Source organism: Motacilla alba, chromosome 6 (assembly GCF_015832195.1).
Source record: "Motacilla alba alba isolate MOTALB_02 chromosome 6, Motacilla_alba_V1.0_pri, whole genome shotgun sequence".
In the NCBI taxonomy this organism is placed as follows: Eukaryota; Metazoa; Chordata; class Aves; order Passeriformes; family Motacillidae; genus Motacilla; species Motacilla alba.
The window spans coordinates 31,023,947-31,168,125 of NC_052021.1; the positions used below are offsets into that span (position 1 = coordinate 31,023,947).

General features: G+C 40.9%; 1 protein-coding gene across 4 annotated transcripts; it reads left to right on the forward strand.

Annotated features, from left to right (window-relative positions):
- Window positions 1-40,193: 40,193 nt before the first annotated feature.
- WDR11 (WD repeat domain 11) lies at window positions 40,194-76,109 on the forward strand. Of its 4 annotated transcripts, none has more exons than XM_038140860.1 (29): window positions 40,194-40,390; window positions 41,265-41,376; window positions 44,651-44,804; window positions 45,687-45,860; window positions 46,907-47,093; window positions 47,565-47,730; window positions 47,951-48,065; window positions 49,089-49,284; window positions 50,356-50,459; window positions 50,943-51,119; window positions 52,524-52,608; window positions 57,434-57,540; window positions 59,637-59,712; window positions 61,178-61,286; window positions 61,591-61,715; window positions 62,132-62,279; window positions 62,587-62,693; window positions 63,160-63,274; window positions 64,465-64,636; window positions 66,847-66,955; window positions 67,710-67,772; window positions 68,753-68,818; window positions 69,533-69,701; window positions 69,938-70,033; window positions 70,390-70,555; window positions 71,427-71,524; window positions 72,464-72,609; window positions 73,374-73,453; window positions 73,978-76,109. In XM_038140860.1, exons 1-29 carry the CDS (start codon window positions 40,305-40,307, stop codon window positions 74,133-74,135), a joined length of 3,666 nt encoding a protein of 1,221 aa, XP_037996788.1. In that variant the 5' UTR covers window positions 40,194-40,304; the 3' UTR covers window positions 74,136-76,109. The 4 variants fall into 4 exon arrangements, with proteins under 4 accessions (XP_037996788.1, XP_037996789.1, XP_037996790.1 ...); XM_038140861.1 differs by having other exon boundaries at window positions 50,946-51,119; XM_038140862.1 differs by having other exon boundaries at window positions 50,359-50,459.
- The last annotated feature ends 68,070 nt before the right edge of the window (window positions 76,110-144,179 follow it).

The following is a 144,179-nucleotide window of genomic DNA, read 5'->3' on the forward strand; positions in this document are numbered from 1 at the left end:
AATGACCAGTCACAGGCTGTGTCAGGACTCTGGAAGGAGTCATGAGTTTTTCATTAGTATCCTTTAGCCTTCTGTCTGTATCCTGTCTCTATTCTTAAGTGTAGTTTAGTATAGCATTCTTTAATATAATATAGATCATAAAATAATAAATTAGCCTTCAAAGAACATGGAGTCAGATTCATTTCCCTCCTTCGACGGGGGACCCCAAAAATATCACATTCTCCTGCACAGGGACTTGGCAGCTCCCTCCTGACAGAGCCCACACTGCTGGGGGGCACTGGCTGCAGCCTGGAGCCAGATTTGGAGGCTTAGCCAGGATTTTTTTATTTATAAACTGTGCTTCCAGAGAGCTGAAGTTGAGGAGTGCTGGTGATGAACACGTTGAGCCTTCCAGCTGCAGATTTTTGTTAGACAAGAGGGAAGAGAAAGGGATCAGAGGGATCATAATCCAGGGAACTCTGCAGTGAGAGCAAAGATGCTGTCATATCCCATTTACTGTTACATGCCTGCTCCTGTTAATGGGTTTTATGGCCTTCACTGATCAAAGTTACCCTGACAGGGGCTGGAGCAGACAAACCCTCAGCCTGACCTCATCTGTGTGGTGCTGTTACAGCCATGCTTGTGTGGCACAGTGGTGTCTGCACAGAAGAGCCTTTAATCAGGGAATTTTGGGCAATCCTAGTTAGCTTTCCCGTGTTGCTTCAGTGAGAAAGAAACCTGAGTGTACCCAGAGAAATGGAGCAGCAATATCCAGAAGATCCCTGCAATAGGCTCCCAGCCAGCGTGTGGAAGTGTTGTGGGCTGTTCCAGAATCCTGAAAGTGAAAAATCTCAGCCAACCATATCATATTCCAATGACCCCTGCTGGCTACAGAGAAGCGTGTCCCAGCCTAGTGGAGTCATGTGTTCTTTACTCAGATCCCCTGTTCCATGAACATGAATTTAAACTCCAGGTCCTGGCAAATCAAGTGCCTTGCTATTGTCTGTGGATGTGAACATCTGCCAGTATCAGCTTTCCTGATTCACAGGCCTGTCCTAATATTTGAGTCTTTTTTTGGTGAATAAAAGCTCTTCTTCTGGAGGGAAAGGGCTCTTTTGTCAGGTTAATTAAATCCAGCAGTGCTGCTGAGGTTGCAGCTGTTGGAAATTACAAAAAGAAGCAGACTTGTGTAAGCCTAGGGATCAGTGGAGTGTTTTATGGCTTCTACAATGATTTGTAAGCAAGGAAAGAAAGGAAAAAAATTCAAAGCAGAGGGCCAAAATGTCTAAATCAAAGAACTTTTTCTGGCTGAATCTTTCAGGCATCTTGGATGTCAACCTGATGGATGCTCCTCTCCCCAGCAAAGTTGTACTGAATATAATGGAATAACTTACACTGCTGAAGAGGAAGCTGAGAAAACTTAAAGAGAAAACCACCTGAAAACTCACAGTCCCTTTGCTGAGATGGTGCTTCATATACTTAATAATGTTAACGTTAAGTAGAAAAATCCTTTGCTGTCCTGAGGCCAAAGTTGCTTTAATAAAGGAGAGAGAAGAGGCACAAGATGTTGAGCCATGTCTCTCCTGCCAGTCTATCTAATTAACATTGAATATTAACTAAAATGTTAAGTAATCATCTCCAGTAAGTGATATGGAAATGAGAATGCTTCAGCTAGAGAAAATTCACTGGCATTCTTTAATGAATTCACACCAATGCTCAAGTGGCTCCACGTCTTCAAGCTTCTTTCTCTTTTTCTTTTCATGTTGACAAAACCCTATTCTTGAGCATCAGGTCTGGGTTCACCATTTTAATAGCTCTAATCCTAATAAATGTCACCCTATGTTAGCATGCAGTTTTTTGGTTTTTTTTAACAAATTCTCTTACTTTTATTGAGCTTATTCCTTTGGCAAATATATGAGTTACTTGGTATTTAAAAGGTCATTTTGAGCAATATTTTGAAACTCTATCTTCATTGGTTTCAACCCCAAATCTCAGATTACAGGTGTTCTAAATGTTGAGTTCCATCTAAACATTCCTGTGATAAATAACATTTTTATAGTTTTGTGAGGCATGGAGACCAAAATGCTTCTTAGATTTTGGGCATATGTGAAAAAGTGTCAATATTTTATTTGCAGTTAGTGGGATTTGTACTTAATTTTCCTGCTCTCTGAGAAACAATTGAATTTAACTCACAAAGCTTCATTGATTGCACAAACACTCAGAATTAACCCACAATGAGTTATTGTTTAGGGCTGTGGAGGTGAAGCTGAACCTCCCTCAGAATATCCAGTGCCTGTTTCTATATCTTAACTGCAAAATCCTATTAGATGTTGTCACTTCAACATTATTGGGCCATTTTGGAGGTAGTGTGGTGTGACTGGCTTTTAGCTTTCTTTGGAGACCGTGGGTTTATTAACCTGAGCTGAATTCCTAATGTCCATGTTCACCCGTGCTTTAATGCCCATGTCTACAGACAAGGAATTTGCAAGTCTGCTCAGTTTTGATGTGAATTGCAAATTCTCAGAAGTGCTTGGAGGGAGAAAGCTCTTCCAGAGAATATTTGTGTTATCTCTTTTCTCCAGGTGTCTGCTTTTTAATGTTTGCAGAAGAAACATGAATACCATTTTGTAGGAAAAGTCCTAATGTCTATATTTGTTATCAATGGCTTTTATGTCCTCTTATTCCTGGAGCCTTTAGGGAGGATGTTGCAAGGGGAAAGCACTGGAAATCCCACAGAATGACAAAATGATGAAAGTGAGATGAGTATGGGGCTGCCTTCGTGGTTTTTATCTCGGAATTTCACAGCAAAAAGCAAAGAGGGAGGCAGCTGCACTTACAACAGGGCAGAGAGAGAGATGTCAAGCATGAAAAATCCGAGCTCCCTTTGAGCTGAATGTAGGAAAATAATAGAAAAGATAAGTGAAACCTTTAAAAATCACAGTCATAGCAACGTGTTCTTCAAATAGGAATGATTTAATCGAGGTCCTGCAGAAATTCCTACAAGACTCCCAAGCAGAAACTTTCCACAGCTATTTCCTCCAAGGTGCAGGTGTGGAAATGTTTTATTGTCCTGCCTTACCAACCCTTTATGCCTTCTGAACCACGGGGTAATGGACTGTTAAGTCTCAGCTCCACATAGAGCAAAAAGAGATATGTAAATTCAAACAGATTAAAATTCAGATTGCTGGAAGTCACTTGCATCCTTGGCTATAGCATCTACAGCCCTGTACTGCCTTTTCAGCATAAATAGAGCAGTAGAAGTTAACCCAGGGTAGGTCATTCAGGAAGATCAACAATAAATGCCCAGCTAACAGATAAAAAAAAAAGCTCTTGGCACTGCAGAGTTTCAGCAGTGCCTCTGGCCAAACTGAGCCCCTTCGCTTGGGTGTGTGCCTTGCCAGCAGACTCCTGAAAAAGTTTTGAGTGACTTCAGTTTCTTCATCAAGAACTCAGTTCTGAGACCTTTTACAAGATCAGCCCTTGAAAGATCATTAAATTAACTTTCTGCCTGGATGCAAGGATTACACGCTACGGGAAATGTTTGCTGCAATTTCTTTTTGTGGCATAAAAATTGATGAATTTTCAAAAGTCATTATCTTCATCAAACCCAACCTGTTCTCATTAGACATACTCCAAGAAGAGTTGATGTTCATTTGTTTCTGGTGCCATCTGCTTTTACTGCTACGACAGACATTTGTGGGAAATTGAATATGGTAATGCTCTTTTTTCACCTCTTGTGCAACAAAAACTTACTTTGAAATGCCTCTGTCTGAAAAGCAGACCAAAATAAAGGAGAAAACAAACATGCAAGGAAAAGTTATTTAGCTTTCACTCCTAGCCAGATACTCTAAGCAGTTTGAATTAGTTTTGCAATATATTTTCCAAATATCTTGTAGCAGTCAAAAGTCTATGAAAAAATGTCAAATTAACCTTTTTATTACTGTTAGAGTTTCTACTGTCAGTGTCCACTGTCAGCTCACTTCTTTCAACAACAGATCAGGATCAAATGGGCTTTATGAGAATGCAGTTGAAGGGTGAAACTCTTCTTGACTGCTTCCACCTGAATACATATTCGACCTGTTGAAGCTGAACATCAAGGATTTTGTTGTATCCTTTCTTTTGGGTGATTAAATGGGGAAATTTATTAATTTTTTAAAATCTGTTTGGGTTTGTTGGTTTTTTTTTTATGTAATGGTTTCATAATGGAGTGGCACAGTGCACTCAGTATGGCTGAACTGTCTCAACTTCCTGCAGTCCAGGTAATCAGAAGAATCTTTTAAATATTCTCATTTTCCTCCTCTGAGTAGATTCTGTGCCGTTTACTCAAATGAGAGTGAGCTCTTTTGAATTCTCATGGCTGGGCTCTTTTCCATGGTTTTTATCATCACTTTCATCCTTGTGCCAACAAGAAAACTGAACAAGGGCAAAATGTCCTTGCCTTAATATACTGTGGTGTCAAAAGTTATGGTCAATAATAAAAGGGAAGGAAGGCAGACTGTTTATTCTGGAAACAGGATCTATATTTTAATGGGAAAGGTGAATAATACAAAATAAATACTACCTATGAAAGCCTAAATAGGACTGTCTTGCTGTCTGTGACATGATTTTATCTTAAAAATGTTATTAAAAATTATTATATCTTTAAATTTACTATGTTTTAAGATAGGACTCAGCTGGGAGACACCATTCTGAGCTCAAACACAGTTTAGTTGAGCAGTTCCACAATATCCCAAAATATTCTCCCAAAATATTATCCTTCTGTGAACTTTACCTGATAGCAAACATTTAAATGTACATAGCTCAAACCCTGATGACTACAGAATTAAATTAATGGAACATAAAATATTTTTAAATTACATATTTTCCCTCCTTATAGCAGAATCATAGAATCATTATTTGAAAAGATGAAATTATATAAAATTGTGCCAAACATGAGGGCCTTTCATTGCTCAAAGAGCCATAGTAGTTTTCCCACATTAATGAATCCCTTTGAGGAATTTACTTTAATCTCTCATAATAAAAGCAGTCATCTAAATCTTTGGCTTTGGGTTTTTTTTTTTAATCATCACAGCAACATCAAATCATTGCTTTGTCTATCCCACTGTGTGTCCATTGTTATGTTTTTGTTTAACAAGAATCTCTCCTCCTGCCAATTCTTTTACTGAGCCTACAATAATAGATCAGGGTGCCCGTGTTCTCTTGATGTGGGGCTTTACAAACATAAAACCCAATGACTGAATATTCTGGAGTCATTCAAAGCTGACTATCTGCCACTGAGAGAAAGCCCTAAAGCTGGAGTCTTTCAGTTGAATTACAATCCTTAATAAAATGCCAAAATGCATCCTCCTGGCTCAGGATATGGAGGTTCCCAATGGCCCTCCTTTCAGCCACTGAGATTTTTCAGGAAATTCAGAGCTGATTATCACCAATCATAAGGTTGTGTCCAGGTTCTAGGCTGCCTCACAGAGAGGAGAAGCTGAATGGGCAGCTGAAGAAGATCTTATATCAGTATGAATAATGATTCTGTTCTGAGCTAAACCTGAGGGATCCCAGTCATGGATCAGGATATATTTGCCTGATCTCAAAAGCCAACAAGTTAGATGAGCTCCAGAGATGCAAAACACACATGGAGCATTCATTGCCTGCTTTTCCTCAACTGCTGTCACTCTGTTATTACATGTTTGGAGAAATAGATTCTGCCTCCATGCAGAAAAAAACCCAAACAACTTGCAAGGCAACAAGGTAGATCTCCTGAAAGGCAGAGTCTGTTTCCCTCAAGCAGCTCTTGAACTCAGTGCACAAACTGGTCTGTGACACTGTATGAGGCAAGCAGAACAGATGAAGTATGTTAAATATGGGATTAAAATCCCTGCACCAAGCCACCTCCTCCAGGAAATGCCCCTTTTTGCTTTACTCCCTGCATCGAAATGTTTTCTATCCCCTATTTTATCTATTTGAGAAAACCAGTTCAGCCTGGGCAGTTCTGCAGCAAAGGATGATGACACAGCTTTCTAATTAATGAAATGTTCTGGACTCTGCTTCAGCTCCACCCCCAGGGAGGAAGAAAGACGATGGCAATACCGCAAAGGAAAAACAGCCCAACAACAACCACCACCATCTGCTGCTTCTTGCACCTGCTCCAGGGACACGTTTGTGCTGCTGAGTTGTGAGCAGGCACCTCGAAGAGCTCAGGGATGCTGGAGCTGGCCGGGGAGAGCCCAGCAGGAGCTGCTGGAGCCGTGCTGGAGGCACTGGGCAGCGCTGGGGGGTTCTGGGCACGCAGGGCAGGGAGCTGACGTGGTTTGTGCAGAGTGCAGTGTGGGAACCATGGCTTGGCAAGGCTCTGGGCTGCAAGGAGCCAGGGGAGGATTCTGGCTCACACTGCTGGTCTGAATTTGGCATTGAAGGACGTGACAATTCACTTGTGGGGAGTTTTGAATGAATTAGAGATGGGAGCTCTGAGTTGGTTTTGATGATGATGTTTATTTTCTTATCTTCTACATCAGCAGGAAGGGTGAGTTTGGCTCACGTCTTCACTGCATGGTTCAGAAGGTCACAAGACCCCTAGTTACAGGACCTTTTAAGGAGTTAATGACCAATATAACACTGATAACAAGGATATTTATGGTTTCAACCCAATACTCCATGCAACAGTGTGAGATTTCTTAGGCAATCATGTTATGACACACAAACCTCCAGTACTGGAGGTACTGATTTTAATCTCCTTGTTTACCTCTGTAACTACTTTTATTTTTTATGTATCTTACACTCTAAAACTCTAAACTTTACGTAGCTTGACGTGTCTCTGCTTTAAACTACAAGTCCACATTCTCACTTCCAGCACTGAAGTTTGGGAGCCTTTTCCAGGGTCTCAGGTCAAATCCTGTGTTTAATTCCAAGCTTTGGCTTACAGGCCCAAAGTTCTGAGAGTTCCTGGCATTTTGGATATTAACCAGGTCTCCCTGCTGAAGCTTGCAAGGAGGGTTTGGTGATTTTTTTTTTCTTTTTGTTTTCTCTGCCCTCTTTCATGCCTCCCATTTTCCTTTTGTTCCCATGCTAATTTAACAGGTACCAGGTTCCTGCATCAGGAGCATTTTTAATCTTCTCAAAAGTGATGCATAATTTGTGAGACCTTGCAAAAAACCACAATATTTTTAATAAGTTCTGTTGAATGCAGAGAACAATTCTTCTATAATTTAGCTTGCTGTAAAATAAAACATTACAATGAAAATTCCTTGGCATGAATATGTAAGAAGCTAGTGAGGAATGCACCAGTCTGACTGAATGTCTGTAACATGTGTTGATAGCTTTGCTTTCAGGCTAGATTTTTTTACTCAGCAGTGAGTAGCACCTGAGGAAATCAGGATTCAAATTAAAAATAAATGCAGTCTGATTTCCTAGGAAAAAAAAAGAAAAAAAACCAAGGAGGTTTTGGGCTCAGCCCATACAGGCATTCATTTACCAACTGTTTACTGTTCAGCTCCACTGCCATCTCTCTGCATCGATTTCCTTTCAAAATTACATCTCCCTCACCATTGACAAGTCAATTCCAAACAGCAAATTCTCCTTTCCAAGTGTTCAGTCTATGCTGCTCCTGGGCTTCAGAAATGCCTGGTCTGGTTTAGTATGAGGAGCTCAGGGTTTCTCCTGACAGAGCTCTCTGATTTGCTGATTACCTGGGATGTTTTCTCAGCCACTGAGAGAAAAATTAACTCCCCATTCTGACAAACGTGATGAGATAAATGTGGGCTGGAATTAAATGAGTTAGCTCTCAGCTTTCCCATTTCAAGGTCAGTTATGAAAACACTGTTTTTCCTGTGCTGCCAATGGCAGTGTAAATCCTTCCTGTAAATTTTTAAGGGTGGTTTTTCTTCACTTTCATGCCCAAACAAAATGTTAAAAAAAAAAAAGAAAATTCTTCATGCCAATGGGAATTTTTAAAATAATTTTCTTTTTTTTTTTCTTGAAAGCTCTCAAAAACCTCGACTATTGAAATAATTATATCCAAATTTTGTATATGGACCACGTTTTGTCTTTGAACATATTTCTATTTAAATAAGATTGTTGTCAAAAAAAAGTGATGTATTTCTGGAGATCATTTATTACTCCTGAGTGTTTCAAATAGATGTGCCTTCAGTTCATGGCTCTGCTGGATCACAGAGCAAGGCAATGTCTGCACTGGGTTTTGAGGCAAACATTTAACTGCAGCATGCGCTTAGACGTGGAATTGTTTCATTTTCCTGACCTATAATTCCTGTTTGAAATCTCCAGGCTCAGCTCAAGGTGGAGCCACATCTGAGCCCACAGGAGTGAAAACCACCTGAGGGTGACTGGATAATTCCCTCCCACCCCAGCACAGCTTGTTTGAGGACAGAGATCTCCCAAGCCCAACCCCTTTTCCAAATGGAAATCATTCATTATCTCTGCCAGTGAAAGAGGTTTCTGCTGGCAATCTGGGGCTGTGTGAAGCAGCAAACCTGCAGGCACAAAGCCGAATTTCACCTCGGGGGTGCTGGAGCAACGTGGCTTCCACAGGAGCAGCTGCCAAAGGTTTATCACTGCAGGGAGCCAGGCAGCACAGCCCTGGCTGCATTGCCCTGGCACCTGCCTTTCTTTATTTCAGAGGGAATGGAGGTTCAAACTCCAAAAGATCAGAAGGGATTCCACTGTTGCAATCAGTGTTAATTTGTCACTGATCTATGAAAAAATGAGTGATGATGGGAAGAATAAATGAGAAGTTAATTCCTTGCCTCCTGCAGACCAGAGGAAAATGGAGTTTTCTTGAATGTGCTGTGTGAAAATGCATTCTTGGAAAATGCTGTTTTCTTGAAATGACACAAGAACTTAGGAGAGTCATTTAACTCAAAAGAAACAAAATGGTACAAGTCTGGAGGTACCTGCTGAGGGCAAAGCCAGGAACAAATAGGTAGGAAAGAATTGCTGGCATGGTTTAAGATCTGCTGGTGAGGTGGCTGATGGAGCCCAGACTGGACAAGTGGGAACCAGAGAACTTCATCAAGAGGAAAACCTGAATTTTCTGAAAATGTTGTGAGAAGCAGTAACAAAAGAAGCATTAACAACAGAAGTGTACTGCCAGCAGGGAACTTTATCTCAGACAGGCTACAAAAGAGATGGGAAACAAATAAATATGATGGCAAAACAATCCCCTCAGAAGACAGTTTCCCCCCCCGGTTATTCTTTTTCAAACTACCACTGATATAAAAATATCTGTCTGTGTGGAAGGGAGAGGAGGTTCTTTTAGCCTAGAACCACAGCTTGCAGCAATATTTGACTCTGACAGAGCAGGGGAATTGCATGGAAAGCTGAGAAAGCTGCTGCAAACTATTCTGGCAGAGAAGGGGGAAAGTGGATATTTCCAAACATATATTCCTTCTGCTGGGTTGTGTGGGAATCACAGACCCTTAATGAGCTGCAAGGACTTGATGATTACGTGCCAAGTACTCCGGGTATTTAAAGATCTGGCAGAGGTGATGAGCTGAAATGAAATGTCACAGAGAGCTGTGTTCCTTTGCTCTGCTGCCCTGAAGGGTTATGGCACACAGGGTGGGCACTGGAGCTCTCTGGGAGGAGTGGCAGAGACAAAACCACATCCTGGAAACTCAGCATTCACAGGGGCAGAGGAAAACTGGATCAGAGAGCAGCGGCTGAGGGAGGATGTTTGCTGAACACAAAGGAGCCTCCTGGAGATGCTGCCTGTGCTCTGGAGGAGCAGCCAGCCATGGGCTGAGCACATGACATGTATGTGTGAAAGCCAGACAGGGATTTTTAATTTTTTTTTCCATTTCTTTTTAATGGAAATGAAATTTTTACTATGTTTAGCAGAAGGCCTTCTGGAAAATCCACCTCAAGCTTAACTCCAGTTGATCTCAGAGCTGGTTCTTTCTAGAGAGGTGCACTGACCAACACATCAGTAAACACCTGCTAATCACAGTGGGTCATTAAAGGCTGTTGTAAGAGCACTGCACATTTACACTAATGGGACTACAAATGTTTACTAAATCAAGCCTAGTCTCAGTGTCAAGAGAACTCCTCATGGTGAGCCAGACACATCTAAAGCTCTGTGGCTTCGCCAGAATTTCTAAAACTTTTCTCTTGACCCATCCCCAGTGAGTGTGAGTGTTCCCTGCTGCAGCCAGAGCAGGATTCCAGCCACAAACCCAGCACAGGTGGGACCCAAACCCCCAGAGCAGAGGCACATTTCTGATATAGGGAACAGCTGCTCCAAAAACTGAGCAGCTGAAACCAATGGGAACCCACCTGTGCCAAAGAGCCCCTGAAGCAGGGTTAGAATAGCTCTTCAGGGATGTGGCTCCCACAGAAGTTCTTAGCTGTATTTATTTTCTTCTTTTATGGTTTGTGTTGGAGGTTCTTGTATGTGGTGGGTTTCTTGTTTGTTTTTTTGTACAACTGTTTTATTTCTTTTAATTAGAGCATTTCAGATTTGGGTCCCTTTAATTTTATTTTTGATTCTGTTCTTTTGAATGGGCTTAGTGGCGTTGCTTATTTTGAAACCAGCACAATAGTTCACCCTTCTGCTTCCTTGGAGGCTGTGTCTGACAATACAACTTTGAAGCAGCAGTAGAAAAAGAGTAAGTTCATTTTAATTCCATATACACATGATCTGAAAGCAGCAGGGATGGGATTTGTCTTTCTACTGAGCTCTGTGTGTGTTAAAAAAAATAACTTTTCTTTCCTATGTTAAGGAAGAGAAATAAATCTCAGTGGTTTTAACACTGTGTATGTTGATGCCAGCTTAAGAACACTGCCTTTCTGTAACTCTTTTTATAGAATCTTGGGAATTTTCTGGGGACAAGAAAAGTTCTGTTGGGGCAAAGGGAATTAAATTTTATTAGCTGGTTATTAATTTTTAAATGTTGTACTTGTGAGTTGTGTAAGAACTGAACAGAAAAAAAAAAAAGAAATATTTTCTTTCTTTCTGTCTTTTATTATATAAATTCTGTGGACTTGTGAAGAAATAGAAATAAACTCACTCTGCTTTTCCCCACCAGTTCTATCCCTAATGCCTCCTTTAAATTCTTCTTCATCCTTGAAGTTCTGGGCTGCTTGTTAGATCATATTGAGCAACCACTTCAGCAGATGCTGAACATGGTGGGGTTTGTAAGATCAGAAGCTGTGGGGCAAACCAGGGCAAAAATAAATGAAAACATGAGATTCCTCAACGGGGAATGAAGCTCTTCCAAGAATCCTGAGGAACAGAAAGTAATGGCAGATTTAATTTTCTGCTTGGAAAACTAGCCCTAGTTATGCATCTTTTAAAATGATTTTTGGTACTCTGCATATTTTCTTCCTTGGAGCAAATTTAATATGTGGTTACAGATGGTTCACACCTCCAGGGTTTCAAAGGTTTGGGTAAATTGAACCTTAACATTTTTGCTTGTGTGTGGGTGTTTCAAGTTCTGGAGATGCAGCATCTGTGCAACTGTTACTATTTAATGTGTGCTTAAAATCTTAGTTTTCACTGAGTATGGTCACTTGTGAGCTCAGATTTATCTGACATTAAATAAAACCAGGAAATACTCTGCTTGGTTTTGGAGGTGGGGTTTTGTGGGTTTATTTCTATGGGTTTTTACTCCTGAACCTGTTTTCTGCAACACCTTTGCCATTGCACTGTTATGTGCCCAAGAATGTGTCTGTTTTAGGTATATCAATTTAGTTTTGGATTACACCAGTTAGTGCAATAAAATATTGCATTTTCCTACAAACTGCTTGTTTTAGTATTTAAAGGACATCTTTAAGAGAGGGAAATAACAATAAAAAAAGTTGTCTCCTCCCGTCTTTAACACCTTCAGGGGCTACATCAGGAAATCCAGCCCCCTCTTGCTTTACTCTTGATAAGGCTGTTTGAAAAGAAATTAATGTCATTAGCTGCAGATTTCAAAATATCAACAAGTGGAAGTGTTTGTGTACCCTCTAAATGAGTGTTGCTGGAAGAACACAGGCTTTAGAGGATGCTGAGATAATTTCCACTCACAAGGCAAAGAAAAATGTTCAGAGACCGAAAAGAAATGAAAGCTAGGTCTGTAAAATTGTCCTAAATGGGGGAAATGTTAAAGTAAAACAAAACCATTATACTGAGCTAGAAACAATCCAGCTTGATGGGGACAACATGATTTAAGAAACAAGGGAAGCTCTGGGTGTCTTTCCCTGGAGTGCAGGTGAAGCCGTGGAGCTGGGCAGGTTCAGAGGCTGCTCTGCACACTCTGGTGGAAATGTGGGGGTTTATGGCTGCTGTTGGTTTGGATGTGAAGAACAATTCTGTGGCTGAGTGTGGATTCTTCACCTCTTTTCTGCCAGGGTTGGGATTGAATGCACAAGACAGTATGTCTTGTTGGGACTCAGATGTTTGTTAGCTCTCATCTATGTTACAGTCTCACAAACTCTGAGTTCTACAGCACTTCACTCCAACAAACTAAAAATGGAGACATGTGTCTCTCTACAAGGCCTTTTAAGGATAAACTGTCCAATTAAGAAATGACACCTGAATTATGTTTACTGTTAACCCAATAACCAACTGCCTGTGCCTGCAATAGGGACTTTTTTATCCAATTACACAAAACCACCCAAACCCGTGGAGAACAAGGACCAGCCTCTGCCCTAAAACCTCCATCTTGCTGTACATATATTGCTGTATTCTAAACCCTTACACTCTAAGTTTTCCACCCTGTGATATCTCACCCTTCTATTCAAAATCCTCACCCACAATCCCAGTCCTGTCATTCCATTTTGGAAGCCTGTTCCACAGCCTCTGGTCAAATGCGGAGTTCTCTTGGGGATCAGTGTCTGTTAGCACAGAAAGTCTGAAATTCTCAGTAACCAGGGCTCCAACAGCTGTGCCATGGCAGAGATCCCAACCTCCTGCACAGTCCCTGAGCCATCAGCCAGCTCAGCCTGCTCAGAAAGCAGCACACTGATTGTTTCAATTTGCTTTGCATTTTCTTCCTTTTGTTTCCCCACCTTCTCTGGTCCTTTTCCCCTAGGATTTTCAAAACTGACCCCCTGATTTCACACCCTATTGGATGATCCAAGCTCTCGTGTGTGTCTTTTACCTCACATGAAGCTGTAGTTTCAGAGGGCTGCACAGAAATTATCCTATCTGTGCAGAGCACACAGCATCTTGGGCACCGAAATCCTGAATCCTGGCTGTGGCAGCCAGGAATAATTAGAGTAGAATGTCTAATAACAGCTATTACATAATTGTTTTGGTTCTAATCAAAATATTAGCACAGATAACAGATTAAATGGAAAAAAAATTGAGAAATAGTGGGCTGAGAGACGAGTTGGCGTCCATCACTGGACTTAATGGTTAACACAATTCATTAGAAACAAAATAAAGTTAAATCTGTCTAATATTATGAGTGTTACACATGGTTGGGCATAACAATTCCTCTGGTGTGAGGCCAAGTATCAGTGAGAGGAGCATTTAGTAATTTCTGCTGTTCATGATCTGGCCAGAGCCACTGGCAGGGAGAGCTGGGCAGCTCCCTACCTGGAAGGCAGCAGATGATGGCTGGACAGGCCATTGCTTGGAAGTTAAAAAATAAACCCACAATGGAGGTAAAAGGAGATTTCCATTCTGTTTTCATTTTGCATGCCCTTTTGGAAGGGTGAAACTCGCCCAACTGAGTCTCATGAAGTAACTTTTTAGAAGGTGGTTGACAAATGTGAGACGAACACTGGCTGTTGCCCCAAACTCCTTATTGTGTGTTACAGAGGTATTTTAGCAACAGAAGCATTTGAAATCTTTGTGATACCAAGTAGGTCAGTTCAAATAAAATACTGGGGTGAAAGATGGAAAATGGTTCTGTACCCTCATGTAGCTGCTTCCCTCTGGGTGCTTTTGAACCTGCCTGTTTCTGCAGCAGCCATTCTCAGCAGTTTCCTTCTGGTACTGATTTCCTATATTGTCCTACCAGACATTTCCATTTCCTTTCTCATTGGGAAGTTTCTGCCTTTCTATTATCTAATAACCCCACTGGAATGGCTGGAAAGTGCAGGTAATGTGACTACTTGGTTATGTTATTTCTAAGAGTAATAAACTGAAAGCCTATGAAAACCTAGAGTTGCACTATGACATCTTCATAAATACCGGCCTCTGTTGCTGCTTAATACAAACCAAAAATAAGAGCTAACCAGAGTGTGTTAAGGGGAAAAGATCTGATTTGGGGCAGGGTGTTTCTGTTGTCCTGTGAGAAGGATGAGAGACTTTGCTGGAAGAAATCCTCAGCCGAACTGAAGAGTCACAGAAAAGAGATGTTTCAGCTCAGTGTTTGTCTGAAATACGTGTGAGAAAGAAAGAATGATCAAGATGTTTATTTAATTGACAGATCTATGCAGAGAAGAGACTAAGTACATTCACTGCATGATAATTTGATACTTTTAGAAGAAATAAACAGCAAAGATTTATTGTTACATATTCCTTTTGCTGCACTTGTCAATCGATCAGGTTTAAGAGCTGGTTGTGGCTCAGATTCCCACAAATCCTCCAGGAATGCCTTGCACAGAGAAAGTGATGCCAGTCTTGTTCCCAAGCTGAGAACCAACAAAATAAGCAGTGGATAGTGAAAATGTGTGCGTTATTTGCCTGGTGGAACCTGGCAATGCTGTAGCAGAGGTCCCTGGTGGAATAGGAAAATGCAAGAAATTAGAGAGGGGAAAAAAAAGACCAATTCTTCAGGACTTATTTAAACCTTTTCCCCAGTGTTTGTCATGGAAAGTTACTCTGAATGCAGAGTGGAAAATATTGTCCTCCTAGCCATGTTAAACAGATTAAGTCTTATGGTATTAAAATGCAGACCAAACACTTCCAGCCTCTTAAATGAAGCTGTGCTAACACGATTTTTTGGAGGCTGGGGGTTTGTGCACCATCTGCTCTGCATTATCAACAGGCAGTGTTCTACGTGGATCAAAAAAGAGCTGAGTACTGAAGCCTGAGATTTAGCCTGGGTAATCCTATTTCAACTCCTTTTGAAGTTTTATTGTTCAGTTCATAAGCATAAGTTCAGGAAAACTTCAGGGTTTTAACAACTGCACAAAGTAAAGAATCCTAATAAAGGAAAGATTCAGGTTTGTTCATTGACAGCTCTACATCTAATCTTCTTTATTAACAGATAGTTCAGAAAAGTAGATTTCTTCAGTGGTTCTCCAGGTTTAATGAGTTTTATTTTTCTTGCTCCAAGTGTCTCTATTGCTGTAGACGTTGGGTGCTCAACAGAGCGTCTAAGTCATGGTCTAGGTAGGACAACTGCATTTGAGAATGCACTGAAAAACCTCAGAGCAGAGCAGGGAAATGAGCACAGGTTTCGTAGCACTTTTCCTCCTGCTTTCAGGACAGAGGAATTTTTATTTTTGAAATAAAAAACTAGCCAGTGAAAAAGATTGACCAACATTGTGAATCGTAACACTGACCAAAGCATTGTAAACCAAGAGGATGTGAATAGTTTGGATTAAAAAAAATTCATTTTTTAATTGAAACCATCTTCCTTGTACTTCTCCATTTGAATGTCAAATTTTCTTTTTTCTCTTTTTTTTTTTTTTCCTCACGCCACAATTTCTTCACCTTCCAGTCTGCTGTCTCATACTCATCTCTTCAGTTAACACACTGGACCCTTCTATTACCCAAGTTCCTCAATTCCTGCTCTGATCTCTTCTTTCACACCAGCTACTCTCTAAACTCAGAATTAATTTTCTAAATCTCTGCCATCTATCACTAGAGTGTTAAACAGACATGCTTTAATTCCACCTGCTGCTGCTTTCATCAATTAATTTTCATTTTCAGTGGCAAAGAGGAAGGATGCCAAGTTTTATGGTAATTCCCATCAACCACTAATTTGAACCTGTCAGCATAGCAGCACATTTTGACAAAGATTTACCCCTGGGAAAATCTTTGTCTGCTTTTGTGCTGAGGACAAGAGATGACAAACAATAATGAAGTGTACAATGTTGTCAAGAGCAGTCACGGAAGATCATCTGTTAATTGTTTCCTTCTAGTACCTTCTGGAAAGCTCCTTTTGTTTGTTTGTTTTTTTGCAGACAAAAAACTAGTTTGAATTGGCTGCTGGGTGGAAACAACATCCTGATATCTGTGCAGAAAGACCTCGATTAGATAATTTAATATGCACGTATTAATGTATTTTAGGACAGCCAGGTGAAGGGAAAGTGTGGTGAAGCATTAAAAACAACAAAAGAAAGATTTGTTCTATTCTGGTGTTTGACCTCTTCAAGTGGCCAAGAGGTTCCTTGTATTAACTTTTCTAATAATATTGCCTAAGATAGCCAAGAGTGTGGTGGGAGATTGATGGGCAGGACAGGAGGAGGACTGCCAGGGCAGCTTTCCTTCCCTGCCGCAGTGCTGCTCCCCAGTGCAATGGAAATCCTCCCAATCCTCAGCTGTGGGAGTTTCTCCAGCAGCCAGGAGAGCTCCCAGCAGCTCTGGAGCAAGGGCTGTAAAACACCTGACTGTCCTTAGAGCTGCAGCAAAGGTTCCCTTTTCAATCAAAACAATTAGCGGGAAGAGAATGGCCATGAATCACTGCAGCACAAAAGTTTTTCATCCACCCTAATTACTTTCCATAGGGAAGGCATTAAAAGTCCAAACTGTCCTTGTCAGAGGGTTCCAAAATGATGGTGCAACAGCCCCAGGCAGCGATTTGTGGATGGCTATTCACACAGAGACTGATAAAATGAGATGGGGCTTTGTCTCCAGCGTTTTTCTTTTGCTGTAGGGAGTTGTATGCTCTTGGATTCCATCCATGCACAGCCCCAGCTCTTGCTTTGGTTGTAATGAATCACATTTGTACCTGAAAATTCACTTTGTTTGAAGTGAAAGCTCGTTGTCATTAACAAAAGCTGCATCTGGGAGAAAATGAGCATAGAAATGCAGTGACAAATAGAATTCTGAAGATGTCCAGGGTGCTTATGAGCACTGTGTAGGAATTTGGCTTGTTCCGTGCTGCTCAGAAAGGGAAAAGCTCTTTGTCAGTGAATCCCAGACATCCAGACAAATGTGACTTCTTCTGACAAGCACATTTTATTGCATAATGACAAGGGGCAAGCAAATGCATTAATCGGCCATTGGAATGGCTTCTCTGCCACAGTCAGCTCACTGGAAGGGAAATCTTCCAAATGCAATTAAAATATCAAGGTTAACTCAGAATGAGTTGAAAGCTTTCCAGAGCCAGGGGACTGAGGGACAGCAGTGAGGGACAGATTTTCCTGTGCTGTGTGTGAGCTGGGGCTGTCTGGAGCAGGGCAGGGCCAGGGAGAGTGTTGGAATCCGAACTGCAGGGGACTCTCAGAACTTTGGGGCTGTAAACCAAAGCTTAAAATCAAACACAGGATTTGATCTGAGACCTTGGAAAAGGCTCCCAGTCTTAGGTGCTGGAAGTGAGAATGTGGATTTATAGCTTAAATAGAGACACGTTAAGCTAAGTAAAGGAAATTTTGTAGAGTTTAAAGTTTAAGATATAAAGAAAATAAAGTGATTACAGAGATAAACAAGTAGTTTAGAATGCAGTGCTCTAGGTTTGTGTGTCATAACATGATTGGCTAAGAAAGCTTACACTGTAGCATGGGTCCATAAGACAAAATGTTTAAGGATTGAGTCAAAAACATAAATGTCCTTGTTGGCAGTGTTTTATTGGCCAATAAATCTTTAAAAGGTCATGTAACTAAGGGTCCTGTGACCTTCTAAACCATGCAGTAAAGATGTGAGCCAAACTCACCCTTCCTGTGTCTGTAGAAGATAAGAGGAAAAACCAAGTGTGGGAATTGTGGGCAAAATGACAATGGTCCTGTGTTTTGTGAATCAGCGAGGATGTGTTAGCCAGCAGCCTGGAGCATGGCATTGCAGGTGCAGGGTGTAGGAGAAGAAATCATTCAGCGTGTTGGTCTCAACTGTAAAAAGAACAGAGGTCTTGGAGCTGAATCCAGGCTTCTGGCTGCTGTAAAATCAGACTGATAAATAAGGGTGGTTTTATGTGTAACAAAGGAATTTAATGATCCGGATGGAGACTTGATACTCTAAAATCAAAGAAACAGTTTTGGTCTGATCTCTAAGAAGTGATTGTATCATTACATTGGCTTCCATTCAATGTATTGAAATCTGATAAAAGTGGTTGATTGATCTGTTTTCTTTTATTTTTTTTTTTTTCTTCCTTGGAATTTCCTGATGAGATTCTTCCTTTAGGGCGCTCTACCTGCTTCATAAATACCAGTTTAGGCTGTGCAATAGTTCTGGTGATCCGCTTTCCTCAGTTAACCTGTGTGAATGTTTCTACGTGATGAGACAGGGCAAGGTGGGGTGGCTGTCCTCTTTATTTTATGTTACATGGGGCATCAATCAGCCCATCCTGCACTGTTAATTAAACTGTGACATGGTTGTGTCTTTACTGACATGGCCAGATTGTCATGTTGGACAAACTGCCACGGATATTCCCTGCTTAGCTCACAGCTGAGCCCAGTTCTAAAAGTGGCAGAGGCTGCTGAGATCCCAGACTTGTGGCTTTCTGCCTGACAATCTCTGTCCCCATCCTCCTGACACCTCCCACCTTGCTTGCTCAAATTAAGCCATTCTTGTTGTGCCCAAGATTCCCGATTCTAGTCAGGATGGAAAAATACAGAGTTGTACATCCCACTGGGAGGTTCAGTGATCTATTGAATGTAACAGAGCTGAAATTGCACAAAAATTCAATTTACAGTCAGGTAAACATGAAGAAGATCTATAGTGCCTTTTTTTTTTCCTGTCTTTGCCAACTTCAGTAAAAATTACTAAAAAAAACTCTTCAAAGACAACATTTGGGGATTTAACTTGCAGGAATTTTAGCTGGTTCTGACAGTGAAATGTAGTGGGAGCTGAAAGTCCCCCATGCTAGTCAGCTCTGTGAAACTCTTCTGAAGAGCTATTTCTTCTAGGATTATTATTCTATTGCTCTCTAGCAAGTATTTCAGCATATTTGGTACTTAATCTTCTGTGTCAGTGGTGAAAATGGGGCTTCTGTATTGCCTTGTGACTATTTTTTAATATTCCTGTCCTTATGATATCTGCTCATAAGGGTTTTTGTCTGAAAGTTAAAGCAGCATGTAGATAAGTATTACCACATTCTTAAAAAGAGAGAAAATAAAGATACAGTCAGTGCTAATTCCTCCAAGGTCAGGAAGCAAGTGGGCATATAGGGGGTGGGGAAGCACTTAAAAAAATCAAGAAATGAAAAAATCAAAAGAATCCCTACAGGTGAACTTAGATTGTTCTGTTAAAATTACAAATTGGCAGCACCACTAATGCCATTTAGCCTCTCTGAAAAAGGCCACTAATGGTATCACTCACTGAAAGCTGACAGGAACCCTTTGAGCCTGACCTTTTATTAAACCAATTCTGCCTGACTTAGACTGCAATGCATCAACATTCCCCATTTCAGACAGGCTGCTGTAGAGTAAATAGTCCAGAAAATTAGTGAGAGTGGAAGAATGTCCCCTAGAAAAAGGAAAACTTTCAGTGGTGACTGTTCAGCTCTTTACAGGCAGGTCAGCATTATCATTTCAGGCAGGTGAGGAGTGAGCTTGTGGAACAACTCCTTTTGTTGGGCTGCATGTAAAGAGCAGCTTCCAGTGAAAGCTTTTTCTTGAATAAAACGTTTTTCTGTACAAAATAATGTCTGTAAACACTCATAGGCTGAGCTTGAACTAAAAGCAGAATTGCAGCAGAGTTATCACTGGCATGAGCTTTGCTAATTGGAGAATGCACTGAGTGCTCACCTGGTTGACAAACAATATTGACTTCTGACATGTTTGGAATCTAGACATTTCATTAAGCGCTAACAATTAATGATTTGAACAATTGGCCTGAGAGAGGAAAGAGATCAGTATGGATACAAAGGATTGTGTGGTGCTAGCCCTATAAAACTGCAGAAATTAAAGCCAGGCCTTGAGAAAGCCAGACCTAGGAAGGCAAAACTCACAGTCCAGTACCTTCTATTAGAGATACCTGTGTCAGGCTACATGTTAATGCAAGAGACATTCTGGAGAAGTTGGATCTGTAACAATCTCCAGGTAATTTACTGCCTGAATGCCTTTATGTAACTTATTACAGTCACAGGGATGTTGCTAAGGCCTGGTCAGGATCTTCATGGGTTTTCCTTCTCCCTATTAAACCCTTGCAAAAAGAGCAGTGAGCATTGATTTTGTTATAGCATCTCATTTTAGGATAATCATCATATGACAAAATGTAATACTGTGCTTATCAGAATCCCATAACCTATATTTTTCATTGTCTTTGCCTAGTTTATCATTCTTTTCAGTGTTTTTATAATACTGTTTTGCAGTCCATGCATGCTCAGAAATACACATCTGATGAACACTGGCAGTTTTTGTGCCAAGCAGATTGTCAGTTATTAAATCCTTCCAAATCTCCCTGCTTTACAATGAAATCAGGAGAGTTCAAGTTATGCTTTTATAACTCTATTAAATTGAAGACTGTAATTCTTGTGAAAAAAGATATTAACTGAGGCAATTTATCATGGAGTCTGAGAAGTAATCAGCTGCTCTGAGAACAGCTATAAATACAGGTTTCCAGACTGTACAAAAAGGAGACTTTTTGGGAACATTTAAAAACATGGGGAGTGAAGGACAAACATCAGGAGGTGTCTCTACAGCTGCTGCTGCTCCATGGAGTTCTCCAGGCTTTTCTGCACCTCTCCTCTGCCTTTTACTTGTGGGACTTCATTCCTTCCACACCTCTGCTCCTGACTTTTTTTTTTTATTTTTATTGCTTCTTATCAAGAACAAGGAGTGCATAACTTTCCTTTAGCTGCATTACACTACAGAGGGGCTTTTTAAAAGAGCACTGAGGCTGCTTATACATTGTGTGGCTCACAGACAAGAAAACTCAGAGTTTAGAGCAATGTCTGATTTCAGTTCTTGTGCTATTTTCTGTCCTCCTGTTCTGCAGTGCACTTTTCCTTGGCTGAGATGTTTTATTTCATTTTATGCTCCAGCACAGTCCAAGTTAACAATATATATCTTTATTCCATTCTGCTCCTTGCAGTTTCAGCTTTAATTCTGAAAATTTGGCCTGGAAGCTTCAAGAGAGATAAAGAAAAGAGCCCCCAACTTCAAAGAAATGGTACAAGATGAAAGGAAACTAGAGAAAGCCTTTAGGGATTAACAAGGAGTCTTGAGGAAAAAGGCCCTGAATATCCAGTCAGTCACAACCAAACCATGGAGAAAAATCTCTGTGAAAAAAGCAGAATTATGTGTGGAAGGATGATTGCAATTATTAAGGCAAAAACTGAATTTCTGGTGGTGGTGAGAGACAGAGAGAATATATAGGATGAAAAACTGGGGTTTGCCATCATCCTATAGGTGAAAACTGAAATGTGTGACATTCAGTGACCCTGTGCTAGAGAATTCATTATTTATAACTCTCTTGAGGTGAAATGTAAAACACTTCATGTTCCTCATCACCCCAGTGATTTGAAGCAAAGGGAGTGAGATTCCATTTCTAATATGCTCTGGCTGTGCCTGGAAAAGTTTTTGTTTCTGTCAGAGATGTAGCAGAGTGGTGTGAGCAGATGTTTCACCTAAGTGTGGCTAATAACAAATCCCACCACAAATAACAAGAATAAGGAAATGCTGGCCTGCAATCAATCACATTTGCAAACAGTGTGCTTGGATAACGAGCATCTGAAAATACCAACATGGTGCCTATCACTGTATGGAAATTCTTCCTCCTGAACTTAGATTTCCTACAAGCTATAGAACAGGAATGAATATCTGCTACCAAATTCTGTGTCATTTTTACACCTTTCTCTGGCATGCAATTAGAGAAACATCCTTTTCTCTTAGGAGAGGATGGCTACAACCTGTTGTACCTTGCTGGAAGTGTAGGGTCTAAAACTTGGCCATGTGGCAGCTGAGAGCATCCTCTGGCTCAGTGAGGCAGCAGAACCTGGGTAAGGGCTAAACCAGGCTCGGATTGCTTGAATGCCTCTGAATGTTCTAAACCATTTGTTTGTTGCCTTGTTGAACCACCTCAGGATTTTCACATGTGAATCACTCTGTAACTTGAAAATGGAGGTTAATTCCTGCAATCAAGGACTCTTTTCCAACAGTGAATACCAACAAAGGACCTAGGCTACCTGAAACTGCAGCTACTGCTTTTAAGTGTTTTTAATTATTTGCTGTGTACAGTGTGTTGTGAGTCTTGTGAAAGATATTCACAATTTTGTGTGCCTTCACTATTTTGTGTGCCATCAATCACAGAGAACATTTTATTCGTTTTATTCTGTCCAGCTCTAATAATTAACCCTTTTCTGCATCTCACAGTCAGGGCATTAAGGAAAGGAGCTCTACCTAAGTCAGTAAATGAAGTATTTTATAGAAAATTACCCTGCAATAAGCTGAGCCTGCAGCCAGTCAGACTTGGGTGTGTGAAAAGATTCAGCCTGGGCCAATCCGGTCTGCTAAGTGGGGTGAGAAAATGATGGAAGGGAGTACAGTGGCAGAACATTTTGTGTAGTTGGGTAAGGAAGAGATGGGGGCTGGATTAGGAAGATCAGAAAAGCTTTGGCAGAGAGCAGGCATTAAGAGCTTTGCACTTGAGAGATGTGCAGACCCTGAAAATGAGGGGGTTATTCCCTGCCCAGATGTAGGTGAAGGTTTTATCTCAGTCCTTGCATTTTCCCTCACTGCTTGGCCCTCCTTTCCTGCAGAGGGAGTCAGGAAAGACTTCAGCTTTAGCCTCTGGGAGTGCTGGGCAAAGTTGGGAGGTTTAATAGTGTGACTTTCTCATGTTACTGGAGTGCACTCTGATTTTTCCACAACCATCCATGGTCCCACGATGCCATCAAAGCTTTGTGCCACCCTGGTTCTCATCCCTCGAGGAATTGCTGACACTCAGCTTCTCACAGGGAGCAGCTCTACTGCAGCTCGGCCAAGTCCAGGCTTAACTGATGTGGGAAGGTCCCTTCAAGCCCGAAAAATGGATGAGGTTTACAACCAAAAATGTCATCTCAGACAGCTCTTTATCAAAGCACAGTTGGCTGCAGGCTGCAAAGGCCACCTGCCCTGGTGTTTCCTTTTGTTGGACATCCTGGGAGAAGAAAACAGCCTCATAAAAATCACTTTTAGCAATTATTTAAAGGATTTATACCAAAGCAATCCAAGACACACTCTTCATGGGTTATTAGATTACAGTAAAAACATTAGTCCTGCACAGATCATTATTTTATCATTAGCTTAATGTCATCAGTTAATGAAGACACATTCATGCAGCTCTCAGATGAGTTTCACTGGGCTGCCCACGCCCACAGATAACAGATGCAATTAAAATGCTGCCAAAGTCATCATCCTTGTGACAAAGCTTTGTAAGTGGCTTTGTGGTGGTGGAAAATAGTTTTAATTTTACCCACGTGGGTGTTTGTTTCCCACTACCCCTAATTTTGCCCATAGCATCAAGATAGAAAACTTCCTATCATAAATGATTTACTGTTCTTGCAATGTTACCCTTTCCTCTTTCCACATTTCAGGAAGGTGTGTGCATCATGTCTCTGATAAGGAGGAAGTTAAACAGAAAAGGAATAAACATACAAACTATGAGAGCCCTCTAGTGAAATTATTATGCTAATTTTTAATTATTTTTTCACTTTGAAACCCCCTTGAGACTACAGTTTGTTTCAACAGCAGCTGTATCAAATTAAAAAAAAAAAAACAAACCAAAAAAACCTCCTAACCAATTCTACAAACTGAAGATTTAGCATCTTTCTAACAATACTGTACATTTTTATCAAAGAACTATGTTCAATCCTATTACATTTTATTATAGGAAGGTTATGATTCATAGTGGGAAATGTACAAATTAGTTACTCACTCCTTGGGACTGTTTCAGTGGATATGAGAGTTCCTTTCATTATTTAGAGAGGGGTAATCCCAATGAACTGGTTAATTGTAATTCCATCACAGAATGGCACTGGTGCAGCATCCCTGGAAAACACTGAGCACTAGAGCAGCTCCTGCCTGTCTGATACATTTCAGGCACCACAAAGAGCCCTGAGGCAGATTTCATAAAGCAATGACAAATGTATGAAATTCCCCCCACTTCCCAGCCTTCCCCAAGAACTTCTGCCTAGCCAGTAGAACAAAATAAAATTTAAAAAAGTTTCAACTCAGTTTGAATTGTTTCAGAAATCAGAATCTGCTGTTTGGTTTTCAAAATAGACTTCTCTTGAATACTCAAACTGAGATATAATTGCAGTGGATTCACTCAAGGCACTGTGCATCACCCAGGGGCTTTAGCCAATGTTTTGAATTATATTTTCACCCCCTGGTCTTTTTTTTTGATGTTGTCCCTTCAAAGGAGTTCATGATTTTGGATTCGTGTTTTCGGATGATATCCTACATAGAGGTCAGTCTACCTTTTACAAGCATTTACAGAAGTTTTCAGAACATAAATTTCCTGGATTTTCATTTAGGACCCACTGGACGTGATGAAATGAAATCAAAGGTTTTAAATTCCTACTCCCTGTATGTAAATTACTCTGAGTCACCATTTAAAAACTGAACCCCTGATGATTGTTCAGCACAAGAGTGAAACTCTGAGTATGTGCTGTCCTTAGGCTGAGATTGAGCAGAAGCCTTCTCCCACCTCTGCCAGTGCTCCCAGCACAAATCTGTTCCAGCTCTGCTCTCTGGCTCTGCACGGAGCAGGGCAGCTCTCAAGGCCACTGCCAGCTTGTCAGTGCAGCAGCTTCCAGAAGAAATGGACTGCAAAACTTCAACAACTTAATCAAGAACTGGGTGCTGCTTGGGGATGTACAACTGTTCTTTTTGTGGGGGTTATGAAGCTTTTCTAGAGAACTTACAACTCTTTTTGGACATTGTTGCTCATCCCATACAGAACAAAATGCTGGGGTTTTGGAGTTATCAGTTGAGATAGCTGCTCCTTGAGCTGTTTGCAGGAGAGGAAATGGAGATGAGGGCCTCCTACACCCACCACTGTGTAGAGTGTGCATTATTATTCATTAATAATTAATCAGCATCATCTCTCCTTCTTCTGTTCCCTGTTTGCACAGGCCTTGAGGAAGGGATTGTGTGCAGTCACTGTTCCCTGGACCATTGCTTTTCCAGTGTGTCCTGCTCTCAGTGCAGGAGGAAAATCAGAGACTTGTAGCAGTTCATCTCAGAAATAAAAAGAGAGTATGTTTCTTGACAGTCTTGTTATAAGAGAATAACTTTTATTCCTACTCCTAATTTAAGTTGTTGGATTTTATTACTTTGTTGAGATGCTTGCCACATGGTCAGGGCTACTGAATCTGCAGACTGGCAGATGTTTCTCCTCATTAACCCACTTTTCAGCCAAGGAAGGAAGCCAAAGTTTTTTCAGGCTTGCGTATTGAAGACCTATAAATACCCAGCGTGTGTGTTTAGACAGGACAGTCTGTTCCCCAAAGGCATTAAGCAAATCAGCATCCTCTAATTGGAGGGAAAATCAGTTCATTTGAACTGGGGAATCAGGTGTGGATTCCAGCACTTAGCTGCTCTGAATTGGTAGCAAAAGGTGGAAGAAAAGATAACAGAGGAACAGACTCACCCTGTGCCAGCAGAACCATCAGTGGGATCCTGGTCAGCCTCACCTGCCAGGTTTGCTTGGGCTGTAATCCCTGCCTGGGCTGACAGCCCTGAGCTGGACAGAGTCCTGGTGCTGCAGGAGACCTGTGTTGGGATGAAAAGCAGCAGTTCTGAGCAGTTCCATCCTCCCCTTTTTAAGTTCATAAAATTACATGGACTAGAAATTAATATGCTGTTACAAACTTTACGCCTGAATTTTGTTTAAAAAAATCACAACAGCATTGTGCACCAGCTGAATTTCTACTAGCATATTAAAACAACTTCAGTGAGCTATACAGCAATGGAAATTAAGGTCAACTTAGCTCCTTAACCAAAATTTTGTATTCTACCAACAACCTGTCTGAGTGGATTTCTATTGAGGCCAACTTGGGAGCAACCACTCCTCAGTAATAAATGTAAATGCAGTGCAAAACTTCTCTAGGAATCTTGAAATTGAGTAAGTTTTCCAAGATGTCTAAAAATCTGCAGGAAGAACTCTGGTTTTATTTATTGTTTTGGAGGGGTTTCAGACATTCATCTGTAAGAAAAGTCTCGTGAGGTTTAGGTGCTGGCTGTTGGCAGTTCATAGCACCTTCTCTAGTTTATTCCTCAGTGTAATCCAGTTTCAGCAGTCTGAGGAGAGAACTGAGTCTTGGAAGAAAACTGGGATGTTTCAACTAAATTTGCCAGACTGACATGATTTCCAGCTCTGTAGTGAAATTGAAAACATTTTACACCATGTAAGTGAAGGTAAGGGCAGTGTTTGCACTGGTGAGCACACCTGTATCCTTAAGAAAGCCAGTGAGGAAGGAATAACTCAATAAACTAATCTGTAATTTAGAGAAAACACCAGGGTTTAAGTGCGACTCATCTGAAAATATAATCCAGCTGATGTCTGTCCTCACTGCAGGTGCTTAAGAAATGACAAGACAAGCAGGAGTGCTCAGGGGATTCTTCTGGGGAAATAAGAATGCTTGGGAACACTTGGAAAACAAAAGGAGAGTTTTTTATTCTGGTCCAGTCAAGGGGTGAATGGTCTCTGCTGTGTCTCACAACACTGGGAAATCCAGGTTTTTATTTAAAGGAGGTCACAGAGTTGGCTGTAATCTTCAGTAGCACCTCGAGCTCTGCCTGCAGATGAGAGGATGCAGGGGAGAAAATGTCTCATTGAGAAAATGCCCTTGAAAGGGATTTGCTTTCCAGGTAAAAATACATGTGTTCTTAAAGATAGACAAGCTTTGGAAGCTCAGGATTTCTTGCAGTTCTCCACTGGTTCCTAACCAAAGTAACTGAGAAGGCTCCCAACAGAGAAGGGTAAAACCACCCCTACTTAAAGACTGTCTCCATCCCAAAAGGGCTGTTTGCCTGGCAAATGAGGCATTTGCAGCCCCTTGCTGAAATGAAAATGTGCTGGGGAAACATGCCTTTCTTCATACAACTTTATTTCTTGCACACTTTAGGGTCTGTAGAATTAGGTGCTTTGGTCAATATTAGAATGAGACTAAAATAATTCATTACTGAAGCCCATGCTGGATATTTATCCATCATTTCAAAGAAAATTCTCTTCTGATTTCCTGAGAGATGTTCAGTTTGCATTCAAAATGAAATCTGGACTCTGCATTTTTCTGACTTGAGCCTATTTGATGTCCAGCCTGAGGGAACTGAGTCCCTGTGACTTGAGGAGACAGAGCAGATCCCATCATCCCTCTTGGACTTGAAACCTGTGGGAGGAACTTGGTGAAACTGCTGCTTCCCTTTTTAAAAAGTAGCTCTTTTATAGCCTAAGTTAAAAGGAACTTTACCAAGAAAATGTTACCTACAGAACAGAGACAATGAATTAAAACTCATTATTATAAAATTAATACGTGAAGCGTGTGTTGTGAAATATAGAAACAGACCATGGACTGAAACTCTACAAAAGGAAAAAACTTCTAGTAATCAAAAGTTCAAACTCTAAGACATTAAGAAATAGTTACATTTTGTAGTCCACAAACCAGGATTTTTTTACCCAAATAATTTCCAGCAATTACACAGAAAAATGGTCAACCGCTTGCTGACTTGAAGTGTAAAATAGAGCAGGGAAAAGCAAGACATATTCACCCTAGGGTTTTGGAAACCTTTGATTTCTCACTAATAGATGGGGCTAAAATTTCATTCTCTAGTCCTTTCTCTCTTATTTTCTTTCCATTTCCTGCTTTCTTTCCAGTTTCTGATATTTCTTTCATTATTCTTTGACTTTTAGAAGGCCTACCATATAAAAACCCAAGAGCAATAAAACATGACAAAACCCAAGTCAAGCTAATTTCTAAATCTTTTTTTTCCCTCAGCCATGAAATTGTGAGAATACATTTTAATATACTCAGAGCTGTTTGTTAATTATGAGATGTCATTGCCTTTGAGGACTGCAGGAGGTACCATCCAAAGTCTTTGCGTGCCACGAGACAGCTTTGAAAACATATCCCTACAGTGACCAAATGGATCAAAAAATGTAAAAATAGAAAAGCTACAAGGGGGCTCAATTGTTTAATCAAAGAGATGGAGGGGAATAACAAATGTATGAGAAGCTGCCTTTGGGAAAGGCTTCAGTAAATATGGCAGAGCTCTGCATGCAAATATGCTGACAAAATCCCCTTCCCTGTAAGAGACAGGTCAGCCCACTGGTGCCATCTGTAATCTTTGTAAGGGCTCTAGAGCTGATTTTTATTTATTTTGCTCTTTTCCAAAATTAAATCTACATTTTAAATCTTAACTCATGCCATCTTAGTAATTAGTTTCAGCATCTATCCGTGCCAATCATTGCTGCCGTAATTTTTGTTAATTAAAACCAGTTATGGCAAGGGGAAATTAAAAATGCAAATGCCTCAAGTTTTACACCAGTGGCTGTTGTGAAATTTTGGAAGCTTTGTTTGAAAAGGCAACATTTTTTCACTAAAATAATTGATCTGCTGCTGTTCTACATTTGTAGCAGAGTATAAAGCTGATGTTAATTAACATGATAAATATTACCATGTAGGCTGTGTTTTGATGAGCCAGGAGCAAATAAATCAAATGCTGCTTCCAGGAACCATCCTTTCCACTTGATGCTTTGTGAAGGCTGACCTAGAACAGAGGCTGGACAGAGCTAAAGTAGGGATTTATTCAAAGGATCTCCTCCATGGATCCACCTTGGGCAGCACAAGAGCCCAGCCAGGGCCGCACCCAAGATGAACCCAAATGGTCCCAAAATGCTCGAGCGCTCCCGGGGTCTCTCCCTTGGCTCAGCTCTGCTCCATTTGCACCTTGCAGTTCATTGTCCCATTCCAACTTTAGCCCAGGCACTCCCACCCTGCTTGTTTTTCTCTCTCCAGCCCACGCTGTTTGTGCTCCTGGGCTGAGCTTTGGATCATTTGTCCTTGGTGCCCAGCTGGAGCAGGAATTGTTTTGTGTCCCTGCTCTGTGCAGAGAGCTCACCATCCCCTGATATGAAGCTCAGAAGCACAAACTAAATCAGCACAGAACCTGAAAAACATAAAAGCCAAAACCTGAGGCATCATCAGACTGAGAGAGGGATGGGCCAGAGCATCCATGTCCCAGTCTGTGCAGAGCATCAGAGCCTCTTCCACCAGATGTGCAAACAGCAGCACATCTGGGGCAGCTGCTCTGCTTTCACAGGCCTTTTGCCACCATTTCTTCTCACTGCACCTGTTTTCTTTACTGCTGTTAAGAGAGAAAAAGAGGGACCAAATTCCTCCTTGCAGCAACTGCACTGATGTGAACCCATGTTAGAAATCTTAATTCTTCTCAAAGGCAAAACTATCACAAGCAGCAAGAAGGGTTTGGTGCCACATTAAGGCTTTGTAGAAGAGCCAGAATTCTCATCCTTTATTAATGAGGATTTTCTTTTGACAGATGTGCTTTGTATCCCAGTAGCTGTAAGTGGTTTCAGTGTTACAAGCACTTTCATGGGAAACACTGGTTACTCACAGCTAAACACTGATTTTCAAAGGGCTGATGTGAGATCCACAACGTCTCAGTTAATGAGGAGGTTTTGCTGTGAAGCCTGCTGCTGTTTGTGAGTCCCTTCATTTGAGGATCACAGGGCATCAGACTGGGACATAACAAACTCACATTTTTCCTAGCTGTGCCACCAGTTTCTTGGGTGACCTGGAGGAGCTTCTTCATCTTCCTGTGACACAGTTTTTCCTACAGCAAAATAAACATTTTTTTCTTTGAGAAGTTGCACGGCAAGGAATGTTCAGTGCCCCACAACACCAAAGCATTGTTATTTCAGTTATCACAAGGTAAACTTTTCCTTTTCAAAGCAGCTGTCCATGGTTGATCCTTGCTGTGAATGCCTTTGCAGGCCATTAATGCTGATGGGTATCAGCAGCAAACACTTAACAGGATTAATTACCTCTGCAGTCATATCTTGTGAGGAATCCCCATTAATTAGGGGGAAAACTTCTTGGTATTTAGGGTACCACAGAGTTTGGGTCAAGGCTCTCTTTCTGTAAGTGAAAAGCAAAATGTTTGGGTAGCACACTTTATGTATTCCTACTTCAGGACTGCTTATGAACAAACCCATCATTTCCCACCCCTACACATATACCAGGATTTTGTGATCTGTCTGCAACCCATCAGTGCTGCCCATTGCTGAATCTTTGTGCAGGAAAGTGTCTCACACAGTGACTCACTGAACTGAAGAGATATGGAAAAAATCACAAATCAGATTGTTTTCAACCTAATCAAAAATGCAAGAAGTCATTTTGCCCCAAAACCCTTTTGAGGACTGAGGAGATCAATATGGAAATTAAAATTAAAAAAAAAAAAAAAAGGTTGCTGACTGAAAAATAATGCAGTTGTAGTTCTCATTGGATTTCATAATGAAATGGGGAATGCACTTAATTAAACGATCCCAGTGGTAATACCTGAAGTAATCAGGTTTCCATTTGATTCTCTTCTTATCCCTCTCTGCCACTTTCCTTGTGTAATTTCTAATCTTGCTACAGTAATTTTTAAATTACTGCCCAACAATCAATGCATAAATAAGAATATGAAGAGGGCTAGAACAGTGCGAATATTCACAGTGTCAAATAGTCTTACCTGTTGCAAAAATACTTTCCTGAAAGTACCATAACTAGTCCTTCAGAAGTTTTAAAACATGGAAAATAAAACAAACACTGAAGAAAGGTGAAATCTTTTAAAGGGAAAAAAATACTAATTTTTTTTGGTGTTTTGGTGTTGTTGTTTTGAGTTTGGTTGTTTTTTTTTTTATTTCTGTAAAGGAGCATTTATCCCTCAGTAAGGGATAAATGGATTAGTCATGTTTGTCAATGTCCTGCAAAAAACAAGCCCTTGAGATGACTTGTGTTTAAATTACTTTACAAAGGACTATAATGTATTATGAACTACAAGATTACATTCCAAAACTGTCTTTTTTTCCTTAAAAATATGCAAGAAATAATGACTGTTGGCCAGGTAACTCACCTGCACCTATCCAATTTGGTGACTTTTCCAGGCCAATCAGCATTTCTAATCCCTGGAAATTTAGGGGACTTTAAATCCTCTGGGAAAGAATTTTGCCAAATAGAAAACCTTATGGATTTATGTCTAATTTCTACAGCTCGCTTTGTGTGCTCACCAATTTTACATTTGTAGGGTGTACAAAAGGTTCTTGTATTCAGGCCATGAGGAGGATTAATTGATTAATTGCATTCTCTGTTTCTGGAAGGTTTCTTCTCCTTTCCTGCAGAGGGAAGGAAATTGCTAGACACAGGAGGACCAGGGCTCCCTCTGGGCTGCAAACAGCCCTGCAAGGGCTGTCACATGTTTTACTTGGTTTAAAAAAGTTTTGTTATTAAAAATGCAAGTCAGAAGTTTTAAGTAGTATGTATTAATATTTTAAAGCTCCATTTATAAAAAGTTGGGAAGTTAGGTCTAGGAACTTGTGGTTTTATTTGAGGAATATTTTTGTTAATAGGTTAAACATTTTTCTTGTGTCGAAATCAAGAATGCTTTGTAAATATCATTCCTATGAGTCCCCTTTCATTTTAATATTGTATAACTCATGCTAAATATTTAATTTTTTTATGTTTTCTGCTCTGAGGTTTTCATGTCTGGGATCTGATTCAGATTGATCATTCTGTCTTCAAATCAGGGATATTTTATTTAAAATTCTGTGGAGAATAGCGAGCTTGAGAACTGTTTTATTATGGAAAACTCATCTAAAATAATACACTATACTAAAAACATCTCTATTCCCCACCAAGAGCAAATTGCAGGAAAGAGAGACAAAGAGAAGGAACATGAAAATATAAGGATGAAGATGGAACAGAATTGATAAGCGGGGGAAGGTGCTTTGGGCTCACCATTTTAGATCTGCTGCCCTTGTCAGTCAAAAAGTGGTTCTTTAATTTGTATTAAAAGTGAATATCAGCTCCTTCTCATGGCAAAACTTCCAGAACTGCTGGAAGAAACAGTTTGCAGGGGAATGGGAAATAAAAGGGAGGAAGCCTTTAAAGAATAGCTGAGCACTTAGCCTGTGAAAATTGTGTTTACCACAGACTATTTGCCCTGGCTGGCAGCAGCTGAGCTCTGAGCTGTGCTCACCAGCTTCATGGGGATCTTCATTGTTGTCTTGTGCTCCTTCATCTCTCCAAAGCAGCACCTGCTTTCACCTGCTGAAGTTTTGAAGATGGGAACTTTGGTGACAGCCGATCCTGTGCTTTTCATACTGATATTTAAACCTTCAAAACTACTCTTTTTTCCCAAAGAGAGTTTAAGAAATATTCTTCTCCCAGCATCCATCAAAAGCACTGACAGTCTTAGCAAAATGTGTTCTCCAATTCTGAAAGCCTTAAGTATGATGAAACCCCATGGTCATCAATAGAAACACTTATTGAATTAGATCCATTCAGAATTAAGTAATAAGTAGTCTTTTAATCATGTAAATTTCAGAGTAGAAATCTTTTTCAATTAATTCATTCTTAAGTGAAAATGAATTTATGTCATGTTCCCAGTAAGAGAATATTCTTGCTCCCATTACAGGAGATATTGTGGAAATCCTACTCTCAGGGATCCGGGGGCTTTTAGCATAATGAAGAACAGAAATATCAAATGGAAACTTGCTAGGTCTGGCAAGGTTTGCAGACAAATGCATCACAAAGGGAATTTTGCATTTGTTGAAGCAGAGAAAATGTGCCCTTTCTCCACAGAGAAAGATAAACATTATTAACAACAACAACAACACTTTATGACCCCACAATGAGCGAAGTTATAAAAAGACAAATTCTTTATTGTTTCTGAATTTTTTGAACACTTGCTGATTTCAGGCAAGCTTAATGAGGTTTGGAAGGGCATTGTAGAAGTAGTCCTGGATTTCAGGGATGCTTTTGTTTCCTGCGTTTCATCATAGTTCCCACTTGACTCACACCTCCCAGGCATGAGATGTCTTTCACTGATCAAGTTCCTAAAAAGGTTTTCACTGCCAGCTCCTGAAGGCCTGTTTGGGCTTTGGTGGGATTTGTACCTGTGTCTGTGAGTGGGTTTTGGTGATTTTTTGTTTTTAATTGCCTTTGCTTTTCTTGTGCTAAAGAGAGAAAAGTCAGGACTGAAAAGGTAAATAAAAATACATAAAATAGAGCATGGGAACATTGCCACAGTGTGGAGGGCCTTAAAGTCAATTTATCACCACTGAAGCCAATCAAAATCTCTCTTGCATATATGGGAATTAACTAAAGCAGCAGATACTATGATTTTTCTGGCATTCACTGCATGCTGGAAGAACAATTTCACATTTTAAGGAGTCATCCTTAAAGAAGAGGATGTGCACATTGCAGAAAATCACCAGTAAAGCAAAGCCATAACCTCTCTCCACTACTTTCACTGAAGGGAAGAAACAGATGGATCCTGCTAATGCCACAGAACATAAACCAACATTTACAGCTCAGACAGGGCTGTAAAGAGATACATTTTATTCATGGTTGGTGAGGCAGGGTTCTGATCTTTACTAGAAGATCTATTTTTTTTAATGGACTTTTCTGAGGATGATTTTAATATATATGGATAAACTGTATTTGTCTCTTAATAGATTCAGTATTTCAGCCAAGTCATTTCCTCCCCTGCAGACACTCCTAAGGACAGGACACTTAATATGTCAGAAGTGATGGGCCTTATGAGGGTTTTTACCTCTACATTGCCTTTATCAGTGATCATAAAACTTGCTTTTTCAGCACTATTTCAAAGTCAGATCAAATATTTATTGTACTTATGGGAAATATTTACATAAGCTCTTTAAAACCCGAAATCTGATAGAGTATTAAGACTTATTTGATTCCTTTCTGTAACTCAATGGCCCCTGAGAAACAGTTTCAAGTGTGAAAAGCAGCACTGGCAGGATGCAGCCTTGAAGAAGCAGCTCCTGTGCTCTACCTTCAGTGCACTGACCACAGATTTTTCTCTTTCCTGTAGTTTCCAAACTTTAATTGCTGTCAACAACAGCCACAACCTTTGAAACCTCATCAGTGAACCAGCTCCAGAAGCTGATTTTTAAACTATTTTTTAAAATATTTTGACTCCAGCAGCTGTGTGGAATTGCTCTCTGCCACAAATCTGTGTGTTTTTCTGCTGCCACCATACAGATTGCAAGAGATGATAATTTTGTTCTGCCAGACTGCTGCATGATATTCTGCTTCTTAAAGACCCTAGGTGATCACTCCTTCTCTTATTTAAGCTGGAAAAGTGGAAAATCCCAAATCGAGTTGTCTGGGAATTGTGGTGCATTTAAACCTTGTGCTCCAAAAACTGCATCTTTTCTTCCTGCCTGTGATCAATTTATAATTACTCCAGAGGAAAAAGAAATCATGCACAGCTAGAGGGAAGTCACAGGTCATCACTGTGCTGAGATGGAAAGAATGTTTTGTGCATCATAATTATGGAATTTTCCTGGAATGTCTACTTTTTGCTCCTGTTCACCTGCTAGACTCAGGCCCTCCACCTAAGATATGTAAGTACATCAAAGGTATCAGAACATTTTTCAGGATGCTTTACAAAAAAAAGCAATAAATTCCACCAAAGAACTCCAATCCCACAGCAAAAACATTGTGTAATGCTCTTAAAATATATTTTATTAGGGGAAAAGAGCAATTATAAAGCTTCTTTAAACACTGAATATGTGATGCCTTCTCAGAAACAACTACCTGCTGCCTCTCAGAGGGACTGTGGGAATACATCCAGCACCTGGGCAGCCACAGGAAGCACTGGAGGAACAGCAAATGTGGTGAGCAAAACCTTGCTTAAATGTCACTGTCACCCTGCTGATGCTTCTTGTATTTACAGAGGGGTTTTGTCTTTCACAGGTCATCCCAGCATTTTGTTTGATACTTTATATTGTTTTATCAAACCAAGATTTAATTATCTTCAGTGTCCCTCGAGCTTATCAGAGACTCCAAGTTTCACTGCCTCATAAACCAAAGGGCACAGAATTCCCCCCTTTTTGTGGAGGAGAGGCACTGGTGAAGGAATTGTTGTGCTTCAAGTGGCTGAATTCAGTGCATACTGAATTCTACACATTTATTTTCCATGTGTGTCTTCCATCCTGAGCCTGGAAGCAGGGCCACGCTTTGACTCCCAAACTCCATTGGACATTGGATACAAACAAGTCCTAATACGGATTTTCCCAAAGAATGTGAAAACCATTGAATGAAAATATTATACATCATGAAATAATTAAGGTTTATGCTCTCATAAGAATTATTTCTGGGCTGCATCCAACCTTAAATATTAATGTGTAGGTTATATAACATGCAGAAATTAATAACACTTTACTGGATATACATGGTTACCATGGTTTCTGGACATTTGAATTTTTTAATTTAGTTTATAAAACCCTGCACAACCCAAAACATTAATAACATGGATTAACACTTCTTCCACCCGCTTAATATGCAATATACATGAGGACACTTCTATTTCTCAATATGCACTTTATCAAACTCAGTAAATTACTGTGTTCACATTTTCATTAGCTGTAGTCATGGAGTTGCCGATGGCTCTTAAAATCAGTTTTTACTTCATTTTCCATTATTTTTTCAGGAAGCCTATCTTCTTGGAGACTTCTTCCTCTTTAAAAATTTATGTCATGGAACCTCATGTTGTCAGGAGCACTGATTGATTCATCAGTGTTGAGTAGCCTGCATTGTTTCACGCAGATTTCAAATCCCAATTTCACACCACTGTTGCTCTCATCCTGTATCTTACAGCATAATGCTGATAAATTACTTAATAGCTACCAAAAAAAAAAACAAAAAAGAAAAAAAAAAAGAAAAAAAACCAAACTCCTTACTTGATACCTAATAAAATAATAACCAAATGCTCTCTCAGGTTGCTAGTATGCTTCCAAAGCTTTGAAATACTTCAAACATTCTCGCCTTTAACCCATTTGTTTGATCACAGTTCCTGGCACCCCTCCATGCTTTCCTAAAGCAAGAGCCAGAGTCTGAACTTCAGGAATACTCAGCACTAAATAACCTCAGGGTTCTGCGAGTGGAAATTCTGATTTCTCCTCTTAGGAAAATCACCAGTTTTTTAGGTCCAAATCAATCAAATTGGTCCTGGATGCTGATACCTGGAATTGGCATTCTTGCTCCCTCTTTGTGTCCATGAGGGATCAGACATCTTCCAGATCTCTGTCCTTTTTTCTGCACTATTTCTCCAGAGATTTTTCACTCATTCAATGTATTTCAGGGAGGTGGGTAAATGTTCATCTGCAGGAATATTCAAAGAAAGGACCAGAAAAAAAATGTGAGGGCCAGGTCTCCTCAGTGATTGTGTTACAGCAGTCATGGGTGAAATTAGAAAGAAATGGCCCAAAACTGGCACTTTTATTCAATTCACATACTTTAATATGTGAATTAAATAATTCTACACTTCATCATCTTTTTGGACCCTTAGAAAAAGAGAAATATGCAAGGGGAAGGAAAATATTTTCAGAAAGAACCGCAACAGCATTTGAGAAATTTTTCCTTTGGTGAAACTTGGTCAAACCAAAATGAGACTGCAGGCAGTCATTAGAGTCTCTTCATAGTTCACCTTTGAGAATTTACGTTTGCATCTCCAGCAGGTTCAGTGGAACTGGATTAGACCATGCTCACTTGGAGGGAAGTTTCTGGATAATTTTAAACTTTGAAGTTGAAAGCATTTGGAAAGGGAGACAAGTGTTTGAGTCTTTGATTAAAGCCATCTGGTTTTGCATCAAGCTGATAGAGTTCTAGAAGCTAAATATTCCACACTCTGAAATTCATATATTGGTTTTATTTTTGTGTTAAATTTAGCAGGACTCTGACACACCAGAAATAGAATCTCCTTCATCAATACTTTTTATTTAATCTTTTTCTCAAAATACAACATGAAATAAAAAGGTCTCTACTGGGATTATGAAGTTAGACTGTGATTAAACGACTCTTGACTTTAGATATATTCCCTTTGCAAAAAGAAAAAGGAAAAAACCCAAAGTGTGAAGGCAAAACTCAACCGTGCAAATCTCTTGCTCTGTGCAAAACCTCTGATAAGAGAGGATGGCATCAGATTTTAGCCAGCCCCCTTTCAAGCAGGGACACTTAACCAGCAGAAAACTCAAGGAGCTTTAAATGCAGAGAGCAGAAATGACACCACCGAGGCAAGAGCAATGTGATTTGTAATGCAAACAGAGCCCTGCCCCACAGCATGTGGGGGTTGTTACACACCCCATCTCAAACTTGCGTTTGTATAAAGGAATGCAAAGTGGATCCAAAGTTCACCAGTGGATCCCAGGAGCTCCTGCAGCTCTAACTTAAGGCCATGGAAATCAAAGAGGTCCCAGAAGCTTTCACAGAAATATTCCTGCAATAATTACTATGTAAAGGGAAGCCTAAAAGGGAGACTGCACACATCTCTACTTCAGTCCCACTTTCTCTTGTTCAAACTCACAGAAAAATCATTTACAGTCATGAGCCAAAAGCTGTGTGGAATCATACTTCTCATTATTTATTTAATCATTAACTTATTAAAATGGTTTTTATGATCACCAGAGCTTCATTCTCCATATTGCAGCTGTCTGGAATGAAGTCTCTCCCACTGGGTATCACATCTTGGGTACCGGAGAGGTTTTAGTGGGTTTAATGGCATTACTGACTATGCAGTTAAACAGCTGAAAGCTTGGTATTTGCTTTTTCTACAGCAGCCAAAAGTATATTACTATATTTACAGAAGAGTGAGAGAACAAAGTGCCTTGATGTATTTTGCATTCTTGCTTGGCAGTGGTTTAAATTAACAGTAAGATGTGAAAGAGGACATCCAGTTAAGCAACCCAAAAAAAGAAGTTAACATCTCTGAACATCTTTAGTTCACATCCATTTGCTGTGCATCAGTTTGAGTACTCAGTGTTGGTGAGTTGCTGTGGATCAGAAGTGGAATCAGTCCATCCAGTGCACATTTCTATTCCTTTCAGCTCTTCCAATGATCCCTATCACTGTGCACAAACCTTTTCCTCATCTCCTCCCTATCCCCCTCATGAATCTTCAGTATGTATTCACCTGGCTCATGCACCCTGATTTTTACCCTATCTGACCCTGAAAACCACTCTGATTCTTTTTCTTTTCCAAACTATTGGTGACACAGCCCTCATTTCCTCTTTTGCTTCCCTTTTTCTGCTATCTGTCCTTATCTTCAACTGCCTTGGAGTATCTATTTCCTTTAGGCATTTCACTCATCGCTTGGTTTTCGGATGTCAAGAAAATTGATAGAAAACTGTCAAGAAAATCTTCTCTTTCTATTGTGCAATAAAAGTTGCAAAAGACCCTTCTCACAAATCTAAAAAAGCAAGAAAATAACCAAAAACACGAGCAGAAGAACGTTGCCCAAGGACACAGAGTAAAAACACACCATTAGCAAAAATAACTAAAATTAATGAAGCTAGTAGCTGCTCAGGCTCTTACAAAATTGATCTCCAGAGGTGCAGATCATGTAGTCCTCAAATAATGACAAAGAAAAGGGAACAAAAAAGCTCTTTACTTCTCCAAACAGGTATTTTTCAATTTTAAGAGTAGAGAGAGATCTTTTGGGATGAGACAGTTTCAAGAAAAAAGTTCCAATGGCACGGTGACCTGGAAGTGACAGTGAGTGATGTTCTGTGCTTCAAGAGCAGAATTCTTTAGAAGACAGTTGGAAAAGGCATCAGCTGCAGGTTGTTTCTTGAGTTCCCACTTGTACAAATTCAACTGTGACTAGAATGAAAAGAAGGAAAAAGAGGATCAGCATTATTGCATCTTCTGTGACAAAGGGACACTGCAGCAGTGTAAGAGCGAGTCGCTGGCATTACATTCTTGCCATCTCTGGCCACCTAGTGGCATCTTTTTCTCCACAAAATGTAACAAATAAACAACTACAATTATTATTCCAAAGAGAAACAAACACCCCAACAGCCCATGTATGTTAAATAATGGGCTTGCAAGTACGGAATTCTTGTTATCTTATTCATGCTGTGGCACAGAAAATTGGTTTGGAAGCTTCACAGAATCCCACAATCAGGTTGGAAAAGACCTTTGGGATTACTGAGCCCAACCTCAGTGCTCTGCAGCCTGGTGTGCTCCAGTGCAAATGTCCAGTGCTCCTGCACAGGGATGTGCCATCCCAGGTGGCTTTACCAGGCCTGAGTGACACTTTGGGGACATTTGGAGGATGGGTCAGTGCCTTGTGGTGCAACATGTCCTGCTGCTCCTGAGGGTACCAAAGAGGTCTGTCACTGTGCTTTGTCACTGAAGAGGTACTTTGGAGCAGAAGTCACTACGGTGAAAAAAAAAAAAATGTTCTGGCTGTCCTGCAGCATCCGAGCAGCTGGAGACAGGACAGGGAGCCCTTTTCCCAGTGAGGTGGCCCAGGCTGCAGCCTGACAAGGAGCAGGAGCATCCCTGGAGCTGGAGCCTCTGGCATCCCTCGGTTCCTTCCCCTCGCAGCCATGGATGCACAACTGACACAGCAGCACAGCATCCCCGGCCATGGGTGGCACATCTGGGATCCCTTCTGTGTCAGCTCCTGGGCTCCTCAGTGCAAGCCATGAAGCTGCTGAGACGGTCCAGCCACAAAGACGATGAGGAGTCTGGAGCATCTCTCTGATGAGGAGAGACTGAGGGAGTGTCTGGGCTACAGAATGAGCGGATCTCAGCAATGCATTTAAATATCTCTAAGGGTTGCCAGAGGATGGTGCCAGACTCTTCAGTGGTAGCGACAGGATAAGGAGCGACGGCCAAAAACTAAAACACAACAAGTTCCAGCTCAGCATGAGGAAGAATTCTTCACACTGAAGGCGGCAGAGCCCTGGGGCAGCTGCACAGGGAATGCGGGGAGTCTCCCGGCCTGAGGACGCTCCAAGCCCACCTGGACGCGTTCCGGCGCCACCTGCCCGGGTGACCCTGCCGCGGATGATCTCCAGAGCTCCCGGTCAACCCGAACCGCCCTGAGATCCGCGTCTGGCCCCGGACAGCGCCCGGCCCGGCCGGGGCAGGGCAGGGCGGCGGAACTGCCGTTCCCGGGCCGCGGGGCCCCGGCGGAGCGGGCAGCGGCGGCGGCGCCGAGGCGGCGCTTCCTGCGGGGCGGTGCCGGCAGGGCCGCGGGCTCGGCACCGGCGGCCGCGGCTGGGGCGGCCCCGCCGGGCTCCGCTCCCCGCCGGCCTCGCCATGCAGCGCTTCACCGTCAACATCAAGCTGCCGGCGCGGACCCTGACGGGCGCCCTGAGCGCTCCCAACCGGGGCGCGGCGGACTGGTGAGGGCCGGGCCGGGCGGGCGCGGGGTCCCGGGTTCCCCCGCGGTCCCTTGGCCGCAGCCACGGGTCGGGCTCCGCCTGCCTCCGCAGGGCCCCGAGCAGCGCCGGGAATCGCGGCCGGGTAGCGGTGGATCCGGCCCGGACAGAGCCGTGCCCAGAGAGCAGCGCGGCCCAGCCCCTCCGGCAGTGCCCATTGAAGCAGAGGAGGTTGAGATTAGACACCAGGAAGGAATTGTTCCCTGTGTGGGTGCTGAGCCCTGGCACAGGTTCCCAGAGCAGCTGTGGCTGCCCCTGGATCCCTGGCAGTGCCCAAGGCCAGGTTGGACAGGGCTTGGAGCAGCCTGGGACAGTGGAAGGTGTCCGTGCCACGGCAGGGGTGGCACGGGATGGGCTCTAAGATCCCTTCCAACCCAAACCATTCTATGACTGTGGTTAACTTCTCCTGAAGTCAGACAAACCTCAACAGATATTCACTGTTACTGTAATAATTGTTGACACACTCCTTTTTTTCGTCTATAAATAAGTAATAAATAAAAAAGATATGCAATTAATTATATCATTGCAAATATATTTCTTACCCGTGTTCTTACATCCAAAATTTGGGAACGCTCTTCATTAATTCCTATGTGATGTTTTAAACTTACGAAGAAGATTCTGAGCTGGACACAAAGAGATGCTTTGTGGTGGCTTAGGGCTCCAGCAGACAGTGCAATATTATTTTATAAAGCTTTTATGTCACTAAATAGTATTTACCAGCTGATAAACATCAAATAGGGTGTCTAGTAGCATGCATTCAGCTTACCAAAACCCTCATTCCTGATGTGAAGAGGTTTTGTTGTGTTTTCCTTGTTGATGATGCTCTGTGCTCTCCCAGGGGCTGGCAAGGTTTGATTGCGTATGGATGCCATTCCCTCGTGCTCGTGGTGGATGCCAACTCTGCTCAGACCTTGCAGGTTTTGGAGAGACACAAAGCCAGTGTTGTCAAGGTGAGATGTTCCTGGTTTAGGGTATGTTGCTTGGTTCTGGTGTTTTTGTTATCCTTCTAAATCACTGTAAATACTTGACATGATATTCATTGATGTGATTTTCACATGAAATCTGATGTGAGATACATATATTTTACATGATCTCTTCTGCAGCTAAGTCACATCATGCATGCTGAAATTTGAGTTGAGGTCGATGGTGTATCTTTCTGGAAAACATAGAATGTAAAAGATAGAATATCTGGAAACATTTGTTAGTGTTACAGAACATGTTTCTAGGAAAGCTGTTAACATAAGAAGATTTCAAGTGAACATTACAAAATATCAAATGAAGCTCTCTGCTGCTGCCCTTTCTGATCCTTCCTGTTGGGAGAAGTGCACCATTTGTCTAGGAAGTTACTTTTAAGCTTTTCCTTCTTTTCTTACCTATAGAAAAGGAGCAATAGCAGGCAAAACTGAACATTTATTTTAGTGATATCAAATGGCTAAAATTTTAGTTTAAGTGTACTTTCCTTTGAAGGTCCTTGACTTGAAATTGCAGATTTTGACTTGGGTGAGTGTGGAACAGGTTGTATTTCTTTAATTCATCTTTGATTGTGGACAATGACAGATTTCACTTAGGGTTTAGAGGATTGTTTGGCTGGCCCATGTGTTTGATGGTCCTTGGCACAGGTGCTGTATTTATTAGAAGGCTGTCAATAATTTATGGAGAATAATAGAGCCTTAGATAGGGGGAGGGTTTAGTGGGATCTTTTTGTAGTAGAAGAAAAAGGTTGAATGTGCCTTCTGTTTTAACATTTTTACTTACCTTCGATAACAAATTGTAGCAAAATTAGTTTTTGATCCATGGGGTGATAGCATTTTAATGACTTTTGTTACATTCACTACCTTTGAGAAGTTACATTATTTCAACAGGAACAGAAGTACTGAAGTCCAATAATTTATAAGTTAATTTTTCAAAGCCACTCCCTGAAGCTTTATGGACAGAAATAGACTGTAAGAAAATGGCTAATTTATGAGGTAGAATAATGAAAAAAAATCCCTTCTATGTGAAGAAATGTGCATTATATAGGAAATGGTTATGGGGCCGTGATCATTGCAGATACCTTTACATTGCTAAGAAATTTTCTTTAATTCCTAAATTGTTTTTTGTTAAGAGTTTGTAAATGCTGAGAGCACAAAAGTGTAAGAAATCTGCTGTGTAAGTCTGGCTTAAACCTCTTGGAGTAAAGCTTCACACCAGCAAACTCAGTCCACTGGGCAAAAACTTGTGCCTCAGTTCTGAAAAATTCCAAATCACACCACATCTGTTATGAAGAAAACATAAAGAAAACCCAATAATTTCTTAATCCCTTTACAGTCCATTTTGCTGTTTTCCTTTAAATGCATCCTCTCCTTTGGCTGTTGTAACTGTGTCTGGAACAGGTAAAAGCTTCCCTGAAAATGGATCCATATTAGTTGTCCGTCTGTCCAAATGCTGTTTTATGGGACTGAAGACTTTGTATGGAGTGGATTATATCTGATTTTACCTTTACAAAGAGTATTGAAAGCATGCTTTTATGGAAGAAAATCTAATTACAAGAGAAGTCTTTTAATCCATCACAAGAATGAGAGGATTGAAATTATGTTTATTAATGCATCCTTTTTTGATGCATTAATAAACAGTGATAATAAGGCTTCATTAATGAAGTGGTATGAATTGTGATAATTTTAAAAAAATCACCTCTGGTTCCTGATTCTGCTGTATTTTGAAGCCAAGTAGACAGTGACTAATACTGCTAGAAGATAGTTTCTTTTGGTCAGGTCTGTGTGGGGACTTGTTGGATCAGTGTGACTGCAGAGAGGAAAGGGGTTCATGGTGTGGGAGCACCACATGGGCTCCGCTTAGGGCTGGTCATATAAAGATCTCCTTTTTTGTTGTTTTGAGCTTGGTGACAACTCCTCCCTTGAGAAAGGATGTTTTCCAGACTTGAAATTTGCTTTGAAGTAATAAGCATTTAACTGAGAAATATATAGCTTTGTAGGTTTTTACAATTACAGTTCCACAGCCACCCGCAGATATCCTCAGGGATAGTTCTTCCTTGAACAGCAGGGAAGCAGGAATTGCAAAAATGAAATTTGTAGGTAGAGGAGAGTCTCTCAAGAATTCTTTGTGATTCTGGTAGAAACATACTTTGAGTTTATAGAGTTAGAGATTGTGTGCTGTGCATGTGTCGCATTTGTTTAATTTATTCAGCTGGTTTGTGAGGCGCATCCTTCTCACACCTCTGAGAGGGGCAGCACAAAGGTGCCAGCAGGGCTCTGAGTGCTGCTGTAAATCTGGTTCATGGTGCAAAGTTAGTGGTGCCTAATGACAGCCCTGTGTCAGTTTTTACATGTCACATTTTCAGGATCTTTCAAGTCCTGTGTCGGCCTCACCCTTTCTGTGACAGGCAGTGACAGCACACAGGCTGGAATTTTTGTAGCAGGTGAATTCCCATTAGCTTAGCAATAATGTTTGTTTATTCTCTCACTGTATGCAGTCTCTCCTGGGGCAGAAGTTCACCTTAAAAGCAGATAGCAAAAAACGTGTGGGATAGATAAGGAAGAAGTCAGTGTTATCCCTCCCCTTGTAATCAGGGAGGAGTTGTAGACAGAGTGTTTCAGATTTCAGACACAGATTTCTTTTAAGTATTGCCAATTTACAAACCTGTGAGGCTTGAAATCCCAAACTGGAAAGTAGTACCTGGAAATCAGTGGTGGCAATGTGATGAAAATAACCAGAAATGTAGCAAATGTCAGCAAGAACTTGTTTTTGTTTTCTTATGAGACAACACATAAATTAAAGACTAACCTTCTTCTTCACCAATACTACAATATATTTGTCAGGTGTGTATAAAAATTGAATGATAATTTTTCAGCTTTCATTTGATAGAAAATCAGTGGGTTTAGGTTTGTGAGTGCCCACAGAACCTTTAAGATTGCCATTTGGTTTCCTCTAAATATTTGAGTAAATTCTTTATGTAGATGCTGTATATGTTTGGATTGTTGTAGCTACCTTCAGGAACAAGTATTGTTGATTTATGTAATTTGAGAATATCAGCCATGCAGTCATGCAGCACAGTGCTGACCTACCTTAAATTTGCACAAGTGATGGTGGCTTAAAGGTATGTTACAGGTGCTGTTGGCATTAACTATTACTGTGCTTTTTTATCGAGTTCATTGTCTGAAAAACATGAGCTGTGGTGTCTGTGCCATCCATTTGTCTCCTTTAACCAATTCCCATCTGCATTTTCAGGTTAAATGGGCTAAGGAGAATTACCACCACAATATTGGCTCTCCATATTCCTTACGTTTGGCTTCTGCTGATGCCACAGGGAAGATCATTGTGTGGGATGTGGCAACAGGAACAGCTCGCTGTGAAATCCAGGAGCACTCAAAGCCCATCCAAGGTAGTGATAGTGCCTGGTGGTTATCTGGGGGTTGTTTTATGGAGCATTGTGCACAAATCCATCACCTGCCTTTTATAAACTCTGCTCATTTCTGACAGGGAATTTTCCTGTTGGGATTACTAGCCCTCTGTATGTTTGCTTGTTCATTTTATGAGTAAATGGAAGATTTACTGTCCCCCAGAGGAATGCTGTGAGATTTAATTCATTATGGTGATGTTTTCCGAGTTCTTGTGACAAAAATGAAATTTTATTCTATTTTTATGAACATTATTGATTGAAATAATATTTACTATGTCAAGTTCATCTTCCTGCTTTTCAGCTGGAGTTGGGGTTTTTTGGGGCATTTCAGCTATTTAAAAAATTTGTGATGATGCTTATGTTATACCTGGTGGGCTTTTAAAATCTATTATATAAAAGTCCTCTTATGAAATGAGGTTGTTTGGTTTTTGTTATTATTATTTGGTTATTATTCTGTTTTATTAATCCTGTGAAAGAAAATGCAACATTTTAAACCTCATACTGGGCCACTGAAAATTTGTTTATTGACTACAGTTCATTTTAGTTTTATTACTTTTTTTTTGTGTGTGTGCATTATAAATTGGGGTTTATTTGCTCCTGACACCGATTCACTGAAGGTTTAAAGAAGTTCTGACCATTCCATTTGAGGATTTCTACAGCTTTTTGGACCAAATGGAGCCTTTTATTTTCTGTGAAACCAGGGAAAGCTCTTACCACCTCTGAAAGGGCTAAGTGTTACACTCAGTTTTATTTTACTCTTGAGTTTGACTGATTAAAAGGTTTTAGAGTGAAGAAGATATTTATGTCCAGGTCCAAACTGATACCATCCCAAATATTAATTTTGTTTCCTATTTCTTTTGACAGACATGCAGTGGCTGTGGAATCAAGATGCTTCCAGAGATTTACTGCTTGCAGTTCACCCACCAAATTATATTGTACTGTGGAATGCTGACACAGGCACCAAACTTTGGAAGAAGAGTTATGCTGAAAATATCCTGTCTTTTTCATTTGACCCCTTTGATCCCTCACATTTGGCTTGTAAGTTTATATGCACAAAACAGTGGGGCCTGGATATGTGTGAGCAGGAAAATTGTTAAAGTGGAATGTAAATGTTGAAATTAAAAGTAATGGATTGGAGAGAATAATGTCAGAAATGCCAGGAAGAAGTCAGAAAGCAAAGGCAGGGGGCCTTTTGCAGTGTGGAATCTTAGTTCAGGAGGTGCTGCTGTGTGGGAAGGGGGAAAGCAGGCATGAGGGGAGAAGTTTGAGATCTGAAAAGTTTGAGACTGTACAAAAGGAAATGTGAAGGTTGTAGAGGGAGCTGGAGGAAGCCAAGGATAAAGAGCCCTGTGAAATGTAAAAGGCTAAAAAGGGATGGGTGCTGAGGGAGAATCTAGTGAGATAAGTAGACCAAGAATAAATGTTATTTTCAACAGAAAGGATTTTAGAGGACTCAGTGTGAGATTAGTACCAGAAGTGATCCAGATATCAACGGGGATGCAGTGCAGATTTATTAATTTTAGCAGAGAGAAACAGAGAAATACGAGAGTCACCATTTTATTCTTGAATTTACCTTCATCACTCCTGACCTGTAATGAGACAGTGGAGTTTCCAGCCTTTGTAGCTCGGGGATTTTTTTATCTGCCATATCATTCAACCTTCTATAAACACTTCAGCTGTACAGCTGAGCTTTGTGCTGCAACATAAATAATGTGAATTAATGATTATTTGAGCAATGCTCTGCATGAGAACAAAAAATGGTAATACAGTCAGTGTGTATTCTGTCTTCTATTTGCATTGTGAATCTTAAAGAAAAACAGTTGGTGAGAGAGAATAACTGAGCTTCTGCCAGAAATACGGTAGTTTTTAAAATAAAAATTGAGAGTTTTTTGATATTAATTGATTTTAATGGATCATCTGCTGCTCTTTCAGTTAGAAAGTGCTGGTTGTCTAGAATGATGAGTTTTCTATCTGATACAGTATTAGCAAAGTTATTAGCATTTCTCCCCACCAAAATGTCATTAAAATGGAATGCCACAATCAAATTGCAGGCTGAATTGTGCTATTTTTCTTTCTTGGTCCAGTGCTCACCAGTGAAGGAATAGTGTTCATCTCTGACTTCTCCCCTTCCAAAGCTCCTGCCAGCTCAGGGAAGAAAGTTTACATCTCCAGTCCTCATTCCAGTCCTTCTCACAACAAGCTGGCTGCTGCTACAGGGGCCAAAAAGGCCCTTGATAAAGTCAAAATCCTAATCAGTAATGAAAAACCAAGGTAGGTTGCAAATACTTCTTCTCAGGTAATGCTTTGTGTACTTGATGTTGTCGATGTACTGAGGTTAAAGGCTGTAAGGTAATGTACACAAGATACAAAATTGAGGTAAGCAGTGTGTCTGAGGGTAATTTCCCATGAATGCCAGTAAATGTCAGGGCAGCCTGTGTTTTTCCTAAGTGAATTGCTTTGGATTTGAGATGTGCAGGAATTACACTTGTTTCGTGTGAATGAAGTGCAATTGTTAAAATTACTCTGTAATCTTATCTAGACAAAAGTCAATAGAACGTGGTTTTGGAAGTCAGTGGTGCCTTGCACTGCTCTGACAGAGCAATGGAAATCTGCAGTTGCTTGTGGTCAAAATAGAGGTTACTTGAAAAAATGCAGTTGCAGGAAAAATGAAACTCTTAATTTTATTTTGAATTTCTTCTGTTCATTACACACACTGATAAAAGTTCATGTCTGATTTTCCAGTGCTGAATCTGTAACACTCAATGACTGTCTTCAGCTGTCATATTTGCCTTCCAAAAGAAACTACATGCTCTTACTGTATCCCAGGGAAATTCTGATTCTGGACTTGGAAGTGAATCAGACAGTGGGTGTGATTGCCATTGAAAGGACAGGGGTGCCTTTCATACAGGTGAGGTAGATTTCATTTTCTTTTCAATTATTTTTTCCAACTAATTGACTTCCTTAGTCACAAATCCTGTAGCTGAAGAAATTCATGGAAGTATTGCCTGTATGGTAACATTTTTAATGATTTGCTCAAACATCAGGAATTGTGGGCTCCCTTGCAAGTGTCCTTTGCAAGGGGTAGGATTTTGAATATGCAATCATCTAACAGCCATCTCTTTGCCCAGGTAATCCCTTGTTTTCAGAGGGATGGGTTGTTTTGCCTCCATGAAAATGGTTGTATCACGTTGAGGGTTCGCAGATCCAACTGCAGCATCACTGCAGCTGCAAATGAGGAGCCGGGTGAGTTTGGTGTCAAAAATGTCCACAAATGAACTTTGATGCCTTTTAATCAATAATTTAACACCAGTAATGACCATCATGCCTCATACAGGATGGTGAATCTTGTGCCCTTCTAGTGTTTTGTCTCTTATATGTTGAATTTAAATTTAAATTTATGCTGTATTTTCCCACAATAAATTCTGAAAATAAATGCAAAAAGCTTTTGAATTCCCTGATATTCAGTGTGAAATAGATTATATTAATTAATTATATTAATATCCTGAATATCCTTTTATTGCTGAATAATACTTAAATAAGTAAGTGGCTTAATAGGCACATGTACAATAATGTTTTAAATAAAATATTAGTGTATTCTTTTCAAGAAAAAAATGTTTTCTAGGTGAACACAAGATTTTGGAAGTAATTTGGTCAATCGGAAAGATTGATTTTAGACCTAAGATGTGAGCTTAAATTTAGATTAAAATCTGAATTATTAAACCTTTGTCTCATGAAATGTTACTAAGAATGGTCTTTTAAATCTAATGGTGGAGACTGGAAAAAAGGGAAAACATAGTGAGTTGTGTTTGTTCATTCTGGTTTGGGCAGTTTGCTAATTTTTAGTGAGCTACATTACTGGCTTCCAACTTCACCAATAAACCTGGAGTTTTGGATTGTGGAGAGCAGGTTCTGCCCAGATGTGAAACAGTTATTGTTTTAGATTTTTCAAGATTCATATGGAATAATATATTAAATATTCAAAATGTATGTCTATTTTATAAATATAAATTATATGTGTATATAAATATACGTATTTATTAAAAGTATATACATATGAATATATGTATATAGTTACATTTTGGAGAACTTTCCAGAGCTTTGTTGTGTACAGCAAGATGAAGAGTGTGGTTTTGGTTGCTTTTCCTGATTGTTGCACAGGAAGCACATGGATTTCAGTCGAAGTGCTCAGTCATGCTTCCCTCTGTTGCTTGCTTCCCTCCCATGTTTTTCACTCTGTGTGCTCTCTGTGGGCTCTTGGTGTTGCAGATCCAGAGCCAGCTCAGGAGCTGGTTTATGATTTAAGAAGTCAGTGTGATGCCATCAGGGTGACCAAAACAGTTCGGCCCTTCAGCATGGTGTGCTGCCCAGTGAACGAGAACGCTGCGGCTCTCATAGTCAGTGACGGCAGGGTGATGATCTGGGAGTTAAAATCCAGCATTTCTGGCAGGAATGTGCGCAGCAGGTAATGGGATTTACTTCTCTTACCAAAGCTCTTTGTTTTTCCGAGTGGTGTTCAGTATTTCGTTGTGTTTTAAAGGCAGCGGTGATCCTTCTGTGTGTGGAAGTGTTTCATGGCTCTACATGTGTGTGAGTGAGGGAAGAGGAGTAAATTATGTCTTCCAGATAGATCAGTTCCCTTTCTTTGAGGAAGTGCAGGAACTGTATTTACTTTTGTCTTTTTTTTTTTTTTAAGGCAGTTCCACCCTGAGTGTCTGGACTAAGAAAACAAAAGATAGAATTTCTGATTACTTGTTTTATTTTGGGGGAGCATTTTCCTCTCATTTGACATTCTGCAGATCATATAATTTCCTTTAGGAATGAATCCCTCAGTTTCAGTCACTTGTAAGGACCAAAATGAGTCTGTAAAGAACTACACTTTAAGTAGAGGAATGGATTTCTGCTGGATTTGTGTGAATTTGACTCTGAGCAATATGAAGCTGCACAGTAGGTGACTGGAATGTGGTGGTATAAAAAATGTTTTTATACACAGAGCCTTTAGAATTTTAGATTTGGAGCAGTCTCTGAAAATACTGTGTGAAGTGATACAGTGCTTGGAACAGTCAATGTATTAAGGTTGTTCTGCTGCAATAACCCTTCAAAGTACTATGGAATGAAATAAATAACTTACTGCCATAAAAGAAATAGATTTCTTTTAAATGTCAGTAGTACCAAGTTTTCAACATAGATCCTCTTGTTGCTCATCAGAGATTTCGTATTTTCATTCTTAGTGTTCCCAAAAATAGTGCTAGATGGATTAATTGTGCTGCATATCCAGGAAAGCTGTTTAGAACCTAAATGTTCTTGCTTTTTACTTCTTCTGTTCTTAAAAGTTATTTCTAAAACATTGATCTTTCTCAGGAAATATGTAATATTGCAAGAGACAGGTAAGTCTGTGCTCTTAGCTGATGACACAGAGCTGCCCCAGCCCAGCAGGACTCAGCTGCCAAGGCTGCCCAAAATAAAGGGGCAGTTTGAGTCCCTTGGGGATGGAGATGGTGCCTGCATGAGGAACTTGTTCCCATTTCTTTTGCAGTAGTTCCAGTGCTTCACCTCTGTATTCCCCAGTCTCCTTCTGTGGAATCCCTGTAGGAGCATCCCAAAACAAACTTCCAGACCTCTCATTAGACAACATGATTGGTAAGAATTTCTTCCATTGATCCCACTGCTACTCATTTCTTATGGTTTAGAATCATTGCACATCTTAACTTACTTTAAAACTTAAGGTATTTTTTAGAATTATTTTCTAATAGTAACTCCGAAATAGAAGAATTCCTGTTTGCTAAAGAAATCATCAAATGAATCCTCTTGAGGATTTTATGTTGAGGATCAATGTTTCAAGTTCATTTTCTTTGAGGAAAAAAAGTATTTTAAAATGGAATTTGGACAAAACACTTTGAGTTTTTGTTACTAATCTTAGAAGCCAATTTATCTGACACATCCCCTCTCTGTGAACTCTAAACAGCAACCAGTCTTCAGAAAAGTTTCATCATGCCAGGCTCAAGAGGAAGAAATGTGTCTTATACATTGTTTGTAAATTTTTATTACACAAATTTCTGTCTGAAAACTCTCTATAACATCTCCAATTAAAATTTCATGCTAACAAGAGCTTTCACTTTTAAGCAGGGCAGGGTGCAAGCATTGGAGAAGAGCTGAGGAATTCATTCCTGCAGGAAGTGCACCTCAAATTCCTGCTGACAGGACTTCTGTCAGGGCTGCCTCTGCCTCCCTTCGCCATCCGCATGTGCCCGCCCCTCACAACCAAAAACATCAAACAGTATGAGCCCATCCTTGCTGTTGGTGAGTGCCTTCAGCAGGTTATTCATTGCTCTGAAAAGAATAGATCCTGTGTTAAATTCAAATATAGTTGTTGGTACAGAAAAAAAAAATTATATGTTGATGCTGTGTAATTTATTGCAGATAGTGACCCGTGTATTGGTTTGGTTCTCCAAGTCCTTGGGTTCTTTTTTCTTGCCTTGGGTTTAAGTAATGCTACCTGCAAAATGCAATATAGTAGCAAGTGTTTATTTATCCTGTTATTTACTGTGATATTGGTCTGCTGATACACTCAGCATTTTATGTGTTGCTCCCACTTCATTCTGAATGTCAGGAAATAGGGACTTCTGCAGCCCTGCATTCCTACAACAAGCAAATGAGCTTCACAGAGACTTTATTTTTCTTCTGATAGGAATTTCTAAAATTACACTTGCAGCATGTTATGTTTTCTGGATGAATCTATTCTGTCTTACCACAAATGTAGTTAAAGTCATCTAGCTATTAGAAGCCAGTGAGCACCTGATGTATTGACTGAGAATTTTCCCTATTTAAAGCTGATTTTTCTGGCATCCTCGTTCATAGGGCTCTAAACCACCAGCAGCCCATCACGACATAATGTGATGATGCTAAAATGTAACTTGTGGTTTTCCATGAGCTGCAACTGTTAAAAAAAGTGAAATATAATGATTAGAAAACAAATAGGTGTAAAGTGCATGTACAGCAAGGTCTTTTTTCTTAACATACCTGAATGGCTCTTTAGGTATCCATTGTTGTATTTCATGGAGTTGATATGAATATAATGAAGTGTCAAATGGAAAATTGTAAGTTTCAGTATTTCAGAAGGTTTTTGATGTAATTGAAGCTCAAAGCTAATAGGTTACTGATTTCTAATTTGAAAGAGCTCATTATTTCAGGATGAGAAAGCAGAACTGCTTTAATGATTCCATAAAATCTACCCAGGATTCTCCCCTGGCATTATTGGGGGGTAACAGTTAAAACATTTCCTTGAGGCATTTACTCATCTCCAGTAATCAAAGCAAGAAGAAACATTCCTTTCTTCTTCAGCTGGGTGTGTGTGCTGTGGAAATGCAAGGAAAAGAATCAGATTTTCTACAGGCTCTGCAAAAAGGTTTGGGAAAATGTCTTGATCCAAGTGGATATCAGTGGCTGCAGAGGGTTTAATATTTGGGATTTAAGTGCTAGAAATTCACATTGTTTTTGCAAAATTGTAAGATATTAATAGTTACAGGAATCTAAAAATAAGACAGAGAAAAGAAAGAGAGAAATAAGAAATTAAGAAAGAAAAAGAAAAAAGAAAGAAATAAGAAAATAAGAAAGAGATAAAAATAGCTGTAAATCCTGCATTTTCACTGAAGCATGGAAGAAAATGATAATATATGTGCCTATATTTTTTATCAATTTTTATAGGTACAAGCAATGGCTCTGTCCTGGTGTTTCACCTCACAAGTGGACTCCTCCACAAAGAGTTAAGCATCCATTCCTGTGAAGTCAAGTAAGTTTCGTTTTAATTCCTGCTGTAATCCTTCTAGGAAACAAACGCTGAAACACCTGAGTGATGTTACCCAGCAGTGTGGGTGTCTTGCCTTGCTGTTAATGAAATCAGGAGAATTGTTAATGAAATCAGGGTAGAGTGCTCTACCCTGCCTTTGCTGTGTGAGAGCTGCAACACCCTGACAAAACTGTAATGAAAATTACACTGAAAGAAATATTGGAATTGCATCTGTGCCTGCTGATCTGGGATGCATATCAACTCCTTCCAGTCTCTTCAGTGCACTACAGGACAAAGAAGTCTTTTTAGGACAAGAAACTTTATTTATTCTATAACTGTTGTGATTGAGTCCTTTGAAATAGTCGTGGTTGGTATCTCAGGCTTTATTTACTTTATCCCCTTGGGGCTGAAATTGCTGTTGAGACAGTTCTAGTCCTAAGAGAAGTAAAGATAATTTTTTCATGACTGAATATAGGAATCAGTATTTATCCATCCTGAGAAGGAGCAGAGTAAGTTTTAAAGCTTTTGTGCCTTGTGTTTGTGTGCACACAATGGCAGAACTCTTTGGATAACTGATGGCACAGATATTCAAGGTGCTGCTTGCTGGATACGTGTTTCCAGGCAGATTTAAGCATGAAAATAAAATACTAATTTCTAGTACAAATATTAGTAAGAAATTGTATCAGAATTGTGTTGTGAAGCCTTCATCTGGTTAAGGTCTGCATTTTACTGTGCATTTTGCAAAAAGTTAAGGAAAGTGCAGGTTGCTGAGAATAGGCAGCTCTGAGAGTTCATTGTGGAAGCTTGCTTGCAATCTGCCACCAAAACGAAGTAACTTTCTTTATGTTTGTGGTGTGATTACTTGACCCTTTCTCTTCTAAACCATTTAAATCTCTTGGTTCCATACCATTAACTGCACATGATATTATTTTAATTTTACTTTCTGTTATACAGCACAAGAGGAGAGTCCTTTTTTATTACAGTGATTATAGAACTCAAAATGAAAATGCCTACTTGCATTACACATGTCAAAAAAAAATTAGGATGGAGAGGGAGGAGGAAATAAACACAATTTTGAAAAAAAAAAGCGTTATGCATTACTAGAAGTATTGTTAGTTTGGGATTTTCAATTTTGTAAAAATTGCAGCTATTGAGAAACTTCAGTAGTATATTGCCTTTCTAGCTAATGCCCTCAACAGATCTTTCTAGAATTCCTTTTAAATGTTTGTGAATTCTGTTTAGCCTTAAGCTGTTATCAGGGTATATCTTTTAAATATTTGTTAGCTTCCTCAATTGTCTGAATGAGTTTCTACATAATTTTTACAAGTTCAAGGGAATGCTTCAAGCAATTTACATTAAGGCATGGACATTCTTTTCTTTTTTTAAATTAATTTTCATAGAGTGCAGAAGTTCTGCTTTCACTGGGAATTGTTACTTTACCTCTAAAATGTGGATGGATTGAATAATGCCTCTGTTTCCATTTTATCTGAAAGAACACCTTCAGGGACCATCATTATTTTAGTATGTAATTGAGAATACCCTGAAATTGTAACTCAAGGCCAGCAAGCAGAGTTCTCAGTACTCTTTATTTAGGAAGAGAATGTAATATGAATAAGGCAGTTTCCCTTTACAAAACCAGTGTTCTGAATTAATGGCCACTGAGTTGTTTGGGTGTTAGCTATTATGATTTTTTTTTTTTTTTGAGATTAAAGTGTTTTACATATGTAGTCACATGCTGATTTATTTATTTTATAACTATTTTTGCTGGGGTTTTTTGTTTGTTGGTTTTTTCTTTGTGTTTATTTAAACTTTGTGTTGTGACTGGAAGGGAGAAGAATTACCTTTCTGTCCTTCCTTTTAAGATATTTCATACTTGTGGGTAACCTTGAATATTCATTTTATTTATGATTATTACTTAGATTACTTAGTTTTCACTATTTGTTTAGAATTCTGGAAGTAAATACTTTTCTGTTGAGTTTAATTTTATTTTTATAAGGAGATGGAGGTAAGAAGCAGCAGAAATGCTTAAAGCACACGAAGAGGGGAAATCAACCAGGCCACTGCCAGGAGTGTAAAGTGAGGGGGGAAATCGAGAAGGGGATTTTGTCCTGGCAGGAGCTGGGAGCAGGAGGTCAGGATTCCTTCAGGACAGAGAGAAATACAAATCATTCTTCTCACTAAGAGAAACTGGAAGAGCCATGAAATAACCAAATCTGATACCTGTGAGCAGCAGGCAAGACAGGAGATAATAAAGCACCTTCGGTGCAGAGAAGAGTATATTTGAGAGATGCAAACAGAATGCCTGCAGTGCTTTCAGTTCAGTGGCACATTTGCAGCTCTCAGTGCTGCTTTTGCTTATTCTGGTAGTGAAATAGCTGAGACTGGAGCAGTGCTGCTCATTCTGTTTCACTGAAGCTCAGCGAGTTCAAGGCTGCAACAGCTTTTATTTTTAAAATTAAAATCTCACTGACTGTAACAAGAATGTCTATGGGCCTGCAGGCACAACTTGAAAATTGCTACATTACATCCAAATTTTAGCAGTTGAATTGAAGCTGTTTTAGCATTTGAATTTCAGTCGACTGCTTTTTGGGAAACTGCTTTGCAAACATTCATCACCTCTTTAAAAAAACTTTCCTTGAATAGAGAAATTAGAATGAAAAATATCTACCGCCACTTTGGGAGCACATATGGTTTAATTTCCCATTTTGCCTTTCTCTTTTTCTTAGAAGCCCTAAATTTAAGTAGCAGCTGCCATGTCATAAAGTCACAACAATCTATTCCCAACTAGAAATGTAATTTGTGATTTTATGCACTTCAGTGCACTTTGTGATTTGTTTGCATTGGAAACATTAATCAAAACAACTGAGTCTCACTCCTGAAGTAAATGAGACAAGTTGAATGTACAGAAACTCTAAATATTGCATTTTAAAAGCGTGGATTCAGTCTGAGAAGTGGTTGGCAGCTGAATGTAACCCTTAATTCTAGTAGGCAAAGATGATTTTTAGGAGGAAATGTTTGCTATTTCAATAGGGAAAGCATTACTTGTTTCCATCATTAAAATTTGAACCACTGTCTTCAGATTCTCAATTTCTATGTATGACAGTGACAAAAATTATGTTGTTTCAGGTGCAAGCAGTTAGCTGAGCTTTCCTTTTGATTTTGAGTGTCTTGGGTTTCTGTAGATTTTTATTGGTATTGACAGATGAGATGGCCAGGCAGCAGCAGAGAAAAAGGACTTGCCCTGTTAAATCTGAGCTGATGAAAGAAGTGTGGAAAATGCTTCAGGTCTTTGCAGGAGAATGGTGAATAACTACCAGCAATAACAATGCATTGGGGGTGGACTTTTTCCAAAAAACATAGCTGAGATAAATGGAAATGTGTCAGAATTCACATTTCTTCCATTTCAGAAAGCTCCCTGGATTTATGACCCTTTGGAGACTTGCAATGTCACCCATTACTGCACTTGTAGATTTCTATTCAATCATGCCTGAAATGTTTCAATTAATAATTGAATACTTCTCATTTTGATTGAAGTTAATGGTTGAACTTACATAGGTCCTGCTGGGAAAAAGACTGGGTCTTAAATTTTTACCTTTTCTTGAGGACTTAGGAATAAAGCTTCCCATGTTTTTAAAGCTAAAAATAATAAATACACTGAACTAAAATAAGTAAGCTGAACTAAAATAATAAATATGGCTGTAAATTGTAAGTGCAAAATATTATGGGAGTGCTTTTTGGTTTCACCCATGTTCGTTGTATTTAGGAAGCTTCTACTTAATGCAGTGCGAGTTGGATTTACTGACACTAAATCATAAATTCTGTTACTTATTTTTCTCACACTGCACATATATTCTTCCAAAGCTGGCAGTTGATGAACCAGAATACTTGTCCTGGGAACAATTCTTAAGTAATCTGTGTTGGAAGGCTTTGAGGAAACCTTAAATCCTTTTATCTGTGTTAAAATGAAGTTGAGCACGTGTGTGTATTAAAGTTCAATTTCCTTTGGAAGAACTCCTTGATTTATTTCACAGGTAAAGCAATTTTTGCAGGCACTGAGTGTGTATAGGAAATGGGGCTGGAGAAGGCTCTTGTTTAGGGACAGTCCCACCCAGTGCCACTTTCTGTCCCTTTTGCCCTGTGGTGTGTTTCAGAAATTGGCTTAGAGTCCATCTGTGCTGCCAATATGTTCTGTTGAGTTTAATTTTATTTATTTAATTATTTATTTATTAAAGCACTGGCACTTTACATCCTTGCAGCACTGCAATGTGATTTGCTTGGGAGCTGCTTTGGTGTGATCTGAAAGAACAAATACAGAAAAAGGGCCAGGTTTTTGGATCTTTTGTGAAATCTTTTCAAGGTTTCTCTTTTTATAATATCTTTATTTCTCCTCTCTCTGGACTGAAAGAATTAAGTCTACCCACACTGCCACCCACATGAATATTTTCCTATGTGCTGGGAATTTGGAGTTGTTTGATAGTCACCACTGATTTGATCAGAGCAGGGCTTTTAACCCACTCTAGTGCTGAGTATCTGTGAGGGCTTTTTGCAAAAGTTAACAGTGTTTCTACCTGAATTTTTTATTTAACCAAAGTAGAGCTAATGCAATCTGAAAAGAAAGCTGCTCTTAAATTTAATTCAGTAACTTATATTCACACCATAGTTGTTAATGTGTAGCTTCCTTTTATGCTTAAACATGATGTTTCCAGAAAGTGTAGGAAATTACATCTGTGCTGGGTTTTTAAGAATATATGTGAAAAAAAATACTTCAGGCTTCTAGCAATTAAAATATTTTGGCTGATATGCTCCATGTATTTCCTTCTGATCACAGGGGAATTGAGTGGATCAGCTTGACTGGCTTCATTTCCTTTGCCACATCAACACCCAACAATCTGGGACTGGTCAGGAATGAGCTGCAGCTGGTGGACCTTCCAACAGGTTTGTGTTTCCTGAGAAATCTGCTCCAGGAGCTGACAGATTTGCTGGGGAGTGACAAGCTCTGACTATTATTTGTTTTTATTCCTTCTGTTGTCATGATAAAATAAAATAATAAAGGAGCTTTGACTGTTACTGCTCTTCTTTGTGAAGCCACAAGATGTGTTTTGTCTGGTGCTCTGCAGACAGACTTGAACCAGCACCTTTGCAAAAACATCTTGGACTTATTAAAAAATAATAAGTGTCAGCAGGGGGTTTAGGAGCAGCCACATGGGGTATTAGTGGTGGATTTTGTTCACTAACTGCACGTATTTCCATATTTCCAAATGTGTTTTGTCACAGTCTGCATCCATTCATGTGCCCCTGAAACAGTGTTGAGCCATTTGTTGTGTTGTATTGCACATGGTCAGGATTTGAGTGTGAATGAGTGTAAAAGGGATTTGAAACAATAAAAACTGGTACTTTTATAAAGAATTGGAAAGGTTAGAAAGCAAATAACTGTTAAAAGATACTCTTGATAGCAAAATTAACAGGTTACATTTTTTTCAACTATTTTGGCCTCATAGTGGATGATAAATACATTTGTAATGAACTCAATATTTGCCCAAGAAGAGGTATAACTGAGCAGATTACACAGCCCAGAACAGGAAGCACTTCAATAATTTTATATTATTTTTGAATGTGAAAACCTGCAGCCACTTAAGTTCTAATTGAAGAGCCTGATTCTTGTAGGCTAATTCTGAATTGGTTTATACAAAGTGACTTTTTAATTGGGTTTTTTTTTAAACTTATGGAAAAACCTCAGTTATATTTCCAGGGTGCTGCACAGAGAGGTTATTGTTGTAGCATAATATTATTGTAAAGTTTTTCATATAAAGTCTTTTGTTCATCTGTTCAAAATCAAAACAGGAAAGATGCTTGCACTGGGAAATTAATCTCATGTAAAATGGGAATCTGATTTTTCATTCAGCTTGTAAATCAGTATAGAACATTTATAGACAGAAGGCATCAAATGTTCAGAATTTCTGCAGGCAACCAAGTTTTGAGTAAATGTGAACACATGAGACCCTAGCATTTGGTTTGCTTAAAAATGGTGCATTTCCTCTTTTAAAGCTTTCAGGAAAGGCACAGCAATGTAACTGTTTGAATTTTCCATCTTCCCTCACTTAGGAGCCCAACTTTCTATTTTAGGCCCAGGAAAACTCTGCTGATTGAGATTTACTTTGAATAAATTCTCATGTACATTTCTGAACAAAAATATGAAAAAAAAATTGCTAAGATGTTTAAAATAGAGTAGAAAGAATTCCAGTAGCCTCTGGCAGGAGAGCTCTAACTCATGTTCTTGATAACTAGATTTCCTCATGTAGCTGGCTTAAGTAATTTAGCTGTGAGCTAGAAGAGGAGCTAAAGTTTATAGCTTGAATTTTCCTTGAAGCTAAGGAGAATGAAACTTGCATAGAAGATGCTGTTTGTAGGTCATTATTTATTTTGATAAATGTATGTCTTTAACACCTATAATTCTGCAACCCTTCCTACAAGTGGATGAAAATTTTGTTGAGGATGAGATTATAAACTCTTAAGATTTACTGTTTTAGCTGGAAAGGAAGAGAGAATGGTTCTGATAAGTGTAGAATGTAGCTCACCATGAAATTCCAGCACAGTTCATGGCAGAGTTAATTCCTCTTCTCAAACTTGAAATCTGTTAATGAATTTCCTCCTTGGGGAGTGGAGACAATCTCTCATTGACTTTGAGTGGAAAATAATAACTCTTGGAACTCTATATTTATGTAATCCTGATGCATCCATTTGAATTGCTGTGCTCTGGAAGTGAGTGAGGAGTTAGACTTGACAGCAGAGTTTACAATATATTTAATGTAAACTTTGAGATTTTAATGATGAACTCTGAAATGCATTAAAATGAAACACAGTAAAGCTTTGACAATGACAAGAGTAACTTTAGAGATGACAGGCGATTTGGAGATGTTCTGGTTTGGTTAGTAAGCTGGTTCTGTTTACGAACAGAACAGTTTATATTTAAATTTTTCTCTTTCTGTTTAGTTTATTGACTGTTTCTGTTCTCCCCCTGCTCTGTGCTCCAGGCAGGAGCGTTGCGTTCCGTGGGGAGCGAGGCAACGACGAGCCAGCCATCGAAATGATAAAGGTGTCTCATTTGAAGTAAGTGCCTCAGCCTTGGGAAGTTTATAAATTTCACTGTACTGCATGAAAATCCTCAGAACATCGTAGACATTCCAAGACAAAAAGCACTCCAGAGTGTATAGGAAAATATTCCACAGCATCAAGAGGAAAATGCTTCAGAATATTCATTCCAAGTGAAAAAGCTGTGAATGTTTCTGTGGTTGACTTTGCCACTTCAGGATCCAATCACATTGCAAAATCAGTAATTAATATTTTATTTCTTACAGGTATTATGTTTACTGAACAGGTCTTTTGATAGTATTAAGGAGATTAAAAGTGCTGAACTGTTATTTTCAACTTTGTATCTGTTACGAGTTAATTTTCATTTCTATAAATTAAGCATTACTTAAAATTAGGAAATTTGGCAATAAAGATTGGATGATTATTAAAATGTATTTAGCGTTTTAAGTATTTCACACCTTTGCAATAATTGTCTGCTGGAAAACCAGATGTGAGATACAGTTGTTTGAAAAGTCAGCTGATAAGTGACCAAATTGTTTCCTTTCAAGTCCTCATTATTTTGAACTCAGGCCTATGACAGGAGGTCCTGATCTTCATTGTATCAAAAATAATAATTGTAGTACTCTGGAAAATTACTGCACTTTCTTGTGTAAATGAAATTAAAGTAGTATTGATTTTAGTAGGGCATTGTCTCTAAATCTTAAAAGCTTCTTCTTTACAGAGGAGGAAAAAAAAATTAGTATCTCTAGCTTGCACAGGAGTATTTTTGTATGTAGGAGTTCCAGAGAATCTGGAAGAGTTCAACCATATAATGTTCTAAATAATGCATTAAAAATTAAGATCAGCCTTGGGCTTAGATGAAGAGGCTGGAGAGTGTTGAGTGAGACAAGAAAGGAGTTCACTTGCAGAGAGATGAGTGCAGTGCTTGAGAGGACAAAATTGCTGCATGACCTCTGTATTTTCAAGTTAAATGTGAAAAGTGGTAGGCTAAAGGTGTTTACACTCACCCAGCTTCACAGATGAGCAGTCTGAAGACACGACTGAAAAGTGGTTTAGTGTGAGATGATTTTATGCTCATTTATTCTGGGATTAGGAAGTGGCATGCATCTGCAGGAGGGAAAAAATTCTGTCCAGCCTGCAGTCCTCGTGTGTTTTTCTGGTATTTTATGCCATCAACTCAGGCTGAACATGGTGAGATCAGAGGTGCTGCCGCTCTCTCTGAATTATTCCCCTTGTCTCCTCCACAGTAATTGTGCAGAACCACCTGGCAGAAATTTATAATTCTGTTAGCTTTGAGGAGAACTCTTTTTCAGACATTCTTTTGCTCCTCAGCAGCTCAAGGGAATCACAAGCTTCAGAGGGGGATTTGATTTGCTCTGCTAACTCGTAGTTTTTGAGGGTCTCCAGAGTGCTGGTGTGAACAACACAAGTGAAGTAAAATGCTCAAATGACTCTTGCTGGAGTAAATTCTCATTTGTTTCAGGCAGTACCTGGCCGTGGTATTTAAAGACAAACCTCTGGAGATCTGGGATGTCAGAACTTGCACTCTGCTCAGAGAAATGTCTAAAAACTTCCCTACAGCCACTGCTCTGGTAAGGAATAAACTCTGTTATCTTTTAATAAATGTAATATATGGAAATAGTATAAAATCTTAGAACAATTTTGCAGCAGGTGTTACTGTGGCTGTAGCATGTACAGAGAAGTGCTTTAACATTTCATCTGTCACCAAATGGAGGCAGGAAAAAAGGAGATTCTGGTGAAGAAATCTGCTCTGCCCCTTGGGTGATGGAGGGAGGTACTGCGGAAAGCAATCTCCTTGAAAATCATTATAAAGCCTCAGAAAATTCAGGGAATAAACCTTTGTCTTTTCCATTTTTCTTGGGCCATTTTCCACAGGAGTGGTCACCTTCCCATAATTTAAAGAGCCTGAGGAAGAAGCAGCTGGCAGCCAGGGAGGCCATGGCCCGGCAGACAGTGGCATCAGACACTGAAGTCAGCAGTGTGGAGTCCTCTGTGATCAGGTATCTCCCCTCCTGATGGAGTCCTGGGCTACAGCAATTGTTGGTTTTTCACCATGTGTCATTCTTCTAATGAAAAGAATATTTTGGGACTGATTCTTGAGTATATGGCAAGCAAAACAACTTTATGGACCTCCCTTTAGTTTTCACATGTGGGACTTTGATGTACCTGTTCCTCTCAGGTGTGTCTGTGGCAGTCCATTGGTTACCTGGTTCTTCAAGTAAAACTCTTACTTACCCTTGGACAAATTACTTGCCCTTTCCACAAGAGTGGAAGTAATAAATAGTTAACTGTTATATAAATTCTTCAAAAAGATATTTATTTTTTGTGTGTTTTTTCTGTGCATTAGGTAGAATTTGTCGTGCAATTCTGATTTCAAGAAAGAAATAATTGTGTCTCATTTATGTTCTTTTTAAAGCTTGTTGCAGGAAGCTGAAAGTAAATCAGAGCTGAGCCAGAACATCTCTGCCAGGGAGCACTTTGTGTTTACAGGTGCTGATGGGCAGGTTTATCATCTCACAGTAGAGGGAAACTCAGTGAAAGACAGTGCAAGAATTCCTCCAGATGTGAGTTCTGTATCTTCGATGCTTGAATTTTTTGCTTAGCTTTGACTGCCAGAAAAAATCAGGGATAAGCTTTGTAGCAGCAAGTCAGTAATGTAGTACTTTGAAATCTGAAATGAATTTCAACATAAAAACTGAAAGCAGTTCTGTTTTCACAGTCTTATAAATAATTTTTCCTGTTTTAACTGAGTACAGTTTGGTCCGTCATGATGTATAATATTTTTTTAATGAATACCAATGTTGAAATGTTTATTCATATGTTTGAATCTATTAATCACAAGATGTTTTCCTGTTTCTTAAATATTTTCAGGGAAGTATGGGTAGCATTACTTGTATTGCCTGGAAAGGGGATATCCTGGTGCTTGGAGATGTTGATGGAAACTTAAACTTCTGGGATTTGAAAGCTAGAGTATCCAGGTATGAATGCAAATTAAATCTGTCAACATGAGATGATGAGTATTAGAATGTGGAATGTTTTCATCCTTCCTCATTTTTGGCCTTCACTGTAGGGAAAAATGCAAGTATTTTGGAATAAAAATTCAGAAAATGTCTACTGTGTCACAGTTTCCTACATTTAATCTCTTGTGTTTTCAGAAGAATTAAGATTTAATCAAGGTTTTAAAACCAGCTAGATATCTTTTTTTACATTAAATCTGCAATGGCTTCTGGTAAAACATTAAGTATGGTAGTATTTATTCCAACCGTTTCATCATTTTAGTTTAATAAATTCATAATCTGGACATCCATTTGTGTGTGCATCTGTAGAGAGATTGTTCTGCTGCTCAGTCTGTGCAATACCAGGATCTGCAAAATTCCTGGAAAGGATTCCTTTTCCTACAATCTTGGGTGTAGGATGATGGATCCTAATCTTGTCTTTCCTTAGGGGGATTCCTACTCACCGCAGCTGGGTGAAGAAAATACGGTTTGCCCCAGGGAAAGGAAACCAAAAACTCCTTGCAATGTACAACGATGGGGTAGAAATTTGGGATTCCAAAGAGGTAAGTGGCTGTGGGTTTGATAGGCACTTCTCTTCAAAGCCCACACCTCAGCTCTGAAAAACAGGATGAGTGAGGGGTTGAGTTTTACTGAGTCAGGATTTCTTGCTGGCAATTGCGTGATAAAGTCATATGGCTTTTTCAGAAGACTTACTCCCTATAAAGCATCTTTGAGCTGCCATCAATGAGAAGTATCTTCCACTCTCAAAGCTGACAATATCTGAGATTCTCTTTGTCATCCTCTTGTAATGGACCTTGAAAATTTAAGGAGGAGTTTCCAATTTGAGACTTTCATCTGTGGACAGGAAATTGCTTTCACTGCAGGTTTCTTCTGTGTATGGTCAATAGATTTAATTTATTTAATTTAATAACCAGAACACCAGACACCTGTTCATTAACACTCTCTAGCTTCTCTTCTTACTCAGAAACTCTATAGTTATGTTCACAAACCTTCTGGGGTTTACTTTTAGGTCTCTCAGGGGATTATAGTACCATGAGGAAGGAAATATAATTGTACTGTTTTAACTTAGCCTGAACTTATTCCAGGGGCTATCAGGGTATGAAAGAAGAATTTAAATTTTTTTCCTGTTCACTTTGTAATGAGCACCAGCTCCAAACTCAGACCCTGAATTAGTGCAATATGAAACTCCACTGGTGATAAAAATAATCAGCAGATTTGAACAACTACTGTGAATTACTTGAGTAGGATATTACCCAATGAGTCTCTCCTTGAAGCACATTTGAATAGTTTTGATGCCACAAGGTACTGTAGCTGCTCCCTCTTTTTTCTAGGATAAAGGAGTTTTCCTACATGAAAGCGTTTAAAATTAAATTCACATTTTCAGTCAAAAGTCTTTCAAAGTATCCGTAGTAATATTTTATAGTCTCAGTTCTATTATACATCTAATCCTGTCCTGTTAGAAAGGATAACAAAAAGGCAGCTGTACACTATGCTCAAAAGGATTTTTTTTGCAGCCCTAAGTTGGGAAATAGTTTTGTTCCAGGGCAACCATGTGACCTACTCCAAGGTTTCTAAAGTCCCTACTCTCCAGAAAATACCATTATTGAAATGATTTATGGCTAACTTCACCTTTGATGGTGAATTTTGTGCTGTGCCTCCTGGGTGTGTGACACAGCCTCACACTGGGTGATGGAGAGGCTGCTAAAAATAAAAAAGAGCTGAACTTTCGCAGGTACAAATGGTGAGCAGTTTAAGGAGCGGGAGAATCGTGAATTTCCGGATCCTGGACGTGGACTGGTGCACGTCAGACAAAGTGGTGCTGGCAGCAGATGATGGATGCATCCGAGTGCTGGACTTGTCCATGAAGCCCTCGTGTTTCAGGATGGATGAGCAGGATTTAATAGGTATGTCACGTCTTCCTTGCTGTCCACTGCTTGACACTTCTGCACTCCTCTTTGGAAAATGGAGCTCAGCGCTCCTGTTAGAACAGGGAGATGTGGAGATGTTGGTGCCTTTCTACGGCTTTTCATGGATACAGGTAATTTTTTTTATGCTTAGGTCATATGTGTGGAAACCCAGAGCACTGGGAATATTTCTCTGTCTGCTCTGGGGTGTCCTGACGTCCAGGAGAGCACTGACTTTGACCCTCATTCATGGAGACCATTTCCTAGACTTCAAGATAAACTGGAATCCACACAAGTGTGAAATAGGTTATAGAGAGTAGTGTAGGTGTGTCACTGGGTGAGAAATTTAGGTTTTGGGATTTTTAGTATGTTGTGGATGGGAGCAAGATGGAGCGCACAGCGTGTTGTCCTGGGTTTCTTCATCATGCTTCTTCTTCCTCCTTCTTCATGGGTGTGGGTGGCATTTTGTAATTGGGCAGAAAAGTCCTCATTGCGGGCTCTGTGGGATCAGTTATTGAGTTAAAAGGGAGAATAATCCAGGTGTCAGTTCTTAATTGGATAGTTTAGTCTTAAAAGCCCTTGTAACAAGAGATTGTTGGCCATTTTGTGCCTTCTAATGAAAAGCTGCTGAACTCACAGTAGTGAGACTGTTCTACTGATGAGAAATAATAAACACCTGAGCCCAAACATGAACTGCTGTCTCAAGTGCCTTCAATCCAAACCCAGAAAAACCAACAATATGCATGGGTTTTTTAAAACAAATTTAATCTCCCAAATAGCACATACTTTTTAATATCTTTATTTCAATATAAATGAAGAAAATAAGAGCTTTTTGTACAGATAGCTAGCAAATTGACTTAAAAAGCATTGACACATCAATTAGGTATCAGTACCTGCATCACTGATACTCATTACATGATTTAGAAACATTTGTTTATGGGTAAAAATGTATTTTCTGATTTTTTTTCAGGTGTCTATAGACTGATTCATTGCTCTTCAAACTGACCTTTAAAATAGCAATATTATTGCTGTTTGCCTTTTTAGCTGTATGTCTAAGAAGGGAGTTTAAATATTTAACTAGTTAACTAAACTACATTTTTTTGTATTTATTATTACTGGTGTTCCAAATAACTCCTCTTTCTGTTGCCTTTTGAATCAATCCTACCTTTACTCATACAATTTCCTTAAGTCATTTCCTTAAAACCAGTAGATTCTAAGACACAGGCAGTAAGCTGTGATGTGGGGAGCTGTGGTGTGGGTTTGTTTGAGGAAACATGTAATTGATCCCAGCCATTTTTGCTAGCAAAGGAGTGTTCTGCAATATTCAGTTATAAAGATGAGTGTTGGAAAGCCAAGCCCGCTGAAATGAGGCTGTGCCAGCTGTAAGGCTGCCTGTGCTTGAGCTGTCCTCCTGTGGTAACATTTTAATTACCAAATCACATTTACAAGAGTCCTGCATCACTCGGTGCACACGAAGTACAGGGAGCTGTGAATGTTTAATGATGGAGCTGGTTTTGGTTCTTGTTCTGCTCATCAGTCACTGGGTAGCATTTACTGCCTGTCATCACACCTTGTACTGGATACAGACTTCCTCACTTCTACATTTCTGTGACAGCACTAAGGTATAATTTATATCTTATTAAACTTCCCACCACCCTTTCCAGATGATGGGGTTTAATCCTTGTGTTGTACTGTAGGAATTAGGGGGACAAAGCAAAGCTAAACATGCTTTATGATAGATTTGGTATAGCTTTACTTACTTTGCACCATGTAGCAATAATCATTGTACACAGCTCTGCCAATACAGTGAATTCCAGGAGTCTGTGGCTAAACCCACTATGGAATATCCTGAAATTCTCATTTGAGCATGGCTGATAACGATGTGCTTTCTATGAAATGTTTTTGTTGATTGTAGCTTTTATGTCTAGCAGCCTGTGCTGGGTGTATGCTGGGTGTTTATGTATGATTTTCCTGGTGCTTGCAAACAAGCTGGGACATTTTCTGCTGCACATTTTCTGTGATACATTTTCTGGAAGTACATTTTTGGATGTACATATTCTGTGGTGCATTTTCTGGTGCCCATTTTCTGTGGCACATTTTCTGTGGTACATCATCTGTGCTATGTTTTCTGAAGGTACATTTTCTGATCAATGAACACAACATTATTGCACATGACCCTCTGGACAATGAATCTTTTGCTTTTGTTTCAGAACCTGTCTGGTGTCCCTACCTGCTTGTTCCAAGGGCTTCATTAGCTTTAAAAGCATTCCTGCTGCATCAACCATGGGATGGGAAATATTCTCTAGATATTATGGACATGTAAGAAGAAATATAGATCTGTATATAACATATTATTATTTTTTAAAGCCTATATCTTTTATTAGTCTTTCTGTACAAGTAACTGTTGGATGTATAAGTTTCCTCACTCTTGGGGACAGTCAAAATTATAATTAGTTCACTGTTTATTACTGAAAGTAATATAGGTAAGGCTCTAAGGTCAGATATTTCTTCTGGCTTTCAGAAGCACTTGGCTGTTAAAAACTGCAGTCTGCTTTCAGTCCTGGCAATATTTTTGTGGCATTACATTACTTCTGAGAAAAACTGTTCTCTTTTTTCTAGAAGTTACTGCAGCCATCAGAGTTGTTCCTAAAGTGTAAATAAAAGTGATATTCTGATATCCTGATCGACCTGTCTGTACTCTTGGAGAGCCACATTCACATCAACAGAGTAGCACATTTCTGTGTCCTGGACTGTGCTCGTGGTCACTTAATAATGCTCTAGGCATTGCCATTTTTATTAATTGTATGGTTAATGTAAAAAGGAAAAATGGGAAAAGAAAGATTGGCACTGACTGTGAGGTTGAGTGAAAGCAAACCAAATCTTTCACTCCTATTTTGGAACTGGTAACTGGATAAAGAATCCTGCATGAATGGCTTACCCAAAGAATGTGAAAAATTGTTAACATGTAACAATTGTTAGCCTGTGTTTTTCTCCTACAAGTAGTGCTCTTCCATTTCAGATAATTCTGTACTTTTTGTAACACAGAAAACCTCTATTTTTTTTTTTAATCCAGTGATTATCCAGAGAATGAAAATGTTAAAAACCTGCTTCAAGAGCAGTTGAATTCATTGTCCAAGTAAGAATTTTTCTATTATTACTTGTGTAAGCTATGGAATTCTGAGAAGGCAAAATATCTGAAGTTTGTGGCAATTCACAGTTAATGAAGAAAGAATTCTTTTCTCTAAAGATGTGCCTGAGTAATGACAGTTTTTATTAAAAAAAAAGGTTATTTTAAATGTAATTTTTATGTAATTTTAAATTTGGTGCTTTAAAAGTGCTGATAGGGTCAGTACATGATTTGCAACTGACCTGTGAGCATTTGGAATGTTTAAAGCAGTACTTCTCAGAGATTTAGGGGTTCTTTGTGCTGATCCGGACTGCACTGGACTCTGCTATTTAAATACTCCAAGGTTTGTTAGGATATTTGAGCTCTGAGGAAAAAAAGATGATTCCAGAAATCCTTTGTTGAAGACATAATTCCAGAGTGATGTTGATGCACATTGCTCTATTTCCACAGAAAACAGATTTTGACATTCAATTTAAACTTTGAAAATTATAGTTAAAGCTAGTAAATAGACAATTTTGTCCATATTCCTTTTGTCCTTTCATTTAGTAGGATGTAAAGGTAACAGCCTGTTTTAATCCAGTCTGAAACACCTGTGGAAGGCCTAAATTCATGCATGTGCATCCCTTCTGCTGTGACACTGCATAGCTGCAAGATTATTTGTAGCTGACTTAATATTGTAATTAGTAGAATTACTGCAGACTAATTGGGAGCTTTGCATACACCCTGGTGGTGATTCCCTATATTGCAAGGATAAAGAGTTCCTGATGGACTCTGGCGTTTGCCCCTGGAGATCAGTTATATTTCAAATTATATATCATTCCTGTTTTAATTGGTTTAACAGATGCATTTTTTTCATTTCAGAAAAGAAATTGTGTATTTTGGGGGTCGATCTTTTCAGTTTGTATGTGATGGATCCTGTTTGTGTTCAAAAGCAGCCAAACAAAAAATCCTGCCCAGCATTTCACAGTTCAACACTTTCTCTTTTGCAGCGACATAAAGAAACTTCTGCTTGATCCCGATTTTACTCTCCTGCAGAGATGTCTCCTGGTTGCCAGGTAGAAGAGATTCAGATAAATACAGGAAATGTTTCCTAGGAAAATCTTGATGCTATTAATGCACAGGAATGAGCTGAAGTTTAGGAACTCCCCCAGTTGTCCTTTAATTTGGCACAGTCCCTAAACTACTTTGTTTCCCATTTAGTAGGGTGGTTTAGAACCAAAATGGAAATGTTACCTCACTGAAACAGTTTTATTTGCTTGCTGGATACAAGGAACTTCCCTTAGTCTTGGTGGCACTTTTGTAACTGCAGCTCTGGCAGCCACCTTACATTTAGTTGTCCGTGCCCCAAAATGTCATTTAGAACTTCACAATAGCTCTGTACAACCAGGAGAGGGCCTGGGGTTTATTTCAAGTGTATTTGTTCTCTGTGGTTCCTCTGCCTAAACTGAGCTAATTTTAGTCTGTCTGTATTCAGAGATGATTTTCAAATGTAGTAACTTGTGGTTGAAAGAGGATATCAGTGACTAAGTGTAAAATAATAATAAATATCAATTTCCACATATTTCTCTGCTGAACATTCCTAGAGTTTAATTGCTGTTGTAATGAATGTCATTCCATAATCCTCTCTCACAGTTTGTCCCACTGATAATGCAAAGTGCTTGTGTTGTCCACAGGAATGCACAGTCCTTGAGAAAATGAAATATATCATGTTTTATGTGGTGTATGAAAAACTACAAGCCTGTTTCACATCCTGCTTTGTATCTTCTCAGGCTGTATGGGGACGAATCTGAACTGCACTTCTGGACTATTGCTGCCCACTATTTGCACAGCTTGTGCCAGGAAAAGCCTGCAAAGCCAGACACAGCTGTCCTTCAGGAGCAGCTGGGTAATCCTCTGGATATATGCTATGATGTGCTGTGTGAAAATTCTTACTTCCAGGTATGTCAAAAAGTTCAAAACCAAATTTAAAGGAATGTCATCAGTACAATAAACACTCACTTCCCTGTGCATATTTCACTTTTATTAGTAACATACCAGTCTGGGTTAAAACATTCCTCGTACTTAAAAATAGAGGCTGGTCCAAAAACTGGCAAGATATGTAAATATATTTTAAAAACCTGGTTTTATTTCTTATGGTAGGCTTACATTTAAAATATTTTTCCTTCTTTGTCCAGAAATTCCAGCTGGAAAGAGTAAATCTCCAGGAAGTGAAGAGATCAACATATGATCACACCAGGAAATGTGCTGATCAGCTTCTTCTCTTGGGCCAGGTTTGTGGGTAATATTTGATTTTTTTATTCTTCTTCCCTGTCTATTTTGAGTATTTAGCCTATTCAAGGAAAGCTTTTTCTAACTTTATTTGTTATTTCCTACTTATATGAAGCCAGTGCAGAGTTTTTGCCTTGTTATGTTAAATTCATGATGAGTTTTCAATGCTGTCCTTATTGCAAATGTCCTATTAAAGTAGAATCTTAGTCATTACTAGACAGGGAGATATTTTTGTAGCCTGTTTTAGCATAACTTCCATTGTTATTTGTTCCATGTCTTAAAAAGGGTAAAAATAGAAAAGCTTTTGAACAAAATTACTCTGTTGTGGTCAAACTTGCATTTTTTTTTCCCTTGCCAGACTGACAGAGCAGTGCAACTACTGCTGGAAACGAGTTCAGAGAATGCACATTATTACTGTGATTCACTCAAAGCTTGCCTGGTAACAACTGTCACCTCATCAGGGCCATCTCAAAGCACCATTAAACTGGTAGCAACCAACATGATAGCCAATGGAAAGCTTGCAGGTAAAATATCTCTTTGCTTGTAAACTGATAATTCTCCTCATTTTGAAGGATGCCAGTGAAACAGGAGTGAATCCTGCTGTGATGGATCTTACATGTTGGGTGTGCTGTGGTAGACACTGCACAGAGTAATTAACACAAAAATGATCTGTAACTGAGTTATAAAATCCAGCTTGTCTTGATTTATTTTCACTGGAAAACTCACTTCTGGAGTAAATCTTTTAGCAGTTGTTTGCACAAAAAGAAGCTTTTTGTATAATATGTATTATACAAAATACATATGTAATATGTAATATGTCTTTTCCACTTTTCTAATTAAAGGATTAACTAAAATTTGGTGTCCCTGTTACAAAACGTGAAATACAGATTTAGTCTCCTTTTCAGTTCAGAACTTTTTTCGTAGTATGTGTTTTCTTACAAGTACAGGTTAATTTTGCTTAATGCAAGAGCTGAAACAGAACTGAAATATTTCAGTTACAACCATATAACTGAAATACTCAAACACACTGAGAAAGTTAAAAGTCTGTACTTGCCTGGAAAAAACTACTTTCCACTCTGCAGCCTGTTAATAATTACACTGTGGACAACATTAAATTAAAGAAGTACCCAGGAAATCTATTTATTTAATTTACAAAGATCATTATATCTTTATGATGAGAAGTCCTGCGAACCCCTAAATTTGTGTTCAGAACAAAGATCCATGAGAGCTTTGTGTGGCCTCTGTAGCCCAGAACGAGGATGCAATAACCGGCACCCAGGTTATGTGGAGAGCAGGCTCGACATCTTCATGTGCAGAGGATATGGGGATCCTTTTGCACACTTTGCAGCTCTTTTTCCCTGGATTTCCTGAGTGGAGTGCATGTTTCTGTTCCAGAGGGGGTGCAGCTGCTGTGTCTGATTGACAAGGCTGCAGACGCCTGTCGCTACCTGCAGACCTATGGCGAGTGGAACCGTGCAGCGTGGCTGGCCAAGGTGAGCAACTCCTCACTTCCCAGGCTGAGAACACCAACCACCTGCTTAGCATCTGTGCTCAGGAAGGCTGAGCAGGGTGCTGAAGTTCCCTACATTGCTGAAACATCAATTAGAAATACCATTCAGCTATGAGAAGCCAGGCCATTCAGTCAGCGCTGGCAGATTCTTCAGCCTTCTGACCACACAGTCTGCCCTCATCCACATTACAGGACTGGGGCCTAAAAAAGCTCAGAATACTCAATTTCCTAATTTTTCAGCAGTTTGGGAAAGTCCATATAGCTGCAGCAGTATAAAGCTGGTAATAAACTACAAACCCCCACTCCTGGATGTGGATAAAACTGAGCAGTGACTTTGTGCTGAGCTCTGTGTAGTGTGTGAGCTGATTTCAAAATTACCACCACCCACATAAATTGGCATCACCTTCTGTTTTGGTGTGCAACCATAATTACAGCAAAACTACCCAGACACAGCATTAATGCTCCACGTTATAAATGGACAGGTGTTAGTAAGGATTTTTCAGCATCTCTTAAGTAAAGTTTCTGTTTTGTTTCCTGAAGAAAGAATGGAAAAGTTGTATTATGTTTTTTAAGTGAGGGAATGCTGCTTTTCAGAAAAATTAAGTTGTTTGATTTTTTTTTAAGTCTTCAGTAAAGGATGAAGTTGATTTAGAAAAGCTTTTACAGCTTGGGGTAAAAATGATATTAATCACATCTAAAAATGGAGTGACCCAAGTGAAGTACTTTTATACCCACATACCTGATTTTCCTTAATGCCCTATTAACTCAAGCAATATGCTTTTTATTAAAAACTGATGGTTTCAGATGCTTTTGCTTGTGCCCAGGGTGCTGCCCTGAGGAGAGTGCAGCAGCAGCAGCAGGAGCAGGGTGTGTGTTGTGGGTGGCAGCTGGGAGCTGGCTCAGGCTCTGCTGTGTCCCGCAGGTGCGGCTGAGCTCAGAGGAGTGCGCGGACGTGCTGCGGCGTTGGGTCGATCACCTCTGCTCCCCACAGGTCAACCAGAAATCCAAGGCCATTCTGGTCCTCTTGTCTCTTGGCTGCTTCACAAAAGTTGCAGAGATGTTACACAGGTAAAGGTGAAACAGCACAACTTGTGTTTTCTCTTGTCCACACCTGTTTCTGACATCTGTTTCTATTTTAGCATGTGTCAGACTAAGCCCTTTTCTGACCCAGAGATGGGGCAACTGAGGGGCATTTTAAAAACTTTTATTCCATTTTCAGTCTCATGAGAAGGTTGAGACAATACAGATGTTATAATTCACGCCATGACAATCAGAAGCCAACTATTTCCTAATTACAACACATTATAAGCATTTCTTGTTATATTTCTCTAAAGTATCTAATCTTATTTACAAAACCCTCCTTTAAAACTTGTTTCTAGCTCCATTTCTCTCTCAACAATGTCTATCCCATTCCATAGCATTTCTAAGTCAATATTTCTTATCTCAAAGTTTACATACAAATACATACTGTGTGAACCTTCTGTCAGACTTTGAGAATTCTCTGCAAATCCATTCCCCACAAGCATGTTTTTCTTTAATTAGTTTTAACCTGTGGGCTATGACTGGCATTTCATTTTACTACAGCCTTTAAGATTGCCAGCTCCCATGGACCAAGCAGTAATGATTTATAGTATCTGTAATTTTTTCTGAGTAACTTCAGCCATGATCTTACAGGAAAATTTATAGCAAGTGTCAGTTCATGAATGCAGGGAAGAAGGGGGAGATACAGAAGAGTTTTAGAAAGCCTCTCTGCAAGTGTTTTGGTGTGATGTCCTGGAATACTTGTCTGGTTTGTATCCTAACATATTATTCTTTTTTTTTCCATTTAACAGTATGAGGTACTTTGATAGAGCAGCTTTATTTGTAGAAGCTTGTCTGAAGTACGGGGCATTTGAAGTAAATGATGATACAAATATCCTTTTTCTGAAATCCTGTCTGTGCTCACTAAATCTTCACATCTGGCCTAGTGTTCTGGGAAGCTGAGCATTTGCACAAACTTTTGTATTACATACTATAAATAATAATGCATATGTAAATAATACCTATGGAGTCATCAGCCTGTAAATAAAAAATGCCACTAATAAGTCATGTAGGTAACTTCAGGCCTAATTAATGAAAAAATCTTTGTGACATAAAGATTTCTTTTGCTATTTATGCCATTGTATCATGGTAGGTACTTAAGCATCTCTGAAATCTGTCTGGTTTGGTTTACAGCACTCTGCATCTTGCTTTATAAATGCTAATATGGGTTCAAAAGAAGGATTTAAAGCATCTTTTTTTCCTTACTTGTGCTGAAAAACAGTGGATTAGCACAATTGGTAACAATGTTCAGCATTTTCTCCTTGGGAGAGGTAAGGAGCAAGAAGGGGGGAAAACAGGATTCTGAGGTTTTTTTGTTTTGCTATTAATTTGAGTTTTCCTTAATGCTTCATTTACATAAATTGATCCATGCTGTGTATGCAGATTATGCCCGAAGCTTGAAGCTCCTGGGCTTTAAGGAGGGAGCTGCTCTCTTTGCCTCAAAAGCAGGAGAAAGTGGGAAGGAGCTTCTGAGTGAACTCAAGCAGCCGAAGGAGGAGGTGACACAGGAGTGAGAATTCTCACAGTTTGTGAGGTTGTCTGGCAGACTGGGATTCCACTGAATGAAAATTCACTTTTCCCTTGAATCACTGTAATAGCTGATCTGTGGGATTTGAGCAAATACTGTTAAATGTGTTGGAAGTCAGGATTAAGAACTGTGGTGTTGCTTTTTGTTAAATTTGTCTGCACTTTCACAAGAGGGGAAAGAAGCTTATGATAAAGTTATACAATAATATTTCCACTTTTTCAGTTGTAGCAGGAATCAAATTTAAAGATGTGCTGAAAGGCTTCCATACCTGTGTCAAAGTCTGGTGCATTTACTTCTAAAAAATCAAATCTTAATAGGACTTCAATACTGTTGTATTTATATGTAAAAATGATTTAGTCTGTACTGTAAAAATATAAATATATTTAAAAATAAATAGAGATCACAAAGCACACAGTTCTTTCCTGGAACATCATGGCTTTTCCAGTCCAATTTCTTGTTTAAAATTACTGTTATTTTAAATCATTTCACTGTATTGTCATTTCCATAACTGCCTGGGATGGAATCTTTAACAGGTTCACTTACAAATGTTGCTCTCCTAACATTCCAGAAATCCATAAAACATCACTTTTTCCAGTTAAGGGATTGTTATATTCCATTTTATTTTCAGGTGTGCACTCCCTGCACACCCTGGGGACTGAATTCTGCCTGTCAAAGGATGGGGGAAGGTTTTACCTCCAGAGCAGCAGGGTCAGGACACTGCTGGTGCTGTCCCCAGTCACTGTTGTGTTATTGAATGTCTGATTAACAGAAGGGGAAAAAAGCATTGTGCAAAGCCCAAACAATGGCTTTTTCATGAGATCCTTCTCCTGCTAACATACCTGATGGTCCACATACACAAGGATGCCACCAAAAACCTCTTTTCTGATTTTTTGCCAGTATTTCAGTACTTGTTTATGTTATTGTTTCTAATGTCAGATGTCTCTTTTCTGTATATTACTGATGAGAAATTTCACAGCTGAGGAGTGGGTGCTGATGGTACACTGCCCTTGCAAACTGAAGACTGTGGCATTTAGGTTAAAAGCCTAAATTCTTCTTTTTCCCAGCTTGTTGGAGCTACTGAAGTTGAGTTTGTTTGTCATGAAAAGAACCCTGTAAAATGTCTCTCATTTGAATGTAATTTTTGTGTTGTCTGCTTGCACTAAGAGTGCATTGGATTCTCCTTTTGTTCAAGGATTTGTGGATATGTGTTCAGAACTCCCATCAGCTTTGGGGCATCTCCAGCTCCAGAAAACTTTTGGTTCAAATCTTAAGTAACATTTCTGATAAAATTGGAAAGGATAGACTGTTCAAGTCTTTTTGAATACGAACTGAAAAAGGGAGTTTCATCATTCTGAGCAGAAAAGTAGGAGTTAAACTGCAATGTGTTGTATTTGTTCTTGCCACATCTTACATAAATTACCTTAAAATACCTTTTGTTCAGTGTATTGTGAACTGTGCTTATGTTGTTGCTTTAGCTTGGGAAAATGAGTATACAAGGAAATTTGCCTTAAGTATTACGTGAGCAACAGAATTAATCAAAATTAACTGTAATTAGCAGTGGCCTCAATTCTGGCTCACACTGACTGCTACAGCTCTGCTCAGTCTCTTGCTTTTGTAGCAGCCCTTGTGGACAAGACTCCCACAGAGTTGTGAGCACACCCAAACTCGTTCTTCGACAGCCCTTGAAGCTGTTTGTCAGTGGGTCTCTGAGGTAAATCTGTTTCAGTGTACACTTGGATTTATAACTCTGATGGTTAAAAAAAAGTAGAAACAACAACATATTGCAAAGGCCTTTTAATACTGAATGTTTCTATAAACTTCTAAGTGTACAGGTTGCAGGATAATTTGTGGCATTCCCAACTGGAACCTTCATGAGGAAAGTAGAGTGTAATAGTGATTGAAAAGTTTATTTAGATAATATTGCAGTCTCATTATAATAATAAAATATTTTTAAAATCTCTGTGTGTCTTCATTTAATACAAACCAGAGCTGAGTGCTGCTTGTGCAACTGTTGTCATTTTGCCTTCTGGACAGGAACAGTGCTCAGGGTTGCTTTAATAGAGGAAGTGATCATCCTTTGTACATCTGAGTCACATTTTCCATATTAGTTCTGATGAAACATTGTGTTTGAGCAGTATTAATTCCCAGACTTTAGCAGCAAACATAAAATTTGTGTGGGTTAAATTAGAGCAGGACACGGTCTGCACATCCTGAGTTTTGCAAAGTGCAGAAATAAGTGATGAAAGAAACCCCCTCCCTTTGTGTTCTCACAACCTAGAAACTGAATGGCATGAATTTTTTTAATAAATACGTTTTTAACTCCTTTAAACCCCTTTGAGAATTCCTTCCTCAAAGCCCTGTGAATACTGCAAGTAGCCCCAGAGGTTTATAAATCTGTATTTTCTTGTTTTTGCATTTGAAGCTTCTGTCAGCAGTGAAGCCATAACTCTGGAACCTGTGTTTGACCCTCCTTGGCAATGAGGAAATGGTAAAATTGTGTTTGCAGGTCAACATACAGAGACTCTTCCTGCATTTGTCTTTGAACACCAGCCTTGTATTAATTAACTGGGATGTATGATTAGCAGAGTATTCAGTAATTGTTGAAAGATTCTTTTGCAAAAGGCCAGGACCTTTGGAAATAAAGGAATTTTTTGGGCATTTAGGTTGTCTGGATGAGGAACTTCTAGCTGGAGAAAATCTTGCAGCACAACTAGTGCTGGTTACCCCTCTCATTTTTTTATATGAAGAATTTTGGCCTTCCATGATCAACAACAAAAAACAACAACAACAACAAAGCTTAAAATTGAGTCTGCAGGGATGCATAAATTGTCTTCAGTTCAGTGAGGCATCTGAAATTTGTACATCTCTGGAGCTCAGTCAGTCCCACAGGCAGTTTCTCTCCCCATCTGTGTGCTCACATTCCACTGGTGGTTGTACAACCTGAGGGAAGCTCATGGTGAACATTGTCACGGGACTCTCTTGGCACAGCTGAATTTTAAAAATGGGCTTATTTCTTTGCCGTTCCTGATGTGATTCTTAAGAAAAGTCCAAATCGTTTCAGTTCTATAATAATGGATTTATTTATTCTATCAGTGAAAATTCCAGAAAATGTTCTTTCAGCTTGGATTCAGTCAAGGCAGGCCCTAATTAGAGTTTTAATTGGATCATGATGTGCTTCACAATAAAGGCAGCCTGTAAATAAAACATATTGACCACCAGTGTCTAAAATTGCCTAACTTGGGTCAATTTCTGAAGTACTCCTCAAAAAATTCAGTTTAATGGTGTGTGGATGTGTTTATATGCACACAGATACATAGAATTGATTCAGGGGGAATAATTAGGGAAAATGACAACACAAAATACTTGATTGCAGTGTAAAAATTATTAGTACTATATTGCAAATTATTTATCATTTCATTTCATTAAAGTGCAGTCTGACGGTTTAGAGACACTGCAGCCAGAGAGAGGCATTTATTATACATCAAGAAACCTGGCCCAGAGTGTTGGTGTTGAGTGTCTGAGCAAATTATCTGAGAGATCATTTTTGGTGCAGCTGACTGGAGACAGAAAATGAGGACAATCACAGACTCTTCCATGGGAAATGGATTTGGTTTGGATGGTCACTTGCTGCCCAAAATTGTACTCTAAAAGTTCAGCTAAAAATTTAATTGCTGGGGAGAAGGAGAATAATAATAGCTTAAAAAAGAGTGGGGTTTGAGTTTTTTTTATAATTATTTATTACTTTCACAGAATAATTCATCGCAACTTTGATATTTGTGTGAACCATTCATTAATGAGTTCGGGGTAAAAAAACTGATACCCACAGACCCAAGCAGTGACATAAAATCCTTTAATGAGGCTGATACTGAGCCACTGATATTTTTGAGTTGGGAATTCTCATAGCAAATTGCTCAGTTTCTACTTAAACACTGAAGATAAGGAAGGGGAAAGATAAGAATGGGGAAAAATAAGGATAGGGAAGGAGTATTTTAAAGGCTTCTGTAGGAATGGGAGAATGGCAGAACAAATCCAGGAGGTGGATGCTGCTGAGGTGTTTGCAGATACTCAAAGCAAAAGCATTTTTCTTAAAAGTGACAGCTTTAATAGAGGAGTGTTCACAGAGGGGTTCAGCAGAGCTGTGTTCTCGCCTCTCCAGAGGCTGCAGTACTGAAAGATTGAATTGCAAAGTCAATATCTATTCATTTCCCAAGCCGATTCAAATTCTTTTCCAACTCCACACCCCCTTGCCCAAGTTAGGGCTGTGTTGTCGTTGCTTTGTGGAGCTGGGATCTCACAGTTACCTCACAGGCAAAGTGCATTTTGTCCACTCCTGGTGCTTCCAGGGGAAAAGAAACACCTTAAAGACCTGAAATTAAATTTTGCAGAAGCAGACCAGTGGATTTGGACTCGTTGAAGTTCTGTTCTGTGGAAGGACAGTACAAACTTCCTTTGCAGATCTGAATCCTGCCTTCCCTAAGGATGGGCAGAGCTTGGCAGAACGTGCAGTCAAAATTTACTGTCCATGTACAAAGTGCTTTCCTTCCTCTCATATTTTGCTCCTTTAATCAGAAGACAACATCCAGCTCTTGAAACATGCCAGGTTTCTGACAAGTATTTATTATGTGTGGTGAATAAAGCCTTCCTTCTAAAGTGCATCCTCAGAACTTAACTGATAATTTAAGTGATTACCTGCATTTTTTAACAGTAATATAACTGCATAAATACAGCCTGGTCTAAAAAATTGATTATCAGAAGGCTCCCAACCTCTTGTAACAGAGAACTCGGCCCTGTTCTCTCTTGTTCTCCTGCCTCCTCAGCCCAGCTGAACAAATTAAGTTGTAATGAGTTGGGTGTGGAACGACCAATTAAAAGGGGAAATACTGGAAAGGATAAAATTTAACATCCAGGTGGAAATCATAGGCACACTTTGAGGGATTAGAGCTGGCATCTCATCCATCTGGCTCCATCTGCTCTGGCAGAACAAAACCAGAAAACATGCAAATGTAGCTGAAATAGAGCACCTAGGTTTTAGTTGTTAAAGTTGGGGGTTCTTAAAAGAAAATTCTAGAATTTCTTTGTGTTTAACTTTCTATTAGTGTGGGTTTTGTTTTGGTATTTTGTTTTTTGGTTTTGTTTTGTTTTTTGGGGTTTGGTTGGTTGGCTGGTTTTCTTTGTTTTGAGATTTAAAATGGCTTTCTGGCTTGGTTGTAACAATTTGGAAGAAAAGGAAAAGTGTGGATCCCCAAAGGAGGGAAGCAGCACGTTTAAAATGCAGCCACGGAAGGTAAGTGATAAGTTTATTTCAGTCTTGAAAATCTGAGAGCAGCAATTACAATTAGGTGATACTAAGTTTATTTCCATGCTGTTCATTGAAATTGTTGGTCCCCTTTCATGGGTTAAACTTCCCCCTCCACCTTCCTGTTTTCTCCTCCTTCCCTGCAAGTGCAGCATCAAGAGGAGGAATTTGGGTGGTGGGGAGGGAGCAGCTCTTGGGCAGATGCTGCAGGGAAAGCCAAAGTTCCTGTCAGACCAAACTCAGCGGGTGGTGAAGGCAAGGCTGTGAAATACTCCTCCAGTGTGGCTTTCTTGGCCCGGCTTTAAGGTTTTATTTCTGGAAATCAGATCCACAAGTTGAAAATGCCTTTTTCTTCTTTTTTTTTTTTTTTGTCGGTGTCATTGTCACGGCTGCTTCATTTAGCAAAGAGTGGCTGCAGGTCAGGAGGGTTCCCCTGGCAAACTCTGCTCAGTGGCTGCTTTCCAGAGCTTTATTGAGTGATTGTGTTATCCATTGGGCAAAACAGATGCCAACAGGTGGTTTTAAAAAAATGCACTGTTATTACTTTTCACCCTGGTGTAGCAGGAGATAATAGACTCATATTAGACTTGTCTGGCTTTTATTTCACTTGCTGTAACTAATAAAAAGCTACAGGCAACAAATTTCAGTTGCAAAAAAAAGGGTCATCTTTCTTTTTTCTTTTTTTTCTTTCTTTTTCTTTTTTTTTTTTTGTGTGTGTGGTCATTTTTTCAAACTGGTCTCATATTTATGGCCCTACTGAGTGATTTTCTTCCCCTGCTTTTGGAATCCAACCACAGGCTCATGAATAATGGTGTAATTTGGTGACCCTTTGGAAATGCTTTTTTTCCAGCATTGTTTGTGAACTTGTATAAACACACGCCTCTTTTTACCTTTTTGGTTTCTGTCTCTAGTAAATCTTTATATAAAAGGCAAGTTCAGCTGGTGTTTTATGCAGTGTGCAGGACCAGCTATTTCAGAAAGTTTTGAGCTTCTCCAGAGCTCTGTATCTCTTGTCTGAATTTATTGTGTAATTCTTTTGTGTGGCTTCAGCTCCAGCATTTGCTAGGAAAAACCAGCAAGGTTGCTGCTTCAGTTATTTTTCAAGACCAGCTTTTGGTCTTACCTTCCTGGCTCCTAAATGAACTTTTCCCTCAGTGGTTTGGTCACCAACCACTTCTCTTTTGAGGGGAAAATTGCCTCAGGAGCAGGAGGACATTTATTAAAGCAATGGACCTGACGTTTGAAAGGCAGAAAACAAAACCCAAAACAAAATTTTAAAAATGCCAACAAGCACAAAAGAAACCCCACAAAAAAAAAAAAAAAAACAAACCCAAAACACCAAAAACCAACCAACTAAAAAAACCAACACAAACCCCTCCTTCCCCTCAAATATCTCAGCCTCTTCTTTCCTACCGTGTTCTATTTCAATAATTTCTTGCGTCTGGAGTTTTAGCTGGTACCCACAGCAATGGCAATACTGGGTCTCAGTCTCTGGTAGTTGGCAATCCCTCCCTAGAACAGCTGAACGACTTGGAGTGCTTGTTTGGAGTACTTGTTTGCTTCTTTCTTAATTGCTGACAGCACAACAGTTCCATTTCCACGCGCTGAAGATTGATTTTCAAGTTGTCAGCATTGACTTTTTGCTTTTTCAATGTGGCACAACTAAACAGGAGCTGGCACATGCAAAATACTGCACAAACCAGCCCATGCTTCCTGCATTTGGGAACAGAAGGCAGGCATAGCCGTTTGTCCAAGCTGGGAAAAAAATGGAGCATTTTCTTTCTCCCTTCCCTCTAGAAAAATAGTTCTTAAATCCTTATCAAGCCAAGGAGCCTTTTCTTTCTGACTGTTTCTCCCAGTTCTCCTCTGTGGTTTACCTCAGCATCTGCTTTCTTTTTCCACTGGAGAGTTCAGCCTGGCTTTGATTAAAAGGCAGCTGAAAGGCAGATTAATGCAAGGAAAAGCTGCCTGGCTAACATGGAAAGAGAGCAGGGAGGGAATTTGTCAGAGATCACCTGGATGTGATGTTTTCTGGTAGCAGCCTTCTCTCCCAGTAGGACTAAGCCAATGTGGAGAGAGTTTATTCTTATTATATGCCACAACCATCTCACCAAAAAGCCAAGGCACATTCTTTGAACTGAACTGAAATCATCTGTTTATCCTTTCTGACTGCTTTGCAGGCAAATTCCTTGGCCACAAGATTATTTGCAAAGCACATTTTTCTCTTTCCCATTCCTCCACATTTTCATGTTTGATGAACTTTTTAAAATGTTTGTGTTTCTGTGAAACTCCAGCACTTTGAGATAACATCTTAAATAATTCAGGGACATAAATCTCAGGAAAAGTGGATGAGGGAGCTGGGAAGGGCCTCAGCCTGGAGAAAAGGGGGATCGGGGGGACCTTGTGGCTCCCCACAGCTCCTGCCAGGAGGGGACAGCCAGGGGGGGCTGGGATCTGCTCCAGGGAACAGGGACAGGAGGAGAGGGAACGGCCTCAAGTTACACCAGGGGACATTCAGGTTGGATATTAGGAAAGATTTCTTCTCTGAAGGAGTGGTTAAGCACTGGACATGCTTCTCAGGGAAGTGGTGGAGTCACCACCTCTGAAAGTGCTCAAAAACCAAGTGGATGTGGCCCTTGGGGACAATCTGGATTAGTGGGCATGGTGGTATTAAGATAAAAGCTGGATTTATTAATCTTGGATGTCCTTTCCAACTTTAATGACTAACTTATTATTTAATTTATTACCATTGTTCCTATTATTTTTTACAATTATTATTACTACTACCATTATCATTTTAGCATTATTATAATTATAATTATTTTGCCCCTTGCTGTGCTCAATACTTTTCCACAAGCACTTTTCCTTTTCAGCTTAAATTTTGCCTACTCATTAAACTCCTGCCCCATCCCCTCGGAGTTTAAACACCTCACCATAGCAGTTTTAACACAGAATTATTTCGCTGCAATCCTGGGAGCTCGCAGCTGCTGCAGGAGAGGGCAGCAGAGATCAGCGAATGGAGAGGGTTGGGAACAGCCTCAGCACAGCCAAAGGGACCGGGGTTTTCTTTCCCTATTTTCAGTCCTGGAGGAGTGGCAGCTCCCAGGCACCAGCAAGCAGGAATGATCTCAGATATGGATTTTAGCATCAGCTATAAATAGCTACAAGAAAGGAAAGAAGGGCATTGAGAGTGTCCTGTTTTCTTATAAAAATAGGAGCTCAGGTCATCATTAAACACAAAATCACACCTCGCTTGCAATCTGTTCTGATTTGGCAAAAAGGAAATGCTTGAGAATGCATTAACAACTGTGATTTAAGGCTTTATTTTGCATCTAATTCTGGAAAGGTGGGGTTTGCTTCAGAACCTGGTTGTGGTCAAGTCTGGTTCAGTTTATTTTTGTGCTGATGATGCCTCAGGTTTTAGCTTTTTCTATTTTTCAGGTTCTGTGCTGATTTAGTGTGTGGGTCTGGGCTGCATATCAGGGGATGCTGAGCTCTCTGCACAGAGCAGGGACACAAAACAATTCCTGCTCCAGCTGGGCACCAAGGACAAATGATCCAAACCTCAGCCCAGGAGCACAAACAGCGTGGGCTGCAGAGAGAAAAACAAGCAGGGTGGGAGTGCCTGGGCTAAAGCTGGAACGGGACAATGAACTGCAAGGTGCAAATGGAGCAGAGCTGAGCCAAGGGAGAGACCCCGGGAGCGCTCGTGCATTTTGGGACCATTTGGGTTCATCTTGGGGGCAGCCCTGGCTGGGCTCTTGTGCTGCCCAAGGTGGATCCATGGAGGAGATCCTTTGAATAAATCCCTGCTTTATTCTTTAGTTCTGTCCAGCCTCTGTTCTAGGTCAGCCTTCACAAGGCATCAAGTGAAAAGGATGGTTCCTGGAAGCAGCCAGGGCTGCACCCAAGATGAACCAAAATGGTCCCAAAATGCATGACCACTCACGGGGTCTCTCCCTTGGATCAGTTCTGCTCCATTTGCACCTTGCAGTTCATTGACAGGACCCTCACCTTCCTCCTGACAGCTCCTCAAGGGGGGAGGCTGTGGCAAAGGCTGCCCAAAAAGCACCCCCACATCCCATGGGTTTGGGGGCTGCTTTGTCTCAGCTCTTGGCCTCTGTCTCCCAGGAGTTTGGGGTGAGATGCTCTGAGTGTTCTTGACTCCCTCACTTGCAGGTTCAGCCCAAAGCCAGCTCAGGCTTACAGCTCCCCCAGGAGAGGATCAATTACTCACAAAAATAAAGATGATGCACTGCCAGGGGAGCTCCCTTCCAAAAGCAATTCTGGGTTCAGTAATGCAGTTTTTGTTTAGCTCCTCTCTTATAAGAGAATTGAATTTCCCTCCCCCAGTGTTAAAGCTCCCAGTGCCCCTGCTCTGAGCTCACAGCTCTGGCTCTGGCTGGGGCTTCTCCTTTAACCTCTCATGAACCACCAATATCTGCTCTGAAAGAGTCCATTTTAGTTTCTTTTCAAAACATGCATTTCTCATGGCTTCTTGCTCCCTTGGTGAGCACTTCTAAAGGTGCCTTTTGGCAGATTTATTCCCAGGTGAGGAAAAACGCCAGGGTTCATCCCTGACTGTTGGGAAAGCCAAAAGGCCCATGGAAACAAGCAGCCTGATTTTTTGGTCTTCCTAAATAATATGTTTCAAAGGAATGAAGTATATGTTTTGGGGTTTTGCCCCTCTGTATGTCAAGTATTGATGTGACTTCTCATGTACAAAATCACACTTGATGAGGAAAAAAGGAAAAAATATCCAAATAGTTTTGGTTCTAATTTTCATTTGTTATAGGGATGTTTAACTGTACAACTGTTAAAAACATTTAAAAACACATCAACAAAACGAGTTGATATGAGTATATCCCTTTGCCAAATGGAATGTTCAGGAAAAACATGCCAAAGCCATTTTTACCTGAACTTATGTAGGAATAATTAATGAGTAGGGAAAGAACCATGAGCGTGGCCTGGAGCATTTTCCTAGGGCAGCTCTTGGCACAGGAGGCAGGACTGATGGACACCACTTCTGGGGGGCTTGAAACAATATTCCTGGAGAGGAGAAGAGACTTTGGAATCTTTGCAGGAGTGTTTATCTGTCAGCCTAAAGCCTCTCAGCCAGTGCCCAGAGGGTGAGAAGGTGATTGAAGGTATCAGCCAGCCCTGTCTCTGTTAAATGCAGGTGACATTTCCCAGGAATTAAACCAAACCCAACAATTATGGAGCAGGGACTGAGCACTGCTGGGCTCCAAGAGTGGCTGTCATCTTTGGGGAAGTGCCAAAATGAGCAGGACTGCAGCAAAGGACAGAGAAAACCTTAATTTTGTGCATCTCAGAAAAGTTTTTAATTGGGAAGAGCAGAGGAACACCAGCAGGAGATTTTTAGATTGCAGCACTTCATGCACCATGAGTGAGGAATTGTGTGATTCCAGTTTAAACCACCTTGTATTGCTGACATTTGTCCCAAATCCATTTCAAGGTCCAGTTTGTTGCTACTCATTTTCTTTTTTAACCCACTGGTTTTTTACTTACAGGAGGAACTGCCTTTCTGCTGGCAAATCTTCCCCGTCCTTGTCCTCTTTCAGTCTCCCATAGCTGAAAACATGTTTTCACAGAGAAATGACTTAACACTGAAAGGCTCAGTTCCCTCCAAAATCTTCCCTCCTTTTCACATCTCTGTAGGATTTCATCCTTGCCAGCTCCTCTCTCAGTTCCAGGCTGCTTACGTGTGTAGCTTTTGAAGACAGCTCTCCTGTCAGTGTCAGAGGGTTTTATGGCAGTAATTATCTCAGGATGAATACTTTGTTGGGATTAAAGGTTTCAATTAATGTCCTTCTGGGTTTTATTTTGTTTCGTTGGGTTTTTCTTAAAGTTTCTGTTTGCAAATCATAGGCTGCTGTTTCACTTCATCTTCCAAACTTTTAATTATTTAAAGTTTTGCCCTTTTTTCCTTTGACTAACATGTTACAGGTTCCCTGTGGGAGTCCAGTTCAGGATTCAGTAATAAAACCAAGTGAAGAGTTAATTGCTTGGGCTCTGTCCCATCCTATTGTCTGCCCTCTGACTTAACAGCTAAAATCCTTAAAATGACAGAGCTGGTGGGAGCAGTGGCATTCACATGAGGTGAATAATCTCCAAGAGAGCTTTTCAAATTCACTGTGAGGCATCTTCAGGATGTAACTGAGCAGTGCTTTTCTGAAGCCAATTGTACACCAGCTGAGGGTCTGCCCAAAGATCCCTTGTGCACCACTCCTTCCCTAAACTCATTCAAGTTATTCAAAGAGAATCAAATGACAGTGGATGTAAAAAAATTAAGGAAAAAAAATCAGCAAAGTGAAGTCATATTTGTTTTGAAAGTTTGTAGAAAAGGGTTGGATTCTTTTCTGTAGCATTGGCAGGCTCTGATTCAGCTCTGGCAGTAATTATTCAGAGGAAAGATGGGTTCTGTATGAGAGAGAAAGAGAGAAAATACACATAATTCCCAGGGAGTCTGGCCAGTCTGTGCAATTATACTGATTTCTGACATCTCTGGACGGTGGGAGAGGATAGAAATGAAGTTCATATTTGACACACATGAATTCCTGAGGTGGAAAAGCCAGCCTGTCTCCCAAGGTGCCACATGATCCCACGTCTGCCCCTCTGGTTCTGGTCAGGCAGGAGGTCAGCTCTCAGACGCCCTCCCCAGATTTGGAGTCTCATTTAAAATCACAATTTCTGCTAAAAACCCGTGTGCTGCCTCTCCAGATGGAACTGGCCTGGCTTCAGCCTGCAGCCATCCATCCTGAGGTGGAGCTGAGGATTTTTCTGCTGCCCAAAGCCAGCTGGGAGCAGCTCTGGCCCCTGGGCAGGGTGATGCCAACAGCATCTTCCACTTCTGGGGCACCCAACTCCCAAAATTCTGCTCCATGTGGGCACAGTGGATGTGCCCCTGGCCCTTTCTCTGCCATCCCCCAGCTTACACATTTAATCACTGCCCACTGTGCTGGTCCTGATCCTTCCACTGTCGTCTGGCTCAACTTTGCCTAAAAAATACACAAAATTCATCAGAATTTTGTGGCATGTAAGCAGCAGAATGATTTTCTGGTAAAAGCTTTCAAGTATAAGGGTCAGTGGGGCCTGGAAAGTTTTTTATTGCATATGGTTTTGAATCAGGGTCAGATTTGCTGTTCAGGGATTACAAATCCCTCTCAAGCCTTTGAGACTTCTGTTTAAATGCAGACTGAATTCTGTTCATCTTCACCAATTCAGGCATGCACAAGAGGCTAGTGACAGTTATTTTAATATCGATTAAATGCAAAGACTGCATTTAGTAAAACACCTTGTTCTAAACTGGACCTGCTTTCCTCTACTACGTTCCATTTTTCTCTGTTTGTGGGATTGTATTCCTACAAAAAAACCCTTGAGCGCTTCCAGAGGGGGCAACGAGGCTGGGGAGGGGCTGGGAACACAAACCCTGTGAGGAAGCACTGAGGGAGCTGGGGGTGCTCAGCCTGGAGAGAAGGAGACTCAGGGCTGCCCTCATCGCTCTCACAGCTCCTGAAAGGTGCCTGTGCTCAGCTGGGGCTGGGCTCTTGCTCCAGGCAGCACTGACAGAACAGAGCACACAGCCTCAAGGGAAATACAGGTTGGACAGCAGGAAAAAGCTTTTCCAGAAAGGGTGATAAAGTTCTGGAATGGCTGCCCGGGGAGGTGGTGCAGTCACCATCCCTGGGTGTGTTTAACAAAGCCTGGATGTGGCACTGGGTGCCAGGGTTGAGTTGAGCTGTTGGGGCTGGGCTGGACTCGATGATCTTGAAGGTCTCTCCCAACCCTGTGATTCTGTGATTCTGAATCCCTCCTGACTCCCAGAGCCTGTCTCTAGCTTGGTGACTCAGCTTGGAGCCCTGCTGCCTCAGAACCTCACAGGAGACCTCTGCAGGGCCAGGCTGAGCTCCTGCAACAGGGCTACCAGCTCCCAGCCCTGGGCCAGCACTGGGCAGCAGGTGAGGCTGGCAGCGCAAGGCTTTGGCTAAAGCCTCTCTCATCATCCCAGAAAAGCTCCCTCTGAAGTGGTTTATTCCCACTCCAGATGGGCTGCAGCCAGAAAGGGAGCGCTAGCTTGGAGGAATCCACGGTGTGCACTTCAAAAAAAGAAGCTTTCAAGAGAGGAATGTGTGAGCTAATGCAGTCCCAGGGCAGCAGTAAGTCGTGCTCTGACAGGTTCTGTGTCTGAGGCTGATTACCTGCCCCTGCTTGTCCATGCTGATTGTCTCCTGCCAAGGGAATGCTCAGCTCCGAGTGGTCAAGAGGTTCAGCACTCCCAGGCTGGCAGGGAATAGCTTTCCCCAGGTGCACAGGCAGTGAGGTGGATTGTCATCACATTTATTTAGCACAGGGTCACTTGGTGTCCAAGCTCCCCTTGCATAATGCACTGGTAAAAAATAAGAGTGGAGCAAAAAAAGACATGTTTCAAGTAACAACAACAGGCAAAAGCATCAGAGCATGTTATAATGTCCTTGCCTCTTGAATTAAAAAAAATATAAGGGAGATTTTGGAATCTATAGCCAGAAGTTTTATTTTTAAAGAAAGAGGGGACACATTTACTGGGAGCAGCACAGATTGATTGTCCAAGGGCAGAAAGTTGAGTGACTGGCATCTCATGTATATTTACACTCATATATATATATATATAAATATATTTACACTCATACATTTATCTCATAGATAATTACACTCTAGTTTTATTTCTGAAAAATATATTTTCTCAGCCTGTGTAAATTATATTCTCTAGCTCATCTAAAGGGACATTGCCTTTCAGCTGGCATCCAGGTATCCCAACGTGCTCAGCCATAAACTCCTCCACACTTATCACACATCTGAGCTCTTAGAAACTTTTGCTAAGAGGGAAAAAGTGTGCTCCAGAATCATTGGAAAGTTCAGGGGGTGTAAAATATTTCCTGCTTCAATGAACATTTGGAAATCGAGTGTTTCATTACAATGGTCTGAGCTGGCAGCTCTCACTTTGGGGGGGGAAAGGATTGTGACAGTAATGAAATAACAGTGAAAGTGAGAGATAGCTGACAGTGTAATTCCCTCTCAAACACCGCTTTCAGTTCAGTGTCAGGAGACTTCCTGAAGAAAATATTAAGGCACAAATGAAAATATTCCTGGAGAAGGCTTGATTTTGGGGGCAGTAGGAGTACAGGGGAGAGAGGGAGAATGATTTCTCAGCACTTCAGGCTGGAAGGGACCCCAGGAGAGCTCTTGTCCAACCTTCTGCTCTGAGAGGCTGAGCTCTGGCATCACACTGGGCTGTGCAGGGCTTCCTGTGGTCTGCTCTTGGGAGCCTCCAAGGATGGAGCATGCTCCCCTGACATTATCAGGCAGAGATTTCTACCAGGCACTGGACTCTGAGACTGGAAATCAGGAGAAAATGGGACCAGTGGTGGCCTTTGAGGCAATTCTCTGTCTGTGAAGAGGCAGGAATGTACAGCTTTGGGTTTTGGGGGCAGAACTTCATCATTGCCTGCTCTGTTTTGGGAGAGTGTTTATCCAGCCTGTCCTGATGGAGCTTTTCCAGCTGATAGAGGATATCTCTAGGAAGAGTCTGCTGGTTGGACACTTTTAGGAAGAGAGCAGCCAGGAATTCTGGCTGGTGTGGCCCCCACTGCCTGCCCTCCGTGGGAAAATACAGGACAATTTGTTTCCTATTCCTTGCAGAGATGCAGCAAAGCACAGAAAATATGCTCAGGTTTCAGCTTTAATCACTGAAAATTGCTGAAAAGCAGCAAAATGATGGCGTGGAGGAGCAGCCTGAAGAGCTCAAAGTGTTTGGCACCCAGTCCCAGGATGTTCCAGCTCCACTCTTCACATATTCCAATTTCAGTTTAACCATGTCTGACCAAAGCCAAGAACTCAGAATATTGTATAATCACATCTCAAGTTGATACCTGTTAAAGCAGGTGTGTGTTATTAATGCTGGGTTTCTGGAAGCAATTTCAGCTCTGTTGATAAGTCCTCAGGGTTTTGTTTTTTTTTTTTTCTTTCTTTATTTATGCTTCTCTTAGAATATGCTTAACTGATTGTATACAAATATCAGTGTTTGCTATGTGGGAATGTAGGAGGTAGGAATTTTGGGTTTATTTACTTGTTGATGCTGACCTCTTTGGGGAATTTAAAAGTAGTGTGCAGGTATCCAAAATGTGATTAGCTTTTCAGTATCTACCAATCATTAGGTTAAACTTTATGGCTATTTAATAAATTCCCTGAGGAGAAGGTATTTTTAATATAAATTGTCACAACGTCATGGTTTATTTTAATGTGTTTTTTCCTGTGCATAGTACATAATGATTTTAATTGTTGTTTACACAAAATTTCATACACTTTAACAAAATCTGTTGAAATATCTAAATATTTACCAGGGTATATAGCTGCATTTATGATTGATTTTTATCTGTAAATTTTGACCAGCTTGGAATGGAGACTGATGTTTTAAAACCTGTTTCTCATATCCAATGCTATTGTAAATGGAAATGTTTAATTTTAAAGCGTTTAAGGGAATAACAGCAGGCTTTAAGGCTGTATACTCAACTGAGTGGTCTTTACCTTCAAAACTCAGTTTCTATGAATGAGACTCTCTTATGACTGGAGGTTACAAGTCTGGATCCAGAATAAATACTTGATTTAGTGGGAGAATATCCTGAGTTCTTTGAAATGTTATTCAAGATATCCTAAAGTATATTTATAATTTACTGGAAATATTTGCTGTTCCAAACTTATTATTCTTTCTCTATTGATAATATTTGATGTATACTTACTGTAGCTTGCAATAACCCAGTGTATAGCAGATATTTTCCATTTCCTTTGAACACTTTCAGGTTAAGTAACCAGAAGTTAGAATATACTCTCTAAAGAAATCTTTAGCCTGTGGCCAAGGAGACTTTGGGCACGCTTGTTTGGTTCCCTTCTTTGTTGGTTCTGTCAGGTGAAGTCACAGAATCACAGAATTTGGATTGGGAAGGACCTTAAATCCCACCCAGTGCCACCCCTGCCATGGCAGGGACACCTTCCACTGTCCCAGGCTGCTCCAAGCCCTGTCCAGCCTGGCCTTGGGCACTGCCAGGGATCCAGGGGCAGCCCCAGCTGCTCTGGGCACCCTGTGCCAGGGCCTGCCACCCTCCCAGGGAGGAATTCCTTCCCAAAATCCCATCCATCCCTCTCCTGTTTCAGTTCAAAGCCAATTCCCCTTGTCCTGTCCCTCTGTCCCTTGTCCAAAGTCCCTCTCCAGCTCTCCTGGAGCCCCCCTGGCCACTGGAAGGGACTCCAAGGTCTCCCCTAAACATATTAACTCTTGGTGCTTGGTTCCCTAACAAAAAAAACCAAAAAGCTTGAGAAGTTCATTCCCTACAAAGCCACTTTGGGACACACCACTGAACTACTGAATTTGAAAATATGTGAATTTCTATCTAAAGGTTGAGATTTCTTGAGAGAGCTGGTTAAGAACCAAAAGCACTGCACTGCTGGGCCCATCCATGGGTGAAAAGACATGAGCCCAGCCAGCATTTCTGTGTCTCTGCCTGTGATTCATGGACTTGGGATATTTCTGCTCTAGACTGGACTAAACCTGAGCTGACATAGATTTCAAGCAGACTTTTCCAAGCAAGGAGCAGCCTGGTGTGGGGGAGAAGGCACAGAATCAGGCCCTTTACCTTCATCTACCTCACAGCAGCCTCCAGAGGTTTATTTTATTTGGACTGTGATGGTGAAAACAAATTCACTGCTCACGCAGGTTGAGATTTTATCAGGCAAACCTTAGTGAAAAGCACATTTTACATTCAAGCTATGAATGCTTGAAGACAGAGGGTTATGAGGACGCTGCTGACAAGGTCTGGCATTGCAGCAGGGTTGCTTAAAATGATCTTGTTTTTAAGGTAAGGATTTGTGTTTGGTTTTACACAGTAATGCCTCGGAAAAAAAAAAAAGAGGGAAAACATTACTTAGGACGAGTCATAAAAATGCTTTAAAAATGCTATTAAAATTTAAGGCATAATGCAGATCCTATAAATCTGCTCTGCATTCTTTCACTAGGAATGACTGACTTTTATGAAAACTAGGGACTGTAAATCAAGAACCTAAATAAGGGGGGATTTTGACATGTAAATATAGATTATACATTAGCTGAGCCCAGACTTGACTGCCTCCTGGTTCCAGGGGGGCCACACAAAGCAGGCATTTATTTTCCTGAGCAACACTTTCACCTTGTAAAAGCTGCTAGGCAAAAATATAGTTTATCATTCCTCTGGGGAGAAACTTTTTTCCTAGGGATTTGGGAAGGGGATTTGCTTGCTCTTTCTCTCAGCCCTGATTTTCTGCCTCCCCGTTCACTCATTTCTTGTTTAGGGCTGTGTGTGTGTGTTTTTGAGGAGGTGGCAGTGCTTCTGAAAGCAGTCCTGGGGCTCTCTGAACACGGATGGAAGGTTAAACCCAGCTGGAAGGATAAACCCAACTAGAAGGATAATCCCAGCTAGAAAGACAAACTCCACGTGTGGGTACACACACACACCCCCTTTTTCAGCCTGCACGGGTGGGGTTTGCTGTTCCTGAAGCTGCTTTAAGCAGCAGCTTCCACTCCAAACCATCTTTCAAAATGCCAAGAGCCTTCCGCCACCTTATCATCTCAAATGCACTTGACCATTTGCATCCCTGGCCTGAGCTCAATCGCTTTTGTGCCTCTCCCTGGTGTCCAGCCACGACTCAGCCCTGGGGAGGGTGCACAGGGAACACTCCCCTGTCCCTGCAGCTCCTTATCAGGGCAGCTCTGGCACAGCAGCCAGGCTGACTTCACCTTATCAGCCTCGGGCTTCTATATTTAAACAAGGAGGGCTCTTTGTGGCTGAGCTAGCATCAGGCAGAGCTCGACTGGAAGCCTGGCTTTTAGAGAAAGGGCATCTATCACTTTTATGTGGCATTTCAAAGCATGAAAGCATTTAATAACACTGAGAGACAAAGGAGGGATTCTGTCTTAATGCACAACCAGCCAGCTAATGATTAACTTCTCTTAATACTTAATAGGTTTATGTAGAAAAAAATCCCCCCAGCCAGCCCAGTGCCATGGCCTGGTTCACAGTGGTGTGGAGGAGTTTGCTGCACTGTCTGAAGTGAAACCTGTGGGCAGAGGTGGGCAAGAATACGTCATACACTTCAAAAAATGCAGGCAATTCATACTCAATGGCCTTAAAAACAGGAGGAGGAGGGTTGGGGTTAGGGCAGTAGGGAACCTCCACCCTGCAGGAGAGAGCAGTGGCTGCAGACCAGGACTGGAAGGAAGGTGTAGGCTGAAAGAGAGTAAGTTTAGATTAGATATTGGGAAGGAATTCCTCCCTGGGAGGTTGGGCAGGCCTGTGGCTGCCCCTGGATCCCTGGCAGTGCCCAAGGCCAGGCTGGACAGGGCTTGGAGCAGCCTGGGACAGTGGAAGGTGTCCCTGCCATGGCATGGGACTGGATGGGCTGCAAGGTCCCTGCCATCCCAAACCCAATCTGTGTTTGTGAGAAGGACCTGCTGAATTTGTTCCCCCCCCAGATAAAGAGAGAGAAAGGCAAAACCAAACTCCTCATCCTCCTCCTCTTCCTGCAGCGGAAAAATGCCTTCACATCTCCAGTTTCCTTTTATGAGAGCACAATGCAAATGAGGCAGAAAAAGGCATTTTGACTTGCCAATGCATTTCCAGAGAGCTGGACCCCTTATCTGATTCCTCAGGAGGGTGGCTGTTACATATATTCTCAAAAATAATTCCTTATAAGTGAGCTAGTTGTGATAAAAATGTTGTTTATGGGTTTGTTTGGGGTTTTTTTTGGTGAACTGTGAGTAGCTCTGTACGTGCAGAATGGAAATGTGGAGCTGAGTGCCTCTGGACAGAGATCCCTGGGTGCTGACCTTCAGGGGTGTTTCCCTGGGCACCTTCTGATATCTTTGGCATCTCAGGAGCATTGCCTGGGGCACCCAAAGGGCACTTTGGGCTCACTTTTCATGGGCTTTCCTGGGCTGCAGTCCCAGCAAGGTGCAGCCCCTGGAGCTGCAGCTTCTCCTTACGTCTTGGCCTGAAGCTCTTCAGAGGTGTGGGAACTCCTGTGAACCCAGGCTGCACTCAGGACATGGGGCTCTGATTATTAAACACTTTTTCAATGTCTGTAGCAGCTTTCACCCAAGGACACTCCAATGCACTCATGATTAACTGCTCACTCCACACGCTGTCCCTGTAGGAAACACCTGGGAAAGCCATGGCAGCTCTGAACGCCCTTTCCCAACAGTGGTGGAGAGGGACCTGCTCTGAAATCTCATTGAGAGTGCCTCAGCAGCTCTGCTTTCCAGCTCTGCACTTTGAATGGCCCTTGTCTTTAGCATGGTTTAAACCAAACACAGGTGCCATGCCACAGACACACAGCATCACAAACCTGCTGGATGGCCATGCAATGGGATGAAGGGCAGTGACAGCTTTGGGGTACTGGTGTGTGATTTGAAAACCTGCTTTCCAGCATTTCCCTTCCCATTACAGGATTTTGGAGGGGAAGATGAAGTCAGTACTGTCTCTCTGTTTCATACATATTTTTGTTGCTTTATTAGACTTATTGTGCTTGAAACAAAGAGGGTTTCTCCTGCAGAAACAAGCACTAAAGAGGGAGCTCTGCCCCCGTGTCAGGGTCACAGTGGCTGGGTGGGTGGTGTGGATAACCCATGTTCAACTGCTTCCACTGAACTGAGAGCCAGCAGTGGGTACAAAGCCTGCCTGAGCTCCCTTGCCTTGTTTTAGGGACCTCCTGCCACACAGGGAAATCTTTGCCAACCTTTTGAACACCTTTGTGTCAGTCTCTTTTCCATACAGGTGGTGTTTAGAGGGAATTTGGTTTATTTTCCTTTATAGTTTGTTTGGTTTTTTTTTTTTCCAGTTTTATCTGTCCTACAGCCTCCAAACTCCAGGTGAGTTTGTTGTCTGTGTAACTGGATTTTGTCTTTGCATGTCTTTGAAAGCAACTGTCAACACCAATCCTTAAATCTTCCACCTCCTTTCAGTCTTTGAGACGCAGCTAAGCCTGAAACCACAGAGCTGCCCTGCCAGCTCTCCTGCATGGCTGGGGTTTTACAGCCATATCACCCCTAGGTGTGACTGACAATTCATAAAACCCCAGAAGCTGGGGGTGGAAGGGGCTCTTAGGTCAGCAGTTCCATGCTGACCTGCCAGGGTGGGACGTGCCACAGGTGTGTCAGAAGTTCTGTGCCAGGGGTGGCTGTCATTAGTCACTGCTTTTCTGAGCCTAAGACTGAACCCTGCTGGTTCTGAGCACCAGCAGCACCCCAGAGCAGTGGGAGTCCAGCTGTCCCCAAAGCTGGGACATGGTGGTGTGGAAGGTGATCTCCTGTGATCAGCCATGTGATCAGCACGGGATGAGCCGGGCTCACGCAGGGCAGGGCTTCCATTGTTGTGAGATTGAGACACTGCTGGACCTGCTCGGTGTGATGACTTCATCTGCCCTTGCCTGTGTTTAAGTCAGGGAGGATTCTCACTCTGTTCATTCACAGTTCAGTGTTTTTCCCCTCCTTAACAGTCCAGCACTGTGCAAATCACTAGGGTCTTTTCTTATGATACCTTTTGCAGAGGACATTTCAAGCTATTCATTAGTAGGTAGATATCATAACATTTTTCTTCAGCTAGTAGAATTAGGGTTATTAGGGTACTTTTTGTCTTTTTTTTTTTAAGCAAAAACGAAATTCTTTTATTATTTACTCTTAATATATCTGACACAAAGAAAACAGAATTAAAGCAAATTGTAACTCAGCTTTTTACCACAACATGAAATCCTGTTTGCTGTCTGCACATCAACTGTTGACATTCACTGGCAGAAATGCCATTTCCATGCCAGGGTTTCATTCTTGGAACATGAGATCAGTCTGACTCTTTGAAAATAAATACTAAAGAAAACATGCTCATTAAAGTGCTCAGCTCATAAAGGCCCAGTGCTCAGAAATCTGGGCAGCTGCTGCCACCCCACTGAGGGTCTCTCAGCTCTCCAAGCTGTGTTTTTGCAGGTAACCAGCCCGCTCCCATTCCTGTTTAGAGTTACAGGACTCCAGTTTCTGCTTGGAATGACCTCTTTTCTCCATTCTGCAAGTGTCAGTTCTTTCACTGTTTCTCAGCTGTTTCCATGTCATGATAACCTGGCACTTCCTTGGCTTGTTTTGTTACAAAGCTGGAGGCTTGTTTTTCTGGAGTTGTTTCCTCCTCTTTTTGAGCTTCTCTAAGCCCAGAAATGACCCCACAGCGAGGTCCAGCCTCCTCTGTGCCTACTCTTCCTCCACAGAATCTTTTACAGAAGTTAAATGTGGCACGGGCTGCTCTTGCCTGGTGCTCAGAAGATGCTGGGACATAAGAAGCAGGGCACAGGAAATTTGAAGAAAAAGGAGAGGGAAATCCTCTTCCCTAGAGTTATGATTTAAACTAAATAGAGAGTGAGTCCTGAGTTGAAAGGTGGAGAAATTAATTTTGTTTCAGGTGGGGCTCCTTTTGGGGAGAAGTGTTGAAATGAGAGCGCTTTGGCCTTAAGAAAGTTTTTACGCTCAGCTGAATGGTAGCTGAAAAATTGCTTTAAATAATTTCAGTTAAACTAGTGAGCAGGGAAATCAATTTCCTTTCAGAATGATGTGGTAGAAAGACAAAGCCTTGGGTTACACCTCGGACAAAAAAAAAAAAAAAGAAAAAGTGCTTTCCTTTTAATTCCTTGTGCTTGTCATACTTCTGCAGCCATCTTTGAGATTTACAGAGCAGATGCACTGGTTTGAAGTGCCAGCTCACCTTGCCTGACCTCCCACACGAGGCAGGTCTGGGAGTCTGACCCTGTAATTCTGCATCAGGCACTCTCTGTGTCTGAGCTGTAGCATGTCCCTGAGATATCCATCAGCTCCTGGCTGGGGGGCTGCGAGCAAAGGAAATCCATCACATCCTCAGGTAGCTGAGTTTAAATCACTGAGATAAGCCTGCACATCTGAGGCTTTCCCTGAAGACAAGGCAGCAGCAGGAATTTGCAGGGGAGGCCAGAGCTTGTGGGAGGGTGAGAGGCTGCAGATCCTGCCAGTATTTTCCTGAAGCTGGGAAATGGGGAAAATGCAAAGTGTTGCTCTAATTCCAATGAAACATAAGTGCAGCATCATTCTGCAGGGGACTTAGTGGGAAATATATTCAGGAAATTAAAGGGCTTTAGAAGACCAGTGGGCTTGGGTTTATTAATGATTTGGTTTTCAATGATGACGTTATTTGAGTGATCAGGCAGTAATGCTATAGAGAGAACAAACTGAAACCACTGTGGAAAAAGAGAAAGGATTCTACCTCTGAAAACAATTCTATTTGGTTTTATAGTATCTGAGTACAGGTCATCTTTTTCTGCCCCAACTGTTTCAAAAACTTATTTTGAAAGTATTTCACTTTTGAGTTTAGCATTTGAGAGCCAAATCTGGTGTCTATACCAAAGGCTTGGGTGAAATTCAAGCCAAATTTAAAAATAACAAAGTTCTCTGAGGTGACATTACATGGAACAAATTTATTTCACGCTAACGACTTCCAAATGATGTTACTCTCTAGTAGTGATAAACACAAACCCACATTTCAGTTTTGTTGTTCTTTACATCTGTATAACCAGAGTCAGAGTTTCTCTGGCCTGAACATGAGGTTCCATCTGGGATCCTTACATTAGTATTAGATAATTTAGTTACTCTATTCTTTAAGTATCATAGTTTTTACCAAAATTTGAACATAGGTGCTGACTTATGATCCATCTGATGGCTCTGTATGTTTTTATAGAAATATTTTCATATATTTTAACATATTTAAGAAGTTTCTTGTATTTTCCCCCTCTTATTTACATATTTTTACTGCAAACCTCTAATGTTCCTACATTTTTGCTTCATTCCTTTTCCATCTCCCATCCAGAATTTCATTAATGGGGCTGCAAAACAAAATGGAACGTGCTGGGTTTGTTTAAAGGCAATTATTTCAAATGCAGCTGACCTTTATGCTTTGTGGGTGAAAATACATTTTTCAGACTTCTAAACAAGGGGCTAGGTCAGTGTATCTTATCATTAAAACACCTACTATGCCTGAGGTAAAAAGAAATGAAAATGTAAGAAAGATGAAAGCTGTCTGAGTACTTGTGGTATGAAGACCAAGGCATCCAGAGGGAAAAGATGAACAAGAGAGAGTGGAAAATAGTTATTTATTAATCTATCAACATGCATTCTTTTTTGGGGGGGAGGTGGAATTTATTAAGAAAAATGAAGCAGGCTATAATCTGAGGAGACCCAAAATACTAAAATACATTAGAACTTTGTCTTTCAGATGAAGAATGTAATTAAGGAAATAGATTTAGTTAGCAGCCTACTGTCAGGACTCTGGACTAGACTCATTAGTCTGTGGTAGCTGCCTTGACCAATCCATTCTGACTGGAAGGGTTTTGTCTGCTTAGAGCTGCACTTCTGAAACTTCTCTTGTCACCACTGCAACACTGGGAATCATAAAAACCAGGGGACTTAGGGCTCCTGTGCATAACACATCAGTGCATCAAAGTCCTCATTCTGAGATCCCAACGCTGCTTAGAATTAACCCAACTGGAAGGGAATGACACAGAATTTCTGCACAGAATAGCAGGAACGTGCTCTACAGAGCGTTTGGCTACAAAGATGTTCACTTCAAGGCATCTGTTGTACCAAAAATATTTTTTTTTTTTCTAGCAGGCCAGCAGGGAAGAAAATGTGCAGATTGCTGTCCGGGGAAACTGTAGAGAACTGTTGGAGGTCAGGAGCACCCTGGTAGCTCTACAGTTGCTTGTGCTGCTTCCAGTGCAAAACATTTCCCTGAAAAAGAACTTTCTAAGCTTCACAGCAGAGGTTGGGTTTACTGCATGAGCAGTAAACTGTTTAAAAGTTGGGATCCTCTGCCAAACTGGTTGCCTGGTTTAGGCAAAGAGGCAGCACCAGGCAGCAGCTCTCCCCTCCCGTTTGTGTCTGATGGGTCTGCTGGGCTCTCAAGTCCTCCTTAATCTCTCTCCACGCAGGAGAAGCACAGGACCTACCATGTTGTCAGGCAGAGCGTTGGAAACATGAAGTAAAATGTTTATTTTCCAAAAGCAATTAGGTGTGAGTGAGGCCCTGTCTGGTTTGGGCTCTGCTTCTAAAGGAATGGGCTCGAATTTGGCAAGTGAATGACGATATTTAAAAGTGAAAGCCCAGAGTTTGGAAGGCAGCATCCAAATAACTCCCAGTGGTGCCTAAACCATATCTTGGAGAAAAAAACCCCAACCTTATGCTGCTCCTATAATAAAATTGAGATTAAATTAAAATTAGTTTTAATTAAAGCAGATTAGCACTGTCTAATATAATCCTCTGACTTCCAGAATACTTTGAAAGTCCAATTTAGCTATTAGATCTCAATAAAAATTGAGAAGAAAATCGTGTACAGCCTCCATCTACATTAGGCTGGAAGTTTTTGGGTCTGTTTTCCTATGCCCTGCTTCCATTGCTTCTTTTATTTTGATTGCTTCATAGGGTATTGGTAATTATTACGGAAGCAAAATGAAAATAAATCAAAGCTTTTCCAAGAGGTTACAGGAAGTATAGACTCATAGCCTAGGAAACCTCACCAAACTCATGTCAACTACACAGCCTGTGACCACAGAAGTGCTTTAGGAAATTTGCTTTCATTTCTCTTAATTTTAGATATCATGAGGTGCTTAATAAGTTGTGTAATGCCGGGGTGACCTGCCTCTGCTTTCCAAGTGCAGTTAGCAGAGACAGGCTGGGGTTTGTGCAGTTGTCTGCTGGGAGGCTGAGGGGATGCAGGTGGGAGAGCAGCCAGTGCCAACCATCACAGCAGAGCTCCTGGAGAGGGAGGTCCAGGTGAAAAACGTGACCACATCCCTGGGTCACCTTTCCTCACTGTGCCTCCTGCTCCGGAGGGGAGCCTCGCTGTTCAAAGGCTCACATTGTACCCACAGCCTTCCTAAACACCATAAAACACCATAAAACACCCTCTGCCTCGGTGTGGGTGGGCAGTTAAAGCAAAGGCAAACACCCAGCAGTGCCAGGTTGTGTTTTTTGAAGCAGTGGGCAAGATGTGCTTCCAAAAGAGTGACCACAAAGATGTGGGAAACACCTGCAAGGCTTTGTTGCACGGGACCCAACAGGAGTCCAAAGCCCACCTGCGAGTTCTCTGCAAAGCTGTTGCAACAACATCTGTAAGGCAGGAAAGGAATGCACCTCTTTATTTATTGGTGATGTTTTGTTCGTGGAAAAGAGATGGGCACACACCAGTCACTGCAGTGTGAGGGAAAATCTCCTCCCCATCATCACTGGGCAGCACAAGGACTGGGAAAAGGGCCAAAGGTGGTGGCTGTCCCCTCCAGAGCAGCCCAGGATAGCACACCTGCACCCATGGGTGTGACACAGCCCTGGCTGTGCCTCTGAGGTGCTCTAAGACCTCTGTCTCAAGAATGACTTGCTAAGAACCCTGCAGGTCCAGCTGTGATTCACAGATGTCAAGCTTGACAGCATGTTTTTGTCAAACACATCTTGTGTAGTTTCATTTGATGTCTTGAAAACATCACCTCGAGTGGGGAGGAAACAAACTTGTTCCATAGGAACAAGTAACTTTATAGAACAAGACTATAACCATTCCTAGCTGAAGGCCAGAAGGGAATATTTGACTTCCTATGTAATCCAGGGCACACTGCATTATTCCACAAAAGGATATGTTTTAGAAAGACATCCGCTTTTATTTAAAAATTTCAAGTGATGGGGAAACCATGCACGAGAAGTTCTTACAGTGACTGACTGCTACCGAGGAAAAGTCATCACCCATTTTCCACTTTGAATTTATGTGGCTTCAGCTTCCAGTCTTTCAGCCTGTCTTTGTTTAATATGCTTTATTTTAAGAATCCTCTAGTATCTTTTTTTTTTTTTTCACATTTTACTCTATATTAGGGTCAAAATAGTGGCAGGTCACCTTTGGAAGTTTAAATAGATCTAGCTTCCACCGTTATTCAGAATTTTCTAGAGGTCATATTATTCTTTCATCTGTGTTTTGGCCTGTCTCCAGTGTTTCAGTAACAGGAGTAATACACACATTTCTTCCAGATTAGGTCTTTTAATTTCTTATTCCCTCTACATTTCTTTATAAACTTGCTGCTGGGCTGTAGCATGGTTGACACCTTCCCAGCTGATGAGCTGCCATGAGGAGCAGCACACTTGGCGAGGCAGGGGAGCTTCTGCTGCAGCCCAAGGCTTTGGGAGAAATTAAAGGAAAGCAGCCCCTTCTCCCTGGGTGTCCTGGTCCTCATGAACACCGCCAAGAGCACAGTAAATTAGAATAAATAGCCTCTCACTGAGGGAGCCCTGTGCCCACAAAGGGGGTTCAGTGCTAGGAGAAGGTTTGATTTTATTAATCTACATCTGTAACAGCTTAGGAAAGTGCCACGGTTAGGTACAGTGCTGGCTGTTAATGTCACTGCATCCCTATAAAACCCATCCCAGCAGTGCTCTGGAGTCCAGCTAGGAGCTGTGGAGGTCTCAGACCACAGAGGGTGTTGGTTTTGTCAGAAGGCTTTCCCTGGACTCTGCCTGCAGGACCCAGCACGTATTTGAGTCCTATTTTACCCAGCCTCTCGTTCCCCCTGATCTGAGCAAACTGGAGGCTGTGCAGCCATGACTGGTGTGGGAGTAATTCTGAGGGAAAAAAACAACTGCAGGGAATCTGGGGTAGATGTGGTGTTGGGTCATATCTGCCCACAAACATGCTGTGTAGCCATGGCCCCAACAGCAAATTTCCTGGGATATACAAAGATACATCCCTGCCCTGAGCTGGCTGAAGCTGACCTGAATCTTTATAGGCTTAAACAAACACCTGGTGGGAAAGAGTAGGAAATATCTGTAGGATCTTTGAGTGCAACACTGTCAAGGCCACCACAAAACCATGTCCCCAAGGACCACATCTACATGGCTTTTGAATCCCGCCACAGGTTGTGATTCCGGCTGTGCCAGGGCTGGGCAGCCCTTCCCATGAAGAGATTTTTCCTAATGCCCAATCTAAATCTCCCCTGGCACAATCAAGAGACGTTTTAACCAGTTTCCTGTATCTACTTAGATGCATTTCCTTTGGTCTTTAAATAACCCACTGATGCTCTTTAGAGGTTTTTTTCAGCCCTGTAGAAGTGGAAGGTAAATGGGGTTCTGGCTCTTGTACTGTGAGTGAGATTTTTCAACATTCTCTTTAGAAGAACTTTTCAGAAAGCATGACCCAGAAAATATCAGGCTTTACCTTTATTGAGCTCTCAGTGACAATCAGGAGCAAACCCATCCTTTCAGTGCTGAACTGGGTAAGCTGGATTGATTAATAATTGCAGGGTAATTAATAAGTTATCCCAGGATGCAATTTTTACGAGTTTGCTTTTTGCAGAACACTGAACACATATCATTGAGCTTCTACTGTTTTTCCTCTGTTTTCTCAGGAAAAAAAACCCCAAAACCAAACTTCCCTTTATTTGAATAATGTCAAAAATCCAAAATTAAAAAGCCTAAAGAGATGATCTGAGGCTGAAGAGACATTCACAAACCCTGGGATTTTGATAGGTTTAAAAAATAGATTGAATGTTTAATCATTTGAAGTTTTCTTTTGACTTGAGAAAATGGCTTTTGTAGGTCTATGTTGATATTTCATTGTAAGAAAGAAAAGGCAGGGTTAATGTCTGTCTCCCATTGAACCAAACGTGGGTTCAAGGTCACCTTTTGTCATCTGCTCAAATATTTCCAGGGTCCTACAGGAATCTGAGAATCTTTTTTCTCAAGGTTGGCTCTCTCAGGTGGCCTCTCTCCTTCTGCTGTGCTGCAGAAAGGTGTGCAGAGCTGTGTGTCTTAAACATGGAATTCTTGGAATTCTCAGTCCAAGGGCTAATCTTCCAGCTGGCAGAGGCAAATTAAATGCCCCAGCAGTAATGGGACATTTTTCTTGTCCTGCTGCTGCTCCTGGGATGATGTGACCATGGGCAATGTTCCAGCTGGTGCTGTACACCACAGCAAAGGCAAATCAGAAAAGAATAATAACTCTAAAAGCATAATAAAGGACAAGTTAGGCTGTCTGGAGCTAAGTTACTGAACTTTAAACTAGGCCTTAGGGCCTTTACCAGCTAACACAGTTTCTTAAGGCACTTCAAATGTATTTCTACTTCCTTAAAATTTAAACCTACACTTCTACTTCACATCTATGTGGCTTAATATATCTTAATTTCTCTTAATTCAGCCCCTGCATCCATTTCTCTCTCTGAGGAACACAGGCTTGCATTCCAACATGTCACCCTCCTCTTAGAACCGTGTAGATGAAACAATTCCTTTGTCTCTTTAGACTCTGCAAATTGTTCTCAAGGAGTGACAATGATAAAGATCTGCCCTGTCAGGGAGGAGAAAATGTTTCAGGGGACGTGCTCTGGGGAAATCTGCTTTGTTTAAGAAGCACCAAAGTTGCATTAACACAATCCTCAAGGTGCAGGGGCTGCTCTCGTGCTCTCTTGGTTTGGGAGACTGGAAAACGGCAGATTTGTGCTCATTATGCTACAGACAAGCAGAGAAACTATTTAAAATGTTGTCTGAATTCTTCCAGTCTGACAGGTAAGGGATTGCTCTGTTTGGATTAATGGGCCATTACTACAGGATGTCCCTGCAGGCTCAGGTTTTGTTCCTTTCCTGCTGGCAAGCTGGAGCATGATCCAGGTATGCAAGTGCCAAAAGCATCGTTTCCATCTTCCCCGTGTCGCACAGTCAACTGCTGGAATGTCAAACAAACAAAACACTGCAGCCAAAATCCTGTCCTGCTGGCACCAGAACGTGGACTTGGGGAAGAAAAGGTCACTTCTGCCTTTTTTGTTAGGTTAAACTGATAATGTTTGTTATCAAATGCATGATAGGATCCTGATTAGTAGAAAGATGGAACAATAAAAAAAATACAGAAGATGACAGCAACAGTGATGCAAACTAGCCAGCCAACTTCACAGTGGCTTCTGAATCCTGCTGGTGAAGGCTGGCGCTGTGTCTGGCCTCACTGGGAGCCCTGTGTGGGGACCACTTGCCCTTCCCCAGCAGCAATTCTTGCCTTTCCCAGGCCAAGAGCATCCCAGGGTGTGCTGAGCTAATGCCAGCAGTGTTTCTCCTTTGTGGATCAAATAGCAGGAATTGAAATGAGCCTTCCTCAAATTCTCTCCCAGGATCTCCTCCAGGCAAAACTTTGAGGTTTTCATAACTCTGAAAAGTAATCTGACTTGACTTTGGCAATGAAAATGAAGCCTCTTGTTTGTGCCAAAAAAAGATATATTTCTTTTTAGTAGCATTTTTCATTTCTAATATGTCACTTCTGTCTTCCCCCTTTTTTTTTGCCTCTTGCTGTGATTTTCCCCTCTTTTAAGGATATTTTTACATATAGTGTTCCAGGCATGCTGAGACAAGAACTTCTGCACAAAGATATGTGCAGAAGTTTATCAGAATGCATGAATTTGGTGTGGTCAAACAAAACATTTCAGTTACTGGTCTGAATGTGTTGTTGAAAACTGGAGGATTATATGAATAAATGGAAAAATCAATTTTCTTTTGTTACTTGAAGCACTCTCAGAAGCTTCAATAAGGACAATCCAAAAGAAAGGAAAACAAAATAAAATAATGCCCTTCGCAATTAATAGGTAAAAGTGTGGTTTTAATACAATATAACACATTGCCAGAAGAGAAATAAAGCAGCTATCATCATTTTTTCATCAAGGCAAAGGATTTGTGGGACACTTTTCATTTTCTCATATGAAAAAGTTTAGTTTGAAGCCAACTGCAGCCACAGAGATGCCAAAATGTTGCACCTTCTGCCTTTAGAACCTTGTGCTAGCAGAAGGTTTAGTTCAGGACCTACTAGATCTGAAAGTTTCAAGGGACAACTTTTGCCTCAAAAGTGAATATTTATTAACAAAACAAAATAGATTTAATAAAAGATGTGCACAGGTCTTCTCAGTGGTAGAGCTGTGGCTTCATGGTGGGTTCTTTTGAAACCCTTGGCTCTAGAAAGCTCTGTATGATAATCTCAAATTCCTGGTGCTCTGGTGTGTCTCAAACCATCAGAGACCTGCCCTGCCTTTAAGCAATCATTCTCCCCTCATTCATGCTGCAATCTTTTTTTTGGGAGAGGAAAGAGAAAACCGTCTAGCTGCACATTAGGGATTTAAACCCAGAAACCTCAGAGGGGCCAGAGCAAGAGGGGAGCTGCTAGCACAGGCTGGGAGGTCAGGCAGGATCCCATCCACCCCTGGTCACAGCTCCAACAGCCAGAGGAAAATGCAGCAGCCAGGCCCAGCTTTAGGGCACCTCTGTGGCTCTGGGGTGGTGGAGCACAGCCTGTGGTCCTTGATGTTCCACGGGGTAATGCCCCGTGGAGATGGAGTTAATATCAAAGAGAGCAACAAGGGAACAGAGCCTCGAACAAAAGGGGCAGCTTGATGTGATTTATTGGGAGGGCTGAGTTCCTCATTAATGTGTCATGGAGAAAAAGGGTTTTAGAGTTTCATAGTTTAGGCTTTCTACGGCCAGGGCTGAGTGTTTGCAGTGGGATGGGCAGGCAGAGGATGCCCTTGTCTTACATTGCATAACCAGCCTGCAGAGAAAAGCACCTTTGCCATTCTGTGTGCCTCCTCAAGCCTTCACGCTCTAATCCTCCTCATAAATTAAGAGGCAGTAATCACCTACTGCTTCTCCAAGTTTCCTGCTCCTGTTTGATGTCATTGTGCTTAATTCATCCTTTACACTGGGGTTAAGCCTGGCTTGCTTTTTTTTTAGTGCTGTCCCTATTTAATCTTCTTAATTTATGTGGCGTGCTGATATTTGTTTAGAACTCTAAAATAGATATAAATAGTAAAATGGAGCCATTCCTGAAACAAAGAGAACCTCTGTTTAGAAAGAACTGGAAAGAATCCTCTTTGTCTGCTCTGGGGAGATGACATTCATGAGGAATTGTGTAAGGAAGAAAGGATTCACTTTGTCTTAGGTTGCTTTTTAAAGAGAAAATGGACCCTGGGAGTAGTTTTTTGGTATCTTTTTTATGAGTATTGCATAAAAATACAAAGACTAAAACTCCCTACAAATAGATGACATCATCTAGAACACCTCTGTGTTATTAGAGTTTTTTTATTTAAAAGAATATGGTTTCAGAAACAAAAGCTGCATCATTTATTGACTGAACAAGACAGAATCAGCCATCAATTTTAACTCTCCAACCCATAACATTGACTGAATTAAAGACATTACTTACTTAAAAAAAGAATTCTCCAGATTTTCCTGCAATCTTAGGGTAGGCAGCTGAATGTGCAGTGTTGTTGGGACAGATGGAACTAAAAATGGCAGAATAACATCCCTCTACACAGGATCCCCAAAGGATATAAATGAAATTGTCAGAAGTGTGGCTTTTATGCAATCATTACCCTGATTTTAGATTATTGTTCAACTGAGCTTTTCTATCTAGGTGTAGATTTCTTTTCTGTCTTCCTAACCCATAAAGTTCCTACATTTTAGACAGGATCTAAATGACATTTTTTTAGTTGAATGATCTCAACCGTTTTTGTTGGTTTGTTTGTTTTTATGTTGTCTCAATCTCCAAGTGTCCTTTTCAACACCAATTTACCAAAGCTGGTTATGTAAGTCCATTAGGCCTTCGACTGGTTTTACATTTACATAATTTTATACAACAAAATCTGTATAACACATAAATGGGACCTTATTTCTCTGCATAAATTTGTGTCTTCCAAATACACAGTGTTTCTCAAAGAGCCCCTAATGCTCTGTTTTTTGGTTTTTGGGTTTTTTTGGTTTTTTTTTTTTTTTTTTTTTTTTTTTTTTTTTTTTTTTTTTTGTTTGTTGTTGTTGTTGTTGGGTTTTGTTTGGTGTTTTTTTGGGTTTCTTTTTTCCCTTTGGTTTTTTTTCTGTGATAATTATCTATGGAAAACACCAAGAATTACAGACTTCTGTGTTCAAGTCCTGTGCAGCAGAAATGCAATTCTTAGAGATCAGCCGGAAAGAAGAATCATGAAGTCTTCTTAGAATATTTAGGTGTTTTCTTGATGGTGATTCAGTCAGTTGATTACATTTTGTCAAATGGAGGATAAATAACCTTCAAGGAGCAATGACAGGAATACTTACCCATGGCTTATATCAGTGTATAGCTGGCAGTGTTCTCAACTTTCTGTATTCCTTTAGTCCAAACTTGTGTTTGATGACTGAAATTCCTCCCTGTGAGGGTGGCAGGCCCTGGCACAGGGTGCCCAGAGCAGCTGTGGCTGCCCCTGGATCCCTGGCAGTGCCCAAGGCCAGGCTGGACAGGGCTTGGAGCAGCCTGGGACAGTGGAAGGTGTCCCTGCCATGGCAGGGGTGGCACTGGATGGGATTTAGGGTCCCTCCCAACCCAAACCATCCTGTGACTCTGTGCTATTTTAAAGAGACCACAGCTTGTGACTCCTGCCCTGATTTTTGCCCTGACCATTCCCAGGCTAAAAAGGGCTGGTCAGCTCCTGGCTCAGCCCTTGAGTGATGCCCTCAGGGCTGCTGAGCCAGGGAAATCGCGTTGGCTTTGCCATGATCTGCACTGTGAGTGCCCCAGTCCAGTGGGGGCTCTGATGGTTCCTCTGGGCATGGTGAGCCCAAAACTTCCTTACAGTGACTCCTCAGCTGAAATTACATGTCTGGAGGTAGACTGAGAGCATTTGCATGTCTGCAGCTGGGCTGAGTGTGTTTGTCTCAGGCTGACACGATCACCGTTAATAATCCCGCTGTAATTGAAACTTGCCTGTGACATCACCTCCCGCCTGACTAATAGGATTGTGTCTCCTTATTCTCCCTCACTATTTATTCCTGTCTCCCTGATCAGCCTGAAAGGAAACTGCCCAGCAGCATGGCCCTAAAACCAAGCTGACCTGTCACAGAAACCCAGGCACGGGTTCAGTTTTTACCCACGAGCCCTTCCTGAAGGAGTTGGGTGAGCCAGGTGGGACCTCGAGCTCTGGTGTGTGGTGGAGCTCTGGGACTTCTGCTGTCACCCACGACTTTGGGAGTCACTTTTTTTGCTCTTGCTTTTTTTTTTTTGCTCTTTCACCATAATTGTTCCCATCGAGACAATATGGGATTCTACAGGCTTCCAAATCTGAACGTCAGCATTATATTCTCTCAGGATGTGTAAATGAACATGTGAATTGTGGAATATTTAAATTGTGTTCTCAGGGTGGTTTAGAACTTGGGACACACCCTTCAGGATGCTATTTATAAACATGGGGAGAGCAGTGAGTGTCTCAGTTAAAACAGCAAGCTCACTCTGTGGCTCACAACATATAAAGCACTTTCCTCATAATGTTTGCATTTGTGGGAATATTTCTTTTTCCTACACTTTGTCATGCACTAAATTTGAATGACTGATCTCTTGCACGATAACTGATGTGGCTGTGATACAGCTGGCAGGCAACCTAAGACATTCTTTCATTTTTAAATAAATATGTTAAAATAACAGTGATTGAAACCGTGGCTATATTAAACTTGGTATAAATAACCTGAATTACATAAAGACAGCTATAACTTCATAACTTAAATTCACCTATGGATTCTGTATCACTTAATGCATTATTTTAAAAACATTTCTAGGGAGAACATACTAGCTGACTCCCATGGCTTTTCTTGGAGGGACTGAGGAACTTTTTGCCCCTTAAGTCACCTGTAGTTTCTTAAAAGTGTAAAGAGCACCAGGACATCATGTTTTTTCTATATACAGACAGGCTGGTGAATAATAAAACATCTTCAGCACTGAGATTATTTTTTTCCACTGCAAGAAACATGTAATATTTCCACTACATGCTTGCATGAAGTCACAGCTGGTGTAAATCAGCAAATTCCCATCTACTCCTTACTGGATGCAGTGCAGCTTTAGGAAGTGCCTGGCATTGTTATCAAAAGGGTAAACAAGAGATCAGCCAGAAACCTCAGACACAACTAACAGTGTAAATTCAGGGGGACACAGTGCAGAAATTTTGTGTGAATTTATCTGAAACAGCTAAAGTGTGGTTTGGTTTTTTTCTTACTGCAGAAGTGGTATAGCCGTGCCATGTGCACTGGAGTAGAAAAACCATATAATTTAAGAAGTATATATTGCTTAACACGAGTGCTATTCCAAACATGCAGCATAAATCCTGCTCCTCGTTTTAGCAGCTGTAGCAATCCCAGTTCCCCCAGGAGCAGTGGAAGTCTTGGCTCACCCTCCCCTGTCCTGCACCTCCCACTCCCACCCCTGGAGTGGGGTGAAAGGATTTAGGAGAGATTTACTGTGGCAAGGAGCCTGAGCCTATCTATTTAATTCCAGAGCTGCTTTCCCTCTGCAGAAGGAAAGCTCGCAGCCTTTCTTTGCACACCCTTTGTGGTGTAAAGCTTCTCTTGGTTAAAGCACCGTATTAATTAACTTTTGTGCTCATTGACTGCTTACAGTGATGGCCCTTCTGCTTCCTCTGCTGCTGTCCATGCTGGGATCTCCAGGGCTTTTCACCAAACATTTGGGTGCTGTTAGATTTATATCTGAGTGGGTCTCAGGTTGAGATTTTTCATGTTGTGCAGGGGAGTAGGATGCCCACTAGGCTGCCCACCTTTCCTCTTCAAAAAGGGCTCTTGTGTTTCAGCTGAAGGATTTCACTCACACTAGGTAAAAATGTTACAGGTCAGAGACTATTTTCATGCCTGCTGTCACAGGTGAACAGAATAAAAATAGGTGAAAAAATTCCTTTCTTTATAATCAACCTGATTGGCTTGACTTTGTAACTTTTGAGAAGGTCTGATGGATTCCTTCGGGTGCTGCAGTGCCCTTCCCAGTACCAGCTGCCCTTCTACACAGCAAAATCTATGAAAAAAAGGTTCACAGGCTGTATCCTGTACATAATGTTGATTTCTGTCTCTCAAACAAGATTATTACTTGGCTGAAAAATCACTTCCACCTATAATATTCTGTGTAAAAAAACCAACTGGGCTTCCATGTACGCTCTCTTGTTTGAGTGGAAAAGGATAAAGGTGGCCTGTCCGATTTTATTTTCTTAAAAATTATTTATTTCCTCTCCCTTTCATGTTTTTGTGCAGCCTTTGTAATCCTTGGAGACTCTGTATCTAACTGCATCAGGCAGAAAGTTTCTCCCCTTCATCCCTGAAGCTCAGCAACAAGGTTGTTCCAAGCACCTGGAAGGTAAGAACAGGTGTTGTCATTTTTCTTCAGCACAATTTAATTTTTTTTCAGAGTTATTAATAACTGGAAGATTGGTAAATGGTAGATTTCCATCCTTGTGTTCTGGTTTGCTTCAGAGCTTACAAAAGGTCACAAATTATCTGAAGTTTCAGGAGAGGCTCCTGCTTCTTCCATGAGGGCTGTGCAGCTGCTGAAGCTGTGAAATTGGACTTGGACCCAGATGGGATGACAGAAGGATATTTTATTGATGTTTTCATGGGTAAAAAAGAGAAAACAAAGGGAATAAAAGTCTGCTTCAGCATCCTCAACCTGCTGCATGTGAGGCTATGATTTACTGATCTCTCTGATTTACTGATCTCATTGTGAGCACCCACAGTAACCTTTGCTCCTGTCGAACAGAACTGAGATGTGCATAAAAACCACAGCTGCTTTCAGCACACAATGAGAATAATTTATAGATCAGGACTGTAGATGGCTTTATTGTGCAGTCACCAGCTCCATGAGGCAGAAGCTGCTTGGAATAGCCATGGTCACGGCATGGAACCATCTCACAGAGTGACATTGCAGCTCCTGGTCACTTGCCTGTGGCCATAGAAGCCCTTTGTCCCCAGTAGGACCCTGGTACTGGGGAACTAAGAAGATGAGGCTTTTTTTCCCTATATTTTCCCTATTTGTAGCCTTTAGCAAGCATTTTGCTGCTGCCTGCACGCCTCTGATCTTCTGTAGAACCTGATATGCTAAATCTCTTCCGCCTTCATCTAATCTGTGCCGTGGCAGCAAGAGCAGAGCGTGCCAGGAGTGAGTTAATGTTGGTAAAAAAGAGAAAAGTTCATCAGAACTAGGCAAGCTCTCAGCTACCAAGCTGACTTGGCTTATTGACAACCTGTTAATGCAAAATGCAGGCCATGTTAATTGCTAAATGTACTGGTCATTCTTTCCAAATTCTCATCAAATTAAATCCAACTTCAGAGTAAAGGAAGTAATTCAGCTTCACCTTAAATGCAGATACTCCTGTTTTAATGTGTGGGTATTCCTAGCACTCCTCCCTCCCTTTTACCATTTGTGTGTCCTCCTCCACTCTCCTCGAGGCAGAAATGCTGGATGGAGCAGCCCAACAAAACATCCTGGCTGCTGCTCCAGGCTGGAAGTGTGACCTCAGTGAGTCCCCCCAAAACTGCACAGAAACATCCTTTTTCTGCAGAGCTTCTGAGAACTTATTCTTCAGTTCCTGTTGCTGTTTGGCAATTAATCCCTAAAGCAATCACAATTTGTTGCACTGAACTTGGCAGCCCAAAAAGTTATAAATTCTGTGACCTTCTCAGTAACATCAGACCCAGCTGAATGTTTGGATGCCATGCTACAGCCACATTTGGGACACATTCTTTGGTGCAAAATCATTAGTATAATGGTAAGGATGTATTTAGTTATAGGTGCCTAGAGCTACTTCCTTTTTGGAGCTCAGATGTTAATAGTGATGGCAAAAAGAAGAAAAAAAAAAGCCAAGTAATGTCTTCAATTTTTTGTAAAAGTAAAACACTCCTCCCTAAATTTTAAAAACATGATACCCTGTGCTCGTTCCAAACTTCTATAAATGGTCTCACAAAGAAATCCCTGAATCTGTGAAGTGTGGAGGGTTCATTTGACATCTGGAAATGCTCTCCTCACTGGCTTTCAGGGCAGTGAAGAACGAGGCTGGCTGATTGCTGGATGCTCACACAAGGAGCAGCATCAGTGCTAGTCAATAAGAGATTAAATTTTCCGCACTGGAGATTGATGCTTGAAATGTTGGGTTTGGGCATTTCCTGAGGGCCTGTTACTCATGCAGAATGCTGGGAGCTGTTTGTTTTCAGTCTGTAACTAGAGCAGCCAAGCTGATGCTCATGAGGTAACCTCTGTTGGACCATCTCTGCTGCATTTGTGCAGAATAGTGCCCTTATTACATGCCTAGTTCCATTTATTTCATCTGTTAAAATTAGATATTTCCACTGAACTGAAAAACACCTCCATGTTCTTGGCTAGCAGGCCCAGGAGTTGAAGCTAACCATTAAAAAGAGTTTCTAAACTTTGAATGAAGTTTATTGTTTTCACTTTTTACAAAGTTTATTGGTTTCATTTCATTTGTCAGGAACAAGAGCTCACAATGCCTGTGGTACCCCCCCCAGGAATCTGAAGGAAAGGATCACACTGACAATTGTGATTGAAAAAAAATTTCAAAAAATAAGAAGACAAAGCCAAAAAGGTAAGAAAGTAAACACTCAAGAATTTCATTTTATATAATAAAATATGAATATTTTTTTAAAGTTCCAGGTTCAAAAAGCCCTTTGTATCATCCTGTTAATGGGGTTGAGGTTTGGATCTTCCTTAAATGACTTAAAAAAAAAAAAAAAAAGAAAAAAAAAAGAGAGAGAGAGAAATGAAAAGAAGCATTTCTGGGCTTTTTTAGGAGGTTAATTCCCTCTTTTGACATTTGTTTTTGCTCCCTGATTTTTAGTCTTCTGTTTCAGAGAGCCACAGTGAAACACCAGCCTTGGTGAAGAAACAGGACATTGGTGTGGTCACAGCTCTGTGACTCAAAAAATGGCTGGAAAAAGCAAAGCACTTCCAACTAAACATTCAAAGAAATCAAACAATTGTTCAAACACCTTTGTATTGAAAATGCTCACAAGCTCACACAGAAGGCACTGAGAGAGGCTGCTTGTGTCCTTTTTGTTAAATTTGGGTTTCAGCATCTATTTTGCATTTTTCAGCTGAACCAGTAAATACAGAATATCTTTCCCTGCAGGTATTTCAGGGGGAAAATCTCTGCATTTTAAAGGCTGTGATCATTCAGACAGCACACAGCCTGCACTGTGGGCACAGCCACTTTCTCACATACATCATTCATACAAAAATCACTGATAAAAGGTCGAGAGAACTCCATTTTTTTTTGCTAGATCCCACTACAAGCAATCCAAGAACAGAGAGTTTAATAATTATGTAATCTTGGCCAGAGTTCCACGATTAAATCAGTGAACTGTAGGATATTAAACACAGGGGAAAATACCGTGGGCATAAAGCAAGAGCTCCCAGCTGGAGTGAAGCTCTGCAGCTGTGCTGGGCCTCCAGCTGAGGCTGCTGGACATGCTGGACACAGGGCAGTGACCCCAGCTGGCTGCACAGCGACCACCAGACCCAGCTGATGCTCTGGTGTCAGGCTTTGAGGGGTCACCTGCACAGGGCAGCGTCCTTGTTGCCTGAAAAAACAGCAGATATTTCTTATTTATCTCTGAAGAGCTATTTCTTATTTATCTCTGAAGAGCTGCAGCTTCTTCACTGAGCTGGTTTTGTCCTGAAGGAGCTGCAGCCAGCAGGCTCAGGGCTGGTGGGTGTTAGTCCCACAGTCAGCTGGAGACCTGGCCACTCCACACACACAGCCTCCACCAGGGCTGGCAGGAACTCCTTCCAGTAATTCCCCCCGAAATGGAAGTAACAGCCCAGGATCTCATGACCTGTGCTGTGAACTTCACTCATATCCTTACTGAAAGGAGTTTGTTTGTAGAGATTTTCTTTGTATTTACTGATCCAAACAGAGGAAGTTCTCTGTCGTTTTCTTTTCATTGCAACATTTTCTTGGAATATTCTTTTGTATGTTTTTACTTTCTTTTTGTTTGTATGTTCCCTAGGAGGCACGGAAGAACGTTTCCAAACAATGTAAAAATCAAGATTTTCCTTTTGAATGTGACATTTTAGTCCTCAAAGGACTCTCATCTGTGCACTTGGGACTGTGCTCCTGAGGCAGAACTCCTTGGAAGCAGCCACAGATTCAGGGGTTGTGAGTTTGGGGTGCCCTGTTTGATACAAATGTCTTGGGTTGCCAGATGACACATTGACTTCTTTGCTAAAACCTCCCCAAGATAGCTATTTCAAATTGAGAAATCTTAATAAACTCCTCACCTGAAAATACTGAAAATACTGATTTACCAATAGAACTGTCCCTTGCAGGACAAATCTTCCTTATTCCAACATACCCTATTCCACTGAATTTTCCTCCCATTGGAAATAGCCCAAATTTTACCCAGCAGATAATCCTGACAGGCTCACAGGGTGACCTGGCCATGGCCCACTTTGCTGAGGCACCATCACAAAATCCCTTGCCATTGCCCACCTGCTGCAAATGACACCAAAGTTAGAGCTGAGACAACAGTTTACCACAAAATGTGATTGCAGGCCCATTTTTCTTCATTAGCCTAATGTTAAACATAACCTATTACAGGGGTTCTATTTAAGGAACAGATGGTAAATACAAGTTAATGCAGATACAGATTAAAAAATATTGGCAACAGCTAATGCATTTACACAAAGCACAGAGCTAATAAGTGCGAAATGTTCTTTAAAACTATGCTTAAATCATGGAAAATTAAATCCTTTGATAGGTTTGTTTTTAAATTTCTTCAGTTACAAAGTATTTCAGTGAAGTTACAGGGTAAAGGGCACCCAAGATCTCTGCCTATAAAACTTCAAGATCCACTCTAATAAGTATTTTGAAGATTTCATTGCATTTTATATTTTTCCCGAGCTACAGTATCAGACAAATGCATTGCTTGAGCAGTGGAGCCAAGAGCTGGATCACAAGAATGGAAGCTGAGGTGCCTGGGCTTTTCCAGAGGGAGGAAGTGCTGGTTCAAGAATAGCACAGCAATTGTTTGCCTCAGAAAAACCCCAAAGAATTCAGCTTCCACACGATAAAAGTGCAAACTGTGCTGTGTGAAGCAAGGTATTCCCCACACTGCAGCTGCACATCTGGACGCAGCCTGCATCAAAATCCTTTCTCCTTCACCCTTCTGATCCCTGCTGATGGCCATTTCCATGGCACTCACAGCCTCCCCCCAGGGAGGATGAACCAAAGCTCCTTTGCCTTCCTCGTTGCTGCTTTCCCATGCAGGTGGATGGGGCTGGTGAGGATCCAGCCCCTGGGCAGACAGTTTAGGATCACCCTGTGAGAGAATTTCTAGGAAAGGGGCAAAACAAAAGGGACCAAACCCTGTCCTTGTGTTGGCTGGGATAGAGGTGAATTTCTTCACCCCACTGCCCACTTTGTTGTTTGGCTTGGTAAGAAAGTGGCAGAAACACTCCTGTTAAAAATTTGATTTTTTTTTTTAAATGTAAATGTCTAAGGGAATTCCCACATTTAATTAAAAATTAAGACAGACTCAGCTGACTCTGCAGGACCCTACTCCTGGGCTTGCCTCTGGCTGTAGCCAAGTGAGGGAGACAGAGGGATGCAGGATGTGCGTCCACAAAACCATCTGCTACATAACTGGGTCTTCCCAAGTTCTTCTTGAGAACCAGGATCTCAAGCTCCTTGAAAATATCACAAATGCAAGTCAAAGAGCTGCTGTGAGTCAAACAGAAAGATTCTATTTTCTCTCTTTTTCTCCTTTAATCTTCTCTCCTCATTTTCTCCCTGCTGTCTCATCTCCCCGTCTTTCTTTGTGTGTGTTTTGAGGTATGCAGATTTATACAACTATTTATACCCAATCAAACAAAACCTCTTGCTTTGAAAACAATAATTATTCAAACATCTCGGGAAGAAAAGACAATGAGTGGATGTTGTTCACTGAAGCAAAATAAAGCAAGACAAAGAAAGTTTAGATTTATTACAAAACAGAAACCCAGTGCTTGCAAAACAATTTGCTTTAAGTGCAGTAATAATTCCTTGAGGCAGATTTTACAAGGCTCTTGCACATGAGTTACATTTCAATAGTGAGATCCAGCTCAATCTAGCAAAGAGATAGAGCTCCAAAATTTAGAGCAAGTAGGCTGTGGCTATAAAATGTGCTTTTCAGAGACACTGCAGGATCTAGAAGGATTGCTCTGCAATTTTTCAAGCATCCAAGGTCATGGAGTTTTTGGTAATTTATTTTTTCAACTCAGTGATGAGATTCTGCAATCTCAGAGTAATGGCATTATATGGATGTTATTCCATTAGAGGAATGGAATCATGTAGACATTCTTTTGCATAATACCTACAAACTTGCTGGTTTGTTGATTCAGAGAATTAATTCACCCCAAGAAAAAATACTTGGAGTTCAGCTAGGCTGGCTTGCTGGCCCCCACTGCCCAAGAGGCATTTAAGGATGGAGGTACTGGTGGTGCTGGGAAGGGAGGGAGGGTGGAACAGTGGTGCCACCTCTGTGGAGAGCAACACACTCTGGTGCCCAATTCCTGCTCACACTGACTCACTGTGGAGCTCCTGTGAGGTAAGAATCCAACTCAAAGCATTTTCCTGTCCCCCACCCTGTTTTTGCTCTCCCCTGTTCCTTCTCCAGTTTGTGAAAGCCTGGCTTGAAATTACTTAGAACTCATTTTACTGAGGTGGGTTTTCTTATACATATATAACATTGCACTGTTACAAATAATAAATTCTTTCCCTTCCTTAGCAGCCTCCAGTACATATAATTTTGGCAAGCAGCTTGAATAAACATGTCTCTTCCCATCAGGGCTGCATAAACATATTGGGTGCTGCCTGATCCGAGACACCTTTACTCTTTCCTAGGCATTTGTGCAGTCTGCTGCAGGATGCTTTGGAAAAATTGGAGTTTCCAGCATGACTGAAAGTGCTCCCTCCAGATATTTAATGTACAAATGATTTTTCTTTCACAATCTCCCTCACTCACTCTCTCCCATGTTCCACTTGGAAAGCAAACCCATCAGCATTTATTTTATGTGAGCTCCACTTCAGAATGAGGTAGGACTACCATTCTTCTTGTTTATTTTTTTCAGCCTCATCTCAGTTTTTTTGTGCTCTTGGAAGGCTCTTTGTCTTGTTTTCCCACTTGGCATTGACTCAGTAATTGATTTTTTCTGGTTGTCTCCAAGGCTACAGCACTAAAAAGCCCCAGAGGAGTTGGGTACTTGACTGGAAAGACACCACTGACGTGGAGGCCCTGCTTCTCCTTGTCTCCAGAAAAATCAGTTTTTCTGGGACTTCCAAAGGAAAAAATACAGGGTTGCAAGCACCAGCTGCCCATGAGGTATCTGTCATCCCTTCACCCCTTTGCAAGCCTCAGCACGTGCATCCATCTCCTGGAGATCCTGCCAGAAGTCCTTCAGGACCATTGTAAGGGTCTAAAAGACAGCCCATGGTGCAGCTCTGGTTCCAAGCCATGGGTCCTGCTGTGCTCCTGGGCTGGGGGAACAAGGAGATTTGGACCTTGGCAAACTCTGCTCACAACCCTCAGCAGGAAGGTGCAGCGCTGCTCTGGAAAACACAGTCTCAAATGGAAGAGCTGTAATTATTTAAATTGTACTAGAATTAACCAAATAATTGTGCCAGATAGACTATCCAGTTTAGACTCTTTGTGCCCTAGGTGGAGTTTAAAATGTTATAGTAACTTAGTAACTGGTAATTTTTGTCTGGGCTTTAAAGCTGTTTTGAAACTTTCAAATTTTCAGGATGAAAACCAAGTTTTTGAGAATTTTCTTCTGAGAAAAAGCAGTGTTTAGCTCAGAGTGGAGATTTTATTAGTGATGAAAGGTACCAGACTAACCAATACCACTCCTGGCTTGGTCATGAGGACAAGGGACAAGAAAGTAAATCAGACCCTAAAGAAAATATCAATCTCAGCAGCCTCATGGCTGAGTACCAAAATAGTATTCAAACAATTTAAACCCATATTATTTACCAGAGTAAATCTAACAATGGGGCAATTTTCACCCCTATTTCCTAATGTCAACCATTTCACCACCTCAGCTTAATCCCACAGGTTCCTCTCTTCCCTGTGCTTTACCCTGGTGTGATTTTGTGGAAAGGAGATGGGATCCAGACACCTCCAACACTTCACCTGCTCAAAGGTCAGAAGGCATAAGCTGAGTGAGACCATTTAAAATGTCTTATCAATGCATTGCCTTTGACATGTGAAGAGATCAAAGCTAAGATTTGGGGCGGAATTACTTAAGAATCGAGCTGACAGCTTATTTACATTATTATTAATGGTAGCATTAACAGGACAGTCACACCCCAAGGGAGCTTTGCACTGTACACACATGTCAAAGGCAAATTCCCTGCCCAAATAACAAACAACTGAGAAGAATTCACTTCCTTCTCTCTTCATTTTTGACAGCAGTGAAAATTTGAAATGGAGACACTGAAGATTGAATTCCAGTCTCCAGTACCACCTGCAATATCAAGAAGTACATTTTAATATAATGCCACCTTCATGAAACACAAAGAAGTTTTTTAGATTTATAGTCTCCTGAAAAACTACTGTTGACACACTGACACAATTCATTTTTTTTCTCTGTCCCAGCCATCTCAATTTTATCCATCAATACTTTCTGGCTGCATCATTGTTTGAACTTATGTTGCAGTGATAATTAATATGTGTTTCATGTAGTTTGAGCCATGAAAGTTTCTGGTTACTTGGCAACTCTTCCCATTGTCCTGACTTTAACTGAACTGTTCCACTTTGCACCTTACAGTAGATTTTATTAAAATAAAATTTCATGTTGGAGAGAATCTGGATATTTCATACAAAAAAAGGGGAAAATTATGGGGTTTAGGTATTCCAAGAATAGAAGGCTTTAAATTCTACATCTCTCAGATGGATTATATCACCTTGGTCAGATCCACTCCAGATTTTAGACTCCCAAATGAGATTTTGGCATAATTTAGGGGCCTATTTCCAAGAATAGGAGGCTCCACCTTTCACGTGGGTCTCCAGGTGTGAAGAATTATTTACAATTTACCAACTGGCTCATTATTCTGCTCCTGAGGTTTCGTGAAAATGCAGAGTGGAGCTCTGCCTTGTTTGGGAGCGCTGCTCCATGATCAGCTGAGGTAGAGCTCCAAGGACAGGCCAAAAGATCCTGTTCTAGAGGAGAGCAGTGTCATGCTGACCTGGATGGGACTGGTGGATACTGTGGACTTTTCCAGTCATATTTCAGCTACGGCTCTGACCAAGTTCTTTGGATCAACATGTTCTAGTGTTAACTAATTTTGGATATATGTCAGGTTTCAGAATATTTTCCCTAAGGATAGACCAGTTTAAATTAAAAAAGTAAAAGTAAATATTCATCTGAAGGTAGCAAGAACTGTGGCACCCTACTTCATAGCCCCAACTACAGATAATTGTTTATTACTTGTAGGTTATTGAATGATGTTTATGCTATTATTTGTAAGAGAAAAACATGGATTACATCATGTGTTAGGAAAAAATAAGGATATATATATATATATAAATCCCTTCCAGAAGGGAAGTGAATGTAGAGCCAGTGACCACATTTCTCCAAGAAACTTCTTTTTACTTTGAGCTGCACTTTTTGAAATACGACTTCTACAGAAGGTGTTTGTTCCATGGTGTTGGTTTATTTATTTTTTCTTCATCCACAACTGAATGGGTTTTATGCACTCAGACTTTCCTGGGCAGGGAGTGCCAGCCCAAAGCAGGAGCAGCCACACTGGAAGCAGCAGGAGTGAGGGGCTCTGGGCAGAGGGTGCACTCTGGGATGTGCCCTCCATCCCAGGAGTGCCAGTTTTTTGGGGTTTTTTTTGACTTTTTGGGTCAGAGGCACGTGCACAGCCATCCTGTGGCAGGCCCACAAGTCAGTGCAGAGACAAATCCCCATGCCCAGTCAGCTCCCCGAGTTAAAACTCCAGACTGGCAGTACATCAAGAACCAGAATTTGTTCCAGGTTTAAGCAAATGCAGCATGGCAGGTGTACAATGGAATTTAGGTCAGGCAGGAGAGAGAGATCAACAGCACAGAGCCATGGGCTCTAAATTTGACTAATCAAAGACTGGCCAGGGGTTTGGTTCTGGCAATGGAAGTGGCAAACAGAGGATAATTACATGTTTGGGGAAAACATCCCCTCGGGCACTTGTAGGCAGCCCAGATCACCAGAAAGGATTGTGATAAAAAGCAGAATGGAATAACCAGGTTGGCTGGTAGCAGCCAGAACATCTACTGCAATAATCATAATCCAGGCTCTGCAAAGAGATTTTTGGGGGAAGACTGAAGGACAAGGCAAGAACAAGTCTGTAGGGAAGTGCAGCTCTGCTGTAGTTTGGAAAACCAGAATTTTAAAGACTCCTATATAAGAATAAGAACAATCTGACATATTAGATTTAGCACAGAACTCAGAGATAAACTTCCTAATTTTCATGACAGATGTAAAATATTTTAAAATATTGCTTGGAAAATTGCTCTATATTTCAGGCAGGTGTTCAATGAAGCCTTTGCAGCAGCATGAAGATGTCTGCAGAAATCCAAAGCACATAAATCCAAGAAAAGACCCCTGAGGTTAAGAAGGAGGATGTAATGTAAATTATTCATAGCTGGAAATTAGTAATTAGTCATTTGGTGACAGAGGAGATGGGAAGCCCAAACCAAGCTCATTAAGGGGTTCTAGGCCCCTTTTCAGCCAGGCTGCAAAGTTACAACAAGAGGAAAAGCCACAACAGAGCCAGGTAAGAGCACCTGGAGTGCAGTGCCTACTTCTGGCCCCTCAGTTTGGGAAGGACCTTGGGACACTGAGCACATCCAGAGGGGACAGTGAGGCTGGAGAGGGGCTGGGAGCACAAACCCTGTGAGGAAGCACTGAGGGAGCTGGGGGTGCTCAGCCTGGAGAGAAGGAGACTCAGGGCTGCCCTCAGCACTCTCACAGCTCCTGAAAGGTGCCTGTGCTCAGCTGGGGCTGGGCTCTTGCTCCAGGCAGCACTGACAGAATCAGAGCACACAGCCTCAAGGGAAATACAGGTTGGACAGCAGGAAAAAGCTTTTCCCAGAAAGAGTCATAAAGTTCTGGAATGGCTGCCCGGGGAGGTGGTGGAGTCCCCATCCCTGGGTGTGTTTAACACAGCCTGGATGTGGCACTGGGTGCCAGGGTTGAGTTGAGCTGTTGGGGCTGGGCTGGACTCGATGATCTTGAAGGTCTCTCCCAACCCAGTGACTCTGTGAATTCATTCTGTGCAGAAGAGGTTGTGCTGCAGGAGCAGATAGTGACAGAGAGTCCCAGGAGTGTGAATGAAGTTCTGCCCTCCAGGGCCCCAGATGGATGTGGAATGAGCAGATAAAGAGCCTGCCCACAGAGGAGCTGCCAAACCAGCGCTCAGTGACACCTCCGTGCCCTGGAAGATGTCCCTCAGCCAGTGGAGGTGACCTCACCCCGTGGGGTTGCACATTTGGGGTTGTGAATACACCAAAATATGGCACTGGGGTTAAATATTGCTCTGTTATTTATTGTGAGCACTTTGGGGAAGGGGCCAGAGTGACCTAAGCACTTCCAGCATTCACTGCTTCTGGGGCCCTCATGTTCCCTGGGAATGTAGAATCCTGCTCCTGGAAAAGAATGGAATGAAAGGATTCAAAGAAATATGGAGAACAGAAGTGTATAAAGATAAAATAATTGTATTTTATTATAATAAATGTAATAAAAAGAGCTGTGGAAAGAAAACCCAATTATTTTGAAAATTGATGGTTCATACTTGGAGGAGTTATGTTATTTAACTAAAACCGATTGGATTTTGGGAGCTGCCTTGGTAAGGATTTTTTGTTTTGAAATAAGAAAACTGGAAAAATGCAATGAAACTTGGACCCTTTTAAAACAAATGAATGTATTTTGGAAGGCCAGCCTTCCCTCAGCAGTGGTGTTGAAACAAGAAGATTTTTAAGGTCCTTTTCAACCCAAACCATTTTATAAGTCTATGATTATAATTTAAATAAAGAATTTATAACTTGTGGGGCCGAATTTGGGAAAAAAAAAACTTGGAAAGAATAGGTTTAAAAAATCTGCAGAATTTAAACTTTAACATGAAAATACACTTTCATTTAAAAATATTGCTAGGAACAAGAGCATACATAAAATTATGTAAGCTGTTAATTTATTGCAACAAGTTGGTTTCATAGACCCAAACTGTGCAACAGGTCTAAGGCAGTGATTTCCTAGGGGATGGACACCTCCATTTGAATTTTCCCACAGAAAAAATGAATGAGGGTTGACAGTCTGGAATAATTTTAACAGGCCTGTGTATTTGTTACCTGCAGTTAGTTATACAGAAGAAAAGAAAATGTATACAAGGCTGGGAGCAACCACAGTATAGCAACAAACTGTTAAAACAGGGCACATATATAGGTCAAGAAAGAGTTTCCATGGAGTGGGAAAAGCAGGGAAAGAAGATTTAGGAGGCAGAAATAATTATTGAGGGAATTTTTGGCATGTGGACACTGTCAGGACAGAGTCAAGCAGGCATCTGAAGCAAAGCTGGCCAGTTTTTGCTGTATGAGCAGCACAGCAGTGAGGATCATTTTTACAGGGCTGAGGGAGGAAATGAGAAGATTACACATAAATCAACAGAATTGGAAAAATGTAATAATATAGAATTCTGACAAATGCTGGTTTAAAATACATTCACTTATATAAAAGCTCTTACCAAAGCTGCACATAAACCCATAAGCTACCAGGAGTTGGAATAAGAGACTCTGGGGTTTTACTCATAAAAATGTGCTGACATGGTTGGGTCAATTTTTTTTTTCCATGAAGTTTAACAGTAGGATCAGAATGTACATCCATGCATGGCTTGAGAAGAAAAATGTCCAATTTGAGGAGTCTGGTACCAGCCAGTCAATGAGATTAAGAAAACGAGATCTTAACTCAGGGAAAAGCTTCTGCTTTTCTCCCATAAAAAAGAGAGTAATCACACTGTCAGCAGCAAAAATTATGCTGTTCTAGTGGATGCTGGAAATATCACATTGCATTTACTGTGGCAATGCAAAGCTGACAAAGATTTACACATTTCCTTCCTCCTGACTTTATTTTCTTTATTGTGTTTTCTTTTTAAATAGAAAATGTTGCTTGCAGAGAGCAAAAAACAAATGGAATGAGAGCAAAAGAATTGTGATCAGTCACCTCAATTTGCCATTTTTTATTTTATTGTAATGTAAAAGGACCTGATCACAAAATGGAAGTTTGATTTTAGTTCCATCTTTAAACCAGGGAGTAGAATGATGATATTCAAAGTGCTCAATAATACTATAAAAATACCATTTAGATGTGTAAATAATGGTCCTGTGAAGTGTAAATGAGCACTTGGGCAGTCAGATGCTCCATATCTCTCCAGGATGGCATGTGGTCAAGGAGAGAGAACCATTATCTCCTCCAACAACTCACACTGTAATTAATTTATTTGTTCCTGCATGCACTGGTACTGGTGAGGCTCCTTACAAGCTTTTATAGAACTACAGTAAAAAATATTCTCTGGAAATGACTCTTGATTAGGTTCAATAACCAGAAGCCCTGAAAGCATTTGCATTGTAAAAAACAATTTTCCAGAACTATTCTCAATCCTGTAAACACTGTACACACGAAAATGTGCCATTCCTCTGATAGCTGAGGCATTCATGGGATGGCTGTTTAAAATCCAAAACTGACAGTCTGATCATTATATCATGAAGGAGCTGGAAAATGTAATAAAACATTGCTTTGGGATTCTGTGGGTTGATCGTTTCCATGAAAAATGAACATACAGATCCCACTCCCAGCACAGAGTAATTCCCATGAGAAAATTGCTGTCTGATCTACTGCTGTGGTCACCTGTGACATCTGTCCTTTAGCAGATGGGCAGTGATTTGAAGAGTGACAGTGTCACTCCACTCCCATGCGGGAAGGCACCAGGCCCACGAGGACTGTCCAGGAGAGAGGCAGCTGGTAGGGGTAGTGACAAGGTCTGGGAAGTCACCAGGGATGGCCCTGTGGATGCTGAAGGTGTCGGGGGATATCGGACAAGTCCGTGGAATGGAAATCCACGGAGGGTTGTTAGATCATGGAAGGCACCTCTGAGGCTGAGTGGTCAGAGTGGGGGAGCTGTCTGTGCCTGTTCTGCTCCTGCTCTTTGCCTTGGGATGCCACCAGAGTGGGCTCAGGTCAGAGCCAGACCTTCAGTGGGATCACTGCCCTCACATTTTTATTTAACTAAACCTGTGGAAATTGCCGTCTCTCGAAGTCTGCATGGTTGGTATGACTCCTCTGGACAGAAAGGGATGTAAAAAGCCCCCCCTTCTGTATTTGACACCTGAATAGATGTTTGAACAAATAACTAAATAGGCACAGATTTTATTTTTTATGCCTGAAGTTGCAATTTTATGGGAACTGTTTTTCAAGAGCCAAAAGAGATTAAAAAATATTTGAAAATATTTGATAGAAAATACAAATGAACCTGTTGAAGGAAAACAGGACTGAGCTTTGCCCGTTGTGCTGTCGGAGAGGTTTCATATTTCTCCTTCTTCAACCCCTAGGGAGGTTCAGCCATTTGCATGTTCAGAACCAGGGCAATAAAAAAATGGGTTTGTGGTAAACCAGTCACTGGAGATTCATGAACCTTCAGAGGATTAACCAGGTGAAACCCCACACAGCGACCCCAAAGCCAAGGCAGGGTGTGAAATTCAGGTTTGCTCCTGCTCCCACCTTCAGAGGGGCACAGCTCAGGTGAGGTGGATCTGCACCCCTGGGGTACCACAGGCTGAGGAGAAAGGCTGATTTTAACCTCTGAGCTCTCCCATAAAGCCAGAAAATAAGGAATTACCTTGGAGGAGATACTTTCACCACAAACGCAAGAGCAGATAAGAGAAGATCAAAGTTAATTCTTCACTAAGGAGGGGAGCTAATAAATTAAAACTCTAGATAACACCAAGAAAATGTTGGCTCTAGGAAAATCTAATACGCAGGCCAACTGCTCAACAATGCCAAAATTAAATGCAAATGTTTAAAGACAATATCATCTGGAAATTACAGGGACAGAGATTAACCAGTAACTAAAGAGAGACAATTTTTACCAGGACAGGATAAGAGGTGGGAAAGCCTTCATTTTATTGATCAGAGCTATAAAATGTGGATATTGTGCACACATGTGTCTGCCATCTGCAGAGCCTGGCAGCCCCATTTCCACATTATGAATGATAAGAAAGTAACACAGTGGCAGCAGTGGCTCGTGGTGTGCTCCACCATGCAGGTGGTGTTTACACACAGATGCTTCTTTGGAGTGAGCACTTGAGGTCAAAATCATCCAGGGAGCTGTTTGAGCAGAGCAACAAACAATATTAAAATAAACATGAGCTCACTGCAGCCCTTCCTGCCTCAGCTGTTGTGTTTATGGCAGGCTCCCAAAAGGAGCAGGTCCCCTTTGTAGTCCTGCAATGCACCTGCCACCTTTGCAGAGCAAACTCACACCTCTGTTTTCACTCTGGTAATCTGTGCCCTCCCTGTGCTCGCAGCCTGGCAAGTCCAAGAAAGCACCCAGGTTTGGCCCTTAGTATTATTTTCATAATTTGCATCATGGAGATGCAACCTACAGGGAGATGTAGGTGGAAAAACACACCTTGTATGAGCAAAAATTGTGTCTATTTAAAGGACAAAATGAAGTGGCAGAGCAGCATTCACTGAATAATTCATAGATGTTACCACCAGAATGTTAAAAAATAAGTTTCAAGTCCAACCTTGGCTTTCAGCCACAGTTACACTCCAAAATGTGCCTTTCACTGCGATCTAAAGGAGACAATCACCACGAAGATGAATTAGGACACACAGAGTTTGGTGAGATCAGCTCTGCAGTGTTACAACTGCATTTAAATACATGGACAATCTGTGGAGTGGAAAAAAATCATAGCAGCCCAGAGCTGCCTGGGTGAGAGGTCTTTGACTCTGAATGCATGAGTTAATGCTGGTTTTGAAGAATAATTTGCAATGGGATGAAAGGCTGCTCTCACATCCATTAATAGCAATCAGAATCTCATCATTCTAACACCAAATTATTTCGTGAGGGTATTTTCTTCTGTTTGGTTCTGTGTTGGGCTACAAGGAAAAAGCATGTGTTACCAGTTTCAGTGAAGGAAGGAGGAATTCTTGGCTCTTACATCTTCTGAAATGCATCCCTCCTCCCAATAATAATTTTATTTTATTGTGGATTTGGAAGCTGTGAACTCAGCCCTGTGCTGCTTCACTCCACGAGTCATGTTCACAAAGCTCTCTGACCAAAGATGCCTTGTAGAAAAGATTTATTTGGGGAAACTACTTCTTGTTTGTGAGTCTGGAAGAAAAGTGAAAACCTAAAATGTCAAACTTTCATCATTACTTTTGAATTGAGTGCAAATATCTGACTCAGCAGAATATAGACATCAGTAAGGAAATAGCTTATCTGCTCAAAATACTCTTAAAAATACAATGGCAAGAACATGCTGGGTATTTTAAGATACTTGTAAAAAATAAGTGCATGGGAAAGATGTACTGTAAATGATAAGGCAGATGTTTATACAATCTTTTTACAGAGTCCAGAGCAGAATTCTGTGTCACTGATGGCTCCTTTTGGTAAACACATTCAATTGCTCAGTATCAGGGAGCCTTTACTAATTTTCTCTTTGCAGGCAGCAGAGATAAGGAAAGTGCACTGCCAGCTTTTTTAGTGCTGCTAGAGCCTTGAAGCTGCTTTTCAACACAGATGGTACAGAGGTGGAACAGAGTCTCATATTTCTGTCTAATAATAGCTATCATTTGTAGGGAATGCTATTCCCAAGGCACTTTTCTGCTTCTCATATACACATATTTACATACAGATACACATAAAAATAGATTTAAAAAAAGAATTGATGTGTGTAAAAAGAGAGCACTAAAGGCAGAGTGCTCAGGATCTCCTTTAGCAGACTTCCTGGGGGCTGCCTGCCGTGCCTCAGGACAGAGCGTGCCGTGCTCCGCCTCAGGGATTTATTTCAGCTTGCATGGCAATCCACTGTGAAATTATGATTTTTCAGTGCTGAGTGGCTGCTGCTGGCAGGAAATGAGGTTTATGAATGCTAACGATATATGGTTGGAGCCCACCACACGGATCTTTTGCCTCCACTGCAGAGGAGGGCTCAGAGCTGTGTGCCAGCAGCACTCGTCTCGTTCCCCACTCTGCACCACAGGGGTTGGAGAAAGTCCCAGTGTCTGCTCAGGATTAACTCTGGAGACTTTTGGGACAAAGTTTGCCTCCTCCACCCTAAATACATAAAAAAAAATACAGGCAAACCTTAGGAGAGGGGCTCAGTATTGGTTTTTATTTTGGTTTGGATTGAAGGCACTTGAGATGGTAATTTATGTTTGGACTCAGGTGTTTATTATTTCTTATCAGTAAAACAGTCTCACAACCATGAGTTTGGTAGCTTTCTATTAGAAGGCACAAAATGGCTCACTATCTCTTGTTACAAGGTCTTTTAAGACTAAAAATTCTAATTAAGAAATGATACTTAGATTATTTTCCTTTTTAAGTTAATAATTGATCTCTCAAAGCCCGCAATGCGGACTTTTCTGTCTAATTACAAAACATCACCTAAACCTATGAAGAAGAAGGAAGAAGAAGGTAAAGAAGAACAATTTGTCTCTGCCTTCAAACTTCTATTTTGCTTCATATTTATTTCTATACTTTAAAACCTTAAACTTTAAGTCTTCTGCTTTGTGATGTTACACACTTCTGACCAATCGATGAATTTTGGGAGTCTTCTCCACAGCCTCAGGTCAGTTGCAGGGTTCTCTTGGGGGGTCTGTGCCTTTAAGCACAGAAAGTTTAAAATTCTCAGCATCCCAGGTTCCAACAGCTCAGCACTAAATAAAGTTGAGTAAAGGGGATCTACTCATTCTTGTTCCACTCCAGCCCCAAAACCTGCCCCAATATCCAGAGAACCCATTAAGGTCCAGCCTGAAAAGGGATGGTTACTGCATCCAAGACACCAAATCTTTCTAGTTTTCCTCCCTCATCTGCAGGCGAAGTGATGCCAACAGATTACAAAATACACCAGGAGAACTGGTGAGAAAATTTGCATTATTATAGGAAGACCTTGATTTTAGATGCCAAGGACAACAAATAAAATCTAATAACTGGATTTTTTCTTCTTGAAAACAATAGGGCTCAATGATTTTCTTTGTAGTTTTTGGTATGTCACTGGAGTTTTGACAAATTTAATATCTACCTGACAGCAGAATGTGAAGGGCACATTTCTCTGCCCATCAGGGTTAGAAGGCAGCTGTCTCTGAGTTAAGTGACATAAAATTTACAACCACAGTGTTCATAATTTTTAAAAATATCTCTGGTTCTGACTCGAAGTATTCTGGATCCCTCTGTGAAAACCTCATGTTTCCTTGTCTGATACTGATTTTAATTGCAGATAACTGGCATTAGGTTGTTTACAGACCCTGTTTGTCTGAGGATGAGAGATTGATGATATCTGTTAGATGATTTATTTCCCAGCTGTTTAAAGTGTGTGGTGTTTGAATGTTAATTTGAAAAGAAGTGGAATGGAAGTAACAAGAAACTCAGTTTAAAATGCTGTTCAGTGGTTAAATCCATAGTGAACCAATCTAAACCATAGTTTTATAAGGTTTCTTTTCACCATTTGCACCCAAACCTTAGAACACAAATCTTATCCTTTTATTGGTAAATGGCACTTTTTGAAGCACAGTCACTTAACTTCGAATTGCCATGCTTATTTGTGAAGTTAAGAGTACTAAGGGAAGTTTAAGCCCCACATAATTGAAAACATCAAATTATATACCCATGAAAATGGGATTTAGAATGGAAATAGCAGCTGATGCTTAACTGAAACAGATATGTTGGAGTAACAGTTATGTACCTGATTTTTAATTCTTCAGATGATTCATTTATACAGCAGTTACCAGTCTTGTAATTTTGAAAAAAGGTAAAGGTCAAACACCTTATTTGCAAATCCATGTTCCTTGGTTATTGCGTATATATCTCAATTCAGATTTACATGTAAGTAATAAACCTGGAAATATTTTAAGCTGATTAAATGAAAGTGGATTTCATATTACAACATGCTAAAACACGCCTACAGAATAAATAACAAGCCCCTGAAGGAAATTTTAAATAGAAAGTGATTAATACCTAAAACTGATGAATAATACAGTTTTATAAGAGGTGTGCAAATGAATCAGACACCTCTGCTTGCAGTCAGTCCACGTGGGTGGGCCCTGCAGCTGGAACACCCTGAGCTGGGGTCTCTGTGTGGGTGGAAAGGTCCAAACACACCCACATGGGCTGCAGAGCTGGGGCTGACCCCTGAGCACTCTGTACTCGTTCACATCCTACTTGGAAAACGCCAAAGAAGGCCAAATATCATTGACCTCAGTGTTTGTGAAGAGTTTCTGCCAAGTTCCAGGCAAATCTATAAAGAATAAACATGATTTTACTCAGATTCTCAGTCTCTTCATTAGCAAAAGCAAGTGGTAATTACGAGTCACAACTATTTTCTTAATTTGAACACATTTTTATCTACCAACTGTTTGGTTTGTTACTTCTTTTAATTGCACATCTCAGCGAGGGGAACGCTGGGAAAGATGAAAGGGTCAAAACAAGGATCTTGGAGGATAAACTGTTGTCTTTAAAAGCAATCCCTACTGGAAGAAAATATGATGATTGAGAGGCCAGCGGTGCTAGGGTAAGCACAAGATAAGTCACAAGCTATTTGAAGTAATGTTTCCTTTGATCTGCCAGGCCTTTCCATACATAAGGAAATTCAGTGGGGTGCTAAAGGCTCTGCTAATCTTCCTAATGATATGCTGAGGATGCTTAAGGCTGAGGTTAAAGAGGCCTCTCAGTGCAGCTTGATTTGTGAACTTTTGAAATTCAGGACTAGCCTTCCTCCCAAAGATATTGGCAAAGCAGCTGCTCACATTTAAAAAATGTGTGGGCAACTGTGTGGATGAGCTCAGGCCAGAAAAGTCAAAAAGAGAAGCTTTAGATGAGCTTTGCCTTTAGCAGTGCTGCCCGGGACAGTGAGATTGTGGGGTCCTCACAGGGCTTTAGGAACAAAGTGTGTTAAGAGCAAGGGTGGTTTAAAATCCTTGAGGAAAGCAGGCAATCAGAGGGCTGGGTTGGTCAAAATCTTAGACAATTCTTTTCTGTCAGGCTGGTGGGCACAGCACAAATGTGCTTGGGAAGGCTCAAGGTCCTCATTTAAACATCTAATTTTTAGCTCAGTCTTTAACACTACCATGGTAAGGTGTGAGAGCAGAGTCAACATTTGACTAAAGAGCCTGAAAGTAAACTGGGGAGCCTTCATTTGTCAAGAAACTTCAAGAATCATTCACAGGGGAGTAAAAAAGAAAGTGATAGAAATGTGCAACGCATGTTTGCACCACTGAGCTCAGAGTGGTTTGATTTTGCCTGGTTCACACTCCCTGTGTGCCCTAAGGCTGGACACAGCAAACAGAGCACATCTGTACCCTTCAATCCATCTCAGGTTCAGAAAGTGAGACCTCTCCCAGACTGATAACGTGACTGGTTAGCTTCAGAGTGTGCCCAAACTCCACACTGGGTCTGGCAGTCACGGCAGCTTTCTTCCCAAAAAGAGGAGATCATCATTTGCATGGCAGCCCAAAGGATAACTCAGGGATCTATAAAGTGTCACAGACCCTCACACGTGCAAGGTGAGGCTGTTGTCACACAAATCCAGATGAGACCTGGCTCGACAGCTGCCTGGATGTGCAATTCTGGGATGCTTTCATGCCAGGATGGCACCAGAGGTGGCCACAGCACTGATGGAAGGACCACACAAGGGGGTGGAACCAGGGCATGGGCTCAGGCACAGCTGGTGGCCTCAAAGCAGAGCCAAAACGAGCCAGGTGTTTGGCAGGAAGCACTGGAACCTCAAGGCTGAGGAGCAGCAGTGTCCAGCAGGAGGGCTGGGGTCAGGTCCCAGCAGCCATAGCCAGCTCTCCTCTCCAGACAAGCCGGCTGGGGTAGCTCACTCACTCCCAGTTTTCTCCAAGCAGGTTTTCCTAATCAGTCAATTAAAAAGCTCAGTAAGGAGCTTGTGGCAATAAATAGAAAAGCACCTTCCTCTGTTGGCAGCACCTGCAGCCTACCTGTCAGTCTGGGCTGTTTGGGACAGCCAAGCTCCCTCTGAGGGGCATTAACATCCCTAAACACAGGCTACAGCCCAATTTTCAGATACTCTCAGTTGTCCAAGGGTTATTTGGCTGTCCTATGCAAAGTGAAATGCCTTAAACATGAGAAATCTCCCACCACACATTTCAGTGGGTTTAGAGCACATCTGTGGGAGGTAAAGGCTAGCTGGCCTCAATCAAAGGAAAGAGAATTATTCCTTGCACTGCAGGTAAGAACTTTAATTGGTGGTCTATGGGCAATGATTTAAATATGAGTTTGGAAGCACTGCTCTGGAATTTAGCTGTCCTGGGTTTGCTATTGTCACTATTTATTTGGTCTTGTCTTGTTTGGGGACTTGAGTCACTGCACTCCTGAGGAAAGTGCCAGCGTTTTCACTTGGAATGGCAGAGTGACATTCAACTGCTTTCAACTGGTCTGTTTTTATATCTGATTGCACATGAAAGGAAGCCTTTTGAATGCTGTAAAAATGGATAAGTTTAGAGCAAATCTACCTGGAACTTACAGGCAGGGAATCCTGTGAAGCCAAATATGCTTAGGGCTGAGATAGGAACCAGTCCTAATGGTGTTAAAGCTCAGTTTCTGTGCAGAAGCAGGGATGGAGGTGCTTTGAAAACTTCATTGGCAGGGACCAAATACCTAGAAAAATCAGACCCCTGGAAACACTTATTTGATTTTGAGGGGCCAGACTTCAGATGTGAAAATCAGTACTTGTCTGCTGGTAAAGGCACATATGTGAGACTTGAAAAATTCAGATTCATGGTTTATTCCACCAACATTTTGAGTATGGAATATTCCAAATAGATACTTGGGAGTTTCAACAAAAATAGAAAAATATTAATGCTTCTTATTCATTGCTTAGAAGAGTTTTCCTAATGAATAAACCTCTGTCTATAATCAGTAAAAAGACATCTCTAAAAACCATAGAGTGAGCTGGTGAAGGTTAAATATCCTTCCCTTTTTAGCCACCATGACTGGTGGCTTTACTTTTTCCAGCTGTAGTCTACTGGATGAAACAGAGGAGAGCAAGTCCAGTTAGAACCTCAAAAACATTAAAAAATACACAAAGCCCAGTTTTTATCCAGGGCACACACTTCTGGCCTCACACTGAGCAGGTTTCTAAGGGCCAGCTCCATGTAAACAGTCACAGAGGCTGAGCAGGGCAGCCAAGTCAAAAGGTGAGATCATGGAAACCACCAACCATTTATGGCCTCACCTCAGAGACCTCTCAGCTACATGTGCCTGCCACTTCCAGGCTTGAAAGTTTCCCTTGGTTTTGAGGCTTCCTGCAAACCCGGAATTGCCTCAGCCCTGACCCTGCCAAGCAGCCTGGCACATCACCCACTCCACTGAGTCCCCAAAGGTCCCCTCTGCCCACCTTCCCCCAGGAAGGAAACATTCCCAGATGATGTCTAGGACAGTTATTCATTATAAAAAAGCACAGGGGCTGCCACTGCTTTTCAAAAATTAATCAGAGAGAGAAAAAAGTCAGATATGTTTAAAAATAGATCATTAGAGCTTTTCTGTTCATGCTGGATGGGACTAAGACCAAATCTCCTCATTCTAAGTCATGACCAACACCCTGCAAATCCTCTGAGCTCCGGGTTGCTGCTCTCCTCACAACAGCTCCTGGTACCCAGGGTCTGATGATCAATGCCTTTGCTTTTGCTGGCTCATAGCTCCTCTGATGAGCATGTGGAGCTCCACATGCCTCCTTCTCAGAGACAGGAGTTCATTGCCACTCAGAAATATTTGGAAATGTTTATTTGTGTGGATGTGCAGGAGTACAGAGATAAGTGTGTGGGTGCATGTTTGTGTATTTAACTACACAGAAATAAACTTTCTGGGTGGAAGCTGATAATGGTCAAATAAAAGCAAGCCCTGAAATGATTGCTAACATAATCAAAAGTCCTTTTTTTTGTCCTCACAAAACAGCTCCTAGCTGATGCTGTTAAATGCTAATGTTAAAACCTGTAACTAGTGCATGGAAATATGGAAAATTATACTGGGTCCCTAACTTCTGGATAAGAAAAAGAATGTTAATTGGGCCAAATCTTGTTGGTATTTATATGAAAAAAAAATTGAATTTAAAGAGGCATAGGTTTCAGCCAGAGAGAAAACAGCAAAGAAAGTAGCAGAGCTGGAAGAACACCCAGGTTATGTTCACTATCATAATGTATCATGTAGGAGGTAACAACCATGGCCTGCACATGCTGAAAATTGAACAAATCAGAAAAATTCAGAATTTTGTGCTTAAGAGGATATGTGGCTGGATGGGAGGATGGAGTGCCAGGACACTGCTGGCACCTAGCTCCAGATGAGGATCTGAATCACCCTGGCCAGTCCCTAGCTCTTCGTGTTCCATGGAAACCAAAATGAGCCAAGCAGAGCCTCATGGAAACCAACCTTGCTTGGATTCCTTCCCAAGTCAGCTCATGAACAGAAATATTTCTCTGGAAAGTACCTAACATTGCTTTTTTTTATGAAGATACACTTTCAAAAACCTCTAAAAAACAGAGTATCTGCAGAAGTAGTCCAGTGGTGCTGTGAGCAGTTTGAGGGCAGTCCCCCAAAACTTCTCTATCCTCTGTAATCTTAAACCTCCAAATTCCCACAAGACTGACCCCTTATTGATAACAAAGATAAAGGGGCTGTTTTCTGAGCCTCTCAGCATTTCATTAAGGCCTGAACTGCAGAGGAGGCCAGAGCAGGAAAGAAAATCCTATGGGTGAATATTTAATTCCATGGAAGGCAATGGCCAATCCTGGGTCAGGTTCTGTGGGGGAAAGATTTCTGCCTGTGCTTTTAGATATGTAAAAACACATGGCATGAATGAAATTAGAAATGGGCTTTAGTAACAGCAAGAGCAATCTGATGTAAGTTTGAGAAGAACCACATTTGAATGACTCCTATCTTCAAATAATAACAATTTTCCACAGTGGCTGTTGCTCTGATTATTTGCTGTTACTTGATTCCTTGTGTTTCTGTGGTAGTTGCTCTGGCTGTTTTTAAGTGCTGTGCATTTTTATGCTCACAAGCAGTGCAGTGTTCGTTTTCACTGGGAAGTCTTGGGGACTGTGCAAATCTAAGCTGTGGGACAACAGCTGTGTGACAATTGTGTTGAGTGTGGACCCTATTTTTGCTTGAACTTCTTCCCTCTGACATTCCCTGCTGACACCTTTAGGGATTTTTCTTGCTGCAGAGTACCCAGTATCTCCCAAACCTGCTTGAATTCTGGGACTTTGGGCTCATGTGATAAAAACTCCCATCTCTCCACACCATCCATCTGGATTTTTCTCAAGCTAGACCTGTTTTCCATCACTGGGTCAGTAGGTGGAGGCCATGGCTGAGCCCTGTGAGCCCGACAGCTGTTGCACAAAAGCAGTGATGCCAAAGGCATCCTTCTTGTGGGAACACAGATGGAGAGACCTCTTCCTGAGGCCAAAGGATGCACTTCCCAAGGACAAACAGCAGCGAGTCATGCATTGCCTTGATGCCATAAACATGGCCAAAACAAGGGGGCTGCAGTTATAAAGGAAAATGGCACTTCCCAGGGGAGCAGATAGATGAAAGTGCAACCGTGAAAAAGCCCTGGAAATGATGGAAGGCGATGGAAAAGGGGAGGTTGTATGCTCGTGGCAGCTGGCAGGTGAAAGCTGAGTTCCCTTTGGGTTTCTGTTTAGTTACAGATGTAGCAGGAATTAAAAGAAAAAAGAAAAAATCACAAAACCCACGCCAGGAGCGTTGGGAGGCGCGGGCAGGACTGTGACTGTCACAGGAACAAAGGCAGTGTCTGTACCCCTTGGAAGGGCAGCCGGTGATGGGCGTGACAAGAGACGTGAGAAGGATCTTTGATTTGAGACACAGGTTGACTGCTCTCAAAGTGTGTGAGGCTGAATCAGTTCCTCTTTTGATATAAGGGGTCTCCTGAGTGACACCAAGTCTTGTTGGTGGCTTCTTGGCCAAGGCAGGAGCTCCTTCCCCCGCTAGAGCAGGTCAGGGCTTCTCCAGCCCCAGCCAAATCCAGCGGCTGCAGGATCTGTGAGTCACCAGCCAAAAAAATGGGAATAAACCAGCTGACACACGACCCGCTGGGGAGCAGGGGGAGATGCAGGGAGATGCACAGCATGGTTAGTTCTCTGTGCCCCTCTCCTTGCCCTAAACCCCTTTAGCTGACAGCAGGATGGTCAAAGGCAAGTACGGCATTGGTCTGGAAGCCCCTGCATGGCCTGGATTTTGGGCTATCCATGACCAGTCCTGGGCAGGTCAGTGCTGCCCTAGAGACCTCTGGTACCAACAGCAGGAGCTTTAGCAGGTTGGGACAGTGAGGGGACAGCAAACTTTGGGTTTAGTTGCCTTGGGTGACATTTGGTTGTATTTAAATATTTAAGGGATGCTGGCTGGGTGCTTCTCACCACTGTTACACGTCTGCAGCCTCCAGCTTCAGGGTTGCAGTCCTGTAGTTTGTATTTCTGCTTGTCAGACATGAGCCTAAATGAGTGTCCCAGCATTGCATGTCAGAGAGGGACAGGCATAAATACAGAGTTGGAAATTTCCCAAATGTGTTTGTCACCAGGTCAGATAAGTGGAGAGAAGCTCGATCCAGTTATTAATTAACAGCAGACTTTTAAAGTAGGAAAAATCATCTTGTTTGTTATAATTCATTGTTATAAAATAGGACTATTTTCTGCTGAATTTATGAGGGAAATCCTCAAACCTCTGTTTATTTTTTAGTGCCAGATGAGTCAGTTTTGTTATTCTTAGCAATCATTTGTGATATAATGAAAAATTTGGTATGATTTATACAAAAGAGTTTATGTCTTCATTGTAAATAAATACTGTTCATTTTGTGCCATTAAGCTGAATCAAGAAATATGTGGTTTAAGATGCAGTTTACAAGGTAGTGAATATCAGAAATTATAAATAGCATGACAATCTTTTTGGAAAGGATGTAAGTCTTCATGCTCCCAGGACATAAGATAACCTCTAATTAATGGGGGCTAGTAAGAATTCTTTCCTGTCAGCAAGTTATTCCATAATTGCCTTCTGTAAGGCTTCCTGTCCTTTCCTCTGAAGCAGCTGCTGTGCTCCTGCAGGAACAGGATGATAAAATCAATAAATCTCTGACCCACTCCTGTACCTCTGTGAATGTCTTTTTTGATGGGAACTTTTCATCCACCCAGTTTGCTTTGTTTGCAAGGCAAAAACTGCTGAATGCTGAGGCTGAAGAAATGACTTGCTTCCTTTAGTGATGTCTTCACTTTGACAGGAAAAAAAAGGCCTAAATCCTTCAACTCATGTGTTGGCATGTAGGAAGGAAGGTGATTTTTTTCAATAACTTCACCTGGAGAAGCAGTTGGTTGCATTGTTAATATGGACCCACAGTAGAAATATCCATCTGAAAGAGGGACAGAAAAGCTTAGTTCTTGAGAGGTTGTCTGGCTAAAAGAAATCTCACCCCAGCCATCCTCTGAGCTTTGGAGCTGTGTTTAGGAGGCCTTCCACTTTGCTCTGGCCCTCAACTCTGTTGTTTATAATTTCCTCCTAATATTTCCACTTGTCTTCACCAAAGCTACTTTTGGATTAACCCTTATTTTTGCTATGTAATAGGTAGGCCTCCAACATGACCTGATGGTTGCAGTCACTGGGTTCTAAGATAAATGCAGGAAATGCTCTCTGGAAGTGCCTTTGCCCTTTTTTCTGTCATATAAAGCAGCTGAGGGATTGGCATAGGCTGAGACAGGCTTAGTTTAACATTAAACTAATTGAAAGTTGGTGCAATGAATCACACCTAATGTGTCATTGGAAAGGAGGTTTCTTGATCTTTAGATAATGATGCAGTCTAAGATAATGTATATCCACTTTTAAAAAGGTAGGAAGTAGGCTGGGAAAGGGAATGTCTCTAATGGGTGATAAAACTGCAGATGCACACACCTGGTTTGGGAAGATGGTCTTCCTGCAGGCCAGGGTCTGAGCCAATTAAAGGAAGCCCTAACTGGACATTAATCAGGTTTTGTTTTTTTTTTTTTTTTTTGTCCTCTAGGCAATCCAACAACAGGACACTTTCCTAAGGTGAGTTTGCAATTCCCTCCTTCCTCCATCAGTGTCAAAGCTTGAATTATTTTGTCTTTTCTTTTTTTTTTTCTTTTTTTTTTTTTTTTCCTCTTGTTTGGACATGCACCAGGAAAATGAATCTATCCATGCTCCAGATCCCTGTGACTTCTAGAGGTTGTACTGATCATCAGCTACTAGCTGTGAATAAAGCCTTCAAACCTTATTTAAATATCACAGCACTAATTATGGTTTCCTTAAGCAAAATGCTCTAAAACTATAATTACACACGAGATTATACATTGGCAGTTACACAAGAAATTGTGTCACGGGGTTGTACCAGGGGGCTGAGCTCACCCCACTGTCTCAGTCAGTCAGGTCTGGTGAGAAGGACAAATGCAGCAGTCAGAGTTAGCAGTGGAAAACCCTCCCTGTGTCCTGCCCAGCCACAGCACATGCAGAAAACTCATTTAATATTCAGCTTGCACTGTTCAGTTTACAGCACTGCTCCCAATTCTCAGCTGGTGCAAACAGATGTTGATCTGCTGAATATTGATTTCCGTCGGTTCAGGTTTCAGTTCCCCTTGCAGAGAGCTCTTCCTTTTGTGTTTAATGTGAAGTGCACAGTTCACCACCACCAAAAAGGGAGACAACTCTAATGCATGTTTTGGGGTTTTCTTAAAAGGAAACGGGATTTTGGAGGGCAGTTCTGATAAAACAAACACTCTTGTCCTTATGAGTGTTCACTGCTCACTCCATCCCTTTGTAAAATGAAACACAAAAATTAAACAGGACTGGAAATCTGGAAAGTTTAGACTTTAGAGTAGATTCAGGGCTGGGGCTAGAACAGATATTTTCCTGTCATCCTCTGTAAACCCACACTCCTTCCTCATGCACCATCAGGTAGTTTCTTTTAATCAAAAATACATGAGCAGCATAAAACCTCTTATTCCTGCTTGTTTGAATTGAATTTTGTTATTTGCCCCTACAATCTGTTGGTTTGGCTGCATGACATTGATTTCCAGCTAAAACAATTTACTCACCAGTAACTTCCACGGACAACAATTCCAAGCAATTAAGAGAATTAAGTGTTTTCATACTGTTAAGGAATACATCTGTGAAGAGCTTTTAAAAAGATGCAGTGTGAGATGCTAAAATTCACTTTGTTTTTCCTTAGATATTAGCAGGGGGAATGATCAGAAAAATCCAGTAAATGTTTTATCTCCCCCACCAACACATGCAGGACATCAACCAGAATTACAATGCTTTTAAATTGGAGACTCCCTGCTTTCTTCCACAAAACTGCTTTGTGGCATTGTTTTGGGTTTTTTTTCTGTTAAGTAACCCACTTTTTCTCCACTGTGTGGATGAAAACCATGATATTTCTATTCCATGCATGTTCCTGCTGGATTGCATGTGCCTGGTGCTGCTGCAGTGGCACTGCAGGGTTTGTCTCCAGCCCTGCCTGCACACAGCTCTGCAGAGCACATCCCCTCCTTCCTTTGGGCAGAATTCAGCACTAAAATGCCATTTGCTGAGGGGTTGATTGGAATTAAAGCAGATTTTGCACATGCATGGAACAGGGGTGGGAAAGCACATGGCATTTTTGTGGGAATGAGGCACAGGAAGGCACCAGAGCTGTAAGGATCTGTAATTTGCAGACACCACCCAATTCTGGTGCAAGGGTGCCTCAATTTAAGTGCAAATTAGTAAGTTTGAGGAGAGTGCCTTAAAAATTACTAAAGCATTTCATGATTATGAGGAAGACTTTAATTTAGGAGTCAATTCCCAGTCTCCTGAAGGCATTGCCATTTTCTGTCCACCTGTGCCCCTCCTGTCCTTTTCAATAAGACTAAGTCATGGATTCTAAACATCACTCTTGGCTATTGTTTCACAAAGTCTTTTTCCCTGTTTGTGGCTAAAAGAGTCCTTGTGACATCCTGATTTTCATGGATAATTTCAGAGGGGTTAAAAAGAGCGATGAAAAACTCAGGATCTCACAGACATTGCCATGGCCTCTCTTGCATCCATTTCAAGCAAATATTTCTCTTCCTTGGGATTCTGAAAATGTGTACATTTGACTTCTAAACACAATAGGTGCAATGTTGGAACCAGTTTTTTACAGGTGTGACTCCTTGGGTTTTAATGGAGTTTCTACATATTCTTTGGCAGAGGAAGTGAATAAATACTCTGGGGCTTTGAAGACAGAGCTACAACAGGAACAGACAGACAGCAAGCCTTCTTTTTGAAAGTGAAGCACAGGAATGAATTTAAAATGTGTTTTTATATGTATGCATACAGACATGGGGGGACAAAAATCCCAGAAAGGAAGAGAATCTTTTGTTGTGAAGTCAAAATTCCCTTTGCAACCATGATAGATAACCATGGACTGACAACAGCCATCACTTTTGGAAATATTGTAAATACTCTAGAAAATCTTGTCACCTGAGTGCATAAAATCTCTCAGAGATCAGTGAGGTGCCTTCATTCTCCTCCCTGTGCTTCACGTGAATCCCTCTTCCCCAGAGATTTTCACAAACATTGAGAAGATTAATGTCCAAATATGAACAAAATGAGAATAAACTCATCATTGAACAGGACAGAAGAAAAGGAAATAGCTGATTTAATTAGGTTTTTGGTGATGAGTCAGACCAACATAAATCTCAATGAAAGGACAAAAATAATTACAGGTAATTAATGCCAAAGTATCTAAAGCTAAGGAATTTAGTTAGCCTTGAGCACAGTACATAACACACCCAGTTCTTTCTGAAGATAACACACTGCATGCACTAATTTAGGTTATGGAGTTTCTTTGACACTTGTAATTATTTTTAATACTGACACTTCTTTGGCCAGAAGGGAAACAGTGCTGGTAGCATAAAGAAGCCAACCTAAAACATACAAGTTTCTTGTTTTGTTGTTCCTGGAGCTAAAATGGCATGATGAGTCAAAAACAAATCAAATCCATCATTCTGCCACTGGATAGATCAGTATAAAATCAGTGAGATGCAAGCAGAGCTGGATTCCCTATTTTTCTGTCTCTGATTGAGTCTCAGTAGTGTTTCTCAGCTATGGTTTTGTTTTTAATGTGACAAAAAAAAGCAGCTCTTCAGTGACAGTTTTTTTAATATCAGTATTATAGTCAAATTGAAGCTCTGATTTCAAAGATGCAATTTTTACGAAGATCTGTTTCATGCACATACTTTCCAGAGTAGTTTAAAAGACAAATATTGGAAAGATAAATAGAATGTCTTGCCATTGATAAGAGCTGCAGGAGCATCCACCATCTGGATGGACTAGATTGAGAGTATGGGTTTAAACGGTGCATTTTGGTAGTTACGAAAGAAAAGCATTTTTTCTTGGGTCAGATCCCACTCTCTATATATTTTTCTTTCTTTGGATTGTTGTAGGAGATGAAAGTTAATGTCCAAAGATAGGTTTCCCCCTCACCACTTAGGGGTTTTCATAAACCTTATTTTAGAGCAAAAAAATTATGGGAGTATGGGAGTATGAATTAGGTCTTAATTTTTCATATCAGATAACCTACATTTATGCAGGTGGGAAGCGACAAATTTTCAGAATTTTAAACTACAACTGGAAAAAGTGAGCCCAAAATCTGGGGCATGTTCATTAAGGAACATTAAATTCATGACCGGAGCTGGTGCTTTCTTATGATTTTCTTTGTCCCCCTCTGTGATATTTCTCTTCCTGCCTATGAAAGAAGAATCCTTGATGTAACTCCTCCTAATTCAGCTGCCTTTCAGACATGTGTCCTTAGTTATCCACCGAGTGAAGTTATGTATTTTAGTGAAATGAAACCTGATCTAGAGAAATGATGTTAGGGAAACATCTCTGTCTTACCATGAAATTAAAAGAGCAGCAGTGAGCCTGTGGGGATATTCAACCCCAGAGGAGCAAAATGAGCCCAGTTAGTGATGAAGGGGAGATCCCGCTTGGTTGTGAATTAACTCAAAAGGGAAGTTTGGGAAAGGAAAAAAAAAATCCAGTCTATGTTTTTGAGGAGAGATGATTGTGGAAGTGTTTGCTTTTGGATTCCACAAAATTCATGGACAAGCTTCTGCTCACCTTCTGCAGCTCTTCTCCTTCTTGCATCCCGGCTATGGCCCTTCAAAAAACCTCCTTTCCCCACTTCTGCCCCCAAAGTCCTGGCAGAGCTGTCTCCTGTTGCCCACTGACAGCAAGAGCAGCGGGTGCAGAGCTTTCAGCCCCCAGTCCCTCCTGATGGCACCAATTCCCCCATACTGATATAACTCAACTGTGACAACGCCAGGGTTCCTGAGAGGGAAACAAACCACCCAAGAGGGGGTGATTTTGATATTTATTCCACAGCAGATAAAAATCAAGGGATGCCCATGCTTGGGCAGTTCTGAGGAAATATTTTCCATGCTGAAAATCTCCAAAGGGAGTCAAGAGCATGAGTGCCATTGGCAACCCAGAGAATGAGCCCTGGCACAGCACAACTAAAGGCCACCCAAAACCAGAATATTTATTGCACTGGGACACAACAGGAAAAGCCTTCTGTGGCCAGGCATTCAGCAAGTTCCCAGCTCTGCAATATGGCCAAAATTCACTGTGTTTCTGGGAGAGGTGGTGGAGGCTTGTTCCCAAATCCCAACGAAGGGAAACCGTACGTGAACATCCTCGTACGCCTTTCTTTCACACCAGAAGCTGTGTAATTAAGCATATCCATTAAGGGGGCACAAAATATGAAGTAATGAACTCCATCTCTCAGGAGACCAGTACTTCACCCAGTAAAATTAATGGGATTGTGAAAGCAGCCATTGCCTGAGAGGAGCAGCCATTTTATGGATCTTTTATTATTTAGGAAAGCAGCTCCAAATCTTTCTCTTCAACTTGTGGAAGTCAAGAGAGGGACTTCTGTTTTGACCATCTAAAAGTCGATGCCTAGTTTTAAAATTTAGTCTTGACATTAGAAAATGGCAGTTGGATAGAGATGTTCCTCTTCCTTTGTTATGAATATGATTTTTTAAAGCCTTCCTGCGTCAGAATTGAGGCACAAACTGAGCAAAATACAAAACCGCAGAACATGCAAATAAATCAATCATTCCTGTGTTATATATCTTCAGAATATGATCCAAAAGTAATTCTGGGTGTAGTTTTCAAACTTCAGCATTGCATAAACTAAATACCCTGCAGCACAATTGGACAGACATGAATTACAAAGTAAAATAAATACACACTGGGATGTGTCTTTTGTTCCTGTTATTTTACTTTTCCTTTTGCCTTTCAAAAGTTGTATTAGAGCCCATAATACTTGATAAGTAAAAATCAGAAATGTCATTTAGAAGAGGGAAGTAATTTAATTTTGCACTGTAGATTTCTGACATACATCTATGGAAATGATCTTGCCTATCCCAGTGATTTCCCTCCCCTCAAATATTTAAGCAAGGATAGGGCATGCCTGAAAGATGCATGTAAGAGCTGTTTTAATAAAAGAATTTAACCTCTGACTTTTACAAGCAGAGATTTGATTTCTAGATATGAGTTCTTTGCCTGCTTTTCAGTAAATTTTTCTTTACAGTCATTTGGAAAACTGTACCCAAGTCTTTATTGTGCACGACACTTGGAGTTCTTTTTTATTGACTTAGGCTGCTTCTTGCCAAAGTCAAAAGGTTGGAAGCAAGGCCACTGGCATGGGAAGAAATGTGTAAAGAATAAAACTACTTTGGTTGGAAATACGAGAATTGAAATGAAATAAAAGGAATGAAGCAGAATAAAATGAACTTTTCCCTTTTTATGGTTGTGTTTACTTCACAGGCAGTAATGACAGACCCAAACTAAGCTCTCTGCCATGGGAAGATGCAGGATTTCTGTGCATCCAGCACTTTTCTTGGCTAGCAGAATCTTGGGATTCAGCCACATATCCTGGATGTGAACAGTAGGGAGATCTTTATCTCAGCGCCCCTTATTTCTCAATCTTTTTCTCTACTTTTAATTCCTCACAGTTATTTCCTTTCCCTTCAGGACCTTCCACCTCAGTTTCCCCCTTTTTGTTCTCCCTTTTCCCTCTTTTCTGAATTCATGTTGGCTGTCTGAAGGTATGCATGATTTGAGGATTTATTGTAGGATTATTTTTGTGTAAGCGTACTTTGAAACGACTGCTTTGACTTATATATAGGAAAATACAAGTTCACATCCCCTCAGTTCTATCCAAGCAGGAAAACACAAAACTTTTCAGAGACTTTGTTTTACCAGCTCTCATTCTTTCCTCGTGTAGGAGGTGAGAAGAGGGATCCGATGGCTTCTTAGCAATGCCAAAAATCTCAGCTTTTGTTTGCTGTTTTTCTCAGCGTGGCCTCAGGTTTGCAAATGCACCAAACCACAAACCCACAGCTCAGTTTGCAAAGGCCAGAGCACAAGATTTAACATTGACAGACAAAGAAATATTTCATATATTTCTCCTGTATCGTTACTTGGCTTAGGAAATAAAATAAAATAAAAAGCCACCAGCAGCTTTCAAGGCAAAATTAGACAAAAGTGACAAGTCTCACCTGTGTTGATATTGAAATCAAACCAGACCATGAGTTTCATATCATTCTAAAAGAAAACCAAAATAATCTGTACCTGACTCATTGAAAGACATTGAACTGACACACAGTCCTGCTGTTACAGAACTCACCCATGGTATTCATCACCTTGGAATACAGTCAGACTGGCAAACCTGCAAAGAGACAACATAAGCAGAATTGCAGAGTTTTTATCTTCCTGTTATTACTCACTGTGTCTTGGGGATTTTTCTGATTTATAAAAATGCCTGTACAGTCTTACAAATAGGTGTACCTGGACCAAATACTCAAGGCAAAGCTGCATTATTAATTATTATTTATTATTAATAATTATAATTAATAATTTATTAATAATAACTTTTTTTTATAATGTACAGGTTGGTGAGAAATTAGCTCCCTCAATTACCTCTGCACTAAAATATCCAGTCTAGCCACATACTGACAGAACAAATATGAAGAGTAGAAAATAAAGGTAATTTTGACACTGACCACATCTGCAGAATGGAATTTCTTTGGGCCAGCAATTCAGGAGCAGTTTCTGTTCCTCCTCCCCTCACACACACACTTCTTGGGGGGAGCAGGAAAAGCAGAAACAGTTGCTGTGAAGCTTGAGAGAATAGGGATGGCACTAATAAATTCTAAATGATGTTGTTCCCTTCCCAGGCTGTGCAATGTGCTGTTCAGCCTGGTGAATTCTTGAAGGCAAGGCTCAGTTCCTCTTTCCATGCTGCATAAGGTAAGAAAAATAATAAGACAATGAGGACAAAAAACCCCCCCAAAAAACAGTGAGAAAAGACCAAACCCAGTGGGACAAAATCTTAGAGGTTTTCTGTCCAACAGAAGCATTTTCCGTGCTGTTGTCAGGGGTTTCATGCTTCAAGAAATGTGGATTTGTCTGCACTGGCTTCTGCTGTGCTATATCATG

Coding starts and splice junctions, on each gene's coding strand:
- WDR11 (XM_038140860.1), top strand. CDS start 40,305: ATGCAGCGCTTCACCGTCAACATCAAGCTGCCGGCGCGGACCCTGACG. Junction 64,637..66,846: donor GGATGAGCAGGATTTAATAG/GTATGTCACGTC, acceptor CTTTTGTTTCAG/AACCTGTCTGGTGTCCCTAC. Junction 70,034..70,389: donor AGCTTCTTCTCTTGGGCCAG/GTTTGTGGGTAA, acceptor TTCCCTTGCCAG/ACTGACAGAGCAGTGCAACT.